This window comes from Ruditapes philippinarum, unplaced genomic scaffold (genome assembly GCF_026571515.1).
Source record: "Ruditapes philippinarum isolate M1 unplaced genomic scaffold, ASM2657151v2 ctg3190_1_1_1_1, whole genome shotgun sequence".
Lineage (NCBI taxonomy): Eukaryota > Metazoa > Mollusca > Bivalvia > Venerida > Veneridae > Ruditapes > Ruditapes philippinarum.
Genome location: NW_026855495.1, coordinates 84504 through 228682, shown reverse-complemented (window position 1 = coordinate 228682; position 144179 = coordinate 84504). Strand labels below are relative to the sequence as shown.

Below are 144179 nucleotides of genomic sequence, written 5' to 3'. Positions count from 1 at the left end.
CATGAAATAGAGTTCTATGTTAAGAGAGTCGCTTGAACGTCCCAAAACACGAGACGCTACTTTATTTAAAGGGTCTCATGGTAGATTGATATGTTGTTGAAATGAGTTCTCTCGTTAAGTAAAGTCTTTATTATTATTATTATTATTATTATTATTATTATTATTATTATTATTATTATCTTTCAATTTGGTTTATGCGATGATAGCTTTCAATTTGGTTTATGCGATGATGATTTTCAACGATTAAACAAGGCGACCACGTTCAGCAACTGTCAACACTATATGATGCGCAACTTTGTGTTTGAGGATCAACTTAAACAATTTATTTGGAGAAAAAAAAGAAAAACGTTCTAATTTTTAAACAAAAACGATAATGATGATGATATTTTTGGTGATGATGATGAAAGTTTCATTGATGACGATTATGATGAATACGATAATGATATTGATGTTGGTGGTGATGGTTACATAGGTAGTGGTAAGGATGACTAATGATGATGGTATGATTGCGATGATGATGATGATTATGATGGCGGTGGTAATGATGCTGATTGTGATGATGATGATGATGGCGGTGGTAATGATGGTGATTGTGGTAATGATTGCGGTGGTGATGATGATGATGATCGTGATTGTGGTGATGATGGCGGTGGTGATGATGGTGATTGTTATGATGATGTAGATGATGATGGCGGTAGTAATGATGGTGATTGGGGTGATGATGGCGGTAGTAATGATGGTGATTGTAGTGATGATGGCGCTAGTGATGATGACGGTTATGATTGCGGTGGTGGTGATGATGATGATGATGATGATGATAGTGGTGATAATTGCGGTGGTGATGATGGTGATTGTGATGATGATGGTGATTGTGTTGATGATGGTGATTGCGTTGATGATGATGACGATGATGATGGTGATGATGGCGGTGGTAATGATGGTGATTGTGATGATGATGGTGATTATGTTGATGATGATGATGATGATGATGGCGGTTGTAATGATGGTGATTGTGATGATGATGGCGGTGGTGATGATGGTGATTGTGTTGATGGTGATGATGATGGTGATGATGGCGGTGGTAATGATGGTGATTGTGGTGATGATGGCGGTGGTGATGATGGTGGTTGTGTTGATGATGATGATTATGATGATGGTGATGATGATGGCGGTAGTCATGATGGTGATTGTGATGATGATGGCGGTGGTGATGGTGATTGTGGTGATGATGGCGGTAGTCATGATGGTGATTGTGATGATGATAGTGATGATGGTGATTGTGGTGATGATGGCGGTAGTCATGATGGTGATTGTGATGATGATGGCGGTGGTGATGATGTTGATTGTGATGATGATTGCGGTGGTGATGATGTTGATTATGTTAGTTTTTGTGGTGATGATGGTGGTAGCTTTGATAATGTTGATTATGAGGATGATTAAGGTAAGGGCGTGGCAAATTACTGTAATTTTTAAAACCTACCGAAATAACTTATTACAATCGTGTGTAATTTTAGTTTGTTTGTATAACGCTATGCCTTTTGTCACACAAACGTTTCCAGTATATTAGTTGTAAATCAACTTTGATATATATAGATGTAAATGTAAATTATCATAATTTCAATGTGTACAGCCGTACAATGGGTTGGTGGCATCCTCAAAATTTTAGTAGTCACGTTTCGCAAAATATATTACAAAAAAATATACAAAATAATGTTTCATTAAGTTTCGAACCTTCAACCTTCAATGTGAAACTAAAGTTCTAAACCCCTTATCACTGAGGCGAGTTTGGTAAGTGTTGTTTTAAATTTGTTCTTTAAATTAACATAATTATATACTGTTATGCCATACTTTAAAAATCCGTAACATTTTTTACCGACAATTCAATTACCAACAAAAGGTCATTGAATATTCAAATGTCTCAGGTCAATATTGCCAAACAATACCAACTGTTCCTAAAAAATGTCACATTTAGATTTTAAGTTCTTTGTTACAATATATTGTTTTACAAACTCTTTAACTTCTTATGAAATCTGTAAATTACGTAATCATTTTAGAATGGTTATTTCAGAATGCATAATATATTGCACGGTTGTTTGATATTACATGTTAAATATAGATATAAGCCGCGTCCTGACAAAACCAACATAATGGGTTTGCGACCAGCATGGATCCAGACCAGCCTGCGCATCCGCGCAGTCTGATCAGGAGATCCATGCTGTTCGCTTACAAACCCTATCACAAGTACAGAAACTAATAGCGAGCAGCATGGATCCTGATCAGACTGCGCGGATGCGCAGGCTGGTCTGGATCCAAGCTGGTCGCAAACCCATTATGTTGGTTTTGTCATGACGCGGCTCAAATTATATTATTCATTGATTAATTTTTACAATCTATATAGATATTCCTCTAATAAAATGAATTTATAAACAATATGTTATCAGCTTTGTAGCGATTATTTATCCTTCTTTATCGATACTTGTGAAATTGTTCCCCCACAGAACAAAAACATCAACAAAAACAAATACATCAACACACTCAAAAAGTGTCTACCCACAAGAAATAAAGCAAAAGAAAAAAAACAAAACAAAACAGAATCAAAATTTTGATTTAAACATGCATCCACTATGGAAAACATGCATGTATTTGTGTGTTCAGTCACGGATTTATATAATTATTTTCTAATTCGCTTGCTCAAACGAAAATAAATTATTTATTCTCTTTAAAAGCTATTAAGCATAATACACAACGAGACATAATTAGGATTGGCCAATTGCATTGCTTTTATTATATCAGAAATACAGAAATAAATTCAAATATAAATCATTAATTGAAGTTTGCCTCTTCTCACTCCATACTTGAATGAAAGCATCACCTGTTAAATATAACAGAACATGAATAACCATCGAAATGAGCTTCTTTTTCTTTTAAACAATAACCTGATATGAAACCAGTGTACTCAATCAAATTGTAGGGGTGGGAGGGATGGGATGGGAAAATAAACATGCGAATAAAGCAATGCAATTACCTCGAGTGATTTGAAAATACCTTTCGATACTTTATATAGAAATCTGATACGCTTAGTTGATGCACGAAAATCTCGTGCAACACAAATTTTACACAAGTACTATATATTACAGCGTAACTTAATAGCTCTACCAAGAATAAATACATTTATAAATTCGTGATTCAGTATATCTAGATAAGCAGGGTGGTTTATTTGGACAATTTCGGTAAAAATTCTGTCATATATGCGACTTTTATCAACTATAAGTTCTTTACTGCACGATATTCACGCGGCGTACCAAGTAAAGGTATTTTTAAAAAGATTAACTGTTACCTTATGTGTAGAACAGGGAAGAGTGGAAACAAAGAGGAAAATGAGTTCGATGTCAAGAATTTTGTTTTTTGTTCAGGTTTGCGTTTTGTTGTTCGAAGTTCATGCAAACGAAGTCAATGTAGGTATGTATATTGATAATTTATTTTTGTTTGATAAACTGTAATATTTTTATTAATTAGAGTGTTGTTTAGTCTTGTACTAGATTTTGTATTTTTTAAAACGATTCTTAAAAACAGTACATTGGCATCTTTCTCCAGATTTTTTTTCTTTCTGCCATTACCATGTATATTATATCGCTCGATTTATATAATGCATAAATTGGTGAATGAATGGGAAATTGGAGTATTTAATAGTTCACTAAACGGTGTTTCAACAGTTCAATATTATGAAAAATGTATACATGTACATTGTCAGATGCTTAAAAATGGTCATGTTCTTGCAACTGCAAATCACATTGGTAATAGGCAGTACTTTACACAAAATATGTTCTAAATGCATCTCAAATTTTGCGGCGCACTATATTTTAGTGTATCATGTAAAAGTTCAAATTACCTATGTCTACACCAAAATATAACATCCCGCAATATTCCCTCGATTCTTAAATCTTAAGGGAAATGTAGATTAAATAACGTTTGCTTAATACAATGATGTTTTTATATTTCACAGATTGTTATCCGAACAATACCGTCATTGTATCGAACCCGGCACCTGCGTCCCTCCATTATGGACTTGCATCGGACTCGGACGCGCAATGTAACCTGACCTTCTCAAGCAACTATAGTCTTATTACTTTGACTGGCTGTTCCAAGGTTTGTCAGAACTAATTTATCATAACAATATATTCAAAAGTCTCCAGAGTTAATTGTATTAATGATCAACATGACATTTTTCATTAATGGCTAAATTAAGCCTACAATGCTATTATTTTATTTTTAAAATCTTATTTTTTGATGGCTTGTTGCAGTTTCAAAAATGTCTCTCATTGGCAATAATAAGATTATCTTCTGCGTTTTGAACATTAGTGCACTTATACTGATTATGTATTTTGTATGGCCGGCAGATTTGCTCTTTGTTTCCTTCTTTTCCTACCTTTATAATAATTTCTTTTTCAAATTCAGTGCTATTTTCTTTCCGTTGTAGACAATTCTTTTGCTCTAAATCAATTTATTTTCACAACCTTATCAAACATGCGTTTTCCCTTTTTTAAAATAAGAACAAAAATATTCATTTCTGAAACTTAAAGGGACATCATCTTACCAGAAAGGTTTTTCTATTTGTAATTTTTATCCCCCCCCCGAAGGGCGACTTATAGTAATCGCACTGTCCATCCGTCCGTCGGCTCGTTCCTACGTATGGTCATTTATTGGGTACTTCTTTTGTTTGAAAGTAACCTATAAGAGAGCAAAAGTACCCAACAGTACTGACGGAATGACTAGAATTACCCAACAAGTGTCCTCTCGTTTGCCCGAGCCGTCCGTCCGTCCATCCGGTAATCCTGCCCGCGCTTCATCTCCAAAACTGCTGGTGAATTTCAGTGAAACTTCACAGGATTGTTTTTCACCATGCCTAGTTGATATTCTGCATATATTTTTTGCACAATTATGGCGCTTTAATGGTCTATTTCCGAGTAAAATTAGATTCTCCAATCTACATCTCCAAACCCGCTATGGGATTTCATTGAAACTTCACAGTATTATTAGTCACCAAGACTGGTTGTGCATAATATCTTAATATTTTCACACCGTATTACCGGCCCCAGTGATGGCACATCACTGCAGAGATGGCAGATAGCTGAAATTTACCGCTCGGTACAGGTAGGTTATAAATTTGGTTGGTATTATTAATATGTTACACAAATACAGCCCATTTCATTGCTATGAAACTTTTGTCCATTGACAGGAGATACTATTAGGTAATTTTGGACTCGTTTTTTCCTGTTTTTAGACTATTTTGAGCAGGTTAAAAGTGACAGCTTTGGAAAAATCCGTGAAAATGTCTGTTTTTTGTTCAAAATATCCCAAGTTTTAACTAAATGGCATGATTTCGTGTTATTAATATAGACGTTCATCCATTGGGGTCACGAACGTCAAATATCTAATCCGTGAGTCTTTTCTTGAAAGTTTTACAGACGTTCAATCTGGTCCGGTCGAAGAAAAAATGCTGCCGTTGTAGGCAGATACTTATTTTAAATGCTGCCGTCGAAGTGGCTAACACTCTGACAGAAAATCAAGGTCAATCTTTTATCAATTCCTCTATTCTTTGCGTCCTTTTAGTCGGAATTAAGACGTTAAACTGTCATTTCTAATATTTTCTCAAGATAGAAAAGTTATTAATGCGGTATGTGTATCGAAAAAAAAGCTTTTTAGCAACACACAGTTACAATACAAAATGTGATGATTCAGTACGGCCAAATTGCACTATAACTGGAGCAATTTACATGAAGAAATTCATTGTTCTATATTCATGCATTTGTGATTGATATGTTGTGTCTGTCAGTTACATGCATACAATACCATATATATCTTAAGTTAAGCAGAGCATAATTCACTCACTTTTCAAGACATAACGCCATTCGCATATTACAGTGAGTAACTTCAGTAAGTGGATATTCATTTGCTAGCATATGATATTATTTTCTCGAGGTAATAATGTTCATATCTTAAGTATATGTTAGTGTTCATCCGTGCTGTTCTACAGAAATTAGAAACTTCGACGGGAGCGATAGCGACAGGAGAATGTTTCTAATTTCTGTAGAACAGCTAAGGATGAACACTAACATATTTAGTGTCAAGCTTTATTTGGCCTTTGATTACGTCACTACGCGGTACTATGAAGTACGACTATGAACGGATTTCAATATAGTATCGACTCTTTTTTCTTCTATGAAAATTAACACACATAATTTTTAAGAAATACAGCGTTTTCATTGGATGACAAAATAAAGCTGGACACTAATGACATATAAAGGCTGAAATTTACTTGAAATTTACTTAGTCGGCGCTAATGCTGCAGATTATAAGTTACTAAATCGATGTAATAAAGGGGAGATTATTAACCTTGCAACTGACAAAATCTGTGGACACCAGTGTATCATAAAACAATTTATGTTAATGTAAAATGGAAATTAAGATAATTTCATCGACAGTTAAAATATTTTCCTATATTATCAAGTTCTTGAAAAACACTGTTTAATGATACACTGATGTCCACAGATTTTGTCAGTTGCAAGATTAATAGTCTCCCGTTTATTACATCGATTTAGTAACTTATAATCTGCAGCATTAGGGCCGACTTAGTAAATTTCAGCCTTTATATGTCATAAAGTGATGAACATTATAACCTCGATAAATCATGTTATATGCTAGCAAATGAATATCCACTTACTGAAGTTACTCGCTGTAATATGAAATGGCGTTATGTCTTGAAAAGGGAGTGAATTATGCGCTGCTAAACTTATGATACATATGGTATTGTATGCATGTAACTGACAGACACAACAGATCAAGCATAAATGCATGAATATAGAAAAATGAATGTCTTCAATGTTAATTGCTCTATTTATTGTGCAATTTGACCGTACTGAATATTGTCACTGTGTGTTGCTAAAAAGCTTTTTCGATACACATACTGCATTAATAATTGTTCTATCTTGAGAAATTATTGAACGTCTGTAAAACTTTCAAGAAAAGACTCACGGGGTAGATATTTGGCTTGCGTGACCCCAATGGATGAACGTCTATATTAATAACACGAAATCCTGCCATTTAGTTAAAACATGAGATATTTTGAACAAAAAACAGACATTTTCACGGATTTTTCCGAAGCTGTCACTTTTAACCTGCTCAAAATAGTCTAAAAACAGGAAAAAACGAGTCTCAATTACCAAATAGTATCTCCAATTAATGGAAATAGTTTCACAGCAATGAAATGGTCCGTATTTGTGTAATATAATAATACCAACCAAATTTATAATCTACCTGTACCAAGCGGTAAATTTCAGCTGCCATCACTGCAGTGATCTGCCATCACTGGCGTGATTCTGCTTAAATTGATTTTGGCGCAGTTATGGCCCCTTATTGGTCTATTTTCGAGTAAAATAATCTTGTCCATCTTTCATCACCAAAACCACTTGAGGAATTTCAATGAACAATTATTAAAATTGTTTGCATGGTGTAAGGATTTATCAAGTCTAGCTGTGCATTGTGCAATGATTTTGTGCATGATTTTTTTCTCACACAGTTATGTGCCCTTGATGATGATTTTTTTAGTAAAATTTGTTTAGACTATTTCTCCTACACTTCTTATGGAATTTAAATGAAATTTAAAGAATGATATTTATCAAAGGCTGTCGGGCGTATAATACCAGTATATTGGCATATCTTGCAACCTTTATAACAAAGCTTCCTTTCGGGGGCATAAGTCACTTTTCAGTGACAGCTCTTTATATTCACAATATTACAAACATTTATTTTATGCTTTTCAGTGGATTACTGATTTATCTGTGAAAATTATATTTGATCACAGTGAAAATTATCAAAATATAATTTCACACTTTTCAATGACGAAACTATTTTTTAAGATTTCCCCATGTGGTGCCCCAATTTTATTTTTGCTGACAATTTTGACACTGCCAGGCTGTTTAAAGAGAACACAAAGCTGAAATTGATAAATAACTTAAATGTCAAAAGAAATAAAAAAGAAGAAAACTTACTTCTATTCATTCAAATTATCAATCACCAAATATCGTCTCTTTCATTTTTTTTTCTTCATTTTTACAGTCTAAAAAATACATTCCTTCTACATGCAAAACTGCTCTTGATGCCATTTGCGCATATTAAAGTATCCTACGAGCATTAACTGCCGTATGCTTTATGAAAAATTGAAAAGCAATGACAGCCATCAGCTCGAAGAATAAGTAGACAACCCAGCGTTCCTGATACAGCTTCCAAGTTTTCCATTTTCCTAGCTTTTTTTTGAATGTTTTCACATCTGCCAACATTTATTATTTGTCTGTTACAATCGTCAAATAAGTTTTCTTTCTTTGTCAAATAAGTTTTCTTTCTTTTAAAAGGTGTATGACTAACAAATACAAATGATATCCCTCTGAATCAAACACAATTATTTTCCTCCCGTGAAATACACAACTTTAAAAAATGACAGCCGCATTCATTTAACAAAGCCAGGTCTAATATAAATTCGCAGTATGTAACAGAAACATGGATGGATGGTTTGACTTTTTCTCCTACAAGAATTGTTTGTTTTTATTATTAAAACAAGCGATCATTTATATTTTTTTAATAAAATGAATAATACCACCGTTATTTAACGTTGATTGTCGAAATTATTTTTCAGCTCAAGACTTCTTGTATTTTATGAGAAATTCCGACTAAATGGGGCTCTCAATGGGGAAACCAAATTTTGATATTAGCGTTAATAATTTGGAAATTTCGTTTTAACTTGTTTTTGAGCATAAAATAAAAAGAAAATTTGTTTGTTTGTTGTGTAAGATGTAATTTTATTTCATCTCGTGAACTTTAAAAACAATACTGTTTTTAAAGCCCACTCGATGAAATAAAATTTCATCTGACATACAAACAAACAATATATGTTATTTCGGTTTTGGAGTGATATATGTGGATATATTACCTGTCAAGATTTTATATCACCCGAGCCGTTAGGCAAGGGTGATATTTTATCTTGGCAGGTAATATATCCACATATATCACTCCTAAACCAAAATAATAATTTTATTACCCTTCCCCTGCCGAGTTAAGACGATTTTAAAATAAATCATTGCTACTTCAAATGAAACGTCGAAATAAGATTCCCTTTAGGGTACCCTTTCAACACTACATGACGTCACATAAATACATGACGTATTTTCTTTCGAACCTAACGAATGTAAACAAGAGAAAAGGAGTAGTCTGTTAAACGCACTTTTTTGGAATTAATATCAAGCTTTCACAAGGTCATATTTGTTTTCAATACTGATGAGAATTGTATGATTACTCTATTTTGGTAAATATTTATCATTTGACAGTTAAAAAGTGCTTGTAAATCGGAATTTACATCGCGTAAAATCAAACCGTACGCGCATCGCCACAGCGCATGTTGTTTAGAACGTGGGGTACCCAACGGGGAAATTTAGTGTGTATATTACCCGTCTGGCTCGGTAATATCAATTTCTTTCGGGTGATCAATATCCAATCAAAAAGGCGGAAAAAATCTGGAAGAGTAATAAATATCATCTATGTATTTGCACTTTTTGATAAAAGAAAATATATATTCATGTCTGAGGCTTGGTGTGGCTTAAAGATTAGATTGATAGAGGGTACACTTGTTTTATAGTTTATTTCTGTGAAAGAAATAAACTTTATTTATCACACACCCGTATCGCTTTTGCGCCTCCGTGAACATGTTATTGCAAGGCAGTGCATATATTTTGACATGACGTGACGGCATTTGCGTTATACAAATATAACGTTAAGACGCGCTAAATGTAATGTTATACTATGGGCTCGTCACAAACGCCTCACAGTGATTACCTCCCTTGGCAGAATTGTAATCTCTGTTCTCACAAGGGGAGATCACTGCGTAGGAGATTGGGCGCGTCAATGAAAAAATTGCTCTTTTTCATTTCAAACGGTCTATATTTTTGGTGTGTGATAAATAGAATATCAAATTTGTGTAACTTCATTACTGAATTTATTGAACCCGTTGAATAAAATTATATTTTTATTATGCTCGCGAGAGGCTCGCATAATAACAGTTTATACAACTCGTTCAATAAATTCAGTGTTAAACTTACACTATATATCCTCTATAAATTGTTTTATGATATTTACGACGGATTAAGCTACGTCAGTAATTTTAGCACTTATGATTAACTTAAAGAAATCAACTAGCCCTTTTAATAACGTCTGAAACAACTTACTTATGATAATTTTTAAGCACATATGATAAACTTATAATAAAATCTTAAACAAATTAAGAATGTTAATTACTGTATACATGTAGAATGATACTATAGTGGTACAACTGGCAGATGTTGAGTTTACCAGTGTTGTAATTGGTGGTTTGGACAAAGTTCTGGTCAGGATAATATGTCAGGAAATAGAGCAGGGTCTTGAAAGAAACATCACACAGATTCTCGGCTCGAGGTAAGGACATTTTGATGACATTAGAGAATATTACCCCACACTTAATTTCCCATAGGCCATTTGGAATTATTTCTGTTGATTCAAGTGTTCAATGTTACATGGGTAACAGTAATTTTTCACAGTACAACTCTTGAAAATAAAATCCTACAGAAACATTGTCCTAATGAGAGTAACAACAAAAATATTATCCCTCGTCTCGTGTAAGTATTTTACTCGGGATGATATTTTTACTGCTATTCACAAACCAATGTGTTATTTATATTCTGTACACCCGGGGGGAGTGCTGTATTACCCCGAGACACAGCACTGTACCTGTCATAACACTATCCTAAACGAAATTCTATTTTTAGCTTCATCAAAGTATGAATAAAACAACGAAAACAACGAACAACTACAAATTAGTTGCTTTGAAGAAAAATAAACGGATTGACCGACTAATTTGGTTATTTGTTTATAAAATCTGTCATATCTTTAATATGTTTAGTATTAGAATGAAGAGAAAATTCTGCATGAGTTTTGTTGACTCCGAATATTTTGTAGTTTGGTCATGGAAGACATTGCCAGCGTGGAAACGTCGTTTCAAGGCTTCAGCTCTATTCGGAATAACTCGGCCACCGATCCGCCGATGACAGCAGTAAGGCTATCTGAACCAGTATTCTTCACATATGATTTGTATGGTGAGATAAAAATACATGTACATACTTTAAAAGATAAACAAAAGAAAAAGACATTTATGTTATATACACCCACAAGAATAATGGTAAAAAACAACCGCAAAACACCCAACTTACAAACAATAGATAAGAAGTTTTTTTTTTCAACATAGAGACAAATTGATAAATTTATCTTCACATAAGGTTTGTGTATGTTTCATCGATCGATCTATGTCGATTTGAAATGTATTCTTAAACCTCATTGAGATTTTTACTGATCTAATTTTTAAAGCTTTTTGTTACAACTATAGTTGATATAATGTCATTGAACGTAAGACGTATTATTTAAGTAACGTTCACTGCAGCTAACGTTGCTGTATGGCCGTGAAACATTCGACCAATGCGCAAGACAGTATATGAGGCGCGTCACGACAAAACCAACAAAGTGCGTTTGCGACCAGCATGGATCTAGACCAGCCTGCACATCCGCGCAGTCTGATCAGAATCATTGCTGTTCGCTTACAAACCCTATAACAAGTAGAAAAACTGATAGCGAACAGCATGGACCCTGATCAGACAGCGCGGATGCGCAGGCTGGTCTGGATCCATGCTTGTCGCAAACACGCTATGTTGATATTGTCGTGACGCTACGGAATTCCATAAACGACAGCCTACTGCTCACTGCCTACTGCTAACTGGACAGCCTGCTGCTCACTGGCTACTGCTTACTGCTTATTGAAAGTCTATGTATGGATCAAATAGAAGTATTCCGAATGTACACACATGTGCGCCCGCCATTTTCTTGAAGGTAAACTTTGCAGAAAACAATGGTAAGTAAATTAAAAAGGGTTATTTTATAGCCTAATAATTTGTAATTTCGAATTCATTGCATTGACTTGTGTACGTCCCACCATTGCACACTGCTTTGATTATGTTATGAAATGGTTCCACGTGCCTCTTGCACAGGTGATTGATAAATTGTCAAATATAGGACTCATTTTAGGGTCAATCAACTTAATAATAAATTATTCACAAAGAACTGTGTTCAACAATCAACATGGATGGGCTTGAGCCTACTATTCCTCGGTTGAGAGACGGAGATCTGGACCATTATGTCAACACTCCTTTATTTTATTTAGAATTTCATAGTTTATTAAACTTTAAGAATATCTGTAATATACTGGTGAAATCACTGGTGAAATTTAGGCTAAACATTCTCTCATAATCAAACATGTGTGAGTTCATTTACGAGATCATTTTGGTTCAGTTTTCATTGGCTGTATAAATGTGTAATTCCTTATAAGATGTTATGTTATGCATTGATGTTAAGTTGATTGCAACTCTTGATAGTTTATGTTGCAAAGATATGTGCTTTGAAGGTTAATTATAGAATCAATTTTTATTCCAGTACAGAGGATGATAAATCTGAAAGAAACATTTCAATGGGAGGAACAGCCTATACTTTCATTGACTTCACAGACAAGTAACAGAACCAATACACCTGTATGAAAATATGGAAATTACAATGGAAGAGGAAAAGGACTACATAAATGTATTTGTTCTTATAGACGAGTTTAACTGGCTTCCTTCTGAAAGCATAAACAAAGACAAACTTGGCTGTATTCAAATTGTTTCAAAAACTTTCAATATTTCAATGACATAAAGAGTGCAAACATGATGTGATAAATTACAGCTGGGATCAGCTTATTTTACTTTTATAAAAAGCCATTGTGCTATTGAAGAACTCTGAAAAATAATAGATTCTAAACTATTTAAATTTACTAAAAAATTTCTGATAGACGAAATGATCATGTTAATGTTACAATATATTTTTTGACGTGTTTGTTTAAAATCCATCTTTTATATAATTTTTATAATTATCTTGTTAACAAACACACTTAAAAGTGAACTTTAAGGTTGGTTATTTTTTCTATGTCTTTTTGCAATTACCGCAAGTAAAACCAATGAGCAAATCTGCCTTCGTATTTGCCAGAATCATCCAATGAAAGTCATTACTATTTCTATCAGGTTCTAGAAGTTTGACAACTAAGGTAAACAGTTCTAAGACATCGTGATAGTGTAAAGCTTTTATGGTACAATATGAAGCATAATTATTTAAGTTACCTTTCTTACAACGTGTATATATATCACTTTATATTGCAGAGTATATTTACATTAATATGATTAATCTCATAACAATTATATAACTCATAACAGAACTTTGAATTACAATTCTGCTTTTATATTGATTACTTTCCCCGAAACTTTACAAATATTTTATATAGATTTTGATTTTTTTACAGGCGTGTCATAATTTCTATTTTTAAATAACTGTGTATACAAGAAAATATTAGCTTACTGGTCTCGTTATTGGGACTAAACATACTTTTTAGCTCGACTTTTCTATGAAAAGGGGAGCTATCCTACTCGCCCCGGCGTCGGCGTCGGCGTCGGCGTTAGCGTCGGCGTTAGCGTCGGCGTTGGCGTCACACCTTGGTTAAGTTTTTCGTACCACCCCACTTTATTTCAGAAGTATTACAAGTATGGCTTTGAAACTTACCATACTTGTTCACCATCATAACCTCCATCTACAGACAAGAGTACATAACTCTGTCAAGGTTTTTGACAGAATTATGGCCCTTTTTTGACTTAGAAAGTGTATTGAGCTTGGTTAAGTTTTTTGTACCACCTCACTTTATTTCAAAACATTGGAGGTATTGCTTTGAAACTGACCATACTTGTTTACCATCACGACCTTCATCAACAGAAAAGAGGACATAACTCTGTCAAGGTTTTTGACAGAATTATGCCCCTTTTTGACTTAGAAAATACATTGAATATGGGTAAAATCCACTTATTGCCTTAACCCTTTGAGATATTGCTTTGAAACTTTTAATGCTATTTCACATCATTACCCCCATCTGTACGCAAGAGAAGGTAACTCTGTCAAGGATTTGTTTTAAAAATTAAGGCCTTTTATCGACTTAGAATCTTGGTTAAGTTTTTAGTACCAGTCCACTTTTTGACTGAACTGTTTGAGATATTAATTTGAAAGTTGGAATATACTTGTTTACCATCATGGTCCCAAAACATGGGCAGGAGAAGGTAATTCTGTTAAGGATTTTATTTGAATTATGGCCCTTTTTGACTTAGAAACTCAGTTAAGATTTTCATTCTTGTCCACTTGTTGACTTAACCATTTGAGATATTACTTTGGAAGTTGGAGTTCTTATGTGCCATCATGAGACCTATCTGTAAGCAAGAGAAGATAACTCTGTGAAAATGTTTCTTGATTTGTACTTAGAAATTCCTAGTTAAAGTCTTGTGTGCCCTTAACTGTCAAAGTTTTGTTTTATAGGCAAGCACTAAAAAAGTCGAGCGCGCTGTCCTTCTGACAGCTCTTGTTATGTGGTGTTATAATCAATAAGTGTATTTTGTTTTTCATTTTAATTGTAAATAAAAGTTCTTTAAAAATAAAATATCATAATTTCCTTGTAATTTTGTTTATGTTTAGCTCCATGGAAAACAAAATAATGATAAAATGAAATGAAAATGGTTATACATGTATATATGTTAACCATAAAGCAAAGTTTGTTTGTTGAATGTTGCAACATGACCAAGTTGAAAAAATAATATTCAACATTGTCCACATTTAAATAGTGTCTTAGTCCATCAATTTTAAATGTATAGGATCGCGAAAAGTATGTATTAGGAAGATGAAGATTACGTTATATTATTAGTTCCATAAGAAATACATCTGAAGCTCCAATATCTGGCAAGTTAACTGAATATTTCACTTCAAAACAGCTTTAAAAGTTCACCTAAAGACAATGAAACAAAAAGACGGCCGTCCAGCAATATATTGATTAATCTGTTTTCTTTCCTGTTGTTTTAATGCCTTTAGCATAAGTTATAAAAAATCAGAATGTAACACAGGCAAACTGCAAAAATTTAAGAATTACATGCCGAAGGCCTCAAATTTAGGACACCGCAGTTCATCATATCGTTAAACAATACTAACATTCCTTTGTATAATAATGCCCACGTAACTCAAAGATCTTTCAATGATTTTATTATGCATCGACTTTCCAATTATTACACAATAATTGACATGTTAGTCATCATACTTTTGTCGAATATCTTTTTAACATCTACTAAAGTAACATTTTCTTGAAGCTTTGTAGAATTAAGGTATAAATGTGCGGTCTACAAACACCAGAACAAGTATTAACTTTTTAGATACAACTAAACGGTTCCATGTATGATTTGGACAACGAAGTGTGTATATCAGAACGAACTACTGGTAATCCGAGACGTGACTGGTATATATAATTTTGTCAGAAAGTCGTTTTGAGCACCATTATCTAGATAATTTTCGAACAAAATATGATCGCATTATTTTCAAAATGTGAACATAAAACTAACCGTTGTAATTTAAATGAAAAACAACGACGTTCATGACATTACAAGGCCTCCGTTTAAAAATATCATTAAGCACTATAGTTATAGGATAGGGTCAATATCATTTAATGAACAAATATTATAATATACATGTTATATTGTAGATGTATCTAAATGACTGTCTTTTACAAGCTTGAACAGGGATATACATGTATAAGTAATTCAGCAAGCAGTTTTATTTGGTAGCTCAAAATTACCGAACAAGATTTAATGACAGGAAAATATTTGGTTTGATAACATTTTTACAAAGTTAACATGGTTAACAGGTCTATGATTTGGAAAAGTTCCAGATGCGTACAAAGATGTATACTTATATTTCTGCTTAGTATAACGAGAATTATACATGTACATGTAAAGATGTAACGAGTCCCAAGGTTTTGAACAATCAAAGTCTTCATAAATGATACAGAGTACTGTAATTCCTTGACCAATACTGTTTCAAACGGCCTCATTGTAACATAAAAACACATCGGAAGAAGTACGGAAAAAGCCAACATTTGCTTTCAGGCTGTTAATCGGGTATTTGACATGTGTAACAGTTGGCATTCATCAATGAACAGTAAGCATTAAACAGTCGCTGTAAGCATTAAGCAGTTGAAAGTAAGCAGTTGACAGTAGGCAGTTGACAGTAAGCAGTTGACAGTAGGCAGTTGACAGTAAACAGTAGGCTGTCGTTTATGGAATTCCGTATGACGCGGTTAGTGATAATCGTAGGCTGTTAAGAACCGTACCTAGATCAATGGTCTAGAATTTTGATTGATAGAACAATTTTGAAAGTCTTATTTGTTGCAAATAGTATTCTAAAAATCTGAAGAAAAAAAATCCTCCTGTGATTTGTTTGACTGTGCTTAGAACTTGGTGATTTCTTGATGCGTTTTTAGAAACATTTTTACAATTCTTTTGAAAAAATGATAAAAAAAAAAGATTTATTTACATAACTTTATCATACAGACGTTATTTAATACAAAAACATGTTATAGATTTAACTTTACCAAAATTTGTTGATGTATTGATTTTGATATAAATCAGTTTTTCGTTATTTATATAATTTGTTTTATTTTAGAGGGGTACGTGATGCGGTTTGTTTTATTTTAGAGGAGTACGTGATGCGGTTTGTTTTATTTTAGAGGGGTATGTGATGCGGTTTGTTTTATTTTAGAGGGGTATGTGATGCGGTTTGTTTTATTTTAGAGGGGTACGTAATGCGGTTTCTGCAATGTACAGCATATCCTGGAAAAGACACCACCGAGTTTAATATCAGCCATAAACTTATTGAGAATGAGTAAGTTTCTATTTTAATACATACCTAGATTTTATAGCTCGTCTTTTTGAAGAAAAGATTGACCTATTGTGGTCGATGCGGCGTTGTTGTTGTCGTTGTTGCCATCGTTTTAGTGCAAAACATTTCAATGTAGTCCATTTTTAAAACATTTAAAAATTATTAACATGAAACTTGGAATACTTGCTTATTATAAAACGACGCAGTTTTTTGACAAATGGTATAATTCTGGAAGCAATGTTTTCAGAACTATGCCCCTTTTTAAGTAAGAATTCTTAACTTTTGTTTCACTACTTAGCGAGCGTGCTGTCCTACCGATATATCTTGCTTACACCTTTAGGCTCAATCTAATTAAACAGACACCATTTTAATTATTGTCATGTTTTACGATCTTCACGGATCCCATTCAACTTGTTTCTTATGTCTTCAACCCTGAAGAGTTTTAATCAGATTGTTATCTTGACTGCTAGATATTTACGGTTGATAAAAACATTCCCCTCAAGACGGATACATTTTTCTTTTGGTATTCTTGGATATGTTCAATCCTTTAGATATATATTAAATACAGATCTTACAATACACAAATATATGATCACTATTCAAGATGTCATTGTTTTCGTTTTTCAGTGCTTAATTATATTTGTTTTATAAAATCAAACTCTGTGAAATCTAGTATAATCACAATACATGTATATTGAAGACATCTATCTTGACTGTAATTGTAATAAATTTAATTTGCAAAGTCACGGTTTTCTTATTTAGGATTTTCTATTTATTACAGCTGCACAGTAGATGTAAACCAAATGAACAGTTTCGCCCCAAATAAAATCGTAATCGTCGACAAGCATACCCGCTACTATACAGAATTATCGATGTTCAGATTCTGGGTATCTTTTTATCTGACGATTGCTTGTGACGTCATGATCTGCCGTGCAGACAGTAGCGCCCCGTGCGACATGGTAACTTTTTTATTTCTTGGATGACCGATAAGTATATGTTAGTGTTCATCCGTGCTGTATTTAACAAAAATTAGTGTCCAGCTTTATTTGTCATCCAATGAAAACGCTAAATTTCTTAAAAATTCTCTGTATTGATTTTCATAGAAGAACAAAATTCGATACTATGTTGAATACCGTTCATAGTCGCCTTCTATTTTTCATAGTACTTCATAAATCTGCGAAATGACGTAATTATATCCCCACAAATGAAGTTTAGGGAGGGGGGGGGGGGTATATAGGAGTCAGCTTGTCGGTCGGTTGGTCTGTCGGTCGGTCCACATCATGGTTTCCAGACGATAACTAGAGTTTGGAGTGAGGTATTGTAATCAAACTTGGTATATAGCATCCTTATGTGGAAACCCAGGTTGGTATTGCATTTGGACCCCATGGGGCCAAGGTCAAGGTCACCGTTACTAAAAATAGAAAAATGGTTTCCGGACAATAACTAAAGCTAGGAATGAGATATTGTAATCAAACTTGGTATATAGCAAGTTTACTTGAATATCCCGGTTGGTATTGCATCTGGACCCCATGGGGCCAAGGTCAAGACATCGTTACTAAAAATAGAAAAATGGTTTCCGGACAATAACTAGAGTTAGGAAAGAGATATTGTAATCAAACGTGGTATATAGTAAGCTTACATGAAGACCTAGGTTGATATTGCATGTGGACCCCCTGGGGCCAAAGGTCAAGATCACCGTTACTAAAAATAGAAAAATGGTCTCCGGACAATAACTAGAGTTAGGAATGAGATATTTTAATCAAACATGGTGTATAGCAAGTTTACATGAATACCCCGGTTGGTATTGCATCTGGACCCCCTGGGGCCAATGTCAAGGTCATCGTTACTAAAAATAGAAAAATGGTTTCCGGACAATTACTAGAGTTAGGAATGAGATATTGTAATCAAACTTGGTATATAGTAAGCTTACATGAAGACCCAGGTTGGTATTGCATATGGACCCCCTGGGACCAAGGTCAAGATCACCGTTACTAAAAATAGAAAAATGGTTTCCGGAACATTACTAGAGTCAGGAATGAGATATTGTAATCAAACTTCGTGTATAGCAAGCTTATGTGGAGACCCCAGTTTGTATTGCAGTTGGACCCCCTGGGGCCAAGGTCAAGGTCACCGTTTCTAAAAATAGAAAAATTGTTTCCGGACAATAACTAGTTAGGAATGAGATATTGTAATCAAACTTGGTGTTTAGCAAGTTAAAATGAAGACCTAATTGGTATTGCATTTGGATCCCCTGGGGTCCAAATGTCATGGTTACTAAAAATAGAAAACTGGTTTCCGGACAATTACTAGGGTTAAGAATGAGATATTGTAATCAAACTTGGTGTATAGCAAGCTTATATGGGATTGCACTAAATTGAAATAATTCTTTGTACACGGTGCTGTTGATACTTTATTTACTGTAGGTTAAGTTCAAATTTTTCTTCAGGCAACTAATTTTTGAAAAGTCAAAGTTGCTGGTGGGGGTATTAATCACCTTCAGTGATAGGTCTAGTTATGTGAATAATAATGAGGCCAAATCAAGCTTGACACTAAGTATGTTAGTATTCATGTGTAGAACAGCACGGATGAACACTAACATATACTTAGAAACTTCGGCGGGAGCGAAAGCGACAGGAGAATGTTTCTAATTTCTGTAGAACAGCTACGGATGAATACTTACATTTTTAGTGTCAAACTTTATTAGGCCTGATTAATATTCCCTTTATTAGGTCACTATCATTCCACTTTATTAAGCAATTACCTGAATGGTGGGTTTGAATTCGGCCTTATAAAATGCATGATTTACGTCACTGCGTGCGAAGACGCATATACCCATATGGCTGATGCAAGTTTTCACAGACAACATGGGGTGTGGAGCTTAAAAGGCCTTTAAAATCCAAATAAACTGTATATTTGTCAATCCCAGCACAAGTACTGATCATATATATATATATATATATATATATATATATATATATATATATATTATATATATATATATATATATATATATATATATATATATATATATATATATATATCTTAATATTAGCCGTTTTGAAAAAAAATTCATATTTCAACGTCTATAATTATGAGATATTTTTCAAAACGGCTTATATTAAGTTTATATATATATATGATCAGTACATGTGCTGGGATTGAAAAATATACATTTTATTTGGATTTTAAAGGCGTTTTAAGCTCAACACCCGTGTCTGTGCGAGTTTTCATTTGCTCGATATTGAAACATTTTTTTCGGAAAACATTTTTGATAAGTTGGACAATTGATACTCGGTACTTAATATCTGATATGATTTATGCATGTATACACTAAATGTCATGTGTTAATACGAGGTCATTTAACGTATTTTCCTAAAATACAAAAAAACACACACACAAAAAAAACACAATGTCTACTTTCACTTTCTGTCTACCGAAAAAAAAAAGAAAGTGAATAGACACACGGGACTTTCCTCTTAGTTACAAATTAAGCCATTTCAAACACTTGTAATAAAAGAAATATATTAGTTGACATTTTGTATTGGTTTTTACTTTAACACGTGCAGTTTTCTCTTCGCCAAGACGTGTTTTTAAATCTGAACTGCATATATATAGCCTTTATCCATAAATACAAAATTCATGCAGGTTAACCTTTTGACGTCATTTTTACTTAATTAATATTCAAAAGCGGCCCATGAAAGCGTATGTGCAAATTTATGCAAATGACCATTTTTACGAAGCACTATGAAAAAGGAAATTGGCTATGAACAGAATTTGATATAGTTTCGACTTTTGTTCTTCTATGAAAATTAACAGACATAATTTTGAAGAAATACAGCGTTTCCATTGAATGACAAACAAAGTTGGACACTAAACCAGCAATTAGGTCATGTATGTAACTTATTTGATATTTAAAAGGAATGTCGGTGTGTATCAACTATAGCGGACAGTACTTAGTTTATCTATTAGGTATTTCCAGTTACTTTAGGAAAATGGACACGTCAATGACATGGTCAAAATTAGTAACAATTTGGCATGCATTAATTTTAAAGATGCTTGCGCTGACACAATATTATAAACTCTCTGTTCCTTTTTGCAATCTTAATTTTTGTCATTTTTATTTCGGATTAACCAGTTACACGTTTTGACAACAGACGTTGCTTTTACGTATTTCAGAGATTTAAAACAGTTTATTAGAATTTAGCGAGTTAAATCGAAAAACAACCTACACGGGCTTGATTTAATACTGTTTCCCCTAAACAATAATTTCTTTAATGCTGAGAGGTAGACCGTTGGTTTTTTTTATATTCAGGCTACTTGTGCCAACACCAGGCGCCGGAGAGAAACAGAAGATATCAATGATAAAGATGTTCAACATGTAACTACAAGGTCCACTTTCCAAGTTCTTGATACACTGGACTACATTATTTTCCCTTTTGGTGTGTCGTCTGCAAGTACATCCATTCTGGTATCAGGTAAGTTGAATTATTTACACGATATTAAACAATGTATATTTTATGCTGGCTGATTTATGCCATGTCGTGTTTTTGCTCGGCGTGGTGCCACTTTATCGTATTTTCGTGCTTTTGCCTGGCGCCCTGCAGAGCGAAAATTAGAAAATACTTTGTCGTATTTTCGTTATTTTGCCTGGCACCCAGCGGAGCGAAAGAACGGTATTAATAAATCCCTTTGTAGTATTTTCGTCTGACACTCGTGGAGCGAAAGGCGAAAGCAGGATAGCATGACAAAGTGGTAACTTTGTCGTACTTTCGTGTTTTTCTTTGGCGCCTCGCGGAACGAAAATACGACATGGCACAAAATTAGCCATCATAATTAAATAGCCTAAATTTACGTTACTTATAAATTTGCAAAGGTGAATATCTTAACTCAACAAAATACTCCTTAATGTTTGATATTCATACGATCTTTTTGGCTCTAGATGTATTTGTATATAACAGATGAATCTGAATGCATATTTCAATTTGAATTGCATACTCGATAATGTCCACGCTGAATTCGTACCATTCTAGACAATGTGTTAACATAGAAAATAAGTTTTCATGAAAAATATGTTCATGTTTGATGTGATAGCTATGTACAACAGAAGATAAGTAATGTATTAATTATCGTACGCTTGGAAACCTTAGCACTAGTTATATTAGAGTCTATTTCTATATTACAGGGATCCCTGCCGTGTGGATGCTGGTATGTTTGAGTATGCTAAGGCTATGTTTCTAACCACGTGACAGTTGACATGTCGATGTTCATCACGTGACGGTTGACAATCAAATACACATTCTGAATACATTGTACTTTTGAATCGCAAACTTTCTTATACGACAAAAATTGTACATGGCAGATTTCATGTATCACAGACGCATAGTAGTTAAATTAAAATGTTGAAATAAAATGTGAAAATAAGAAGTAATATATTTGTTATTTATAGCAGACTACTAAAATATCTCTGTTAAATTGAAGCGTTATCATATGAGTTTGTGTATATCCTGTCTCTCAGAGTCTCGTAAACTGTCGGTTATGTTTTTACTCTAGAAATGTTTAAACATTTATACTTTGGGGGGAATTCTAAGGTTAAAATGTAAAACAAAATAGCTGGCGATAAAGGGTATTTTCAGACTGTAAATGAAGTTCAGCACACTGGTCTGACACTTGTCTCGTACAAACCTGAAGTTATTACGACAACACTGAGCGCTAGCGGTGATACTGACATTGTGACACTTAGTATCAAACCAGAACAAATATTTCGTTAGCCCGTTAGTCAGCCCACAAAGCTCAATCGGTAAAAGCACGAGACTTGTAATCCTGACATAGTGGGGTTCGATTCCCGGCCAACTAGAATTACTAAGTCTCCTGGATGAAATTGAATCAATCGAGATCCCGTGTATGAGTGCTTAAACACTTGGTACGCTAAAGAACAATGACAAGCTCCTCGAATTCTTTATATCTGTATCTTACACTATCCTTCAAAATAAAAAAAAATGGCTAATACTCTTCGGGAGGGCTCGCCCACATGTGCAACTGGTGGCGTATATAAATCCTTATTTTTTCTTGTAATCTTGCTGCATTTTTTTCTCATTTTTAAAATTCTTAAAATACGTAGGCTCATAAAGAAGCATGCAGCTTTAAAGTTGTTTTGAATTTAAATATTACATTCTCTTAATCTTTCACCATTATAGAATTTGTAATTAGAAACATATGTAAATCTACAAAGTAGTCACAAATAATATAATATTATTAGTCCCCTACCGGTTTAACCGGAGGGGACTTTAGGTTTACCCTCCGTCCGTCTGTCCGTCTGTCTGTCTGTCCGTCTGTCTGTCCGTCTGTCTGTCTGTCTGTCAGTCTGTCAGTCCGTCAGTCCGTCCGTCCACAAAACTGGATCCCGCGATAACGCAAAAAGTACTGAAAATATTTTTATGAAACTTGATATATGGATAGATGGCAGTATGGAGATTATGCACGTTCTTTTTTTTTTCTTCCTATGTTGAAAATTCTGGTTGCTATGGCAACAAATAGTCTGAAAATATGGACAAATTTAGCACATAAACTGGATCCAGTGATAACTCAAAAAGTACTGAAAATATTTTTATGAAACTTGAAATATTGGGTAGATGGCAGTCTGGAGATTATGCACATCTTTTTCTTTTCTTCCTATGTTGAAAATTCTGGTTGCTATGGCAACAAATAGCCTGAATTTCAAGATTTCTGATTTAAATTTTTCAGCTTTTCACTATATGTTCTTTATTTCTTAAGGTGTTTACTTCAAAACTTTAAAAGTATAAGTTTCTGGTCATCAACCACATCATATGTGACAAGGCTTATAACTCTAGCACAAAAAATATCAGTATTACCTCCCTTGAACTTAGATTTTTTAGGGGAAAAAATGTTGTCTTTTTTAAATAACTTCTTTATTAGTCCCCTACCGGTTTAACCGGAGGGGACTTTAGGTTTACCCTCCGTCCGTCTGTCCGTCTGTCTGTCCGTCTGTCCGTCTGTCTGTCTGTCTGTCAGTCTGTCAGTCCGTCAGTCCGTCCGTCCACAAAACTGGATCCCGCGATAACGCAAAAAAGTACTGAAAAATATTTTTATGAAACTTGATATATGGATAGATGGCAGTATGGAGATTATGCACGTCTTTTTTTTTTCTTCCTATGTTGAAAATTCTGGTTGCTTTGGCAACAAATAGGCTGAAATTATGGCAAATTTAACAATAAACTGGATCCAGTGATAACTACTCAAAAAGTACTGAAAATATTTTTTATGAAACTTGAAATGTGGGTAGATGGCAGTCTGGAGATTATGCACATCTTTTTCTTTTCTTCCTATGTTGAAAAATTCTGGTTGCTATGGCAACAAATAGCCTGAATTTCAAGATTTCTGATTTAAATTTTTCAGCTTTTTCACTATATGTTCTTTATTTCTTAAGGTGTTTACTTCAAACTTTAAATATAAGTTTCTGGTCATCAACCACATCATATGTGACAAGGTTTATAACTCTAGCACAAAAAATATCAGTATTACCTCCCTTGAACTTAGATTTTTTAGGGGAAAAAATGTTTGTCTTTTTTTTAAATAACTTCTTTATTTCCTAATGTATCTACTTCAAACTTCATGTATATGTTTCTTATTATCACTCGACATTTTTGAGAAGGTTAAATACTCTAGCAAGACTATTTCCAGAATTATGTCCCCCTTGAACTTAGATTTTTTTTCGAGAAACTGGTAATTTTCACTCAACTTCTTCATTCCTTATAGGATTTACTTTAAAATCCCACATCGTAATAATATGACAAGGTTGTATAAACATAATTTCCTTACTAAGCATGGAAACTTAACACATTACTGTGATATAGACAACTTATTTATTATGTTTTGTGGTTGATATTTTCAAATACAGACTTCATCCTCAAATTCATTATAAATGGCAATACACAGGAGTGTATGACAATTAAAGAACTTTTTGAGGGACCGGTAGGGGACTACTGTATTGCCCGCAATACTATCAAATGCTTGTTATATCTTTATTTCATCCAAAAGAAGAGCACACTTTTTGCAATTATACAATAATAATGGAACAAGTTAAATATTTACAATGTAAACTGTTACAGAAGATCTATGGTTACAGTATCAAAATCATAGATATTTAAACTTATACACACATTCATATAATGTATTTATCTATTTTTTACACACATGTAAATAATAATATTGATAAACTGTAAAGAGTCAACTTAAAATATATATTAAAACAAACTATCCCAGGATAATGATTAAATGGGAATTTAAAAAAAACAACAACAAAAAAAACAACAAAAAAACAACACACATTACATTTCGCTTGCTTTTCTCTCAGGAATTTAACAAGAAAGTTAAAAGAACTATCCTTTGCATTTTATCAATTAAAGAATTGTCCTTTCATTTTATTTTATTAGGACAAGAACTATCCTATACATTTTTTACTTTTAACTTAAAACTATCCTTAAAATGTTATTTTAAAATGGCAAGAACTATTCTTTACATTTTATTTTTGAATTGCCAATGAGATTCCTAGATTTCAACTTGTAATTTAGAATTGCTAATGAAAATTCTTCTTATATGAAGTTCTTCCCTGTAAGATTTACAGAAAGTCTTAAACTGATTTTAGGAAAATGAAGAACATTTTTGAAAATGATGAATTGTAAGCCTCATCTTAGTAAACATTAAACAAAGTTAAGCTCCATTAATGCAGCATTTGATATAATTCATAAAAACAAAAATAGCTATATTTCGTTAAAAATCGGTTTTATATCCAGTCCTGTCCTTATTTTGGTGTCAAGAAATAAGATGATCTTATAAAATAAGTTTTATAAGCGTAAATGCCTGCTATCACGTTGTGGCAAAATCGAAAGTGAACAATTTTTATGTTTCGATTTTGCCACATCGACGCCTACACACAAATTTAGATAATTACTATTTTGTGGACGACATGCCGAGTGCATCGTGGCAGAATAACCTTAACTTGCACATCCGTATTAGATGAGAAAATCCGTCAAATAACAACAACTGAATTGTTTAATGTTTAACACTGTGACGTGTCAATTGCATAAGCGCATACGAGAGCTTTCTTATATATCATACAGGATTATTTACCGTTTTCACCGGTGCTATAAAACTCTTTTTACTCCAATTTCAGACAAGTCGCGTGCTTTAAATGACGTCATTGCTATCTTTTATGAGTGAATTGCGTTCTTGGGCTGACGTCATTTTACCGTTATGAATGAAGTTAAAAGATCATACGCTACTATAAGGTAAAAGTGCGTAATTAGAATATCAGTTTTTGTAATTTCTGTTCCGAATTAATTGACATGGGATATGCAAGAAAAAGAATCAAACGCAGGCTGTCGGTACAGACGGGAATATCTAGCTTTTGAGTAACTGTTTAGCGGAAACTCGACAGAGCCTCGTCTCGAGCTAGATATTCCGGTCTGTACCGGCATCCAATGAAAGATTCTTAAAATCTATACTCTTCACTTGCATGTTAAAATTCGTATACAAACGTGAGTGTTACCGTGGAGTTTTCGGAACAATATTTGATTAGATTTACAACAATACTGTTTAAAAGGTTAATGACACTGAAGAATGCTTGGTTTTTAGGCCTACCCCGAAATATCTTTACATAATATTATTTATGAAGTGCAGCTTTAAAATAACTTTTATTTAAAGTTAAACTATTAAACTATTTCGTTTAAAAACAAACAAAAAATCTGTAGGGTTAAATGCTACATTCTGTGCCTCAGTTGATAATATGTAAAAATTATTTCGCCAAGCCTTTATCTATGTAGATGTCAAAACAGATTTCTTATCGTAAATAATAACAAAATATAACAAGACCCTTACCAATTTTACATTTAACACATGTATTCAACTGATCAATTGGTCAAACTTTTAGTTTAACACAAAAAATGAATCTGACGCGTTGTATGTACACGCTTATGTCAAGACAACTTTCTTTATAGCAAACATAAAGGAATTTGAAAAACGTTTCCTCAATATTTGTAATATCTTAAGGTCCAGCTTTCACTGTCAAACACGTGGATATGACGTGTACTTAATAATACGTGTACGTTGTCATTTCACATAGTTGAAATAGCATCGTATGCAGATTCTGCTTCTTTCAGATTTTTATCAAGCTCTGTATATTGACTTTCTGAGGTTTGAACATCGTTAAATGTGCCTTTCTTCTTTTCATTTTCTGTTTTCAGTCTGATCGAATCATCCACATTGACATACCTAAAAGAATACATAAATATTTAAAGAGCTGTAATTTCCGTTTTCTTTATGTTGTTGTACCCATTATATTTATTTCCTTAACTTGTTATTCATTATTTCTTATATATGTTCTTTTAATTCCCATTGCTGTGTCATACTCAGATTAACAAATGTGTAATTATCATATTATGAAATAATTTGGCATTTCTAAACAGAGATACTACCCTATGATTTAAACAAAAGTATAAATAGTATGCTATGTTTATAAAATTTTTAATGTATAAATGTTTTTATTTCATAAAACTTACTTCCTGCTGCTTGTATCTTTGGAGAGATCTGTAAAAAAAGTACCAACACATGATATTCAGATTTCTCTTCAACAATAATTTAAAGCTTCTCTTTCACAATATTTTATGCAATAACAGATGGAAAGACAAATTACTAACGTACTTGCAAAAACAAAAGTATTTTTGAATCTATATCAAACTTTAAGAGGTTAATAACATGACACGCTCGTTTTCATAATATTCAACACGTTTGTACATAAACCGTTTCGTATTATAAATCATACAAGTATTATATAAGTGAATAAAATATTTTTCGTTTCTTGGATGATCGTTTTTTTTTTGTTAAAATTAATTACAATAACATATATTGATCATTGATATTTCTAGCAAATTAATAAAACATTCTGGAAGAAGGTTAATGCCACGAGAGTAAAGAGAACAACTTTTAAACGAACGTCGAAAACTAAAAAAGTTACTGGAAAGAAATATGTTGGTGTAAAAATTTAATACACCAGCTAGTTTCAATTTTATTCTAAAACTCCATTTTCAATAGTCTTAGGCTAATAATTATATCCATTGAAAGATAACTATTAAAAATCGAAATAATCTGCTAATATAATTTGGGTTACCTTTGTTTGGGTTACGTTCAAGTTTCCTCTTGAGCTGTACTACCACGTACATTGATATTACAAACGCAATTATAACAATGCCGAGAACTACTCCCATGATAATCGTAGAAGTGTTATTTGCCTCATTAGTAACCTTCACTATGTAAAATATTTGAAAGAATCATCATAAATATATATGTAGAATGAAGAATATGTGTTTATAGTCGTTTTCTGTAATGAATTTTAAAGGAAAACTTACAAAAATAATTTATTTTTTCATAAATTCCGTTCGTTAATTTGACAGCAACCGCTATGTATATGAGGATTGTTCAAATATGAATGCATATAGTACGTTATATATTTTTTAATATTGTGACAAACAGGCCGAATTGTCAATTATCAGGTAGATATGCACGATAGCTTTACATTGATATCTCATTTATTTAAAATATATTTACTTTAGCTGTGTTTGTACTGTAGCTCGCTATACATTATCTACTTGTTTATGGTTGGTTGAAAATCATAATATGCCATTAAAATACGGTAATTCATCGGAAATCGTCGTCTCCTTAACATAGAGTGTAAAAATATTTTTGATAAAGTCTGTTCTGTATATGTGTAGGGACAAAATGAAATTTTTTTTCCCGCAAGTTATTCGATGGTTAAATAAATTCAAATGCGGATTAATTTCGACTGAAGATGCGCCCCATGGCCTTCGGTCTAAGTAAGCAACGTCTGTCAAAAGAAATAGGTTTATACCCATGCAAACTACTAGTACCCCACTTGACAGGTAGCAGGAATCATTGCCGGCATCTCATTAGGAGCAGCTCATACAAGTCTCAAAGATCTTTGCTAGATAGATTTTCCATTAACTGACAGATAAAGGCTCACATGCAATGGGCTAACTTCTTGCAAAACAGAATACAAAATACATTACACGGTATGTTGCAAATGTCGTCACTGGTGATGAAACATGTGTTAATTTGGTCAAAACTAAAACACCAAAATCATCATGTGAAGTCTTTTTGGTTTTGATTATCTTTGTTATTTAAGGATATTCATTCATAATATAGGCTTACACTCATTTGAAAGTTATCAACATTAGGCAAGCTGATCAATTTATTTTAAAACTCCTACCTTTGTTTGAAGATGTGGTAAAATTTAGAGTTTCTGACAAAGGACTATTTCCTTCCTCGTTATATGCGTATGCTCGAACAAAGTATGTTGTTGAATCATGTAGATCTGTCAATACTGTGGTTATGGGCTTTTTGTCTTTAGTAATTCTGTCAAATACTTTCACATCACTCCATGTCTTTTCATCTGTGCCTACTTGTATAACGAAAGTTTGTTTCAATCCTCCATTATATCCACGCATCCAAGACAAACGGGCCTTGTTATGCTGGATATAGTCTATTGTAAAACCTCTAGGTGTACCTGGTGGCTCTAATTAAAAAGAATAGAACGTGAGAATTTCAATTATTCCTTCTTTGCGTTCGATTACCATAATTTCATATAATTATAAGTAATTGTTACTTTGTTCATAATCTTTAATTATGCAGCACTGGTATCAATACAATAAGTATACAATCATTTTCACAGTTAATGGTCTAGGCTTACCTAAACTACAAAAATTTTGACATGCAAAGTTTTTCTTCTGACACAGTTGAATTTGACCAAATATTCGATGAAAATAAATAAAAATTAGATTCGTTAATGACGGAGTAACATTATTATAATAAACACATGAATGTTGATTATGCGATGTGCTAATGTTAATTAGTGTTAGCGAAGAAGTCAGTCAAATCTAAAATTGTGTAAGGACATTTCGCTCCCTAGCTGCACGCAATCCTCTGTTTGGTCTCTCATCACTGTAACAGTTATTATAAATATATTTCAATTCCACTGACACTCACTTTTGAACATATTTGATGCTAATAACATTTAATTGTTTTTAAAAAGGAGTGAATATCCCGCGTGTGTAGGAATACGTAATGAAGGCGTACGCTTTCAGTGAAAGATGGATCTATATGATATACAAAATGTATAATTTTCCATTACCGCTATTTTAAATAATGTTGAAGGATTTTTTTATCCGGTTGTTAGAAACGTATTTCCAATTTGAAACAGATATGGGCTTACTTTCAGCCAAATGCGCTTAAATCCAACGATGCATCTTTTATCAAAGTTTTACAGATTTAATAAATAATCAACGTCAAATTAGATATAATGACCGCTTGTTTTGCATTTATCGCAAAAAATAACTATAGACAAAAAGATAAATAGTTCCTTGTAAATGACTCACCTGTCAGAACAACTTCAAATGACCTATTACTAGAACCTATTTCATTTGAGAGAACAACAATATAAGACCCATAATCCACTTCTGATTTTATTGGAATTGTTACGATAGACCTGGTACCGTTGATTTTGACAAAGTGTGAAAATACGGGTAACTCAACTTCAACAGGATTCTTATCCACAAATATAGTAATGTCTGTTTTCCCCGCACCATTAACATTTTTATAAAGTTTCACTTCTGTTGCAGGTACGTTCGAGAAATAGTCCACCTTGACAGTTACATTTTTATTAACCCTGCTTGCAAATTTGTCATCCATAGTGATTATAACAGGAAACGCTACAGAAAACAGAACATATAGATTAAAGTTCCACTAATACTCAAATATGCATAATATCATAATTTTAATTTCTAAAGGCCTTTTAATTTTGTGTCCTGTTTTCTTTCGCGTGTCAGCAATAAATAAGATATAGTTATTTAAGATTTTATATTGAGTTAAAAAAATGCTTTATTTACATTTTGCTATCTTTAACACTAATATTTAAGGTGATAACCATCTCATATGTTTTAAGTTCATTACTACAAATCATTTAAACTTGTTTGGAAGGAAAATATATTCATTTCTGAGGCATACTGTAAATATAATGTAAATAATCGTTTAAAAGTATGTTAGATGCTTTTCACCTGAAGAAAGTAGCGCTGAATGTTAAATTTTTTGTCATAAAGTAGCGAAATGTAAACCAAGTAGTATTTTGACTTCCATACAAAATACTATAACAATATAACTATAGTAGTAACCAAAAGGAACAAAAGCAAAAGATGGTTCTTATGATTGGTCAATAACTATTTGAAAACTATTACATAAGACCAAAAATAAAAAGCTTTTGAGAAATAAAATGAATGCATTCTTGGGCATCATGGGCCTTTAACGAAATTTACTTATATTACATTGTGATAAAAATGCTTTATATATAAATGTGATTATTACAGTTGTAGAATAAATTATATAATAAAATGACATTTATCAACAAAAAGATCTTACATTTCACAAGTAAATGTACTTCTTTTCCTTCAATAAATTCTGTGTTTGTGCCAAAGACTTTAATTCCATTACTGGCCGTGCACGTATAAAACCCGGAGTGCTCGTATGTTAAATCCGTCAATTCGAGCGTCTCACTTCCGGGCCTCACCGAAACAGGCACTGCATATCCTGGCCATCTTTGAATCCATTTCCCGTATCTATAATTATTGTCGGGAACACCTTTTGCAATACATCTCAGTACGGTATTTGATTCTTTAACCGTAGTGTTTGTTGCAATTACCGAAACATTCGGGGGGACTGAAAAAACAACAACACAATTTTCATAATGCAAAATAGTTATTGAAGGCTATGCATGAACATTCCTTCAGACATTCAATTGTTTTCTATAATATTCGAACATGATCTTTTTAATTTAAAATCCGCCTTCACAACCAACATGCTTTTAAAAAAACGAAGAATTAAAACGTAGTGCTTAATTGTCATTAAACACAATTCCAATAATGTCCGTGTAAATTAAGTTCACTTTTCATGTTGTAAGACTTACACAATATTCCACTTATAAATCTACCATACTGCATTGTGCCACATTTTCCACGCCCTCTAACACCGACGTAGGCAGTTATCCATTTTGAACACTATTATGCATTGCATTCTTTGGACAATCACTGTAATAACCCTTAGCCATAAAGTAAATTGCTTAAGTGTATTACCATCATGAAATAAGACAAATTCACGCATAAATATATACAAACTCTAAATTAAAGTAATAAAATATACCTGATATGTGCATATACTGCCCATGCAAAAACAAAACAAAACAAAAAAAAAACTGAAATTTTTTAAAAACCTATCCATTTTTTAATTTTAAGTGGGGTGGTTGTTTAAAATTTTAAAAAAGTCTGCCTAATTTCATGTTTGACATTTGGCGACGCTATTTTAGGGGCAAAATTTAAAGGGGAAAATTCAAAAAATATTTTTTTAAATTTTTTCTTTATTTCAAAAAATTTTGCTAAAAAAAGCACATTAGCGGTTTATTTAGATTTTAATATTGCATTAATTTGCTAATGCCCTACCCCAGGGTTTAATTTAAGATTTTTTTTGAAAAAGGCATTTGAATATTTTTAACTTCGATCTTTAGTATAAAACCCCTAACAAAAACGGTTACAAAAAAAAGGGGAGATGCCCATTGTGGGTTGCGTTTCATGAACGAGAAAAAAATTTTAAAATACTTTTGGAAAAACAATTTTTCAGATTTTTTTGAATGTAAAATTGGCTTTTCCTGAAAATTTTAAAAAGGGGGGTTTTTTATGTAAGTTTGTTTTAAAATTGGGGGTTAGTCAAAATAAAAATTTTTTCTGAAAAAGGGCCCCTTAGGGGGAAAAGGGGACCCTTTCAGAATAAAATTTTTGCCCCGGGGTGTGGTACACCGGAAAAATTTTTTGTTTTAAAATTTCCCGCCCAACCCCTTGTTTTTCATTTATTTTTTGAAAAACAATTTTTGTTTTAATCTTTTGAATTTCAAAATATTAACATTAGCCTTTCCCTAAATTTGTAAAATCCCCCTTTGGTAACCTACTTTATTTTTTGTTTCTTAAAAAAAAAAAAAAATTTTTTAATAATAAATTTTTTAATTATTTCCCGGGGTCTTTTTAAAATTTTTTTACTTTTTGGAATATTTAAAATTTGTTGCTAGGTCAGTTTTTTGGCGGGATCACAAATTTTTAGGATGGAAACATACTTGTTATTTTGTCCCAATTATCCCGCAGCTCCGTTTTCCTTCGTTCTATTTTATAGAAAACATATATCGTGTAAATGTTTCTATATGCAGCATCAGGTGTGTTTGTTGTACTGCCACTATACGTCACACCTTGATATAACCAGGATATACTGGCTGCTGGTCTACACCCACTTGTTATACAGCTTACCGTTACAATACTGCCAGCTGATACAACAGATGTCTGTGTAACTGTTGGCTGACTTGGCTTGACTAAAATAAATTGGGTAGTGTCCAAGAACCAAGAATATATATATATATATATATATATATATATATATATATATATATATATATATATATAATATATATATATATATATATATATATATATATAAGACAAACATATTTTTAGTGTTTTACTGTTTGCACACTTGCTTTTACTTTAAACAATGATTGTTTCTGTAAAACTATCGCACACGGGGGTCTTTTCCCCCGGTTTAACAAAAGCTCCAAACGGGGGAAACACTCCAAATCCAAATAAACCTTTAAAATACAAAGTTTAAAAATTTTTGGGGGAAATTTTTTTTTTATTAAAAGGGTCATTGGAAAATTTTTATTAGACCCTTTTTTAAAGGGGAAAAAAAAAACCCGGGCGAAAAAAACCCCATGGGGGGTTTTAAAAATTATTACTCACTGTAAAAAAAAAAGAAATCATGATTTTGCTGTTTATCCAATTTGGCACTATCGTTTGGGATGGGAAAGGATCTACATATCAAATTTTTCCCTTTTATCGGGATAAAGGTTAGGGGGAAAAAATGTGGTTAAAAAACCCCTTGACGGGGTTTTATTTTCCCCGTCAAATTTGAAAAAGTTTCCTAAAACCTTGTGGGGAAGGGCCAATTGGTTAAAAGCTAGATATACTGTTCTTATACCAGGTTACCGTTGGTGAGGGATATCCTCCTGTTGATGTACATTGTATTGTCAGAGATTGTCCTTCATTTCCGTAAACAACTTCACGGCTAGCATTCAACTGCACAACATTTGAAATCACTGGTGTAGTAGGTGAAGCTAAAATTATCAAAGATTCCAAGTTTGTTTCACTGACATATCAACTATTTTTTCTTGATGATAAATTTAGAAATGGAAAAGAAGAGAATAAAGATCAACAAGGCAAAGGCACAGTTCACAGGACGCAGCCCCCGAATTTCACATAGACTTTCAAATGTCATTAATCATTTGAAGTTTCAAGTTTGTTAGAACTTTATAATGCTGAAAAATTATAAGCATGTTATTTTGTGACAATTTGATGCACTAATCATTTGATTACACATTTGGTTTATATAAACAGTATTTACTGAATATTCAAAAACTAAAAGTACCTATTTCAATTGATCCTGTTAATGGACCAGCTTGTGTGATTGTTGTAACAACAATGCTGTAAGTATACGACCCGTCATCTAAAGAGTTTCTAGAAGTCCACACACATCTGTAGAGGCTTGTATACTGCGTACTACTTGAAACATGCTGAAGATCCTGATATCTGTTAAAACATAATATATAATCATTAAAAATTACTCACCATTCAAGACATTAAGGAATAATGAATGGATCACGTAATGCTTTATACTGACATGCTATTTATTTTCATATTCATTATTTGTATACGATGTTTTTATTGTTTTGATGAAGATGGGAATCATGCAGTGGGGGGGTTTAAAATGACATATGATTGCACATTTTTTTATGAAAAATTAAATTTTAAAAGTAAAATCTTATTTCCCAAATATTAAGGAAAAAAAATCTTTAAAATTTGACAAAAAAAACACGCGCAAAAGGGCCAATTTAAATTTTTTTCTTTTAAGGGTTGGTTATATTTCAAAATGGGACTTTCCCAAATTACATTTGAAACTTTTTTTTTAATTACAAGAATGAAAATTCAATTTAAAATTTAAATTTTTTACTTTATTCTTTTGTTTCTTTTGAATTATTTGGCCCTAAATTCTTTGAAAGGGAAACCGGGGGAAAACTCAATTCAAAGTGTTTCCAAAAGCAGGGTTTACAGTACACATCTTGTTTTTTTTTTTTAAAAAAAGTTCCTTTTTAAAAAGGGTCGGTTTTAAATTTCATAAAGTCATACTTTTATGTTTTAATTATCTCCCTTGACGAAATAAAAAAGGGTACCTGTCTCTTAATTGTAGCAGTAAGTGTTTGTGAAGCAGGATATAGTTTATCTATAGTTATCTGTAATTTTTTTCCTCTTGTTACGATGTGTTTAGATGATGATGCTTTACCTTTAAAAAAGAATCAAATGCATTATGTGATGCAAAGGCATATGCTAGGGATATCTTTAAACATATTTTTTGCGGAGAAAATGCTAATTATTACTTAGCTTTCAAGGATGTTAGTTTGTTTACACTGTATTTCCGAAACGAATGTTGAGCTAGACAATCAATAATCAGCATCACCCTTTTCAAGCTATCCTCTTGAGATAGTGCTTATACATGGCCTGACATATCTCTCGCACGACTTTGACAACGGTATTGTGGGCCACTCTGAACCAACACGACATGTTCAAATCCCCAGTTATAAGGTACCTGAGCGTGATGGCAAGCTTCAATTGAGTCGACAGTTGAAGTTTGTTTCTGTCATTTGATGTGTAGGGCCTAAAACTTCTACCATTATGCTGAATGACTCCGGGTCAACTCTAACAAGGTTCTTGAAAGTATTTTCATCACTATCTCTTGTATGCTTCATCCCATCAAAAATCATTCTCTCACCCATTCACTGCTTCATTTCTTGATCTTTTTTCTTTAATGCAAATGACATTGAAGAAAATGGCCCATATTTATATTATATATCTTTATTAAGTGATGTAAAATCAAGCAAACCAAATTGAAGACCTGTCTCTAAATGCTTAGTTAAAAATGTACACATTCTCTCAAATGTTTCACAATAGTGAGTGATTAACGAGCATGACAGGAAATGATGAATGTAGAATTTATTTAAATGGTAGTTTTGACTAAACAAAGACTTACATTCTATATTAAGACGTTTCAGCGGAGTCTCATCAAATCCATTACTACATTTATAATTTCCTTCATCAGTAATGTCAGTGTTGTGTATTGTCAATGTGAACGATGATGTTCCCCTGGTTTCTGTATATTTGTTGTTGTCTTCTGGTCTAACAACACCTCCATTTAATACGATATCTCTGTTAAATCCAAACCAGCCAGTATTGCCAATGTTACCAGTAACCTGACAGGTTAGAACTGTATCATCACCACAGTTACCAGCAATTGGTACTTGAATAGTGGCTGTACCTACAAAAAATATATGTAGGAGTGTTACGAGCCAGGCGTAACGAGAAAGAAAAGCCAGCAACAAACTTGTAACAATAACAAATTTTTTACAGAAAAATTATTAAAAAAAAATTAAAGAACAATTTATGTTTACAAAAACATGAAGTCCAAATAAAGATATAAATTTCAAATGTCTAGTCTGATCCTGGAATGATCCCTTTTTGAATAGCACAGTTAAATCCAAGTAAAATCCAAGAACACTTTAGAATAAATTCCCACAATAAAATCCACAAGAATAATTTTAACTATTTTAAAATAATCCAAGCTCCAATAAATCACTTAATATCCAAGTTGAATAATACTCCAAATATATTGATGACTTAAAAGGTAACTGATGACTTAAAAGATAAAACGAATGAAAAATGACCCCTATATATATTAACCTAAGAAGTTTCCAGAATAGTCTTCCATTTTCTACAGTAATCATAATCTAGCAATTTCAACAATAAAGAACATTCTGGAAATTTCTATCTAAATATAATGCATGAATCATAATCTAGAATTTTCTACAACAGTTAAGAATGTTCTAGTACATAAATGTAGTTTATGTTCTAAAAATAGAACAGTGATAATACTATATACATTTAATATGTTGCATACATAACAGTAGTTCAGACCTGTCGAATATAAATACATTTTAACACTCATTTAAATATATGGCCCCACTCCGGTTAAGCCCGTGAAATTAACGAAAATTATTATTAAATATATTACTTATGTTCTATAAAGTTACACTAGCTTAAAGCATGCCGTCATCAAACCGCAAAAGCACAGTAGGTTAAGTTATTGTCTAAAACGAGGGTGGTGTGCGGTTCGAGCCCTGCTATTTCTCTTTTTTCAACGTTTCTTTTTTTTTAACGTTTCTTCATTTTTTGTAATATACTCTAATAGTTTAATTTTTGTAGTATATTCTAATAGAAATAATCAATTTCTTGGGGAGCATCTCAGAGACACTTTTATGTCTCGTTTTGTATTGTAATGACATTGATTGATTAATATATGACAATTGAATTTTAGATATTTACATTTAAGGAAGCGAACTCATAAGGAGAGTGAGTTGTAGAAAGTACAAGTTCGTTTTGCATTTTTTAGGCTTAGTTTGAGTATCTCATAGCCAAAATTAAATAAAAACACATATTGCAGCGTTTATCTCACGACCATAACAAAAGAAAACTTATCGAAGATTGATATATCGTGTGCACTGACCATTAAATCTGTATGCAATCGACATGTTAAATAAAATCAAACAAAAACTTTACATTTACTTCATGTAGACAAAAAGCGAAATTTTTAATTTTATTTTTTCTACCATTATAAAGGTTAAGATAAATAACGAAAAGCAATGACAAACTTACAATGACAAACTTACCATAGAAACCAATAAAAAACATACATTGACTATATGAGTAATATGTTCTCATAATTATAATATGCTACATATCAACGCACTTTGGGTTCAAAAGTTTTGAAGGTGCATATTGAATTCTACCGAAGATATCACCGAATTTACTTTTAATGTTTATAAAGGGAGGTCATTAGAAATTCATTTTTTTTAAAAAAGTCTAAGTCAAATTAATGAATGCATATATTTTAATGATTACATATAATGTGGTCAAATATTTGCCGTACATATTTTAAATATTCTTCGATGTTTGAAAATTGTTTTAGAAGCATAATTATATACATATATAAATTTTCACTTCAGTGTTGTAACAACCTGTTAGAATGCTCGTGCATGTCGGTCATGCATACGGAAAATATGTGTCATGCATAATCTTATCGTCATTTATTTTTCTTCACGATGCATATAATGGTCTCCTTGGCCTCCCGTACATCAAAATTGTATCATCACAACAATTGACTTGCATACATATCTAGTATTATTCAGTGAATTACTGAATTCAAAATTTATAGGTCACCTTTTGGTTGATAATAATATTTAAGGACATAAATTGTGACAGGTCCGGGGTCCGTACTCTCAGTGCCTGAAAGGGTGGATGGACCCTCATTTAGCCTAGAATACATACATACATACATACATACATACATACATACATACATACATACATACATACATACATACATACATACATACATACATACATACATACATACATACATACATACATACATACATACATACATACATACATACATACATACATACATACATACATACATACATACATACATACATACATACATACATACATACATACATACATACATACATACATACATACCTCTTCTCACTTCCCCTCGGAGCGTGCTCGTCGCTGAGAAGGCATAGGGCATCGGCAGATGATTTGAAGACTTGGGACGGCGCAAAAGATCGGAACTTACCGGGCGGATGGACCTTCATTAAGCATAGACTACATACATACGTACACGGTAACTATCTTTATTACAACATACAGGATCGTTAAATACTAAGTACGGACTTATTTTCAAACTGCAGCATTGAAATATTGAACGTGACGGTCAATAGTCAATATGCAAACAAATATTCTTACTTAGTGTCATTAAAATTTTTAAGTGTTAGTCAATCCGAGATTTTTTTTTATAAATTTTACAACTTAAAATATCACAAAAATTGTCTTTAAAGCTAATTATTTAAACTGTAAATACATTCCTCAAAATAACATGTTTTAAAAAGCTTTTTTTATTTGTTAATCGAACCCTAAATTGTGATTGATGGGGATGTAATCAAGTTGATATCAATTCATTGCATTTATGTTCAAAATTCAAATTCTGTTTAACAAGAAAGTTGCATGAGGGCTAAAGCTGTTACTTCTCTTCAAGCCAATTTCACAATGTTCAACATTCCTAATAATGCGGACCACAACCCATCGAGTATTAAAAACTATACAATGTCGAATATCATTTAAATTTTTATATCGGCCTCGACATTTTTTAGCCGAAACATCCCTTGATGTCGCCCCAGCCGGTGTTATATCCTCGTAACTAACTCGTGTCATATACTATAACAATAACATAATTACACAGAACGTGGACTTGTAATATATAACACAGACACGTGTTGCTAGTTCTATCGTTTAATGACCACTGAATGTTCCAAGTATATTTAGTGGCAGGATGATAATGGACATGAGATACTATTAAGATTAACATATGTATACAATATACAACAGAAATTAAATAAAAACGATGATTTACAGAACATTATGTTTTAATTAATTCTGAATTAATGGAATCTTGCCGGTTATTTAGGAATTATTATAAGGTCAACAAAATGTATCTGCTCTATGTACCACTAAAATGCGGCCAATCTAAAATGTCCGATAATCAGAAATGAGGTGAATTTCGTATTTACCAAAAATATCTTATACGTGTTTAAACATAATTCCTGCTATAAATGGGTAACAGTTACTGTCTACGGCGGTAACAAGGCTTTAAAACGTAATTTAAAGCACGCGGCTTGTCTTACAAGTGGTGTGTAATACTACACGGTTTTCTAGCAACGGTGTTACTGTCTGACATGCAAGAAAATGTATTATTAAACTCAATACACATCAAACATATTTTGCGTTACTTTAAGGCCTTTATTCTTAAAGACATGTAATTGAATATAAAAATTACAATTAATTTCAAATTGCATCCCCTAGGTATAACAAATAAAATAAACTATCCTCTGCTATTGTTATCTGACCTTATACATTTTACCCACTGCATTCCTTATTTTTAGTCAACTGCAAGATATTACTGTAAGAATATCACTAAAATTCATTCTTATTTGATTTAATTTTTATGACCCTTAAGTGCGGTCGTTTGTCAGTTTGTCGTTTTTTATGTACCTATGTTACGCACTCTGGGGCCAAAATTTGACCCCGAAATGCGTCACGCACTATGGGGTTGAACCCCCATAGTACAACCCATTTTGGGGTCGAACCACAAAGTGCGTTAACGTTTGACCCAAAAAGTGTAGTGTTACAGTGCACATTATTTGAATTAAAAGAACAAAAATATACATTAACATATATTTTTATGAATTTTACAATTTCACAATTACATATGTTACATATGTTCACATATAGCACACGTAATGATTTACTGTTGATAATCAAATGACCCAGAGGTGGGACTGCCCATGCAAGGAGGAATTGTACTTTCTATTTCGTCATACAGAGACTGCAGACATTTACGATATCTTGATACCAAACATAAGAGGAAATGCCGATAGGAAAGTTTCAAACCTAATTTTGAAAAAAAATATAGTTACTTCTGTTGCTAAGAAAATTTATTATATGCAGCTTTAACATTATTGAACACAAATGAAAATATTGTGATCAAAGCTTACCATCTGAGAACGAAATAAATATTCCAAATATCAGTAAACTTATAGTCAGGTTCATGGCTGCTTTAGAACATCATTTGTATTGACGTGTATTTATACATGCTCAAATCTTCCTGGTTTGAAGTATGTATGACAATGTAACACGTAGAGAGTTATATTAAGGTAGAAAAAAAACTGTAGAAATTAATTTAAGATATAAACATACTAGCCGGAAGTTTATAAATTATATAAATGTAGATTAATGAATTTTATGAATACAAGCAAATGTGCTACATACTGTACGAATATTAGTTAATGTTATGCTTGGATATATTTGTCAAGGTACGTGCATCATCCAGCTTAACTAACATTTTCAAATATATTTGTTGTCTATCATTTGTTATAATTCGCAAAATAACACGATATAAAGATACTATATGTATCTAAATAGGAAGTTGTTCTGGATAATACACGACTACCATTGACAACTTTACGATTGTATAAGTGCACTTGAGACGGTAACACGATCAGACACTTTTGAACATCTTAGTACACAAAAAACCAACAGTATACATAAGCAAAAACAATATAAAAGAAAAATATGTAACAAAGAAATATGATTAACTTTGATTTTTTTTGTACGTCAGAATATACATCATTTTAGTGTATGTTAATACCTTTAACATACTTGATTTCTTTGGAATCTTTCATTAGCAATAATAAGATAAGCTGTAACTTATGCAATTCCCACTCTTGAAAATTATATATGAGTTAACTTCCAGGTGAACAATCTCCATTTGGTTTTGAAGGCACATTATGCCTCAGAAACAAATAGATAGAGCAAACATGAGTTTTATATCGCTAAAATAATGGCGTTAAAGCATGTTAGATGCTTATCACCTGGAGAAAGTAGCGTTTAATGTGAAATTATTTGTCACGTAAACAATGTTTTAGCTTCCATACAAAGTACTAAATCACTATATTACTGCTAAAAAGCGAAACGATGCAAAAGATCATTCAAGTAATTGCCAAATGAGTATTTTTTTGGAAACTATAACTGAATATTAGAAATAAAAAGTTTTTGGTGAATGAAAATTAAAGCATTTCTGTGGAACAATGAGCCTGAATAACAGATCGGATAACAAAAGTAATGCTGTCTTTTATTTGTCATTTTGTTTCATTTTAAATTGAAAACTTTCATATTAAATGAATAATGTTGCAGTCTAAGGAGGTACTACCTGAGGAAACAAACGTTTCACTTAATTGCTCATCAATGATGTACAAACGGTAAAGCATGTAAAATAACCACTGTATTCGGGAAACACAACCTCCATGGCCGATGGGTTAGTGTCGACTTCTAATCCAGTTACCTCTCTGGCGTGGGTTCGATCCCCGGGAGATGCTTAAGTAGTTTAGCGCGGAGGAAGGTAGTCTAGTACTGATGTTACCATCCAGGAACGATGGTTAGGAAACAACTCGCCTATATGACTGAAATACTGTTGGGAAAAGGCGTCAAATGAAACAAACAAACAAACAAAAGTATTCGGGAACGGGACCGCAGATTGTGGCTCGTGTTTCCTATGCTGTAACTATTTTTACGAATGTTTCTCCTATATCTAAATACCGTTTCTTATTATCCGAGTGTACGGTCTCATATAATATAATTTATATAACAATTTAACATTATCTGCTAGCTTTTATACTCTGTAAGATATCATTTATATGTCTTGAACATCCAAAAAGTTGCCCCGTACTTCATTTCAGTGTTGATATATTTTTTCTGGTTCTCCGGGTTATTTTGATTCCAATGCACCCTGTGTTGGAAACCGCTAAAATCGGTGCTAGGGGGGTTGTTGCAGTTTTAGTAAACTTTCATTGAATAAATTCGATCGCGTGTCGGTAATTTTCATATAATTTTGTTGTTTCCATCGCTGCCAAGAATTCTCCCTAATTTGTAATTAATTTATGATTATGGTTCATTAACCTTTAAGTTACAGAATGTAAAGTGTGACCCCGGAAATATCGCAGCCATACCCTTAAAAGAGAATTGCTTTGAGGCAGAAATGGTGACAATAATTTCAATGGTCGAAGAAAATAAATACTTGAGTCATTGAACTGCAGACAAGAGTCCTAAAGTACACAGTAGCCTAAGACAGTATGAGGTTTGGAAGCCTTGACCAAGCTATATATAAGGGTGTCTTCATTCAGACTATTTATGTTTTGAGGTCGCACGTCTTAAAGTACCTTAATAACATCATCCTCTGAAGAAGAAGAAGCTTTATTCTTTCATAAATCTCACAATACACAATTGACAAAGCCATTATAGGTCATAGTACATTTTTTGGTATAAACACATATAAATTGATATTGGCATAGTCAATAATAAATGTGTCAATATAGTTAACAAAGTATATGTAAAAATAATAAGATGCAAACAAACAGGATACACTTCTCTTACATTTTAATGCATTTGATTCGTAATTACTTCCCTTATATTTCAAAGGAATATGTCTGAGAGTGAGACTAGAACAATAAAAAAACGAATAGTTGTGTTTTTCTTAAAATTGTGTATCTTTTGAAAATATCTGTTTTTGTTCATAATTGAATCTTAAATGTTTCTTAAGATTGATATAAAATATAAACTAAGTATAAAACATTATTTTGCATCTTCTTATTTTTAGGTATTATTTGTATATATTAAACAAATTTCTATCATGTCGGTACATACGTACGTAAAATTTTCTATTTACAAATACATGGAAGTACTGCTGCTTTAACTTGTAGAGAAATATTTATATGCCATTTGACGTTTTATATGCAGCCAGGAATTTAATTAAAGCCATGATAAAATCAACAATTAAATGTTAAACTACTCATAAAGTTAAACACAAACTTATTCGTTGAAAATATGAATATGTATGTTTTTTTCGTTGTATATGCAGCAGTACAACCATAGGCAGTCAATAAATAAAGAATGTTACACAATATACTATCTAAATATTATATCTACATCTTCTTATCTCAACTGCTTTATATACATATATACAGATACATTTCTTATTACTTCAACATTTAACCACTCAATCAAAGCACTTAACATAAACTTAAAAAAATCAACTTGCCCTTATACTAAGGTATGAAACAAATAAATTAATATGTTAACGACTGTAGACATGTAGAATGATACGATATTGGTATAACTGGCAGATGTTGAGTTTACCAGTCTCGTAATTGGTGGTTTGGACAAAGTTCTGGTCAGGATAGTATGTCTGGAAATAGAGGAGGGCCTTGAAAGAAACAACACGCAGAATCTTGGCTCGATGTAAGAACATTAAGATAACACATGCCTGTCTTTTAATACCCCTTACTATTTTTGCAATGTTATATAAGCCAGTTATTCTTACTGTTGATTCAAGCGTACAATGTTACATGAGTAAAACTCTTAAAAATATAAACCTACATACACAGTGTCCTGATGAACTATTTGTTTTTATTTATAACACATAGGTTTGTGAGTAACAGCAAAAATATTATCCCTCGTCTCGTGTAACAGTATTTTACTCGGGATGATATTTTTACTGTTTTTGACAAACCAATGTATTATTTACAATCTGTACACCCCGGGAGGTGCTGTATTTCCCCGAGACACAGCACTGTACCTGTTGTTACACTATTCTAAACAAATTCTATTTTTTAGCGTCAACAAAGTATGAATAACTACAAAAATTAACGAAATGAACCGAATAATTTGGTTATTTGTTTTTAAAATCTCAAATCTTTATTATTTTTAGAATTAGAATGAATTAGAATTAGAAAATTCTGCATGAGTTTTGTTGACTTAGAATATATTTGTAGTATATCTGTATCTTGCACTGTTCTCCAAAATAAAAAAATGGCTAATACTCTTCGGGAGGGCTCGCCCACATGGGCAACTGGTGGCAAGTATATATATCTTTATTTGTTCTTAAATCTTGGTGAATGTTTTTCTCATTTTTGATTTTCTTACAATAAGTAGGCTCATAAAGAAGCATGCAGCTAATAAGTTGTTTTGAATTCTCTTAATCTTTCACCATTATAGAATTGTATTTCCAGCAATGGCTGACATTTGTAATTAGAAACATATGTAAATCTACAAAGTAGTCACAAATAATATAATATTATCCTTATTTCATCCAAAAGAAGAGCACACTTTTTGCAAATTATACAATAATAATGGAACAAGTAAAATATTTACAATATAAACTATTACAGAAGATTCATGGTTACAGTATAAAAATCATAGATATTTAAACATATACACACATTCATATAATGTATATTTATCTATTTTTTGCTCACATGTAAATAATAATATTGATAATTGTAGAGTCAACTTAATATTAAAACAGCATATCCCAGAATTATGATTCAATGGGAATTTCCAAAAAACACATTTCGCTTGTTTTCTGTGAAATAAGTCTAAATATTATTGAATTGCAAAGAAAGGGCGTAAGAAATAGCATTTTTAATTTTTTTCCCGTCATAATCTTTGGTTTTGGGGCATAAGAAAATATTTTTGAATTAAAACAAATACTTAAACTAAAATTTTTGAAACACATGTCACAAAAATAAAAAAGGAATATTTGCAGTAATTTTTCCTTCAAAAAGTTAAGAAACAGATACATGTTATAGATAGTAATAATATTTATTTACGTCTAATGGGAAACAGACCGGAACCACTTGAACAACTTTGAAAACAGGACCATCAAAGGATCATTCCTGTAAAGTAGTCATTGGTTTCAGAGATGTTTAAGAAATTGTTGACGACACATGACGCACGACGACGGACGGTCGAGGGTCATAATAGCTCACCATAAGCATGTTGTATAAAAATAAAATTTGAAGAAGAATTGTTTTTGATTTATCATAGTGTTTTAAATTAATAACAAACAAATCCTAGTTAAATGGCAAAACATTATTAAGCATTCTCGTTAATATGTTTTAATTAATTTACATTAAAATTAACTTAACGTTCATGGGCATTATAACTTCTATATCTTATAAGATGTTTTACATCCTCGATATATCAATTTTCAGCATTCTATCATAAAAACGTGGAAGGAAAATTCGAATAATCTTTTTTTGATTGTTTGCCCTGCTTCTCTTTCATTACATTTGCGATGTGTCATGCGCAGATTGTGTTTTTAGATTTTCATACATTTTATCTTGTGGCGCTCCTTTGGAACCTGCAATAGATAGTTAATCCTTTGTGAATTGCATAAAAACAACAACAAAAAATCTAAACAATGAAAACAAAAATTAATTCTTAACGCTTTGAAAGGGAATATATATATTTGTTACAAAGCATTTCCAAAAACTGTAAGGGACAATATTTAAACATTTTTTTCACAATTTCAAAAATAATATGAGCCGCGTCATGACAAAACCAACGTAATGCGTTTGCGACCAGCATGGATCCAGACCAGCCTGATCAGGATCCATGTTGTTCGCTTACAAACCCTACAACACGTAGAGAAACTGATAGCGAACAGCATGGATCCTGATCAGACTGCGCGGATGCTAATCGCAAACGCATAATGTTGGTTTTGTCATGGCGCGGCTCATATATAAATAGCTATACAACCTGTTTCAATTGTTAAAGTGGAGTATGTAGTGCCAGCTCCTGGTTGGGTGTGAAGACTGTAATATGTAGAACTTAAAATACACAATTATATTTGTAATAAGTTTGACAGTTTCGCAGTAATTCTTTAACGGATAAAAAAGGACTTATAAACGTGAATAATTTTCAACAATAATAAAATAAGCAATTAAATTTACTGAAATGATATTCCCGGTAATAGGAAGACGGACAAAATCCCACCAGTTTAAACCCCACCACTCAAAATTTTATAGAGTGGACAAAACCCCACAACTAAATTTTATAGAGTGGACAAAACCCCACCACTTCAGTTTTATAGAGTGGACAAAACTCCTCACTTACCAATTAATGGGCAAGATTTGATGAATTAAAATATATATAATATACACATTTTTTCACATTTTATTTTTTTATTTCAATATAACATTTGTGTAATATAAGAATTAATAATTTTATTAACAATGCATGTACATCTTGCATGTGCAATATTCAAAAAATGTGTTATAAACTGTACTCAAAAAACTTAATCCAAATCCCTAAAGAACAAACCAGATTATTTATGGATGTTTTGATTGCAAGAAAGGTGTTACAAACTAACAGTTTGTAACACAAAAAACATCCAAATCTCTAGAGACAAAACATGATAATTATAGCATATAGCATTTATTTCAATAGCAATATAATATAATGGTATAGTCACGTGGTATAGTGGTGCAACATGAATTCAAATGGGAAAGAATAAACTGGATTTAGAATGTTTTAAACGAGTTTTTTTTGGACTTAAAAATTGGACAGTGAGGTAGTTTAGCATCCTTTTATTCATGTCAGGCCAAAATTTGAACAAAAATAATAAGAAAAAGAAAAGAAAAGCCATATCTCCATTATCTACAGAAACTCAATACACGTGTAATGTACCGCGTCAAAATCAGTCAGGTGAAGCACAGGTAAACACGTTAGGTGGACAGTTGACAATAAACGTGTATTGAACTTTGGATCAGATTTTGTTTACACCAAATACACAGCTGATAAACATGACTTCGCCAGTAAATAACTTCTCGCAGCCTTATTTTGGGTTCAGACCGTCACCTCACCCACAAATGTTTACCGCAACAACAGACAGCAACGTCGGTCCCTCCACCGTGGGCTAATTCTCTTATTGAAGACATTAAAAATATGAATCATGACATCAAAAACCATGAAGATATCATGTGAAAACGTAAAAAAAACAGTACAGTGTCAATAAACTTAAAAAGTATATCTGCTATGGAAACGCGCCTTAAAAACACTTGAAACATAAAGTTGGTGCTGTCGAAACCTCATGCGCATTCATCAGTAATGAATTCGACATACAAAAATAAGAATTAGTAGCCGCTCAAAAACAAATTGATCATCTAGAACAATCATATAATAAGCTAGAAAACAAATCGCAGTCATTAGAGTGCCAAAGATCTGAATTAATGACAAAAATTATTGACCTAGAGTCTCGCTCAATGCGTGAAAACCTAATTTTTTATGGGGTAACCCGAACAAACGTCCGGAGCAGACGGAACACCAGGCGGAGGACTGCGAAGCTCTTGTGAAAGAACTCATCACCAGCAAATTGAATTTAGATGGGGATAGTATGGATTATTGACAGAGGCTCATCGCTTAGGCTCAAATCGTGCAAAAAACCCAGAGGCATCGTTGTCAAGTTTCACTATTATTCTGAAAGAGAACAAGTGCGCCTTAAAATCCTATGATAAAAATGTGAAAAAGATTCTTAAATGCAACAATTTATGGAATTAGGTATCCCAACGACACAGGCGATGCGTGACGCAAGGAAAGCATTCTATGACGTCATTCAAACACGAAGAAGGGCTTGGTCGTACACAAGAGTCAACGGGATTGAAACTTTTTGTGAAATAACAATCTATTCAAAGTGTTTAACGATGGAAAGGTAATAGATCCACCGCCCTTTACTTAAAAAAAAAACAAGAAATGGGAAAAAAGCAAAGCTCAAAAAAAAAAAAAAATTTAGGGGAAAGAAAAACTACAATAGAAGAAGGAAAAAAAGAAGAAAAGAAAACCTTAAAATTGTTTCATGAGAACAAAGAAGAAGGAATAAGTTCAGTGAAAGAAGTGAATAAAAGTTAGTACAACATTAGCAAGGTGCAAGATAAAAAAAAAAAAATTGGGGACCCAAAAATTTTTTAAATTAAATTATTACAAAAATTTTAAATATTTTTTATGATATTAATTTTTCCCTACGGGAAAATTTTGGTTAAAAAAGACCTAACTTTAATTTTTAAAAGACAAAACGGTTTTTTTAAGTGATCTTTTTATATGGTAAAAGAAAAATTTAAAACACTACAACGGGCCCCTTTTAAAAAAGGGAAACCCCATTTCCCGATCAAAAAATAAACATTTTTTATAAAAAATAAAAATTGGTATAATGTGGTAAAAATTTCAAAGTTAATTTTTAAAATTTTGATGAAGATATTTTGTTATGTAATACTTATTGTTCTACCTAGTTGCTCTCCTTTGCTAAATTCTTTTGAATATTGATATGTTTGATCAATTAGGGTCTGATATTGGGATATAATTCTCTTGGGTAAAATATTTTTTGCTAGGGGCGATCTAAATGCAGAACCTCAACATTATCTGATGTTTTGGAAACTGATAATTATTTACTTAAATCAAATTGATCGACAGACCTTAGACATAAATTTAGTAGACCGTGAAATGTTGACCAACGTGATAGATGCATATGGACGTCGTCTGGCTTGATATGTGTAAAACAACTAGTCCTTCGCATTTGTAAACGGTCGCTTACATAACGGATATTCACGGGGACTTTACATTCCATTCGCACAATGGATCAAGTACAGTCGATTTATTTTGTTACTCAAGAGTGAAAAAATTTTCATATTGTTAATAACTTTCAAGTTCAATGTTATGACAGAGTTTTCCGCGATCACTGTAGTATTTTCATTTCAAATCTTTTTATGAAACCAAAATGAGTCGATAGAAAACACCATATATAGGTGGGACGCGTCTAAAAATTGAAGATTTTAAATTTGAGACTGAATCAAGATGAGAATGTCATTAGACAATTAGAATCAAGTGTAGAGAACTTAGAAAATAATGTTAATATTGTTTTATCAAAATTTTATTACATTAATTCATACTTCTGCAAAAGATGTTTTTAGTAAAAAGAGAATAGTAAAAACAATTCATTTCAAAAAAGCAAGATTGGTTTAATAACGTCTGGTATAGTGCACGTAAGGCTTTTAATAACGCGAGGAATAACTTATCTTAAACGTAAAACGAATGAAAACAAAATGTCTTTTCTATCAGCCGGCCAAAAAATTTAATTATTGTAAGGTCAAAAAGACGGAAAAGAGAAAGTTTCAAAGTTTTTGCAAAAAACTTAAAATTTCGGAAATGGCAAAAATAATCAAAAAGAAATTTTTGGTCGAACGTTAAATTTGACAATATAAAAACCCAATGTAAAGCACACAGTTTTATCTGTAGACGAACCTTTATAGTCATTTTAAAGAAACTATTTGGCTCAAATCAAATAACTTGCTAAAAATGAAAACGTAAATACAAATAATTTCGACACGTTTCTAGACAAAGAGATAACTTATGATGAACTAAAAAATGCTACGTTTTCTCAAAATAATAACAAAAAGTGCAGGCCTTGAATGAACATTATTGCTGAAATATATAAACATTCTTTGAAGTAACATCTCCATTCACACTTAAATTATTTAATTCGTTTATTTTGTACTGGAGAATAATCCAACAACATGGGGAGAGGGTAATTATTTCACCAATATTCAAGGGAGGTAATATTGAGGACCCAAAAAAATATAGGGGAGTAACTCTCATTAATGTGATGGCTAAAATATACTCGCAAATTTTGACGAGTAGACTTACAAGTTTGACACAGGAAAAAACTTTAATATTAAACAACCAATTTGGGTTCCAAAAAGGAAAATCCACTACTGATTGTATATTTTTATTTCACTCTATTATTGCAAAAACCTTAAATTCTAAGCAAAAACTTTATAGTGTCTTTATAGACTTCGAAAAATGTTTTGATCGTATAGATAGACATTTCTTATGGAAAAAATTATTAAGTTATCAAGTTAGTTCAAAATTTGTTACAGTTTTAGAGTCAATGTATAACATCGTTAAACAATGTGTTAGATATAATGGTAAAATGTCGGAATTTTTCAACTCGCTTTATAGGATTGAAACAGGGAGACCCGAAGCTCAAGCCTGATGTTTTCTACTGTTCGTTAATGATATATTACAAAATATTGATACTAATTTAGAAGGAATATATTTACAATAAATGAACTTAAGTTTTTCCTCTTGATGTTCGCTGATGACGCGGCATTGTTTGCGCACTCACCCGCCGAAACACTGCAGTCTATGCTAAAATGACCTTAACCGGTACTGTCATACGTGGGGACTAACAATCAATACGAAATAAAACCAAAGTTATGGTATTTGAGGGCGTGGTCGACATACTCAGTGTAATATATTTCTTAATAATACACAGCTAGAAGTAGTCCCGTCATTTAAGTATTTAGGAACGCATCTCTTCAAAAATGGATCGTGGTATAGAACACAAATTAGAATATCAAAACATTTCATCATTTGCGCTCCATAACCTATTTATAGTTTTTTAATCAAATTGAATTACCTTTGAAAGAAAAAATTCGTCTGTTCGACAGTTTAGTAGGTTCTATATTAAATTACAATGCATCAGTCTGGGGGGTATTCATGATGGCAACCACATTGAACAAATACATTGTAAATTCCTTTCGAAAATTGTTATGTGTAAAAACGATCGACAAATCTATACGGCTTGTATGGTGAACTTGGGCGATATCCATGAAAACAGCACGGCAATTGATAATTATCAAATATTGGATACAAGTTTTGAAATCAAAACAACCCATTAATTATAAATATATATGAAATGTTGAAAAACGACGCAAACAATGGTAACTCATACAACGGTCTTAATTGGGCACATCATATTAAAGCTTTGCTTGACAAAATAGGATTAGGAAATTTTGTGGCTTTCTCAGAATCCCAATGATATCAGTTATGTAATTATTAAGCAGCGAATATAAGATATCTTTAAGCAATCGTGGTATACTACAATTTAACAATTCTAATAGGTTTATCGCACTATTGTTTATTCAAACACGAATTTGAAACAGAGAAGTACCTGCAGTTAAACATGGACACTAAATATAAAACTACAATTACAAAGTTTAGATTATATACAAATAATTTAGCCATTGAAACTGGACGATATAACAATACTGACCGACAACAACGATACTTTACTCAATGTAATATGAATGTGATTGAAGATCCTTATCATTTTTTTACTTGTTTGTCCTAAATACAGACAGTTACGAATCAAAACTTTCACCCCCGTATTTTTGGCAGATGGCCATCTATTCAAAAAGTTTCACTTACTTTAATTGTCAACAGATTCTATAAGATCAATTTTACAAATTAGGGCGATTTTTATATTTGGCTTTCAGAGAAAGACAATGATACCATTAAGAAACTAGACTATCTATAAATAACTTAAAAATGTTTGTTTAATCTAAATTGTTAAACTTTTGTTCTTCTTGTAAAGTTTGTATGCACCACTATACATGTTTATATTTGTATGGCTATAAATATTGTTTGTATTTAATGCCAATAAAATATTCTGTTATGTTCTGTTCTGTTCTTATACAATGAATGAGATTATACAAACAATTTACAAACTGTTAAATCAACATCAAAGAGTAGTCATTTATTTGAGACTGTGCCACATTTATGACCTTGAATTATCCATTATTATTAGTTTCTTCAAATTCATTTCTTCAATTCATTTATATAAAAAATAAACTACTTACTATAAATCAAGAATATAGCACATTTTCACCAATTAATGATTAAAAATAGCACATTTTGTATAGCACATTTCTAGTTTATTCAGTTGAGTCTGTTTTCCTTCATTATACATAGTTTAAGCGGATACAGTGGCCGATGCCTGGAGAAACTCAGGTACAGTATTCTTGATTGATGAGTTGTTTACATATTCTTTTGAGTTTCTGCTGATGCACAATTGTTTGTTTTTTAACCTGTTTACAAGAAAGTTTTGTCCACTTTAAAACTGAAGTGGTTGAGTTTTGTCCACTCTGTAAAATAAAGTGGTGGGGTTTTGTCCACTCTATAAAATTTAGTGGTGGGGTTTTGTCCAATCTATAAAATTTTGAGGGGTGGGGTTTTAACTGGTGGGGTTTTGTCCTACATTCCCGGTAATAAGACAACAAGAGCCACCGCCGGGCGGGAACAACGCTCGACTTTTTACTTTCTCTAAAAGCAAACAAAGAAATGTTTCAGCAAAATCTTTAGATATACTAATTTATAAATAAATAAATAGAAACACGCAATTCTATAAATACAAAATTCTATAAATAGAAACAAGCAATTCTATAATGGTGGTGACACGTGCTGGTGACACATAGTGTTGACACATGGAGACACGTAGTGGTGGTGACACGTGGTGGTGGTCACAAATGGTGGTGACACATGGCAATGACATGTTGTGGTGTGACACGTGGTGGTGGTTGTGACACGTGGCGGTGGTGGTGACAGTGACACGTGGTGGTAACATGTGGTGTCACGGGGTGGTGTCACATGGTGGTTACATGTGGTGGTGACACGTGGTGGTGACAAGAGGTGGTATCACGTGATAATATCAAGTGGTGATGTCACGTGGTATCACGTGGTGGTGACATGTGGTGGTGTCACGTGGTGGTGACATGTGGTGGTATCACGTGGTGACATGCGATGGTGACACGTGGTGGTTGCACATGGCGGTGTCGGTGACACATGGTGTCACGTGGTGGAATAATGTGGTGTCACGTGGTGACATTGTGACATGTGATGGTATCACGTGGTGGTGCCTCTTGGGGTCACGTGGTGACATGTGGTGGTATCACGTGGTGGATACACGTGGTGGTTTCACGTGATATCACTTGGTTGACTCACGTGGTATCACGTGAAGGTGTCACGTGGTTGTATCACGTGATGGTGACATGTGGTGGTGTCACGTGGTATCATGTGGTGGTGTCACGTAGGGTGGTGACACGTGGTGCTGGTGACACGTGGTGTCACGTAGGGTTGGTGACACATGTTGTTGTTGTTGTGGTTGATTATGATGATGATGATTACACACACACACACCAATAAATATATATGTTCATTTCATGCCCACATCTAAAAAAGTCAGTAATTTAACCTTCAAGGTCAAGGTCATTAAATAGCCCAAGTGTTTGATAAACACCAAAGTCTTGTCATTAAGTATGTTCTGTTATGATATGAAGTTGATCCCTTCAATAATAGCAAAGTTACAGCCAGTTACAGACAAAACAATTTAAATTTCAATAATTTGAACTTCAAAGTCAAGGTCATTAATGAGTAAAGGTCAAGGTCTGTCTGGTTTTTTAAGGGTTATCCTTGAAGATTATTAGGTTCAAGTTTAAAGACAATCCATTCAAAAATAACAAAGTTACAGCTAATAACAGCCAAGGATGAAGACAATAAACCAAGAAATAAAAAAGTTGTGATCAAGATACAAGTTTGCGGACGGCAACGGGAACGGGAACGGCAACGCCGCCGCGACTATAGCAATACCTCTGCTTTTTCTTTTCAAAAAAGAAAGTGGAGCTAAAAATCACTTAGTTGTACACTAGAACGTCCGCAGAAAATGAGCATTGTCAAGCATATATTGAAATATAATTGCATTAGGATATGGTACAGTCAAAGGACATAGTTATTCGCCACCCCTGACGTTCGCGCTACGCACCATAACATGTTAGAATTTAAGCTGCGAGCTATAAATAGCCGAGAGTTTTATTCATGTAAACAGGGCTAAAGTTCAATCAGTCTTTGAGCTCAATAATTCGTCTGCATTGTTTACAAGTTCAATTCATGGGCGTTTTTTAAAATGACATCGAAAACAAAAGAATTAAGTAGGGATGTACGAGAATTGATTATAAATAGTTTTAAGGAGAATAAAAATCAGTCAGAATTGTCAAGATTACTGGGTATACCTAGATAAAAGTGTAATTAAGAAATATCAACAGTATGGAAGTGTTGAAAATCGCAGTGGGAGTGGTAGAACAAAATATTTACGGAACGAGACAGAACAAAACTTTCTCGGATAATAAAATGTAACAGGAAATGAACTTTGAGAGATGTTACGGATATGATGAGTACAGGTATGGATCGAACTTTTTGTGATTAAACTATTGAAAGAAAAATTCACGAGTTAGGTTATAAAAGGAGGGCTGTTCAGAAGAGAATGGTTGTTGGCGGGGTAGTCGAAAAAGTTATGAAAGGAAATATTGGACTGTGGAAGAACACTGGAGTAAGTGGATGGATATTTAGTGAAAATCAGGTGGTAATCGTGAAAAATATGGAGGAAAGACGACGAAAAATATAAACCTCACTTAGTTTGTCCCGCTCCCAGGGCTTAGCTCAGTGTTATGGTCTGGGGATGTGTATGCTTTGGGGGTATTGGAACTGTGATCGCTGTTGAGGCTAAAATAAATGCACAGAAATATTTAGATGTGTTAGACAATAATTTATGGCCAGTTATTGCAAGGCATTTTGGAAATAATGACTATGTGTTCCAGGATGACAATGCCCCTTGTTCACAGAGCCGGATTAGTAAAAAAATATTTAACAGAAAATGATGTAACTACAAAATAATGGCCAGGATACTCTCCTGACTTAAATATAATAGAAAATCTTTGATTACACATCAACTGACGATTGAAATACCGCACCGCGTAAGTTACATACAAACCCGCGAACAGCTGATTGCCGAAATTTCACATATATGGGAAAAATATCTCTAGATCGTGTACAAGGTCTTTATAGAACAATTCCACATATAATTAAAGAAGTTATAAGAATGAAAGGAAATCTGACAAAATAATGAGGTAAGATGATTTCTTATGATCCTATAATGACGTCTCCTTTTTGTTTCTTAATATTGCGTAATTGGCCGCCATTTTGAAAGTGGCGAATAATTATGTCCTTTGACTGTATCGTTTTGACAACATTAAATGTTGTATTGCCATTCATTCAAAGTATGTTAAAATAAGAATTGAAATCTCAAGAATGATATGACAGTATGTTCATGCTTAAATTAGAAATAAGAATTTGTACACTGAATTCAATTAATTCGTACACTGAACTCAATTAGATCATGAAGAAACAATTTAATAGTAATTCTGATTTCATCAGTAATGCTGGTGCTTTAAAGTAAATATATTTTATGTATTCATTATGTTCAAGATTTTAAAACTGTATAAAATCAAGAATCATGATTGTTTTAGGTCAGCAACTCCTTAATTTTGTAACAGAATTATGATTTTTTGACACTGCACTTTTTCTAAATGTGATGTAACCATATTTTTAGTTAAAAGCTCTTAATTAATATACTTTCAGTTTTAGGCTCCGTTCCATTTGTGGCGGAACGCCGTCGGACAGACGAAAAGTCGGAAGTTTAAATATCAAACTACTATAACGTCTCCATTGCTTCCTCTTTTGTTCGTTTAAGTCTCAAAATAGTCATATAGTCAAATGACAGAGAAAATATACAGAAAGACAAACGTCAGAAAAGTCAAGGCCAAATATTTTCCCCTCCACATTCGACGACGTGGCCTTATAATGATCTTTGTATACCCATTAAATTTTTGTAAGGTTATGTAACACTTAATTTCATAACCCATAGGCTAATTTAATTTACAAAAATGTATTCTAGTATACAAACACAATAAAATGTATATGATTATTTAAATAGTCTCACAAAATTTAATAAATGCATTTCCTTAAAACGTATTTTACAAATATGAACAAACCTCTCCGTATTTTCTGACGTCTTCCTATCTGTAAGTAAACACATTAAAAGTTCATAAACATAATTTTTGTAGTTGATTTAATAAAACTTATAACGTTATTAAAGTCAAATGTCATTGCAAACTAATTTTAGAATAAATTTATACCTCACTCCGAAGCAAAGGTTTGTGATACAATAAATAAATACGTTGACATACATTATTAACAGACATGACAACAAACAACCAAGAACTGATATATAGATGTTGATGATAAGCAGTATAGGCGTCGGTTTAGCGTCACGACTGCGCATGGGCGGTGCCATATTGGATTCTATATTTAGAATAACATCATCGTTCTATTTTTAGAAATTTATTTTAATCTCCCGAAAGTATACGGAGCTGACCCGTATACACGATCCTAGGGCTTGAATAGCGGACATTGTAGGTCAGGTCCTCGGCCCTAGACGGAGAGATACATATAATCATTTATAAAAGAAATGTCTGTAAATAAATACCTGCTTAAAAATTTAATTAATAAACTAGAATAAAAAAACATACAAATAGCTTATGTTTTTTTAATATGGTCAAAATAAATAATAAACATTAAATAGAAATAGTACTTGTTTACTCCTTGGCGGTACGAAACCAAATGACACAAATCATCAGTGTATTATTTCTAAATGCTCTGATCACGAGTGTACCAAACGTGATCGTAGACATATAGTCGAGCGTCTATTTATTTAAGAGCGGATGCATTAACAATAGTCCATTTAACTGTCAAAGTTTATCCCCTTAAAGTCGCCATAATGTCTGGCGTATGCAGTGTCAGTTTACCACTGGGGTATAATTTTAAACTCATTTTGGAAAAGAAATGCCAACATGTTTTTAAAACTGATCATCACGAATGTGCAAAATTATAAAAAAAAACTATTATCAATGGTCACTAAAACCGAACAAAAATACAACAGAAAAAGCGTTTTTCGTCTTTTGTTCAACAGTTTACAATATACATTTTGATTTTTTTCGCATTAAATGATAGACGTGACAGAATGCTTTGAAATAAACTCTAGGTTCTCGATTCGATTTTTAGCCGTTCTTGGGTTATGGACCTTTAGCGATTTTTAATCAATTTTTTAAAAGTCCAATTTTTATGCCGTTTGAAATATCTCGGCGAGATGTGGATTTACGCCTTTATTAGTCAATGTAACTCTTTCATGTTTCTAATAAACAGTCTTCATTGAAAATACTGTACTCGAAATATAAACTCAACTTACTGCGTTAATGATGTTTACTCTATGACGTCCAATCACCAAATGACTGAAGTCACCACTGCGATACATCATACGCATGCGCTGATCTAAATTTAGAAATGACATTGTCCAATCTAACAGCAGTTTCTCTTTTCTTACGGACTGAATGTAACCAATCAGACAGAAGATTTATTTGACCAATGAGAAAGTGTATATTATGAGTAAGTGACCTATGGGTATCAAGCAGTTCAACCAATCTAAATGGAGAACAATCCTCACTCAGGAGAATATATAAAATAATACGTCGATGTATGTAAACCTTTCAAAAGACATCCAATGGAACAGAAACTGGACTTTTCTCAATGAACCAACACACCCTATAGATAAAGATTGGAAGTGCTTATCAGAACGGGATATGTACATGGACACCACAAAGATAGGCATTGAAGGTGGTCAATTACACTGACAATATATCATAAATAATAAGGCAATATATGTATTTATATCTTTTATTTGGATAAACATGTATTTCATGCGAAAAATAAAAACAAAACATGTCAATTTTTATTTTATTAACATACAACATTCTGATACAGTGAATATTGTTTTAAGAGTAATGATGCATTTTGTCTAGTAGCTTTCGTCATTGGATTTTTTCCAGTTTCATCATACTATAAGGTAATAATTGAGCTTTTTCCGTGGTGGGTGAAATTCTTTGACAATGTTTCTCATTGATTTTCCTCCATATCGTTTGATGAAGTAGGACGCGCAATAAAGTCCACCCACGTTAGACGAGGACTGGTGTAGCTGCCCATTATACATAAGGTATTTCTTGTTTAGTATCTTCTCAAATTCAACATCATAGCTTTGCGGGCACTTTCCCATCGAGTCGAACATTCGTAAGGGCCTATCGTGGGAAAATAAAAAGGCACCCAATGTTTTCCCAGGCCATTGCTCGTATCCGTATAGGAAATTACGAATCTTCCTTTTTGTTTGCGAATTTTATCAGCCGCACACACTGTCACTGGATATCCTCGCAATATATTTTCTAACTGATAATTGTTCATTTTAGTAAGTTAAGTGACTCCAGTCAGTATCCGTTCGGCGCTTCTTACGTTCCGGTATACTGTTATCTCTGTTCCGTTTAACTTCCGATTTTGCAATTTCAATCACTTGGGCCACGGGGCTAACCAAATTAACTTAGGGACGCTGTGCATTTTTAGCTCCTCTTCCGCTTATGTTGTCTTTTTCTCGTTGACTTTGAGTTTCGCTTCTAGTGTTTCGACTCTTCTACGCGAATGGCCGCTACCTGCAATCTAACGGCCTTTATAATCGGCTTTAACGTACCCGTTCCCCAAGTCCTTGAAATGTTGGTACCATTTCTCTGGATCATCTTTTTAAGGGACCCATTTTTGCTGTTTATGATCGTAGACTCTTATGGAACCCATTGTAACGTTGTAAACTTAAGACTGGCGATCCTTCTTACGCATTTTCTTCTTCATTTTTTTTTCGTTCTCATGATTAGAAATGTTAATGTCATGACTGGGCCATAGAACCTCAAACAGATCTTTTCTTAGTTTAATGGCTCGTGTTTAATATCGTGTTGATGTCTAAGTTTCCTCGCGGAGTGGAAAATTTGCTGTTGAGTAGGGTCCTTTTGCAATACGTAAAAGTCAATAAGAAATTGTGCATAATTTTGTCTCAACATTTTCTTCAAATGCGGCAACACATCATTTGCTGCGCGAGAAAGAGCATCATCGAAAGAGTACTTTTGATATATGTAACTGTTTAGTCGTTCCTTAAATTGTTCCTTTTCCTTGAGGAAATAAATTTTGATTCAGATACACGATAGATATGTACCTGTGGTGACTGCCTTTGGTAAAAAGATCGGCGATTCTCTGGTCACATTTGGCCTCTGTCATCAAATCGTCAAAAATGTTCAAGTTCCTTTTACGCCCGCCAATATACTCTGGACTATTCAAGTAGTCGGGAATGCCATGTACAAATTCTATCCCGGGTATTCTACGCTGAAGTTCGTCGTATAGAATCTGCCATTGACCGTAACACCAAATGATGCGCTCCGGTGGCGGACTTACTATATCGGATAAAAGCAATGTTTTTGTCCATTCAGTTTTTCCGCTACCGCTAGGCCCGGAGACGACCATCGAAAACGGATGCTGAAACGTCATCTTTTCTGACCCAGGGGTTATTTGTGGTGATGGATGGTTATCTCTTACAATTTTGTCAGTCTCGTGCAGGTTACGATGATGTCTCAACATGGCGTCGCGTCTTGAGAAAAGTTGTTGACAAATTGGACATTGATTCATTATTAAAAAAAGACACAAAAGTACACTGAAGTATTCGTTCTTATACTGGTTAGTCACCCTTCTTACGTTGGAGTGAAGTGTTGTTGTTGGTGGTGTGGGTGGTAGTGGTGGTGGTGGTTGCGGGGGTGGTGGTGGTGATGGTTGTGGTAGCGGTGGTGAAGGTGGTGGTGGTTGTGGTGGCGGTGGTGGTGGTGGTGATGGTGGAGATGTTGATTGTGGTAGCGGTGGTGGTGGTGGTGGCGGTGGCGGTTGTGGTGGTGGTGGTGGTGGTGGTGGTGGTGGCGGTGAAGGTGGTGGTGCTGGTGGAGGTGGTGGTGGTGGTGGCGGTGGTGGCGGTGGTGGTGGTGGTTGCAGTGGTGGTGAAGGTGGTGGTGGTGAAGGAACAGGAAATAAATAGAAAAAAATTCCCGTTTCCAGTCATACATGTTTATTGATAAAATATACGCAGAAAAACATATTCTTACAAAGAAACACAAAAGATATGTTACAATACAGTAGTACAATATCAATGTTATGGTTATACAAACGAATGTCATGAACATTTTTTTCGTCTAATTTGATACAGTAGATGTCGTTGAACTTAAACCACCGAATCCTCCAAAGCCGAAAGGTGTTGACCTAGTTAATGATACAAACGCGCCAAATCCGCCTATTGGGATCGGTTTTTGTTGAGGAGCGCCTACTATTTTAATATATTTGCAATTGGGTGATCACTTGTGATGTTCTCTCAATGCGCTGTCCGATCTATCCCAGGCGCATAATTTTATGTGACATCTGAAACATTCGCACACGTCTGATTTCCCGCTGTAGTATAATCCCGTGCTTGCCAGTTCGTACTTATTCGGGTTTTGGATAAGTATCAAACGTCTTGAGTCTACTTTCGTAATATTCCATGTTATGGTTGAAGGATGTACAGTCTGTGGCGTTCATCTTGCTTATGCCAAAACGCTAATAAGTATTCATTTATATACACACGTATTAAAATCTGATTGGCTGCTATTTTTGGCATGACGTTATTCATCTATTTATGTTATTTAAAATCATTGGTCAAATAATCCTTCTGTCTGATTGGTTACATTTATTTAATGCGAAAAAAATCATAATGTATATCGTAAAATGTTGCACAAAAGTCGAAAAACGCTTTTCTGTTGTATTTTTGTTCGGTTTTAGTGACCATTGATAATAGTTCTTTTTTATAATTTTGCACATTCGTGATGATCAGTTTTAAAAACATGTTGGCATTTCTTTTCCAAAATTATGCCCCAGTGGTAAACTGACACTTCAATAGCTTATTGCTAACCCGCTTTTACATTAGACGGATAAACTTTAACAGTTGAATGGAGCATTGTCCGCATATCCGTCCCTAAATAAACATACGCCAGACATTATGGCGACTTTAAGGGGATTAACTTTGACAGTTAAATGGACTATTGTTAATGCATCCGCTCTTAAATAAATAAACGCTCGACTATGTGACTACGATCACGTTTGAAACACTCGTGATCAGAGCATTTAGAAATAAAACACTGATGATTTGTGTCATTTGGTTTCGGACCGCCGAGGAGTAAACAAGTACTATTTCTATTCAATGTTTATTATTTATTTTGACCATATTTAAAAAACATTTCTAGTTTATTAATTAAAATGTTAAGCAGGTATTTATTGACAGACATTTCTTTTAAAAATTATGATATTTATCTCTCCGTCTAGGGCCGAGGACCTGACCTACAATGTCCGCTATTAAAGCCCTAGGATCGTGTATACGAGTCAGCTCCGTATACTTCCCGGAGATTAAAATATATTTCTAAAAATAGAACGATGATGATATTCTAAATATAGAATCCAATATGGCGCCGCGCATGCGCAGTCGTAACGCCAAACCGACGCCTATACTACTATGATACATGAGCTAATATTACATTTACAATGTCTTATCTATTATCACAGAAAATAATTTTTTTATTGAAAATGAATTTTAATTATAACTATCATGAAATGATAATTGAAACGCGCCATGACAAAACCAATATAATGCATTTTCGACCAGCATGGATCTAGACCAGCGTACGCGCAGTCTGATCAGGATCCATGCTGTTCGCTATCAGTTTCTCTGCTTGTTATAATATTTGTAAGCGAGTAGCATGGATCCTGATCAGACTGCGCGAATGCGTAGGCTTGTCTGGGTCCATGCTGGTCGCAAACGCATTATGTTGTTTTTGTCATGGCGAAGCTCATATGTAAATAGCTATACAACCTGTTCCAATTGTTAAAGTAGAGTATGTAGTGCCAGCCCCTTGTTGGGTGTGAAGACTGTCATATGTAGAACTTTAAATACATAATTATGTTTGTAATTAATTAACTTAATAAGTTTGACAGTTTAACAATAATTCTTTAAACAATAAAAATGTACATTATTATAAATCTGAATAATAATCTTAATAAAATAAACAATCAAATTTACTGTAATTATATCCCCGGGAATAAGATGAAAGGTGGATTGTACATTAGAACATTATTGTGATAAAACGTCCACAGAAAACGAGCAGTGTCGAGCTTAAGGACATGTCTTTGAAATATAATTACATTAGGATATGATATTATTTTGACATCATTAAATATCTTCTGGCCATTCATGTTAAAATAACAATTGCAATCTTAAGAAGTAAATGACAGTATGTTCATGCTTGAATTAAAAAAAATATACGAATTCGTACATTGAACTAAATTAGATCACGAAGAAACAATTTGATAGTAACTCTGATTTCATTTGTTATGCTGATGCTTATCTTGAGGTAAATAATTATATCTTCATGTATCAATTATATTCAAGATTTTAAAAACTGTATATATTCAAGTATCATGATTTTAAAGGACAGCAACTCCTTTATTTTGTAACAGAGCTATGATGTTTGGACACTGCACTTTTTCTGAATGTAATGTAACCATATTTTAGTTTACGGTTCTTAATTGATATACTTTCAGTTTTACGCTCCGTTCCATTTGTGGCAGAAAAAAGCCAGACAGACGAAAAGACGGAAGTTAAATATCATACTACTATAATGTCTCTTTTGTTCGTTTAAGTTTCAAAATAGTCGAGTAAAATGACATCAGAGAAAAATACTGAAGGACAAACGTCAGAAAGGTCAAGGCCAAATCTTTATCCCTACACATTCGACGACGTGGCCTAAAAATAATCTTTGTATACCCATTAAAATTTGTAAGGTTATGCAACATGTTAATTTCATAACCCATAGGGTAATTTAATTAACTAAAGAGTGTACTAGTATTCAAACACATTTATATGTTTATTTAAATAGTCTCACAAAAGTTAATACATGCATTTCCTTAAAACGTAATTTACAAATATGCACCAACCTCTTCCTATTTTCTGACGTCTTCTTATCTGCAAAAACCATTAAAAGTTTATAAACATATTTTGTATGATCGATTTAACAAAACATATAGAGTTATTTCATTCAAATGCCTTTACAAACTGATTTAGTGTCCAGCTTTACTTGTCATCCAATGAAAACGCTGTATTTCTTAAAAATTGTGTGTGTTTATTTTCATAGAGCAAAAGTCGATACTTTATCGAATTTCGTTCATAGTCGCCTTCTATTTTTCATAATCCTTTTAAAAACCGCGTAGTGACGAAATTAGTGAATAATCATGGGCCAAATAAAGCTTGACACTAAGTATGGTAGTATTCATCCGTAGCTGTTCTACAGAAATTAGAAATATTCTCCTGTCGCAAACGCTTCCGTCGAAGTTTCTAATTTCTGTAAAACAGCACGGATGAACACTTACATATACATAGAACATATTTATACCTCACTCCGAATAACTATGTGTATATAGAATCATTTATAGATATTATAGCATAAAATCGGTTCCCACCTCTTTTGCCTGCGTTATAACGGGGCCAAAACCATGTGTTCACAGAGTCAAGCGCTCTTATTATAGCCCGGTTTTACCTATGCGTAATTCATACAGGGCACAGTTAACAAACACAAAAATGACGATTTGGCCTATTTGCCAAAGATTCATTGACGTTATTTCGTTCGGCTCTGAACATTTGCTTTGTATTTCCCAAGTTGCTTGCCCCGGAAAAATGAAACGTACACGTAAAATATGTTGTCAAAACGACGTGTGAATTGGATAAATACTGTCCAAGTGCAAACAGTTTTACACGGGGATTTTTGTATTAAATAAGCCTATATCAATCTGGTTTAAAATTGTATGCTAAAATAGCATCAACGCACGTTTTTTTCGTGTAATAACGTCTGCAGAGTCCCTCGAAACTGTTGGAGCCCTCACCCTACCGGGTCAGACCCCAATCGTTCCTCGGGACTCTGCAGACGTTATAACACGGAAAAACGTGCGTTAACCCTATAAAAGGTTACCCTTTCCATTATTTTGTTTAAAGTTAATTGGTCTATAAGGAAAGGTTTGAGATACAATAAAATAAATACGTTGACATACATTATTAAGAGACACGACAACAAACAACCAATAAATGATATATTGATGCTGATGATACATGATTTGATATTACATATAAATGTAATTTTATTGCAGAATATTATTATTGAATGTCCATAAATCACTTAGAACTTTATCAGAAATATCTAATTGATATAGGTCCATCAGTTATTCACCGTGCTTTAGCCAATGCAGTTTGGAACTAATATCTCTAAAGCTGAACGAGTTATTGTCTTTCCAAACATGCAAGAGCAAGTGAAGAGAAGAGACAAAAGACAATAACTTAAATGAATCTAGCAATGGGTTATTAAACTTGTGCTCGGCACAGCTCCTAAATGAGATCTTTCAACGTATCAAGCTTCATGTTAATATTAAAAAAGCCGTCTGAGATTTCCTTTTGACAAAAATAAAGCAAGCAACAACCAAAATGGGTCAAAAAATGAAAGGAAGAGTAATCTTTCTTGTGCATTACATCTCTTAAAGATTTCATCCTCCTATCAAGTTTATATCTCAAGTACTTTTCGAGACATGCTCCGTACCAAAATTGAGCATGAGAAAATACAAAGGACAACAACATATATTCATGGACGAAAGAATTATAATAATTGTACAATGCAATCTTTTTCAGTATTCTCTTGAGTTGAGTTTTACCATAATTGGATAAAATCATAATTCCTTGGTAAAAAAACTACACAAAACACGGAATTATTTAACAATCTTGAAGGAGAAAGTTATGACTATTGTGCATTGCATTCATCCTCTGTGTGACCCCTTGTAGCTGCAAAAATTCAAATTGATATCCCAAATGCTTATCGAGTCATGATTCGGTCAAAAAATAAACCATACACAATAACCAGTATTGCATCCCTACTTAATGAGATTTATTCACCTATGAGAATTCAAGTTTATACCTTAAACACATTTCAAATTTCGCTCAGAGCAAAAATTAAAAATGAAAAACTTATGTCCTACACCCTTGTTTTTTCTATTGTTATTCATAGCCACTTGTCCAGTAGCCGAAAGACGGAGACGGACGGAACATATCAAAGAACATGTCGTGTGATGTAGCGGGGCGGGGGCGAAAAGAGTAATAAAAATACAAGCTGTTGTTGTTTGACATGAATAATTTGAATGCAAGAATATTTTGTTGCTTAGCCAAGTTGTAATTCAATTTGAAGTAATGAAGTATGGCGCATACTTTTACAGTTTATAGTACACTATGATTTGACATTTTGATGTAAAATATAAAACATTTTATATCTAACCTGCGTGTTCATATGTCATCTTCCTGAATATGAAGACGCCGGCGACAAGTATGCCCACAATTACAAAAGATAACGAGCCTCCCACTATAACTGCTTTGTGATCAGATTGTTGTTGTTGTAATTGTTCTTTTTCTGTTGACGGTATGAAAATAACATATTGTTTGTTTTATGATTTAACAAATTCATTCAATATAACAATCTGTTATCCATTGTTTAATTTATTTATTTAGTTTTTTTACACAACATTAACAAATGTAGTCTAAAAATTAGTAAAAGTCGAGAAAATATCAAAGTCGCAGATACTTTTATGACACATATATTGTTATGAAGCGATCAGTTTAAAAGTGTAACCACATGTAACCACATGTCCTCGCTCCGTTTATAAAACACAAAATATATACCTAGTTCATAGACTGTAAATTCAATCATAGGAGCTAAGTCTGTAGCTATCCATCCGGCATTGTTTCCAGCTAAAACTCTTATGTCATACACGCCTGGCGGCAATCCTTTGATGTCAAACCTATATAGCATTTGTTCATTTTGAAGATATCTTACATTTGTTTCATTAAACCTCAGTTGCTCGGTCCAAATATTTGTTCCCTTAATCTGAGTTTCTATGACAAATGTTTGAAGTGATCCACCATTAGATCCACCATGGAAGATGAACATATCGACACCAGTACATCTTCCAAAGTAATAAAACTCCATTGGGACTGCTGGAATATCTTAAAATTATAAATAAAATTAATGATATTCAAACATTTTTTATTATATTATTTCTCACAAACGTTTCATTTATATTTAAAGTTTAAATAAAATTTTAAACAGTTTTGTAATTTAATTTGTTATGTTATTGGTCAGATCTTTTAATCGTCATTTAAGAAGATTATTTGTTCAATCTATAAAAGAATATATGCGACAAATTTGATAAGAATACTCAATAAAGATAACATGCCATGAATTGTTTTTGTTTCCACTCATTTACATGATTAAATTAATTGTTGCTGTCCAATGAAGATTCGTCGAATAAATGTTTATCACACATAGTACATCATTTACAATATAAGTGATATGATGAAGTACATGCCTATCTTGTCACATTTATTCCAGAAAAAGTATTTTCTACTTTGAGGTGTAAACTTGCTAAGATTCAATTACCAACTACCTACCAGTAAGTAGTTGGTAATCACGTCAATAACCAACAGAGTCCCCTGGTACACGTAAGGAGTCAAGTGTCAAAGTCAGAGCACACATATCTTGTTTTACGAGAATATTTGTTTCATTTATTCCAGAAAAGTACTTTTTGTTTTGAGGTGTAAACATCCAAAGTGCGAATAAACAACTACATGCTACTAGGTAGTTGGGGATTGACGCGCAAGTAACTAGCTGAGTCCACAAGAGAACATAAGGAGACAGGTTGCTTCCATGTTGGACAACACATCTATCTTGTTATATATCTATTATATTTATAACGGAAAATGCTAACATCCCATTCTTCTATCGTCTATCAGGAAACTTGGTTATCCGAATGAATCCCAAACTACCTACCAGAAGGTAGTTGGTAATTTTAACTTTCCATATGCTTCTTCCATCTAAAACAGAAAGTATATTCTCGGAGTAAATGTAACTGATATATTAACAGATAGATGTATTCTCTGACATAGTCTCACTTCGCCCACAAGGGGACTTGGATATTCGTACGAATCCCCAAGAGTTTACCAGATCAACTGAGGGGCAATAATTTGAAATCCTGAATGTTATAACTATTATAACTAAATCAAGTTAAGGCAAGATAAAATGATTATTGATTTTATGAACGGAGCTTTGATATCAATATTTTTTATATAATCTGTATAAATCATTGTCTGGCAGCCCGTTGAAATAATGTTCTGCAATAGCATTATTCTCTACATATAAATGAGTGTCAATTTGGTAGGTAGTTGGATTTTCGAAATTAACTACCTACTAGCTGGTAGTTGGTTATTCGTGATACTATTTAAGAGCTGGTATTGGTAATTTTAATCTACTTTCGCCAGCATGAAATGTTCGAACACGTCATACGTTTTTCAAACACAGAATAAAGGAGGGGACCTTGTTGGTTATTTGCGTGTATCCCAAACTACAAACAATTCTACTAAATGATATCACCCCGTCTCCCTCTGTAGAACAGTTGGTTATTCGCCAATATTTCATTAAACCACTTTCAAATAATGATCCCAACAGTTATACCATAACCCCTATAGTATACTTACCTTTTGTCACTATTTCAAATGATCGTACAGTAGAGTTTATTTCATTTGTCACAACAGCATCATAGCTTTCTGTGTCATCTTTTGTTTGTATATGAACTAAAATCCTAGCCCTGACTCCTGCTGTTCTTATGGTATTTCCAAACACTTTCAAATTTACTTGTACATTTGTCTCTGTTACATTGTATCTAACATCTTCCAGTCTCACTCCATTCTTATTTCTATATATCTTAACATTAGATCCTGCTGCATTTGAGAAATAGTAAACGTCTACAGTGGCATTTTCCATGAGCTTTGATGATGTAATTTTACTAAAGTTAGTTATGATTGGAAACGCTGAAAAAAAATCAGGTGGACTGAAATCTTTGATAACGAAATAAAAATCATTTATAAGATACAATGCAGAAAGGCGTTTGTACAGAAATAAATTGTGCATATTCATAGAATATCTTATATTTAAAGTAAGGGTAATTGTCCACCTTTTCGAGTTATCTGTCCTTGATTTTAACTTTTTTTACTTTGATTTTTGTATACAAAAGCAAAAAATTAAATATGTGTTTTCGTCTCTCAGTCTTTAAATGTAGACTGATAAATTGACACAAATTTTTCATTTTAATTAAATTGCAATGATAGCTTAATATAACAAATAAAAAATAAGCACAAGCTATTCCATAACACTTTTATTTAATTATTTAAATTTCGATTGAATTATATTAATATGTAAAACATATGATAAACAAGATCAACAAGGAAAGGCGGCGTTCAATTAACGCAAACCCCACACAACCCAGCAACAAGAACCAGTGGGAAGGAGCCTAGGTTGACCCCAAACAAAAAAACAGGACAGGGCACAAGGCAATACACGGACAGGCTAATAACCCATGTATGCTTTAATCTGACGATGAGGATGATAAATATAGGTACAATTGTTTCATCCGTAATCAGATATTTTTGACGATGATTTATTAAGAATATTGGTCATACCAATACAACACTTATCACAGACTTACTTGAGAACTAAAAGAATGGAATTCATTAAGTCAGTATTTGTAACAAAGTTTCAACAACAAAAATTCCTTGATATTTTCCTACTTACATTTGACAACTAATTGTACTGATCCTTCCATATATTCCTGGTTTGTGCCAAATACTTTAATTCCATTACTAGCTGTACATGTGTATATTCCAGAGTGTTCATATGTTAAACCTGTAAGCTCTAGTCTCTCACTTCCACTATGTTCTGTTATAGGTGTATTGTATCCTGGCCATGTTTGAACCCATTTACCGTATGTATAACTACTGTTTGGTACACCATGTGCGTTACATGTAACAATGACTTTTGCAGCATTAATTGTTGTGTTTGTTGTTGTTGCCGAGACATCTGGAGGATCTAAAAATGGAAATGGTAATAACATTATTTTTTTCTACTTTATACCTGAAAAGAACATAAAATTATCCCACAGTTGTATTAGACATCACCTTTCAATGTTTGTCATGAGCTGACGTAATCTAAAGATTTATAGCAGCGGCATACATAAAACTATTCTAGATTTTCAATGCAATTTAACAGATAAGTGCTTGTACAGCTTCTCTGAGAACAACCTACATTCAATAAGCTTGCTTCCTCACGAGACATGATTCATGGAATAAAAGTAAGGAGTAAGTTAGTGACTTAATTTTATTTCAGTTATCTTGATGCTATGCTTTGGTGCTGACAGATCAAATTGATTATCATTTGGGGAAACTGCTTGAAGGCATTGTAAACTTTAACTCTTTTATAAAGTGACTGATTTAATGCATTGAGCAATCGGCATTAAAACAATTCTAGGATGCTACATTTGGGTATGGTTCATCATTGTTCTATTTAAAGGGACAACTTGTCTTTCCATTTTATTGGCCTTAAGTTTGGGTTTTCAATGTTTTTCCCAGCAAGATTGATGAATGAGTATTTGAGAAACCCTTTTAGAAGCACTAACCTGTCAATGTCAATCAAATGAAAGATATTGTCGAAATTTTTATATGTGTATGTGTTGAGGCCTATATACTAGTATGAGAATACGCAAATTTGACCATATTCTATCATGAAAATATTACACAATTATTCTTACTCCGACAAATAAATGTTCATATGACGTATTCGTGCTTGTTAGGTGTTGATCCTGCTGCCTACAGTCTATATTGAAAGCTCAAACACAAGAATTAAACTGTGACAATAAATAAAAGTTATTCCTTGCATAATCTCTTGGAGTTACTTTTATCTGATTATGATTTTGTTTTGAAACAACACAGTATAGGACATATAGTGGCAACATTCCAGCTTTTTCTGATAAAGGAATATTAAAGATGCCTTCTCGTGTAATATATCATACACGCAAAACCACTGCCGTTCTGTTAGGTAGTCGGACAATTTCCTCACATGAAAGAATCCGAAATTCCTGTAGGGATTCGAATCAACACCGATGAAGGGCAAATGGTCTAAAGTCAATGACCTTATTTTCTTCATTCGAACCCCCCCTGTTGGAGATCTGATAGTACAGGACATAGTCATATGATTAAAGTATGCTCAACATAAAAACATAACTGTCCTTATTATAAATCATTGACGCTAAGCAATGTAATCGTCATTTCATTTTTTAAAATACAATATATATTTAATAAATATTAAATAAAACATATCGATGAATAAGAGTACATGTAACAAAAATAATTTCAAAATACATAAGGTCCAAGGCACTGACACCCAACTTTTATAACCATATAGTTACAGCAAGAGCTATTGCAAAGCAGGGGCCATGCTCACAATTTCCTTATTTCTAAAGTCGAATACATCAGATAAAGTATATTATGCTCAAGTATAAACACAATCCATTCATATATAAAACGATATGGCCATTTGCTGTAAAAAGCAAGCACAACTCAAAAAACTCCACCAATAATAGAAAATCAATATGACAAATGTTTATGGATGGCAACATAAAAAAGAAAGGGACAAAGTCATTGTAACATTTGCTCATATTTTTTCTTCAAAAGTTGAGCTAAAATAATTGCAAAATACTTACAATATACTGTAAGGCGAACGTTTTTGATGTCAGCATTTTCTATTCTATTATTGGCAATACATGTATATGTTGCAGCATCACCTCTTCTCACATTTGTTAAAGGATATGATAATTTATTATTCTCCATTGTCCCAGTTCCCTGATGTAAAAGAAAAAAGACTTTGTGTTCTTGTCCTTGTTTGTACCATTTGAATGTTGAAGCTGGTTTACTAGATGCAGAACATTTTAGCTGAGTGTTATTTCCCTCAACAACAATAACATCTGACATTGGCTTAATTAATGGGCGGTCTGAAATATATGTAGAAGTTTAAAAAAATGTTTTATATGCAGAATATCATTATACTGTCCAACTCAGTACGGCACTGATTTGTCATCATTTAGTACTTCTTTTCAAGTAATGAAAACAAAACTGAAATGCAAGAAAAAGGCAGAGTAATATATATCAAATGGAATGTTTATGAATAAACAAATTTAAGGAATTTTCCAGATGTCACACAAGACTTTAAACCAGTTTTCTTTTTTCATAAACGTACATCTTAGATCAAAAATTTCTTCATTTCTATCAGATGAACTAAACGTATTTTAGCTTCACATAAAATAATTTCACCATCGTTGTCGCATGTTCAGATTTAATCTCTGTCACCTTTTTATTAAAATATCGGAAAAATACCAGAATCATGTATGAATGATATGTAATTATCCTTTACTTTTTATCTAAAAGAAATGAAAAACGGCAATGTTTTGCACATATGTTAAGTTAAGCAATTAAAATGATTCACATTTGGAAAAGTTTGAAATGAATATATCTAATGCCTTTTGACAGATAAACCTAAAAGAATAACAACATTAACATTATTTAAAGAATTGACAGAACAAAAACTAAATTGAGGATGTCTCTCCTTTGAAATGAATATTTGATTCTTTCAACATAATAAGTTAACAAATGTAGACCCTTTAGTGAGGAATTAAGATGCGAGGTTTTAAATGAAAGAAACTTTATTATTTTATCAAATTAAATGAAAATTATGACAAAAAAAATAAGTCTTATTATGATTAAAAAGAATCTGACATATTTTATATAATTTTGCTCATAACCAGCAATACTTCTATTAGAATCAATGCAAAAATTCAAAAATTATGATTTCTGGACAGTGACCTTCAGCTGCTACAATCCAAGAGACAAATAGGAAGTTTCCAGAAAATAGCGTCAATAGTATTGAAGATTGTTGAAGCAAGCAAAATTTTTACCTGAAATTTTCTTATTTTGAAAAGGGCTATAATTCAGGAAAATTCATATTAGTTTTTTTCGTAGTGTCCAATACAAGTCAATATTAATGTGCCCTTGGATTGAGGTAATTCTTGACTTGAAGAACAGTCTTTATCTAACTTTTATTAACATTCAAAATGCAATGTTCTATGCCAAATTATTTCTACACTATAGAGTTGCAGTTTAGAAAATTCGTTTAAATTAAATAGTTTTGCTATATAAATCAACATTCATAGAGTGTCCCCAAAAGTGGTGCCATATCTGACTCAAAGAGTAGAGTATAATTTCTATAATTTTTAGTGGGCTCAAAGATGAGGTTACAAAATATCCAAATATTCTGAAACATGCAAGTACTATCAAAATATTGTTTAACTTTTCTTATTAGAAGAATTCCCTCCGAATCCTGTCATTTTAAAGGTTCATTAACCTGGAATTTGCCAGGTAAACATGCCATGTACAAATGTCAAATATAAATATAAATAACAAAACATTTGACTTACATTTCAAATTGACTTTTATCTTATCAACAACAGGTGACTGTGACACACTGTTAGACACGGAACATGTAATATCATCACCGTCCATATATCGTGTTGGATACAGTATAAGTTGTTGTGACCTCACTACTCCATTATTTACTCCTGTAGATGTCGTATATGGACGATTACTTTTAAGTGTTTGTGATCCGTTTCTCCATGTTATATCAGACGCAGGATTTGATGATCCTGTTGTACATGTCAATGTTAATGGTGTGGATCCTGTAGCAATCATTTCTCTGTTACCTGTTATTTGTGTCGTTGATGGTCCAGCTGAAACTTTATACGTATAACAGAATAAACAACAGCACCGAAAAGGCGTGGCAATATACACCTGAATGCAAGTTTGTTTAAAGTAAATAAAATTCAAAGTTATCAAAAACAGCTTTTGAACAGAGAGGATACCCATTTATAACATTTGTCCGCAACAGTTGTTTTTTTTCAAATATTAATTTAAAGATCTATATTGATACACGCCAAAGAGCTATGCCCTTCACATGAATACTTAGTGACAATAATACATGACGCAGCGCACCCCCCCCAAACATGTCACCAATCATGCCCCTAAAAACAATGTGGTGATTATTTACATCCATGAAATTGTCACCGAGTATATATACTGACTGAAAACAACAATAATGTTGGTTTTTAAATGATATAAATTAAAAAAAAAATAACAAAAACATATAAATGATATTATGAAAGAAATTCGAAAGCAAAAATAATATTAAAGCCACTAAACATCAGCCCTTCAACCCATAGTAGTGTTTCAATTAGAGAAAGACTGCCCAAAGTATTTCAAACAGTGGTATCATTGTAAATTAATAACTGCCAGTACATACGCCAGACATCATTCATGTCCAAAATGTTGATAGATTGCCTTAAAAATGACATTTTATATGGATCATTTACAACTTATTGTTATTTAATGAATTTACAAAGTTTAAGTGACATCAGTTTCAATTAATAAGATTGTCTTATTTCAAAATGATTAAATCATATAAACCTATAAGGTCCTCAAATATAATAATCTTAACAGACAAATATATTATTATATAAAGTAATTGATTTTGGGAAACATAGGGAGGAAACATATTAAAAAATTCATACATTGTATCTCCCTGTGCAATATATATACTATAATATATAAAGATTTTGAATGAGTCAGTATAACCTTGACCCTAATCCAAGTAAGTCCAGAACTGCGCTCTGCACATCATCTGTCAAGTAGAACTAATTTTAAAAGAAACAGAGCGGTCACAAAATTGTGACATTGATACAAAATGGCTAAGTGTGACCTTGATCTTGACATGAGGCAGGTCAAACCTGCGCTCAGCACATCGTCTGATAATGGTCAACATGTATGCCAAGTAGTTTTAATTTCCTTCCATTGGTTCAAAAGATACAGACCAGACACGAAAACTCCAATATAAATCTAGTGGGGATGGGGGAGGGGCAATTTTGATCTTAGAAAGTACGAACTTGTGGTCTGCTTACCATCACAATATAAATAATATTTCTACAAAAAGTTTCAATTCCTTTCTATTGGTTCAATAGATAGAGAGCATGACTAACATGACTAAGTGTGAACTTGGCCTGAGAAAGGTCATACCTGTGCGCTGCACATCGTCTCATTATGGTTAACATTTTTGCCAAGTTGTTTCAATTTCCTCCCACCGGTTTAAAAGACACCGGACACGAAAACCTGCTAACAGACGGCAGGACGGATGGACGGAAATGTCAACATTTGGGGGTTTATGTGCTTTTTCTTTGATCTTTTATGTGGAACTTTTCCACATAAACCAGTAAAAGTACAACAATACCAGTTTGTTTATCGGATTTCCTTTTTTAACTAAGATTATGGACGGAATGAAGGTCTTAGACCATTTGATGTTGCCCTGACAGACGGACAATCATGCGCATAACAAAATACGCCAACATTCTTTAAGGTGTATACAAATGACATGGAAACTTTAAAATATAAACATAACAGAGGAGGATGTTAACATTAACTCCTCAATAATTTCAAAACGTAAATTTTATATTTTACTGTATTGAATTAACTTGAAAATCATCATTATTGAGTTTTAATTTAAATTTATTACTTCCCAGTAAAATACGTTATTCTACCAATCATATATGTAACCATGCTATATTGTAACACTTATGATGTTTAGATTCCATATGTGTGGTGATTTAATCACATGGCTGTATGTATAAAAGGGTTATAAGTATGATAAGTATATTCAGCTATATCTTGGTAAAACATCTGCCGGTCGAGGTTTCTAGAAAATCAATGCTGGAAACCTACTATAATAACAATTAGGTAATGTGTTTGGGAACTTTTTTTTTATTTTGTTTTGATGTATTAACTTATGTATATAACATAAAAGATACATTTTAAACCCTCTCAAGATATGAAAAATATGAATATGAAAAATTGAAAGGGTAAGGAATCTAAAATCATATAAAAATATGTTTCTAAAACCTTAGGTTGGTTTCTTAATATGATAAATACAATTGTGAAAGTTCAAAGTACGATTCTTAGACATAGTCATTTTTCCTCAAAATGAAATGATGATTTCTATGAACTGGTTAATCTGAGAAGCCATTTACATGTAAGTACATGTATACAAGTGCCTTAACAATCCTCTCCCTGAACATTTGCAAAGCATTTGACAACCTGACTTCATCAATAGCAAAAGCCCGAAGTTTTTCTTGGAAATTTTGAGCTTAACAGAATCATTCTTACGTTGGAGAATAAAATCCTATCTTGTTCTTTGCAACACTTGAGACCTTATTCTTTTTTCTCTATAACTCCTGTGCGGAAGGTAAAAAGACCTGTCGTCGAAAACAGATAAATACCAAACTCGTAGAGGAAAAATGACCTTAACTTACAACAAAGACATGGTTACTGAAGAAAGAGTGTAAATGCCTTCTCATATTGATTTTGCGCCAAATTGTTCCAAGAGCACCACAAAAGCGAGGCAATATACATTCGAATCTTTCAATTAGGGAAAACCAACCATAAACTTGTCTGGAAAATGTTTTTATCTTTATTATTTTTATGATACTAAATGACATCCACGGTGGAGGCATTTCTAACCCTTGGTGCTTGATCAATAAAACATCTTATGGACATCTGTGATGCAATTTGCCATATAGTAGCTTAGGACATTATAGTTTTCAACAAAAATGTTGCCCTGTACATTTAATATATCGTTCGGCATGTCAATTTGGTGTTCATATTTGTGATGATCTTATTGCATTCTATTTTCTTCTTTTTCTGGATGGGTGGTTCCATTATTCCTACTTGAATACTATTGAATCACCATTTGGTTATGTTGTCTATGTCTTATGGCGTCTGATTTGTGATATTCAGGCTTCAAAATATCAATATCCGTGATCTGTACACCGTCATATTATATGTAACATTTCTGGCAAGAAATTGGAAAAGTTTGATATTGGTTCCAAAGATACAGAGCGGACACAAAATTTTAAAATTATACAAAATGAACACGTGTAACCTCTGCCGTGACCTAAGGTAAGTCAAACCTGCGATTTGTCCATCGTATCATTATGGTTAACATCCGTGTCAAGAAGTTTTATTTTCCTTCCACTAGTTCAAACGATATATACATGCCATGAAATTGTTAACCGATGGACGAACTGACCTACAACTAGGTGCATAACAATATTTGCAAAATTCTTTTGAGAATTTAAAAAAGTATCCATGAATGTATGACAATTTGACAAAGATATGACCAGACACAACCATTTATGTACAATTTGAACCTCCTGGTATAACCTTTACTTTTATAGCCGTTTACCTTGCATTTCTATGCGAGAAGTTTCGAAATGTTCCAGCAAATTAATCCTTAAAAGTATTGATGTGACCTTGATCTTTAAGCTTCAAACTTGTTCTCGCCAATGAACAATTGGTTTACAGTACTATACCATAATTATATGTAACGATATAGGCTGGACATGACTATCTATGCACTATCACACCATGACATATCATATTTGAGTATAGACTTGCTCTTGACTTACATTGAACAGTTAAATTTGTTGATCTAGTCAGTTGTGCGGGACTCACTAATGCAGGATGAGTAACTATACACTGTATACTTTGTCCATTATCTGAAGCTGTCACCTGTCTGGTATATGTAGAAAAAACTGTAAATGTTTCTGTTGCAGCATCGGCTGTGTTTGTTGTACTGCCACTAAACGTCATACCTTGATATAACCAGGATATACTGGCTGCTGGTCTACACCCGCTTGTTGTACATCTAACCGTTACAGTACTACCAGCTGGTACAACAGATGTCTGTGTAACTGTTGGCTGGCTAGGCTTTACTGAAATAAATTGGTAGTGTTCAAGAATCAAGAATATATATACCAGACAAACATATTTGTGTAACTGTTTGCACACTTGATTTTACTTTAAACAATGACTGCTTCTGTAGAACTATCGCACACAGGTCTTGTTCCGTTAACAAAAGCTACCACAAGCAAAACACTTGACAAATCTATAAACTTCAAATACATAAATAAAATATGTTGGCATTTCATATCTAATTAGAACCTTTACTGCAGCCTTTTTATAGACACATAACAACAGACATGTTTTTTTACAATTTAATACTCACGTCTTAGGTAAATTAACACAGACTTGCTGTTTGATCCAACTTGAGCACTATCAGCTTGAGGATAGTACGATCTACATATCAAATATTTCCTATCATCTGATGTAGCAGGTGTAAATGTATGTTGTAAGTTGACAGTGTATGTACCGTCACTTTGTATTGTCCCTGAACTTGTAGAGGACAACTGATTAGAACTAGATACACTATTCTTATACCAGGTTACCGTTGGTGAGGGATATCCTCCAGTTGAAGTACATTGTATTGTCAGAGATTGTCCTTCATTTCCGTAAACAACTTTACGACTAGCATTCAACTGCACAACATTTGAAATCAATGGTGTTGAAGGTGAAGCTGAAATTATCAAAAAGTCCAAGTTTGTTCCACTGACATATCATTTATTTTATCTTGATAAAAAATTAATAAATGGAAAGCCGAGTTCACATAGACTATTAAAATGTCATAAAATATTTTATGTTTCAAGTTTGTTAGAACTATATGATGCTGAAAAATTATAAGCATGTTATTTTCTGGTTATTTGATGCACTAATCATTTGATTATACATTATGATTTATGTAAACAGTATTTACTGAATATTCACAACTTACATACCTATTTTAAATGATCCTTTTATTGGAGCAGCTTGTGTGATTGTTATAACAACAATGCTGTATGTATACGACCCATCATCTAAAGAGTTACTAGAAGTCCACACACATCTATAGTAGCCTGTATACTGTGTACTGCTTGAACATGCTGAAGATCCTGATATCTGTATGGCGCTTTTCTGTTCAAATAAATATATACTCTAGAGTGTCACCATATTCAAATAACATTAGTTATCATACTTCAGTGTGCGTGCTATTAAAATTCAACAGTTTCCTTTCCTCAATCGAGTTCTGCCACAAATAAAATATAATGTGTCTCATCAAGTGGCATTGTAAATGGGTTTTGTATTCAACGGCCATAACTCAGTCCAAAATCATGCAATCAGAAAACCCATGTAATATGCGCAAACATTTGAGCTACAGATAAATCCTGTGAAGTTTCATTGAAATTGAAATTGAAAGTGGTATAATAAGTGTATTCCCGACAAATTTTAAAAATAAAAATCATTAAAAGGTCATTACTCTTACAAAATCATTGAACCAGAAAATACCGAGGCACAAATAGACTTGGTTTTGATAATGCTTGTAAAGTTTGGATAAAGTTACACCAGTAGTTCTTGAGGAGTAGTCCAAATAAATTTCGTGACGGACTTACGGACAGACAGACAGACAGACGGCATAGACGACATTACTCTTTAGGGGCGACACAAAACGCCTTTGCTACTGGTTTTTGAAACGGCTAAAATAAAGTCTTTCATTAACCTTTTACCTCATAAAGGCTTGTTTTGATGGATTTTCACCCCAACCCCTTTTTGAGGCCTCAAATAGTGCCCTATTTAGATCCCAAATCACTGTGTTTCGATTGAGAAATTTTGTTAAAAAGTAATCACTTTTTTGGCGCCGCCCCTATCAAAAAGGTACACAAAGGGGTTGCCCCATTCTGTTGAAGGTTGGTGGGGGTTGAAGGGGACGATAGTCCCCCTCATCGTCAAGAGAAATTTGGACATGTGACAGGCTGTAATGGCAGTTATAATGTTCGCATTAGAAAAAAGTCCTTTTAATTTTAACAAACTTGAATTATTAAGGAATAATGTATAATGTTTTACTAATAGACTATTTATATGTACAAGTAAGAACAATACGTTATTTGAATACGATGTTATAATGCTTAAATGTAGTAAGACTGCGGGAATCATGCGGGAAGATGAATGACTTACTGGTGCATGACTGTCATGCCAATGACATGCAACAAATTGCATCTTACTTCTTATATCAATGTAAAAATCATTTAACAAAATGTATTAACAATGAAAACACCCGACATGAGCAATTTCAATTGTTCATTTAGGGGTGCCAAAAACACATTTTGATATATTTAAGATCTTCTTTAGCAAATTACTAATTGAACTGCTCTTTTAATGCTACAAGAATGAAAATTCATTGTTTGTTAATTATTTTTTTCATAATTACTTGACAGGATCTCTGAAATTGAACCGTGTAACTCTATTCAAAGATGCTTCCAAAGCATTAATGTTGTAGCAACTACATGTACATATTTTACTTATCATAATTATAATTAAAAATATCCATATCTAACACTTTGGTTTCTGGAGTCGTACTTTTATGTTTTAATTATCTCAAGTGACGAAATTAAAAACATCATACCTGTCTTTTAAATGTAGCAGTAAGTCTTGGTGAGACAGGATATAGTTTATCTACTGTTATCTGTACTTCCTTTCCACTTGTAACGCTGTGTGTAGCTGATGATGCTTTACCTATAAAACAAAGCACACGCATTACTTGATGCAAGGGAAAATGCCAATTATTGGTCGGATATCCAGGATGTTAGTTTGTTTACACTGTTATTCCGAAAGAATGTTACAGCAGCATGCATCCAGATAAGCAAAAATATTTTTAAAAAAAATCATACTTGTGAAAAATGATTTTAGGTAGAGTAGAAAGATTCGAGATTCAAGTAATAATTTTCATGCTATGAGCGATTAATGGTTAATTTTTTTATCAAATGTTTCTATATTTCTACAGCGTTACTAATGCAGTAAGGGCGTTTTTTGCATTATTTGACATCATTTTGTAATAAACGTGGGATGTAAGTGCCATTGATAATGTGTAAAATGATTGCTTTTGGTTTAATTACGATAATATATATTTAATTTCATTTTCAAAATTTTAGGCATTAATCGGGAGGCATACTGTTATAAACAAGACAACCAATAATCAGCTGCAAATTCCAAGTCATCATTTTCCGAGCTAAACAATCGACATTCAGCTCAACATTTGATATTCTGTACTTTAAATCAAATTTAAAAATGAATGTTAAGCTAGACAATCGACATTCAGCTCAACTTTCGGTATCGTTAGATTTCAACACAATTTCAAAGGTTTGTCTTGCGAAAAGGTTGTTGCACATTCAATTAAGATAAGCCAGATATTAAAAAAAATCAGACCTGTCAGTTTTTAAATTTCTAAAATATAAAATGTGAGAATGTGAGATTGATTATTTCGGTGTCGTAATATATTCTGAACATTCAATTGTAAGACTGCACGGTGACACTCGCTAAATGTATGTATTGTAAACATGTATTGTTAATTATCTATGCACACCGAGAAAGAAAAATGCGCCAATTTAGCTGTTTAATATGATGGCTGATTTGTGCCATTTGTGTTTTCGCCCCACGCCCCCGCCATTTTAACTCGTTAATTCTCGACTTTTCGCTCGGCGGTGTCGGGGGGCGAAAAGTCATTGGGATGCAATACAAATTAAAACATTTAACGAGTTCGAGCCTCACAAGTTGTCTAACTTTTTTCCTTTTTTGTTTCCTTTTTTCAATTTTACTGAAGATGCAAATGAATTATAAAACATAGTAGTTTTTCTTATAAAATCTAATTATTTCAATTTACCGGTAATAATAGTTTTAACCTGTATTGTGTGAAGTATGCAGTAGTCATAATACTTGTGCAGTGCACGAGTATTTCGTGCCAACTGAAATATTGTTGAAACAGTTTGTATACATGTATTCATTCCGCTTAGTATTAAAGATAAGGTTGTACAAATTTGCTAGATATTACTTTTGGAAACAAAAAAAATGTGAAATGAGAAATTATTACAACACTTAATGTCAAGAAAAATATTACATATTCGTATTTGATTGTTTATATATAGAAATTATTTTTGAGCAAAAACAGTCTTGCATTGATATTTTACTAAAAGATTAACTGATAACATTACCAACTGCGTTACGATGACAGTTGATTAATTTGTCGATATTTTAATTTATATCGGAAGCCTGCGTGCCTAAAGATAATAAACACAACATGATAACTGTTTTACATCGTAATAGTGGAAATGTCCGCTGCGTCACTAAATAATCATCCTAAACGGACAGTTTCATAATAACAATGTTGAAATATGAAAGTTATCTCAAACAAACTAATATTAGAACTTGTCACTAAATCTTTAGATTAAAATGTTAATATTCATACAACTGCTTCACAATTCAATTATAATGATTATATTGAGTTATTTTAACATCAAGACATGAAGTGATGAAGGAATGTAGATTTCTTCTTTTCAATAGTAGTTTTAATTTACCAATATCTTACATTCTATATTTAGACGTTTTAACTGACTTTCATCAAATCCATTCCTACATTTATAATCCCCTCCATCGGTAATGTTGGTGTTGTGTATTGTCAATGTGAACGATGATGTTCCTTTGCTGTCTGTATATTTGTTGTTGTCCTCTGGTCTTACAGCAACCCCATTTGCTACGAGATCTCTGTTTATTCCATACCAGCCAGTAAAGCCAATATTACCAGTAACCTGACATGTTAGAACTGTATCATCACCACAGTTACCAGCGCTTGGTACTTGAATAGTGGATGTACCTACAAAAAAAAAAAAACAACAAATAGTTGTAGTTTGATTTTATTGACCTGTCAATTATGAATATATTATAACACTCATTGAAATAATTGGTCCACTCCGTTTAAGCCCGGGAAATAAACGAGATTTAATATTGAATATACAACTAATGTTTTAAAAGATACACCGTCATTATACCCTAAAAGCACAGAAGGTTAAGTTATTGCCTAAAATAAGGATGGTCTGCGTTCGAGCCTTACTGTTCCTATTTTTCTTTTTAACTTTATTTTCAACTTTATATTGTAGTGAATTTAATAGACATTGCTTGATCATATGACGATTGCATTTTAGATATTCATATTTTAGGATGTTGCTGAAAATAAGTAACTTTTTTTCGCAAAAATAATAGCAAAACATATTTAAACGAAAACAACAGCGTAAAAGGAATCTCATCTTACAATGAAAATATAGAGGATATTTGTTTGTTTTGCATGTAAGATTGAAATATAATTTCACTGAGTGAACAACAGATGTAATATTTTCACGAGTGGCGTAGCCACGAGTGAAAATATAATAGCTGGTGTTCACGAATGAAATATATTTCAATCTTATATGTAAAACAAATAAATTTTCTTTTTATTTCATGATTTTTAAGTGATTTTAAGTATTTTTTTTACTGATTTTGCCGCGTAACGTCGCGCGTTCTCCTTTTTTACGTCATCACATCATGACGTCACATCATCAATTTTGAAATATAGTTCTGTTAAATTCCTCTAACTTTGTTACTTTTTTAACATGATGTATGGTGACATCGACTTTCTTTTCATAAAGAAGCAAAATGTACGCATGACGGCATTTATTTCTGCCCGTTATTCCATTTAGTTATGATTTTCTTTTCATCCGCATTCAGATATAGTTCGGCTACAGTGAAAATTATATTTTATAAATTTCACTAGTGGTTTATCGGAATATAATCATCTGATATATTACAATAAAACACTGGAAAGCATGAAATAAATGAATAGAACACATATAAAAAAACCAAAAACGCATGGATCGTTGCTATATCGATCTTTCAACACGTAAGAAGGATGTGTTGTAGAAATTATAAGATCCTTTTGCGCTTTTAATCTCAGGTTGATTATTTTAAAATTTGAATAAAAACACATATTGCAGAGTACATCTCACGACACTAACAGAAAATTTATCGAAGATTGATATATCGATCTTGTGCACTGATATACCAGTATGCAATCAAATCAAACAATAACATTTCATCAGACCTCTCCACAGTGTTCAGACTGATTGCTGGCGGCATCCATTTTTGCGTATCTGATTGTAGTGAACGAATCTCATTTAAAGCGTAAAATCATTAGGAGCAGTCTACAAAAATTGTTTTGCTCATGCTCCGTTTCAAAATACGACTTAACCTAAACGAAAAATTTACATCGATGTGAAAAAATCGGTACAAAGAAAAAACGGAAAATATCATTTATGTTACTAAGCTCACGTGGATGTTTCATTCCGTTTTAATTTTTTTAATTGTATAAATCGATTACTGTATTGTTTACTGAATAGCGTTTTAACTATTTCATGTTCCGATAAATAGTAACAGTGAATTTTACAGGCACAACATCACCATGCACTATTATATGACCGGGTGAACCGTGTACCGAAATTTTGCTGCTCTTTAAATTTTGAACCGGTATGACTAAATAACGTAACGGAGAGTTTTTGGTGCAAGTGGCACAAATTTTACAAATATTGTGGTTGGAGGCATGCAGCTTTATATACTGTTTATTCTAATCAAATGATATAAAAACATTTTTTATTATAAGAGTGCAGTTATTCCGCTCAATTCGCAGTTTCTGTCCTTTGAGCGTAAAGACCCTTTTGTTTGGAAAATAATCTCTTTCTGATAAGAATAACTCATTTATTTTTGATAAGGTTCAATTATTTATTAAATTATCTTGTAGATTTGAATCTTAACATTTTTATATTATCTGTACTACTTGCCACGTTCAATTGATATCCCTACATACTGAACTTTATCCCTCTTTTTTCTTTTCTTTTTATTTAATGTTTTCTTCTTCTTTCTCCTTGTGCATTTTTCCCTAAGTGCTCTACTATCATACATTTTGGTTTGTAACTGTCTTATCATGATTAGATAATTCCATATATCAGGGAAGAACCGTTTGCTGATGTTGTAAGAACTCGTGGTGCAACCCTTTTGCTATTTTTGTATTTATATTATGATAATATTAAGAGGATATTTTTCGTTTGCGTGAAATATGGTATATATTTTCACTCAACATGATAAAATGCCACATACGTATTTTCACGAGCCGGTACGGCGAGTGAAAATATGTGACATTTTATCACGTTGAGTGAAAATATATACCATATTTCACGAAAAACGAAAAAATTACCTTTTTATTTAATTTCATTATCAAAGAAAATGGTAACGAATTCCCTTGCTTGCTACCAACTGCAATTGTACAGCGCGCAGTAATTTATGCGTAAGCACGCGCTGTTTGGCGCTACATTGTGACGTCATGTAAACAACTCTTTAAACGTCTGTACAGCGTTAATTACTGAATTAAAGATATTGGTGTTCGGATTAATTTTCTTAGTTAGACCATTTTCTATCATGCTAGATAGTTTTCAAAACAATATTCAAGAAAAAGTTGTTTTGTATTTATCAGATTTTTTAAACAAACCGGCGAAAGAAATCCCTTAAAATAAATATGAGTTTTGACTCCGCCCACTTTCATATTTACATTTCATATTTATTCTTAAAAAATATGAAATATATTTGACTGATATATAGAGGATATTGAATGAGTGTAGTTTAATACTAAATTTATTGAACGAGTTTTATAAAATCATATTATGCGAGCCTCTGGCGAGCATAATATTATTTTATTCAACGAGTTCAATAAATTTAGCATTGAATCTATACGAATATAATATTCTATTTATCACATATGTAAAATAAGAGCAGTAAACTGTTAAAATGAGTACATTTTCAATGACGCACACAAAGTGTAACGCTAACATTAGCACGCTTTAGCGCTATGTTTCCATATAGCGCAAATGACGTCACGTCAAAGTGTTATTACACTAGTGTAATATCGTTTTTATAAAATGGCTTTATTACACTCCTGTGCCGTGGTTTATGTGATAAAGCACAATATTTCATGGGTAAAATTATGTTATAAATGTGTAAAAAAGAGCAATAAAGTATGTTTAAATTTAAATAAATTTTTTATGTAAATCACGGACTTGTTTGATTAACAAACTTTATGCCCGTTTTGAAAAATGTAAAGGAAATGTTTCCATATATATACTTAGCAAAACATTAACCGAAAATGTGCTTATTGAATTTTATAAGTTCTAAACCCCGTGACATATTTTAGCTGCATATACATATATGGAGCTAAAGTATATCTGTAGTATATACATGTGTATATCATTTATGTTATATTTTTATTTGATGACATAACATAAATTGTACCCTTATAGAAAAAGTACTCTTAATGTGCCAAGAAAAAAGTTCATTTCTCCGGCATATAATCAATCAAAACATTTAAAAAAATAAAGTGTAAAACAAACTTTCATTATGATACTATATTCAATTATGAATATATATAATAAATTCTACTTTGTTAAAAAAAATGTAATTTATAAGCCCTCCTTGTGTCTTGTATGCACAATTATCCCCAAATATTTTCGAATTAAAAAAATTTCCACAGCAGCAAAAAGACCTCTCGCATGCTTCTTTTTAAAGAAGCAAACTTGTAAAACAATAAAAGCCTTAGACTGACTGAAGCAGCACATAGTTTATATGATTATGCTATTTGTTTTGGTAATTTAGGCGTCTAAAAATTATATTGAAAACGGAAGACAAACCCTTCCTAGCAGTAATATAATTGGCAAAATCGGTTCAGGTAGCAATTACCTTTATAACCTTATAACTATTTTATTAATTCCCCCTGATATTATACAGTTATTTCATAGGTGATTTGGGAACAGTCAAGCTGTTGGCCCGAGGAAGGCAACAGTTCAAAACACTACCCCCTCCACTTCGGGCCAACAGTTTGACTGTTCCCAAATCACGGATGAAATAACTGTTTTATTACCTGACCAACTACTGTTTTAATAGTACTAGCAGAAGAAAAAAGGAAGATAAAATAGTTTTGCAAATATGTTAATAATTAAACCTAATACTTTAAAGTTCTATGTCACGTCACGTCTGGTTTATGATCAAAATCAATGGACGCTTCAAGTGGGAACCTCTATGACGCCAATGACGTCAGAGCACGCGAGGGAAACAGTCGAAACTATTGACCGGTCAACAGTTCGCGAAGGTAAACGTTTTTAGAATTTCAGAAAACAGTAAAAAATACTAAATTACATTTATATAAGGTATTGATAATGAAATGCCCCAGAGGCGAAACTTCTCATGGAAAGAGGAATTGTATTATTTCGTCATACGGAGGCTTCTTTAGATACCAAAACATAAGAAGAAATGCCGATAGGAAACCATTTTTGTTTTTTTTAAAAAAATACATATTTCTGTTGCTAAGAAATTTATAACACGCAGCTTTAACATTTGAAGTTATTGAATACAAATGAAATTATGATTATGATTAATACGTACCTTCTGAGAGCGAAATGAATATTCCAAATATCAGAAAACTTAAATTCAGGTTCATGGTTGCTTTAAAACATCATTTGTACTGTGTATTTATATATGTTTAAATCTTCCTGGTTTGAAGTATGTACGACAATGTTAACACGTAGAGAGTTAAATATAAACGTGAGTGTTTAAATTTATTTAAAATATATACATACCACAGAAACAAATAAATATTTCCTTCTATAGAAAGAGCAAACATAAGTTTTATATTGCTAAAATAATGGTATTAAAGCATGTTGGATGCTTATCACCTGAAGAAAGTAGCATTGAATGTGAAATGATTTGTCATGAAAGCAGTAAAATGTAAACAAAGTAGTATTTTAGCTTTGATACAAAATACTAAATCACTATATTACTGCACCTATTGCTAAAAAGCAAAACAATGCAAAAGATTATTCATATAATTGGCAAATTAGTAACTGTTTGGAAACTATAACTGGATATAAGAAATAAAAAGTTTTTGGTGAATGAAAATTAAAGCATTTCATTTTATTCAGCCTGAATAAACACATCGGATAACAAAAGTAATGCGTCTTTTATTGTTATTTTTGTTTCATTTTAAATTGAAAACTTTCATATTTAGTGTAATGTTGCAGCTTAAATAGGTACTACCTGAGGAAACAAACGTTTCCTTTAATTGCTTATCAATGATATACAAACGGGAACGGGACTGCAGATAGTGGCTCATGTTTCCTATCCTGAAACTAAATACCGTTTCTTATTATCCGAGTGTACGGTCTCTAAGAATATAATATATATAACAATCTAACATTATCTGCTAGTTTTTATACTCTGTTAGATATCATTCATATTTCTTGAACATCCAAAAAGTTGCCCCGTACTTCATTTCAGTGTTGATATATATTTTTCTGGTTCTCCGGGTTATTTTGATTCCAGTACATACAGTGTTGAAAACCGCTTAAATCGGTGCTAGGGTTGTTGTTGCAGTTTTTATAAACTTTCATTGAACAACCTCGATCGCGCGTCAGCAATTTTCATATAATTTTGTTGTTTTCATCGCTGCCGAGAGATCTCCCTAATGTTTGACTATCGTTCATTAACCTTTAAGTTACAAAAGGTAAAGTATGAACCCCGGAAATATGGCAGCCATCCCCGTAAAAGAGTACTACTTTGAGGCAGAAATGGTGACCATAAACCTTTCTGTAATTTCAACGGTCGAAGAAAATAAATACGCGAGTCATTGAACTGCAGACAAAAGACCTATAGTACACAGTAGCCTAAGACAGTATGAGGTTTGGAAGCCTTGACCAAGCTACATATAAGGGTGTCTTCATTCAGACTATTTATGTTTTGAGGTCGCACGTCTTAAAGTACCTTAAAAACATCATCCTCTGAAGAAGAAGAAGCTTTATTCTTTCATAAATCTCACAATACACAATTGACAAAGCCATTATAGGTCATAGTACATTTTTTGGTATATACACATATAAATTGATATTGGCATAGTCAATAATAAATGTGTCAATATAGTTAACAAAGTATATGTAAAAATAGTAAGATGCAAACAAACAGGATACACTACTCTTACATTTTTTAATGCATTTGATTCGTAATTACTTCCCTTACATTTCAAAGGAATATGTCTGAGAGTGAGACTAGAACAATAAAAACCGAATAGTTGTGTTCCTTAAAATTGTGTATCTTTTGAAAATATCTGTTTTTGTTCATAATTGAATCTTAAATGTTTATTAAGATTGATATAAAATATAAACTAAGTATAAAACATTATTTTGCATCTTGTTATTTTTAGGTATTATTTGTATATATTAAACAGTTTTCTATCATGTCAGTACATACGTGCGTAAACATTTTCTATTTACAAATACATGGAAGTACTGCTGCTTTAACTTGTAGAGAAATATTTATACGCAATTTGACGTCATATATTAATTAAAGCCATGATAAAATCAACAATTGACTGTTAAACTACTCATGAAGTTTAACACAAATATTCGTGAAAATATGAATATGTATGTTTTTTCTTTGTATATGCCGCAGTAAAACCATGTGCAGTCAATAATAACACAATATACTATCTAAGTATTATATCTACATCTTCTTATATCAACTGCCTTATATACATATATACAGATACATTTCTTATTACTTTAACATTTTCTGACGAAAAACAATTTTATCGTTTTAAACATGCTTGGTTGAACTCTGTTGTATCTATTTATATATTTATCTCTAATTGTGTCATAAAGGTTAGTAAACACTAAAAAAGGAAATGAAATTCATCTTCTAACTTATTACAGAATATGCAAAGTCTATTTTCTCTCACAGTTCTATTTCACAGGCCACATTCTATATTTAATCGATGTGAGGATACTTTCAATCTACATGCTTTTCTATATTTAGTAACATTAAGTATCTTAAGGTATGGTTGAAAACCTAACTACATATTTATGTATAAAAAGTAGCTCTAGTCGAGATATCAATCCTACTTTGCCATCATCGTACAAAAACATCCTTTATTCTTTGCTTATAAATTTGTACAAATATGTGAGAATCTTCTCCCTGTTCTAGGCAAACATAATAAAAAAGCTAGTCTCGATAAAATATTTTTTTAACACATGGAGCCCAATTCGATTTTTGAGGTTGACTTTCAATGTCATTTATCATCATTAATGTAAAATGTTCAGATACTTCTAAAAAGGGAAAAAGCAAAGCACTGTTCATAGTTTTAGAACATTCAATCAAAATTACCAGATAAATATGTTATCTGATGATTCACAACACTTGCTCAAAGCAAAGACTATTTTATTCAGTTACATACAAAAATGTTGCTGGTAGACTTATTTTCACTCGATTTTAAATCTTTCATTGAACAACTGCTCCGTAAATCTTTTTTTCTTGTATCTTTTTTGCGTTACTTAAATCAAGTAAGGACCTTAAACATATTTTTGCCTTTGCTTTTTTCAATGATAACGATAAATCACGGTACCCCTTGTTGCCTTAGAAAATAGATTATTAAGTACAAAATATCCTTCTAAAATAGCCTGACATACTTGTAAATTTGAATGTCTTTGCACAAATAAACTTTTAAACGATGCCTAATTCTTATTCTATCGCTTTTTAACTTTTGAAAATTAGTATTCTAGAAAAATGCATTTTTACCGCATGTAAATACTTTTTAGTAATGCATGTGTACATATGACATTATTCAACGAGTGGAATATTTTAATTTTCGGCTACAGCTTTGTTTCTTTCCGGAATGCTCATGTTTTCATATGTACTAACTGTAGCATCATCTCCTGAAAAAATATAATGTACAAATATGGTACTGTAGCAAACGCATCAAAAAAACAAATAAATAATAAATAAAAAAATAAATGAATAAATAAATAATAAAAAAGAGGGTTAAAAAATGTCAAATTTTCAAATAACTGAGGATGCAAACTTTGATTAATTGCATGGGAATTATCATAAAGTTTCTAAAAAGTCTTCGAAGATTTATTTGAAATCGACATTAACAAAAATGGTTTAAGCTAAATTTCTTGTAGATATTTTTTGCTGTTTTATTGAGAAAACATTACTTATACTAAATATCTGCAGATACCTATGGTAGACAAGATAACCTCGCCGTAAACATTGTTTCTTGTTCCATGTTTCAAGTCTTCATACACCCTATTTTCAGATCCTTGCCTGAAAAAAAAAAATATATTCCAAAAAAGTGTTTCACGTAGGAGACATAAATGTGGAAATGTTCATGTTAGCAGATAAAAAATATAGTTTCTTTGGAATTGATTACAAAAAGGTGAAATTAAATAACTAAAACATAAGCAACCAACAGGGTCTAACAAGCTTCTTATTATAAAAAAGTACGTCGTAACCCTGAACAGATTTATAAAAGCTTGCCATTATTTTAACACGCTATTATTACTTCTTTCCATTTATTAGAATAAAATATTTCCAATCTTATTTTGTTAAGATGCGTGACTTGCTTTCAACAATTATTTCGTACATTTATGAACTTTGGTATGTTTGTTTTTACATAGTATTACAAACAGTTACTCTGCATGTTACCAACAGCAAATCATAGTTTTGTACCCTATGTGCCATATTTTTTCACGGAAGTAGTCTTTTATCATTCTTTCAATTCAGATACTTTTTTGATATTTGCATACAAATATAATACATATCTTACACGTTCGATTGAGGAATACTGACTGTTGTGTTGTCTGTTTTATTCTTGGAAACGAACTCTGAAACTTATAAACATTATAACAGTAAAGAAAACTGCTAGTTTGTTTTACATATAAAAGTTATACCAGATTATTTATGTTTAAGCAGACGTATTAAAATTTGAAATATTTCAAAGTCATAGATAATTAAAGAAGCAAGTAGAAATCACAGAGAATCGGCTTGTAATTGAAGGATTACATTTTGTATTTAGTATCAGACATAACAACCACGAAGGAATTGAGAATGGAAAGTCCATGATACATGGTCCAATATTATGTATTTTTATATAGCAGTTTAAAAAAAATGTTCTAAAACAAAATATCATTACCCATCATACACATGTTCATACTAAACCACTTAAAAATTATCAGCATTGTTTTTATTTTCAAGCAATAGTTTACAATATCAAAATGATACATTTCTATCGTTTAAATATTTTTTTAATACTTATGTATAGTAATATCAGCTGATTAGCAAGTTTATTTATATATGCATTTTGCTCATACATGCTCATATGTCTAGCCAGTCTCGAAGTCTCGAAGTTAGGGATTTTAGGAGAATAAATTTACATCTTGTAGAGAATACACGTGTGTGTTTGTGTTATATCACTATTTTGTGAAGCCTCCTTGATTATTATAACTCCCAACAACAAAACATGGTGGCAGAAGAAATTTAAGTGGATTTTAAAAGATAACACTTGATTAATATAAGAACATTATAAATAAACATAAGAAATGAACATTGTTCCCAATTTTAAAATGGAATTAACGAGAATTTCTCCACCATCAATGGATTGGCAATCATATAACCTGCTAGAAGCTTTTGAAAAATTTAAAAGACATGCACAATTAATGTTTTTGAGACCATTAAACGGAAAATCGGAGCCAGAACAAATATCATATTTATTGTCATGGGCGTGAGATCGAGAAATACACTTAACATGGACAGACATGTCCGAGGAAGACGCTAAGAGTTTCAGTGCAGGGTGCATGTAAGACCTAAACAATATCCGATTTTCGGACGCTACAAAGTCTTCAATGAAATTCAAGAAGACAGCATAAACTCGTACATTACAAGAGTGCGTATCAGCGCAAGAGAATGTCATTTTAATGACACGTACATTATGATTCGTGACCGCCTAGTGTCCGTGTGCAAATACGACAAATTAAGAGAAAGCCTTATTAATAAGAGAGCCACTATTTCTATGGATATGGCAATACAAATAGCTCAAAGCATGGAATATGCTAAACAGTTAATGATGACCGTGTGGCACAACGAAACGGTATATGTCCACCACGTTCGGAACAAAACGACACTGGCTAGACACGTTACTGATCATGAGCAATGTGCATTAATTAATAAACTAGTTGATATCAGTTATCAGTTGATATTACTACATCTCCTTTCTTTACAAAATAAAAATAACTTTTTGCATCATCATATAAATACTAAATAATTTATGAGTAATTTTATTTTGCTCCAAAACATTACGGAAATTGTGTCCATTGTAGACCAGTTCATTTTAATAGGTTTGTTAATCTTATATCAATTAACACTTGCCATTGGCCATCACTGCTTTTAGAACAAACCAAAAAAATATATATATATAATATAGTTCGAATTATTTTAGATGAATCCCACATATGATATTCTACTCTATAATCAATATCGTAAAAATGATTTGTTTTTAACTTTCGTTTTATTTGTCCATTTTTACATATAATTTATAACAGTTATGTATATTATAGATATACATTTAAAACAATACTTACGTTGTTGACAACAAAACAGAACTTTCCTTTTGTAAATGAAAAATGTACACAACCCAAGCGCAATGATAGTAAGTGACTGAACTGTCGCCAAACATATAATCGCTATGGCAAAATATGAGTTGTCTGTATAAAATATAAAAACATGTTGCAATATCATTATTATTCACAAGTTCATTCTACAAAGATAAAGCTACACCAACAGTATTTACTGTATACAAGTGCTAATATTTTTGTTTTCCTCGTGCAGCGACCAACAAATATTAGCAATTTTTCTGAAATATATGTTATCCTATATGTATATATAAAGAAAATTAGAAGTAATCACATGGACGTGGGACAGGGGCTATCAACTCAGGTGGTAATACCACGTGTACCTTCATGATATCTTACTTAGGGAATAGTTCAATTACAGCTTTTTGATTTGTATTTAGAATAAATGTGGTAATATTGCAATAAAACATAATGTATGTATAATAATGTAAACATGTGGTTGAAATGAACAATTACCAGACACGAAAACATTGACTGTCTGCTCTACAGTACGACCATCCAATCGCCTTGCTGTGCACGTGTATTCCCCCGTATCTTCTGTGGTAACCGCTCCCAGACTAAGAATGTTGTCTTTGCTATCTTGTCCCCAGGATATGGTGCATGGTGGGTTACATTCAGATGTACATGTTATATCAGGCATGGCGTCTCCACTAACCAAATTATAGAGTGTCTTTCTTGGTGACAGCTTGAGGGATTTTATCATGCAACTGCTATGGTAACTGCCCGATAACACTTGCCTGATAATTATTTTTGATATCACGTCAGTAGCCTGATATCAAAAATTAGCCCCGCCCATTTTAACGGACTTTTTTCAATTGCTTATATTCGAGCATTTTCATCAGCATGTGAATTCTACAATGTAATCTCATACCCTTACAAGTCTTGAATCAATATGCGATATTTATTTATCTATTTATTATTTCGATTTCAATTACGAATAAATTAGATAGCGAATAGTTTTAGCACCAACTAAATGAAGTGACGTCATAATTTATATTGCAAATGACATCATCGATGTTCACGTCATACTATACATGTAATCATAACAAACAGGCTGACGATTTTCTTTGAGAACTTGTCAATGTTTACTTTATTTCGCCGGATTATTATTTACAGTAATAAGTGAACAAATTGTTTCGTTTAAAAAATAAGACGCATGTTTGTGTAGCTTGTGTTTGATTGCCGATTTGACTTTTCTTTGATTGAAATTATCGTGAACTTTTGAATTTGACAATTCAAGACAAAAATTGCAGTAAAGTTTAGTTTATGTGATTCTAATTTCTAAGCGGATTTTTGGATCGATGTTTAAATTAAAGGTAAGAATGTTATCGTATTAGGCCTACATTCTGTTCAAAAATTCCCCTTTTTAACGAAATTCGCTATTTAAAAGTAGATTATTTTGACAGTTATTATGTGTTACATGATAAATAGAAAAACATGCTACTGTCTTTTGATATCAATTTTATCAGGCTCGGCTGATATGGGCAGAAAGGGCTCGGCAAGCCTCGCCCTTTCTAGCCCATATCAGCCTCGCCTGATAAAATTGATATCAAAAGACAGTAGCATGTTATTCTCTATGAAGTGGTCGATCTTTGGATATGAAAATATTAACGTAATAAAATTGCACATTTTCCCGCATCTGTCAATTATTGCATTATAAATTGTATTATCGATTTATTCAAATATTAATTCTTACATGTCCCGCATTTTTCCCTTTTCAACATTGAAGAACCGAAAATGTGTGTTATTATGCAATAAAATCACTGTTTGACGTTCTATATTTAGACATGTGACGTAATCATTATACATGTGACGTAACCACTTAAAACGCGATGCACTGAAAAAAAGGCAATCGGAACATCATCGGCTATTATCTATAATAACCTCGGAAACATTATAGACTGAAAGTAATTCTACCACGTGGATTCAGATGTAAACAGAAACACAGAGTAATGTCAAACGAATATGTTTATATTTGACATCCAAAGGAAAATAAGGTCTGTTTCGGTACAATTCTGATTTAAAATATGCCTGACAACCATTTTTAATTCTGAAATGCCGACTGATGTACAATTTCAAACAAATCCGACTAAATGACAACAGATTGGCATTTTGTGCTTTCGGTTTCTACAACCATAATAGTAAATATATAAATAATGTATTGTTTCCTTTTGTATGTATGAATTTACTTATTTTAGGTGGATGTTTACTTGATATATTGGAAATAAACTTGCCAACAACTCCAATCATTAAATTACTATTTGTTAACATGTTTAGTTTCTTAGCGTAGGTTAGACCCAAAATACTGATCCGTTTGTGTTTATACTATTTGTTTGGTCCTTTTCCGGAAATTCGGAAAACCCCAAAAAGGGACCCTAGAATAAAGAAAAAATGTTAAATTTTTTGAGTATGAATTATGGGGGTACATGTTTAATGTATGCTACATTTTAACCTCAAAATAACGTGTTCATTAAGAAGGTAATTGACTGGCTCCGATTAAGTTTGAATCCCGCTTGTATTCAATTATACATTTATAGCTTAAATGCAGTATTAAAATGAACGTGTTTTTAATTAAAAGGACTGTAACAACAACAACAACAAACTGCAAAAAGTAATAAGACTTACCAGCAACAAAAATACTGACAGTCTGTTGTACAGTCTGGCCACCTATTCTACTAGCAGTACATGTGTACTCTCCTGAATCTTTATTCTTAACAGATCCAAGACTGAGTGTCTTTCCTTTACTATGTTCTCCCCAGGAAATTTTACATGGTGGATTACATTCAGGGGTACATGTTATGTTGGGCATGATATCTCCACTGACCAAATTATAGTGTGTTTTTCTTGGTACCAGCATGAGAGAATGACTTGGTCCATCTATGTGTATATTTTTCATAAATCAAAAAATCTGAAGAAATTCTTATATAACAAATTTAGGATAAAAATGTTTTGCAGTGACGACAGATAATTCGTTTACAAACGTATATGAAATTGGTACAAGTTATATGATTTTGGGTAATGTAAATATAATGCGACATTTTGAAGTGTACCAAATATTACACCGTAAATATTATGAGGTTATGATACAGTGCTGAGTACAATATTGAATTCTATAGGACAAACACTTATCTGCCAAAGGCGATAGTCGTGTCCGATATAGTTATGCCAGTTGTGTACCCGTCCAATAGAATCAGTATTGTTCTCAACAATGTTAAATTACCTTTTTATTCCACTCTATCATTTTTGACATTTTTGACAGAATTTTGTTACTTCATTTACAAAAAATACAATTACAGTATCTTATTATGTGTAAAATAAACTATTATGTTGTTACATGTTCCTTGAATTCGCTTAAAGGTCGTAGCAATGTGTAAGCTAAATTTGGATGCGAACCGTGTGCAAGGTATCCATCTTTTCTGTTATTATATTAAACTGAACTTCGATCCTACATCAGCACAAAATATATAAAAATAAACGAGAATAATATTGTGCATCTACTATGTACATTGTTGACTAAAGTTTTAATAATTTGTTATGCATACATTTACGTTTACAATATTTTAATATTTTCAAAGAAAATACTTTTCCTGTGTTACAACATTGTTCCTACATTTTACTGTTATAGTGGTATTCACTTCAGTGATTCTTCCATCATCTTGTATAGCACGGTATGTTACATTCCTTTCATTGAGACTTTTTCTGAGGCTAGGTATCCACATAAGATCACCTTGCTCAATAAAACTGGCTGTTTCTTTGTCAGATTTACCATCTAATAACCAGACCATAGTTGCGTTCGTTAACGGTCGCTTTATCAGTGAAGCTTGCGGATGTGCAAACACATATATTGGTTCATTTTCTTCTTGACTATGACTTGGCTGAATTCTTGTTCCTTTAAGTTGGTAAGCATAAAGTTTAGTAGAAATGTTTACTTTCAATTGTTTCACATAAACTGAGAAAAATAGAATAATTTTCTTTCGTCCGTTATTTGCCATCTGTTACACTTAGTTATAATGGCATAAGTTTTGCTTCTTTTCTTTTATTTATTGAATGAGTAAGAGGTTTCATTAGATTTAATAAATATAAAGTGAAAAACATAAATGGGATTGAAGGAAAATAAATGAGATTTCAGTTTTAAAGATAATACTCACGCATTACATAAAGGATATAACAATCGTTATCACGACCATTACTTATTAGGTATGTCCCGTTATCCTCCATACGGACGTTGTTTAAATCTATTTTCAGAATGAATTGATCATTAGATCCAGAGTGGAAACTAATGTTTGATCTGTATTTCCAAGAAACATCATAATAATAAGTACGTATTTTAGGTGCGTCGGCTACATTGGCACTGTAAAGATATCCTGTAGTTGACCCCGACGTCCTTATTATACTTAAGCGATGTTTCAATATGTCTGTGTTGTTGTACAGAAAAGTTACTGTTGTTCCCTCTGGTGCAAATATTGTTCGATTGTAATCGCATTCTGCAGAATTATTACAGAATAAGGAGAAATGAAACAAATAACGAAATGTTTGCATAAATTCATTTTTTGTGTAAATATATCTATAAAACAAAGTTAAAAAAAAAAAATAATTAAAAAAAACATACAAAAAAACAATGACAAAAACAAAAAGACAACAACAACATAAAACAAACAAACGAACAACAACAGCAGAAGCAAAAAGCAACAACAACAACAATAATAAAAACAACAACAAATATATGACATATATTTTAGAAAAGAGTAATACATAGAGGATGTTTGTTTGTTTTTTGTGTAAGATAGAGTGTTAATAAAGTTTTTTCCATATATATATGTGAAAGAGATTTTGACCACGGATGAGCCATGTTCAAAGCTGCGGTAGAAATCACCAAAACGAACTTTCTGACAAACTTCAGGACATTTGGAATGAAAATATTACCTCTAGAATGTAATCAATATTTTTTCCATTATTTGGGTTGTGTGACCTATAGTTTGACCCCAGATGCCAAATTTTCAAACATGACCTAGAAACCATCTAAACAACCTTTCTGACTAATTTCAAGGATATTTAGACCTAAACAGTATCATCTACAGTGCTAGCAAAGCATGTTTGGGCTTTGCAACCTAGTTTTTGACCACAGATAAATTACATTTGCGCTTGAGCTAGAAATCATACAAACTACCTTACTGACCAATTTCTAGGATATTTCGACTAAACCAAAAGTATCAAAGTTTTAACGACAATAGTATTCTTCTTAAGCAAGCTTACATTGAGCACTTTGTGCCGCACTTTGTGCTCACGTGAGCTTAAAATAGTCTTTTCATTGAAAAGTGTGAAGTTATATTTTGATAATATTCAAGAAAAAATAAGTATTCCACTAAGAGGCATACAATAAAACATTACATTTACGTGCACTTGTCTTATTCTTGTTAATTTTTATTCTGTTCTTTATAAACATAAGGCTGTTATCAGGTGGATTGCAACAAACGTATTTATTATTTATTACCAATTTTCCATTTTCTACATTAATGAATGTACAAACACACATGAATAATACTTAAATACTAATATAAAGCATATACATTAACAAACATTACCTCTGCTGTATCCACGAACTAAAGCAAATCCAACGAAATAAAAAGGCAAAAGAATACACGACATTTCAAACTACCTATTGATAAGTATTGTAAGTAAAAACAATTTCAAAACGAGGAAGTGATATATATTTAATCTGTCATGTCATTGGTGGATAACTAAATCGTCAGAAGATATGAATACTTGACTGCAGCTGTTAAGTGACTTTCAATTTGATTAATCTAGTAAAACAACAACAACAACAACAACAACAACAAAACGACAACGTAAAACGAGCAAATATCAAAGTTTTGCAATACATATCTGGAAAAAAGTGATCCGTCGGAAGCATTTAAAGCATTTGAGCATTGTTGCAAGTAACACAAAAGTCCCCTACCAGTAAAAACCCCACTAGAAGAATGCGGTCATGGCCATTCAATTATGCAATTGTGGAAGACATGAATGACCTTTATTTTACTTACATAATTTACATAATCTTCTTTTACAATAAAAATATGTACAACACGTAAATAACAAAATGCAATAGATATTTGATGTACTAACGAGAAATATTTGCCCATAAGTATAACCGACATATAGGTCAATAAAGGAGGTTTCATGTAAGGACATCTTTAACCACTTTTCTATCGTGGTCATTGTAATCTACGTATCAAACTCTATTGAAAACATAAAAGCATGTCTATTTTTGGCCAGATACCTTTAAGTTAGGAAATTAAGGAAATTAATTGTGTTAATACAACAGATAATCAAAAGATTAAATTTTCTCAGGATGAATATATTAATATATATATATATAATGTTTTATCTTTTCTCTTTTTAAGTAAATGTGTTGTAAAGTTTCAAGTTCTGTAAAAGTGATCTCAGAAAACGGTTTTTAGGGACGGACAGACAGACGGGCTGACTTACAGAAGGCAAATTTTTAAAGCATACTTCAATTTGAAATAAATCCACGAAGAAATAAGAAAGTTATGGAAAGATTAAGAAAAAGTCAAAGCTTAATGTGGAGATCATTCTATAAATATCGGTGCTAGATTTATAAACCTTGTCATATCATTATGAAGTATGGGAGATTGAAGTATGAAGTAAGTCTTTTAACAAGTAACAAAGTTTAAGTAAAAAGTAAAGTTTCAAGGGGGCATAATTCTGCTAATTATCAAGCTAGAGTAATGAATTTTCTCACACATGATTTGATTGATAATAAGGAACAAATATTTGAAGTTTTAAGTAGGAAAAATAAGGAAGCTATAGAAACAAACAACATTTTTTGCATGAAAATGCTGTCGCGAATTACGCGTTATCAATTGTATATAATTTTCCTTATTCATTAATATAAGTAAAGTACTTGTTTAAATATGTATTACAATTGATATACGAGTACACCTTGTTATAACTTTTTATGTTCCAATTATTGTATATTTGTACAATTGCTTAAGGCTGACCTAAAGTACATTTAAATCAGCATTAGGCAGACCATGAAACTTAGGAAGACATTTTAGGTTTGCCTATTTTTTGGACTTCAGCCATTCTCTTGATATAACTTATTTACGGAAGTTTTGTCTTTCGGTACATTTGTTTGATAAAAATGTTCCTTGATTTTATATGCTTTATAAAATAATACGCATGATTTGTTGATTTATTCTTATTTTAAATTTAAGCGCAATTTGTCCACGATGTCTCAAATGATATAACATATAGTTAGTGATATGTTAGCTCTGGAATTGAGTGTATCCGTGTTACCTCTCTATATTCTAAACACTTTGAGATATTTCTTCAAGAATTGTTTTAAACGTTAAATAAAGCAATTGGAACATTTTGTCAAGCATTTATACTTTTCAAATGAATTTTCTCAAAACTCATTTTCTTTCAAAAATATAGATATCATGTGTCATTGAGATAAGGTATTTGCAATTCTGTTGGCAGCTGTAGTTTGTATAAAGCACTTTTACATTCAGAGACTTTATACATGGATATAGGGTCATAATCGCCTTCTTGTTTAGTATAGTTGTTTAAATGACTTTTCAGCGTTTAAAATTTTCTAGTTTCTATAGAGGCTAGAAAATTGTTGTAATTAATTGTACCTAAAAGTTTAGGTTCTAAGGTATAATGACCAGTGGCTTCTTTATTTGATACAAAAATCATTTTTGTGTAATCATACTATATATTCAACTACTGCCTTTTAAACGAATACAAGTTATTGATCACTTAAATTGTTCCTTAGTTATTCTGTCTTTTTCTTGTTTATTTTGATGAGGGTTGTTTAAGTGTAAGTTCCAATGCATTAATGTTAATCAGTATTTGATTAAATGCAAAGGTCATCATTTTATCAAAATGCTTTATTTTGATCATTTCAATAACTGTCACTTTTTATGTTTTTAAGTTTTTTAACCTTCTTCAAATAGAATCAAGTACATCTTAGCAAACACTTAAAGCGTAATATGTCTGTAATTTTGGACGTCCCCTTTTTCTCTATACTATTTAAAATTTGTTGATTTAAATAGTAAATATTCTTGTAATTTTTCATTAAGTAAATTAGATAAGTAATTGGTCAGTAAATGTCCTAAGCTAACATATTTCTGCTTCAGAGGATGAGCTTTCAAAATTGTGGTTTGTCTGTCTTCCCTCTGTTGATTTTTGTATACAACTATGAAGTTTGAATAGTGTGCCAGTTTTAGATGCAGAATATCATTTTAAGTATTAGCTGCTTTACAATATAGCTTTTCTTTATTATCATTTTTGTTGTTTTTATATACAGCTATGAAGTTTGAAAAGTGTGCCAGTTTTAGATGCAGAATATTATATCAAGTAATGGCTTCTTTACAATATAGCTTTACTTTTTCTATCATTTACTGTAAAAAAAGATCTTAACCATTTTCAGAGAGCATTACTGTTATAGTCTGAAAATATATATATTGAAAATGATTGTTTTCTTCAGTCCTGCAAATTTAAATAAAATATTTTGTATATCCTGCACAACGACAGAGTATGGGGTGTGTCATGTAAGAATCACTTTGTCCTGTATACCCTCAATATCCTTTGAAACTTGTGCAGATATTGACTTGAAACATAAAATTTATTTTAAGTGTCATAAGAGATTTTGTAAGTTAATTATTACCTTTTTATTGAAATTTATGTTTATTGGACCATGTGGGAAGCCATTTAAGGCTCCAGAGAGTGACCTAAAAGAGTAAAATAAAACTTACTATTCAGGGGCAGATAACCCAGAAACCCTTTTATTTGTTTCAATAATTATACCGTTTGATTACTGTGAAATCATTTTTGTTCACGTAGGATGAATTTTCAAGTATTGCGTGCTAGGACAAATGCGCGAATTTAAAACTACGCTAATATAAAACAAAACAAATTTATTTAATTGTCAAAATATCAAATTTGTCCGAAAGATATGCATTGACCACTACATCTCCCGAATTATGCCGCTTGTCAGTGTACATAACAATTTACCTTCTATTGTATAATCAGTACACTACATGTTAATCATTTAGTAATTTCTGATTAACACATATACACGCGAGATAGAATGCAACGTGCGAGAGAGATATTGTTCACTTTTTTGTTCTCTTTGGCTTATTGATTCAAGATATTACTAGTAGTAACTCTATAAGTTGTACATGATTATATATTAAAGAAGTGACTAATTTACCGTCAATTGTTTTCGTGTATTTGTACATAACAATTTACCTTGTACACTACATGTATATCATTTAGTAAACTATGATTAACACATATACATATAGAATGCATCGTGCGAGAGAGAAATTGTTCACTTTTTTGTTCTCTTTGGTTTCATTAATTTAGAAATCGGAAATGCGTAAAATTAAGACTGTACAAACTTACTTTAAAAAAGATAAAAGTTAAATCTTTAAGACTTGAATATTTGAGGGAAAATATTTATTAGTAAGTTGATATTACTTTTTTAAAATATATTTTACTTGGAAAATATTCTTAATGTTACAAAAAATATTTTGAATTTTTTGAAACTTAGAAATCAATATATTACCGTATTCAAACCTCATTTAACAATTGAAATATCTGGTCTTCAATATGCATAAGAGTAGATTTAATCACAAACGTTGCCACAAGTTGTTTATGGGCATATTTCACTCTTAAAAGAATTACTCGAGCTATCTACAAATAAAAATAGCTCGAGGATATTTTCATCGTTGTGTTTGTTTATATCTATAAACAGTTATAGTGGAGTAAATTTTAATGGTGTAATAAATCTTGTTTTCATAAATCTGTTCATCTCTCATAGTGAATATTTGTCTTGATTGTAAATTCTTTAAGTCATTAAGAGCAGTTTAGTTGCTTTGATATTATAAGAAAATGACATTGACCATTGCTCTGTATTTTGTGTGCCTGTTATATATATTACCTCACCACACTGTATTTACTTCAGTGTACCATTATTGTCAATAAATTGATACTATGTATTTTCGAATGTTTAAACAGTCTAATTTATAATCTATCCTGGGTATGAAGTAACATAAATCACACATTGCAGGCCGACTGATAACAGATAACGCACATAAAATAAATTATATACAAACAAAATCCACTTGTTGAAAATCTTTCAAACATACTCATATATTTAAATTGTCTGATGAAAGATTTTACTGGATACATTATCTATATATTTCTATTTACGAAGTGCGTATATTGTATTAAACTCGTACCTTCAACATTTTGAATTTAACAGGTAAGATCTAATAGCTTAATTTTATTTAAATATATTTCATGTTGTAATACGTGCATTTCCAGTTTGATTATCCTATCAAGAAAATTAAATATATTTTTAGATAATTTTCTGGAGTGTCTCGAAATTGCATTAAAGAAATTCCAGCAGTGTTGATTTCCAGAAAAAAAGAGTTTTATTCAATCTGATATTCCTTGATAAGGTAATACCAGAAATGTTAGAGACATAATGTAATTTTAAACTATTTGAACGTTGGTTGTAAATACTGTAAATATTTTAACTGAATTATGGTTTAGAAAGTCTTTTTGTTTTGACAGATTGCCAAAATAAGAGTCACATAAAAGATGAACTCGGTGTTTGTTTTTGTATTATGTAAGTACAGAGCAATTTGTAACAAACAAAAAATGAATAACTTGCATGTACAAATGATTTTAACAGTTAAGCTCATATAAACTATATTTTGTTTTATACCGAATTCATTTTATCTCGATTGTGTAGTTACTGTTACATTTAAGCTTATAATCCTTAATTATAATAACCCATTTTCAAGATTTATATATGCACAACAGCTGATGTAAAGTGCCATGTGGCAGCTGTAAAACGTTGCCCCTTACTTTACTTTAGTGTTGTAATATTTGTCTGATCCTTCGGGATCATGGAATCCAGTATTTTATTAAGGGTTGGAGATTGAAAACCGCTTAAGCCGGTGCTCGAGTGTGTGTGGGGGACGTTGTTCCTTTCCTTTATCCAACATGAACAGACTAAATCAAACCGAGTGTGCAATTTCCATGAACGTTTTTTGGTTTTAATGCGTCTTAGGGATCACCCTGTCTCCAGATTCTTTCTGACACAATCTCGAATCCACTCCTTGAACAAACCAGTACTAAGCAATTGGTGTAAAGTTTCTTGCTGAATGTGATGGTTAGTAATTTTGATGCATAAACAACTCGGCTTTGCCGCCAAATTTTTGTACGCCCAACGTTTATTTAGGTAGACGTATAACTTTGTCCTTGTTATTACAAGTCTGTAGAAATATCAAACGTACATACAAAAATCTAAAGAAAAACACAGTTAGCTTTATGTTTCCACACTTTGATTTGGTAAATTATAAGATAACATTTGTTCAATGCTGACGTAAGTCATGCAAGTAAAGTGAAATGCAAGTATAACTGATTTTCTACTTTAATTGACAACGCAACAGTTATTAGCATTAAAGTTCCTTAAAACATATATTGAAACACTAGCGCCCTTGCAGTAAAGTTATATTTTAGTTTATGTTACTTTTATAAAGATTTCAAGCTTTTTATTACCTTTTAAGGCAGTCAGATCCCACACATTATATATATTTAAACAACAACAAAAACAACAAAATAATTTAATAAACTTCTTTAGGATCGATGTCTTTATGTCGGCAATTTTTGCCATCTTTCGATTAGAATTGTTTTAAAGAAACGAAACACCGTCCAAACTGAAGCAAAATTTGTTGAGGCGTATTTACTAGTGACTGTGTCTCACATAAAAGTAAACAAAAGTTTGCCCCTCGCCGCGGTTGGCTTAAATCTCGACAGAGACTCTGAATTCTTTAAAGTGAGGAAGCTATTAAACTAGTTTACGGAATGTTGGCGGTTCTACTAAGGTGCCGTTCGTGTCCCTGAAATGATGCATGGGGAAGGGCCCTGAGGTCTTCCTTCACCATTAAAGCTGGAACGTTACCATATGACCTGTACTGTGTCGGTTTGACGTAAAACCCGAATCAACAACCAAATAAACAAACAAACAAACAAAGTTTGGTTTTTGAACGAAATGTGTAAATTTAATATAAAAATGATTTTAAAGATGACAACAACAATGTTACTGAGATTTTCTTTGAAATATCTTCACACTATGTTTTGAAATGGCTATGTAAGCTTTTATTATTAAAAGTAAATTGTATCAGATAAATTTAGATAATTAACAACTACCGAACTATAAATATCATTTTCATGTTTTACAGTATACGTACTTCACTTCCAATATTGTGAAGGTCAGACAACAAAATCAGTATCAGCAATAGAAGGTGTTGATGTTAATTTGTCATGTGATCTAACTGGCGTTTTTACACTTCCAACCTGGAGAGGTCCACCAGGTTTGTTAGTTTACACACTACAAGATGATGTATCTGAGGCTATTAATCCTGTTGCACCCGCTGCCAGTAGATTACAATATGCCAGTAATAAAAAGGATTTGGTTCTATCAAATGCATATACAAATGATTCTGGCATCTACAGATGTTCGTACACAGGAATTGGGGATCATACAATCACTTTATCTGTAACAGCGAAATGTAAGTAAATGAAAGACGCACAATTCTATTATAATTATATAAAGACGTTCACAGAAATATTCACTTTAACAACCTACATGTGTATCTCTACATCTTTTAAAACTTACATTATTTGAACTAACCAAATAAACACTTATTTACTGGCTTTAAAATATAGGCCTTTTATTTACCCTATAATATTATAATTTAAGTTCTCAGAAATATTTTGTTTTCGGTGTCCTTTTATAGTTTTTCAAAATGCTACTTATGTTTTTGTATTGAAACCAAATTACTACTTGTTCACATTTTGCAACGATTATGACATATACTTTCATAGTAAGCGCTACCTTTCCATGTGATAACAGATATTTTTAAAGTTTAATTTAATAAAAGATACACGGCAAAAGTATTTTATATTTTGCAAGACCAACCAATATCCATTTAAGAAAATTTAGGCAAACTTTGAAAACAGCCCCTCATTGTGGAAACTTTTAGGGATATTGTAAATGAGGCTTTTTACATAGGGAAATGGTCAAATAAGTGTTAAAAGTGAGTGGGGCAGTGTTACATTTTTATACATATTAAAACATTTCGTTTAAAAACAATTATTTTGCTTGTTTAATTTGTTACCTTAATGTCATTATTTGTTTCTTAACAATGAGCAATAGGAAAACATTTTTCATAATGATGATAGATTATTTAGAGCTTCCTCATTTCTGAAAAAAGCCCTTCAAATGGCAAAGTTATAGTTCTAAAAAATGTCCATAACTCATAAACCACACGGTAAATTTGGTTTAAATTTTGCATACAGATGACATTTAAGGCATATAACTGTCCTATGTTGTCAAGTTTACAGTTCATTACAGTGCCCATTAGGGATGTTCTACCGTAAAGCCTTTTGTTGGAATGGGTAAAGAAATTAAAATAAATTACACAGAGCACTTATATCGTTCCATACTAGATCAAAGTCAATAAAGTCGTATGAACAGTATAGTTTAAACTTTTTACTACGCAGTTGCTAGGCCGCTCCAGGCCATTATTAGATAACTTTACAAGTTGTATTGATGAAAACATACTTTTGGAACATTCTTTCATAACTTTTCATCGCACAATGTACAGAAAGTTATTTTTATAGAAGTATTATCGTATTTTATCAAACTTGGGCAAAACTACACGTGTTATACAACTGGGAACGTACATTATTAGCGTTAATACTATATACGGTAATAATAGAAAGTTATATTTAGATTATGAGCAGTAAAGTTCTCTGGCTTGTTGTGTAAATGAAAAATAAAACAATTATGACAAAATGCTTCAGATCAACCAATCATTTATCTAACTGAACTTGCTGCAGCTTGCAGATAAAGTTACACGCTTTGTTGTAGAGTTAGCTGGATTATTTAGCTGCAGAGCTGTCCATGTTGTTCCAATATCTATAGCAATAATATAAATAACAATAAATAAACTAAAAAATGAAGATAAAAGTTATTTGAAAATCGTATCATCAAAAGATTAAAGTTTTGATTTAATAAGATATGAAAAGCAAGACCATCAAGGTAGGGTGGTGTTCAATGAGCAAGACAGGAGCCCAGCAGGACATCAAACAGCACAAATAATAATCCTTATCACATTGTCAAAAGTCTGAAAGATATGCAAAAAGAAAAACATTATTTAATTGCATTAGAAATATAAAATATAAATGAATTGGACTTAAATGGATATCAATATTAAAATATATTTTATGAAAAAATATGTAATCATATATTGATTGTAATAATATTGGTAATCAGAAAATATATGATTCTGTTTATCAAGCATCCCAATATCTCTGTATAAATTTTTGGATAATATTAATGTGCTGTCAAGGAAAAAATCGCTTAAAATGTGGAACATCGCAAATAATTTAAACTGAATTCTAATTTAAATTTAAACATGCCTGGTTTCTTTAAATACATGTATAGACATGATCCAAAAACAGTTTTATTAAGAAGAATCTCATAGGGTACTTAATACTTAGCTTTTGATGTGCAAAGAAAGGTATGCAAATAAATATTGTCCAACGGTTAACTTTAATTTGTAAAACTGAACGAAGCAAATGTAGAGTATTAATCAGCTTATTTTCAAGCATTGTAACTAAGAATGAAAAATAAAATATATTAAAACAGTGATGACAATAATAGAATCGGAAATTGAAGTCCAAGTAGGAGTGACTATCGGTTCGTCGGTTGTTATACGCATTATATAACTATATTAAAACTCTCCGTCAGCTGCTTAAAGTAATTTAGAAATACCAAAGAAGTTACAAAACCCATTGGAAGAATTAATCAATAAAAGGAACACTTATTGTGAATATTTTAGGTTGAGCCATTTAGCATACAAATTTCCTGCAACAAAAGAACCTCGAAGAGTTTCAAAATATATTAAACATATAGACACATTTGACTATACTTGAATCAAATTTGGTATCGATGGCTTTCTGTCGTCCATTATATGGTCTTTCGATTAGAATTGAAAAGAAACATACCATACATCCTTGAGCATAATGTGTTGGCACTTACAAGAACTGTGCGTCTAACATAAAAGTGTACACAAGTTGGGTTTATAACGAATAAGTTTCATTTCACATCTCTGTTTTATAAAAAAAAATAATTTTAACGATGACTGGGACAATGTTACTGATGTTGTGTGAAATATTTGCACAATATGTTTTGAAAGGTTAATGTTCGCTTTTAAAGTAAATTGTATATCAAGATAATATCATATTATTACCAATATTCTGAAGGTCAGACAGCAGTATCAGTATCAGCAACAGAAGGTGATGATGTTACTTTACCGTGTACTTTAACTGGAAGTTTTACACTGCCAGTATGGCGAGGTCCACCAGGTTTGTTAGTTTACACACTACAAGATGATGTATCTGAGGCTATTAATCCTGTTGCACCCGCTGCCAGTAGATTACAATATGCCAGTAATGAAAAGGATTTGGTTCTATCCGATGCACAAATAAGTGATTCAGGCGACTACAGATGTTCGTACACAGCACTTGGGAACCATACAATTACTTTAACTGTAACAGCTGAACGTAAGTAAATCTAAGAAGCACACTACTATAATAATTATATAAAGACATTCGCCGAAATATTTACATTTTAAAACTTGATCAATCTGTATGTGTATCGACTCGTATACATCTTTTAAAACTTATATTATTTTAGCTAACTTAATAAACACTTATTTATTGGCTTTAAAATAGAGGCCTATTATTTTTCCTATCGTATTTCATGTTTAAGTTCTCAAAATATTTTTTTTGGTGTCCTTTTATAGTTTTCCAAAACGCTACTTATTTATTTTGATGTTGAGACCAAAACATTTTGCAACGATTATTTCATAGAAAGCACTACCATTTTATGTGATATTCACTTAACATGCTATAAGAACAATTTTTAAGACGATGACCCTTTGACCATTTCTCAAGAAAAAAAAGTTTCGTTTCTGAATAATGTACCATCCAATCCACCGTTTGAAATTAGTAGTATAATGATTAGCAATATAAGCGCCCTGACATCTTGTCCACTGACAACTGGCAAACATACTTTGAATACTTTTAAAACCTGCACAGTATCAAAGACATCTAATAAAGCCTTTTTTTGGAAATATTAATGAAATTAAAAGAAATCACACAGGGCACTTGTATCGTTCCATACTAGATCAAAAGTCACTTTGTTTAAACAGTATAGTTTATTTTTTTACTACGCAGTTTCTATGCTGCTCCGGGCCATTATTAAATAACTTTACATGTATTGATGTAAACATACTTTTGGAACATTCTTTCATAACTTTTCATCGCACAATGTACAGATATTTATTTTTTATAGAAATATCGTATTTTATCAAACTTGGGCAAAACTGCCGTGATATACAACTGGGAACGTATGGCATTATCGTTAATACTACTGTATATACGGTAATATTAGAAAGATATATTTAGATTAGGAACAGTTAAAGTTTTCTGGCTTGTTTTGTAAATGAAAATTAAAATAAGAATGACAAACAGCTTCAGATCAATTAATTATTTATCTAAGTAAACTTGCTGCAGCTTACAGAAAAGAAAATGTTATAAACTTTGTAGTAGAGTAAATACTGGATTACAAATAACTGTGTGTTTTGTGGATTCCTCAGCTGCAGAGCTGTCCATGTTGTCTAATATCTATAGCAATAATATAAATAACAATAAATAAACTAAAAGAATGAAGATAAGAGAATTATTTGAAATAATATTATCAAAAAATGAAAGTTTTGATTAAATAAGATATCAAAAACAAGACCTTCAGAGTAGGGTGGCGTTCAATAAACGCAACCCCGTGCGACTCAGCAAGATGAATGAATAATGATAATTCTTATCACAAAGTGACCATTGTTAAACGTCTGAATGATATGCAAGAAGAAAAGCATTATTTAATTGCATTAGAAATGCATATAAAGGCATTGGACTTAAATGTTTATCAAAATAAGAATGTTTTATGAAAAATATGTAATCCTATATTAATTGTAATAATCTTTGTGATAAGAATCGCTCAACATGTAGAACATCACAAATAATGGGAACAGAATTCTAATTTAAATATAAACATGCTTGATTTGTTTTATAATTGAAATTAAATACAGGTATATACATGATAAAAAACAGATTTATTTAGAAGAATCACATAGAGTACTTAAAACTTAGCTTCCGATATGAAATGAAAGGTATACAAATAAATATTGTCCAACAGTTAACTTTTATAAAAATGTACCAAGCAGATGTAGAATATGAATCAGCTTGTTTTTGTCATTATAACTAAGAATGAAAAATAAAATGTATTAAAACAGTGATGACAATAATAGAATCGGACATTGGAGTCCAAGTAGGAGTGGCTGTCGGTTCGTCGGTTGTTATACGCATTATATAAATATATTAAAACTCTCCGTCAGCTGCTTCAAGTAATTTAGAAATACCAAAGAAGTTACAAAACCCCATGGAAGAATTGATCAATATAAGGAACACTGATTATGAATATTTTAGGTTGAGCCATTTAGCATACAAATTTCCTGCAACAAAAGAACATCGAAGAGTTTCAAAATATATTACACATATAGACACATTTGACTATACTTGAATCAAATTTGGTATCGATGGCTTTCTGTCGTCCATTATATGGTCTTTCGATTAGAATTCTTTAAAAGAAACATGCCATACATCCTTGAGCATAATGTGTTGGCACTTACAAGAACTGTGCGCCTAACATAAAAGTGTACACAAGTTAGGTTTGTTACGAATAAGTTTCATTTCACATCTCTGTTATATAAAAAAAAATTGTAACGATGACTGGGACAATGTTACTGATATTGTGTGTGAAATATTTGCACAATATGTTTTGAAAGGTTAATGTTCGCTTTTAAAGTAAATTGTATATCAAGATAATATCATATTATTACCAATATTCTGAAGGTCAGACAGCAGTATCAGTATCAGCAACAGAAGGTGATGATGTTACTTTACCATGTACTTTAACTGGAAGTTTTACACTGCCAGCATGGACCGGTCCACCAAATGCTTTAATTTACACAAATCAAGATGATCCATCTGAGGCAATTAATCCTGCTGCACCGGCTGCCAGTAGATTGCAATATGCCAGTAATAAAAAGGATTTGGTTCTATCAAATGCATATACAAATGATTCTGGCAGCTACAGATGTTCGTACACAGCACTTGGGAACCATACAATTACTTTAACTGTAACAGCTGAACGTAAGTAAATCTAAGAAGCACACTACTATAATAATTATATAAAGACATTCACAGAAATATTCACATTTTTAAACATTACTCACGTACACGTGTATCGTAAAACTAAAAGCCTATTATTCCCCTCTTAATATTTTGATTTAAGTTCTCAAAATATTTCGTTCTCGGCGTCCTGTTATAGTTTTCCAAAAGATACTTATATTTTTTTGTATTTAGGTCAAAATATTACTTTGTGCACATTTTGCAACGATTATAACATACACTTTCATATTTTATGTCAGAAGTACCTAACACGATGTTAGAACAATTTTATTTAACGTTGTATAAGTCATGTTGACCCTTTCTCAAGAATAAAGAAAATTCGTTTCTGAAGAATGAGCAATCCAATTCACCAGATCATGAAATAGAGAAAAACAGAATCCCTAAAGAACGACAAAAATGAAAATGTTGCAGGCTTGGTTTGATTGAGCCTGTTCATGAACTTGTGAACATTGATACTTAAAATATTTAGATACTTTTTAACTGTGAAAATGCGCGAATAGCTTTAGATAATTTGCTTTTAGACTACTACTCCCTTATTGTTATACTTTTATTGTTTCATGTTTGATGAATAAGATATCTATTGTATATTTTCATTTCAGAAACTGAGATTGTAGGATAGAATCATCAGTATGTTGCTTCTTCAAAATGAAGAAAAAGAATATTTTATTATTATACACAAATCGGCACTGGAAAATGTTTGTGAATACTTTCAAAAGCATAATCATTTCTATAACAGAAAACATACAAGACTAGATATATAGAATTAAGTTATTGGGATTTCGCCCTCGTTTTCAAGTTATCGGCTTATATTTGTTTATATTCTAGGTCATTTCATGGGGAGATAATGATGTTTCTGTTATATTCTAAGATCATGAAGGTTTTCATTCTGTAGTTTTTATTCTGTAAACCCAGCATACGCTTTTCAGCAAATGATGTTTTGTATTTTCTTTTTGTTCTTATCAATGCATTTGCAACTGCATGATAGAAATACATTTTATCTGTTAATTTCACCATTAATAGGTGTGAGGGGTCGGGGTTATCCTTTTTCATACTTTTTTTACTATGATAAATAAACATGAGCAACATATTAATGAAAATAAAATCATTTCTTCATTTATGCAATAAAAGAACGCATATCATTCTACTTATAAATGTAAAAGTGATGTATTTGTTAAACAGACGCAGTTACTTTTGTCATTCGAATAAATGCCACACATTTCGCATTCATGAGTTTCATCGTGATTATTTTTTTCATAGCTATTGCATGCTAACCTAAGACTATTTTAAAAACCTTTTCACGTTTTTTTTACTTGCATAAATATATAACAACTTTCATTCAAAAACAATTTGTCATATACAAAATTCTTATATTGACATGATTTATAAGAAAATAAGTCATCACAATTATGTTAGCTTTCTTTTAGACACTGAAATAAGATAAAAATGTTAAAATTGTTTTTTCAAGGACACATTTAATTGTTCACGATTTTCATCTTTAAGAAAAGAAGGATAGCAAATTTGTCGCTTTTGTTGTATGAATAATTCGTATCTGTAATGAAGTCACTGATAATATACGGATCTTTGACACAGTTATGCATCTAAATTAAATGCCAATTTATGCTATTATTCTCCAAACATATGAGCCGCGTCACGACAAAGCCAACATAATGGGTTTGCGACCAGCATGGATCCGGACCAGCCTGCGCATCCGCGCAGTCTGATCAGGATTCATGCCATTGCTTGCATACTCTATAACAAGTAGAGAAACTGATAGCGAACAGCATGGATCCTGATCAGACTGCGCGGATGCGCAGGCTGGTCTGGATCCATGCTGGTCGCAAACCCATTATGTTTGTTTTGTCATGCCGCGGCTCAATTATGTCTATTGTTTACTGACGTGTTGGTACATCTGACTTTCTAGCTAAAGTTTCATATACAAACTTTCCATGCTTTCTCTACGTAAAACAGATCTCATTTACAGCTTAAGTTGTGGTTTTAGGACACAAGAAATCGAGTCAGATAGAATTAATCAGCTTTTGCATTTAGACTTCCATTGCCTGTTTATTCCTTTTTTTAAACTATTAAACTGTATTGTTTATAACACATTTACCAAATATGCTTTGTTTAGAAAGTAATTTAATCTGATTAAGGGCGTTTTCTCGAGCTTTGACCTCAATAGAAATTTTTAAATTTTGATATTTTACGTAAAATGTATGGTAAATTCAAAAATCACAAAAATATTTTTAATGGGACTAGATTTATTTAGGAAATAGATATCAATTCTGAGTGCATTGTTATAGAATAATGCACGGTTTGAGTTCAAATGCGTAGTGTAGTAATATAATCACGAAGGCCGATAGGCCTGAGTGATTAATTACAAAGCATTTGAACGAAAAACGTGCATTATTATACAATAATGCACGAAGAATTAATATCTATTTCCATTCTAACACGTCAAGAAAAAATAAAATTATCATTATGAAGTTGGACTTTATGTTTGGTGGTTAAATTTGTTTTCCCCTAAGAGTTTCCCATAGAAACGTTCTTTAAAGGCTGTTCCAGTGGGTTGAAAAAAAAAACTGTCGTTAAATCTACCGTGTGTAGAAACATTTTGAGAATAACGAATTTTGAAAACGTTGGAAAATCTTTGTTTGTTTACTTTATTTCACTTTATAATTTTTCAAGCGAAATACAAATTATTAAAAGTGAAATAAGTGTAAAACTTAACTCGTTTGCGACATTAAAATAGCGTACTTGATTTGATTGTTTTGCACGTGCTGTTTGGCGCTACATTGTGACGTCACGTAAACAACACTTAAAACGTCTGTACAGCGTTAACGACTGAATTAAAGATATTAGTGTTCGGATTCATTTTCTTAGTTAGACCATTTCCTTTCATTCTAGATAGCTTTCACAACAAAATTCGACAAACAATGTTTTATTTATCAGATTTTTTGAACAAAATGGCGCCCTTAATGTGAAAATACATGTAAATACATGAGAATGTAAAATTACAGTTTCCATATGCTTTGTTTAGAATGTAATTTTATCTGATTAAGGGCGTTTTCTTGAGTTTTGGTCCTTCAATAGAAGTTTGTAATTTTGATATTTTACGTAAAAATGTATATGCATGTTGAATTAAAAAATCACACAAATATATTTAATGGGATTAGATTTATTGTAAAATTACAGTTTCCATGATAAACGTATACATCTAAACGATAAAATTCATTAGAATAGCTGTATAAACGAAAATACAGTATCATGTGTCATCAGTTACTCAATAAATATGAATTTACATAGAAAACCGTTTACTGTATTGTTGTTTTGTGTTATATTGTTTTATACTCGGAATTACCTTGATAATCGATTTTCATGCGATTTTTGGGCCAATTTGAGTGAGAGGCGTTGCAACGCTTTTTATTTTGGATAAATTTGCACAACATATTAACTTATTCTGCTAAACGCAGTAAGCAAATTATCTGAAAGTTTGGACATGAGTTATTGATACAGACCTTCGATCAGTTATACAAAAATCTTGAACAAATAGTTACGGTCCCTTCATGTTACTTTGTGACTAATATTCGCTTAAAGATCCATGACCTTAGCTCAAATACTACACGGACGCACGGACAAGTAAAATGTTTAAATCCCCCCCCCCCTCAGAGTGGGGCATAAAAAGTCGAAATTTTATCTTCAAGTCAATAAATATTAATGTTAAAAATATTTAGCACATATTGTCGACAAATCCAGTCATATTAGTCATTTCACTGGTAAAATGATGAGAAAATCGGCGTGGACTTACACAAACATATTGCAGATTTACGATGATAATGTATTAATTATGCTAATGATGATGATGGTGATCTATTAATGTTGATAAACAAAGGTTAAAACGACGATGTTAATGTAAGTTTACTGTGTAAAATGTGTGACGTTCAGGCATTTACTACCAAATTTCAGAAACGTATGGCACATAAAGGCAGCTGTGATTAATTCAGGCGAATATGTCCCACACATGTGACATATACGTTCTGTGACATATACGGTCCGACAAACCGTAATTAAATATTGATCCGACGATTGCATAAAAAATGCAATGAAATATCCGGACTTATGTTATATCTTTAGATTTATTTAACAGTGTGTGCATTTTCCTGAGTGCTTTGCCTTTTAAAAACATTTAAAACGAAAGGACCAGTGTGACTCAATGTAATTCCCAAATTATTGAAGTAATCAACAATTTCAAACCGTTCATCATTAAAAACTTACAAACGAAATGTTCATCTCTTTTAACTGACCCTCGTTTCCTAAAAAACAGCAACTTTGGTTTTTACAGTATTTACCTCTTACCCCATCTGTCACAATATTCGCGCAAAGAATTCAGTCTCGACTGTAAATCTTCTACATAATAGCCACATATTAGTTACCATATCATCCGCAAATAACAGAATTACACGACAAACTTCATAAATGATGAGACCAGTTGTATTTTTTTGCTGCAAAAACGATTCGATGTCTTCAATAAATAAGGAAAAAAATGTTGGCGAATTTGTCTGAACCTGACGTTAGTCCACTGCGATTTCAACAAAACCAAACAATTCATTCTTACATGTTATACTCGGTTTAACAATATTGTACTGGTTTCTAAACATTGTCAGAATGTAACCATTTATACCTTTTTGTACAGTTTAAACCACAACGCGTCACGGTTCACTTCAGATCAACTAAAGCAAAATATAGACGTTTGTTGCCGTTTGAGCTTTGTTCTTCTATCAATAATGCAGATCAAAGACTAGTGTCGCTGTCAAAAATGTCTTCAAATTTTGTTACCCCTGTCCTTCCACCACCTGTCCACTCCCTCAAACACATCGTGCACTCAAGAAACGAGATAACGTAATTGACGAAATAAATTGTTTTATTACCCTTCCCCCCTCTTTTTGATTGGATATTGATCCGCGCCAAAAGAAATTGATATTACCCAGCCAGACGGGTTATTGGTAGATTCGAGGTCAACCGATTGCCGAACGACACTGGACCGACAGCCATCCGAGTGAAAACCCTTTGCCAAAATACTTTAAGCTATTTATCTTGCTTTTTTCAAACTTGGCTTTCACCAGAGCACATCTGTCGTGCCACATTCCACCGACCTAAATATTGGATAAATTCCAGTGTAAATTTTAATTTTTTTTTCTTCATTTACATTTAACTTCATGACGTTCTTGTACCCGGTTTGGCAATGTCTTGGCATGGTTCTCGAACTTCCCGTACTCATCAGTTGACCCAAATTTAGTCATTCAGTCGCCAGACAAATCGTCATTAAGAGCGACCTACCAGCAAACTGTTCAAAAATTCTGGAAACAAAGTGATCCCTCGGAAGCAATAATCACAACAAAATTACAATAGAATTGCAGACTCAGTTTGATTGAGTCTGTACATGTGGGATAATGGATATGTGCAACATCCCTCACGCCCCCTAGCACCGGCTTGAGCGGTACTCAATTCTCAACACTTAATAGTGCTGGCATCAATGATCCCGAAGGACCAGAAAATATAACAACACTGAAGTGAAGTACGGGGCAACTTTATACAGCTGCCACACAGCACTTGACACCTGCTGTTGTGAAGTATGAAAATTCTGGAAACAAAGTGATCCCTCGGAAGCATTAATCACAACAGAATTACAAGAGAATTGCAGAATAGATGAATATAGAATCCCTAAAGAAAGCCCAACACGGCAAAATTGAAAATGTTGCAGGCTCGGTTTGATTGAGCCTGTTCATGGACGGTACTGGAAAGTGCAAGTTACCGTCCACGCCCCCTAGCACCGGCTTAAGCAGAATTCAACATTTAAACGTGAAATAGTAAAATTTTGAATTTAGAAACATCCGCAGATGTGTTCATACGGCGGTTATCATGGAACCTTCAATGTGACACTTCCGTGCCATTCCATGAAAAGCGGCGTATGGCCACAAAAGGCTAAATTCAAGTACAAGCCCAACTCGTGCTAGCCACGAAAGGCTAAAAATTCAATCACAAGCCCAACTTGGGTTAACGTTAACTGAAATAACTAACTTTCCAATAGATGAAATGAATTTCACTGGCGAAATATAGCACAAATAGTTTAACTTAATTCTCCTTGATGGCAATAGTTCACAGATCAAAACTGAATTTTAATGCACAACTTGAATTTTAATTGTTCGAAAATGGAGCACCGCGTATGTGAACATCAATGGCTGACCCTGGGAGTCAGTCGTATAGCCATACAGATGTCTATGATTTAAAATATAAGAATACTAACGTAAGTATGATAAAGGAAGTTCGTAAATCGCTGTCCGCCATATGGCTTCAGCGCTTCACAGACAAATCTGTGACTCGCTGAAGCCATTGCCAAAAGAACAAAGAGAAAAAATATTCTTTTGGAAACAGCGATCACTAAAATACAATTTATCGGTACAGTTTACTGGATGAGTACGAGAAACATTCAGATGCCAAGTAATTTATTCGAAACACTGTATCCCATCCCAAATAAATGCTTGTAATGCAGATGATAATTGTGTGATAAATATACAATTTCCAAGGAAAGTTAAATGAACCCAGTCTGTTGCAAACAGTTCTGGAGTTACCTCCCTTAACTCAGGATGCTTAATATAGGCACCATTTTTTGCGATAATCTTTGTCGCAGCGTTCGCATTAATTCTCTTTCTAGATTCCTCCATGGCAGCCAGATTATCAGGATAACGCCATGTACGTGGTAGTGTCTGTGACCACATAATTTTGCAGTTATGAAAATTGTCATTTATAAAGTTTATTATAAAATCTATGTGAAGGCGAATACTCTTCAAATGTAGATAAATACAGAATCCCCAAAGAAAGCCCAACACGGCCAAATTGAAAATGTTGCAGGCTCGGTTTGATTGAGCCTGTTCATGGACGAAACTGGAAAGTGCAAGTTACCGTCCACGCCCCCTAGCACCGGCTTAAGCAGGATTCAACATTTAAACATGAAGTAGTAAAATTTTGAATTTAGAAACATCCGCAGATGTGTTCATACGGCGGTTATCATGGAACCTTCAATGTGACACTTCCGTGCCATTCCAAGAAAAGCGGCGTATGGTCCCCAAGTAATAAAAAATTCTGGAAACAAAGTGATCCCTCGGAAGCATTAATCACAACAAAATAACATAAGAATTGCAGACTCGGTTTGATTGAGTCTGTACATGAGGGATAATGAATAAGTGCAACATCCCTCACGCCCCCTAGCACCGGCTTGAGCGGTACTCAATTCTCAACACTTTATAGTGTTGGCATCAATGATCCCGAAGGACCAGAAAATATAACAACACTGAAAAAACCTATGCGACCTAAATCATTACCACCAAAATGCAAACTAATATATCTGGCGTGTCCACAATAGCCATTATTGCCCTCATTGTTTTGTTTTGACGACATCTAATATTTACAAACCACTATAACCTTGACACAGCACCTTAGCACAATTCAGGCCAAGACTGATACCTTCTGGGCGTCTTCTGACTACAACAAAAGCTTGCTTTATGAATGATCATCCCAGGCACTAAAATAAACCTTGCATCTACCTAGAACAACTTTGGTTCAATTATAACTCAGCTTATTCACAAAACCAGGCGAAATAGAAAAAATAAATTATTAAACATGACCTAAACATGGTTACAAAACAGCAACAAACATTAAGCTAAATGAGGCAGTGCCCAAACCGTCTCTTGCTTAAGATAAAGACGATAAGCGCCTGATCGCCAGCGCCCAGCCCGTTTAATTGTTTCCATGTATAAACATCTAAAACATCCCGCATTTTACACTGAAAACCTACAGCATTCACATGCAAACGGGCTGTAGAGTGTGATAAAATAGATAAATACAGAATCCCTAAAGAAAGCCCAACACGGCAAAATTGAAAATGTTGCAGGCTCGGTTTGATTGAGCCTGTTCATGGACGGTACTGGAAAGTGCAAGTTACCGTCCACGCCCCCTAGCACCGGCTTAAGCAGAATCCAACATTTAACATGAACTGGTAAAATTTAGAATAAAATAAGCCTTTTAAAGATAACCAAGACACAAACATAACTAACTGTTCCGTAGTTGGTGGCCAAATTACTGGTAGACTGTAAATATTCCTAAATGACTCGAAACAGCTAAATCCATTAGTATAAGCATTTGCCGTATTGTCCGCAAAAGCCACATTCAACAATCGTTCCGATTCAGATTGGATATCATAAACTGAAATCTTGCTGGTATCTGGTGTGGCTCCCGGCATGCATGTGGGAGCAGCTCCCGAAAACGTCTTCACTGTTTACGAGAAATTGAATCAGCAACTGAGTTTGAATGAGTAGTAATATGTAAAGATCTAACAATAATCCCAAATTCCATCACTAACAACACAAATTCACGAACAAGCTGCATAAGCCTCTTAGATTTTGAAGTTTGCTTATTAATGACAGTTACTAATGCATTATCATCTATACGCAGTAAAACTTACCTGAACTGACCCTATAGCCTGACTGCAAATCGCCGTTTTCCCAACCAAAGACTGTAAAATATGAAAAACAAGATCAACAAGGAAAGGCGGCGTTCAATGAACGCAACCCCCATATGACCCAGCAACAAGAACCAATGGCAAGGAGCCCAGGTGGACCCCAAACATAAAAGGGACAGGGCAACGACACGTTAATCATTAAATGATAAATAATTTGTAACTGATTAGGAATTCAAAGAAAATAATAATAGGCCCACAAAGGGGAAGGGGACAGGAGACCGGGGGAAGGGGGGGGGGGGTAATCAAAGAAATAAAAAAACTAGAGGCAATTGGGAAGATACTTACCGTAGACGAGAAAACAACAAAGGGACACAAAGCAAAAGTGTCACCAAAACAGTATGAAACAACATAGACATACATCTGAGGAACACAGTGGGGCGCCGCCTTGGAACGGTCAGCAGCATAATAATGACTGCTGGGGAGTTTAAACCGGTTAATGGTGCACCAAACCTCGGTCTTAGCCCCACCATGTTCCTATAAACGAGACAGTGTAAGTAAAATGAATCGTCGCCAAGTGAAATTCTAACAGTTGTCATGGTTACAAAAGGTTAAATAAGTAAAACCCCCGTAATGTGATCTTTTTTCTCTGAAGAAACTGCTCTATAACCGTACGCAACTCTTCTACCTTAATCAACGGGATTCTTACCATCATTAGAACTGAATCCAGTTCCAACCCTATATCATATCATATATTATATTACATATTTGATTGAGTCTGTACATGAGGGATAATGTACAAGTGCAACATCCCTCACGCCCCCTAGCACCGGCTTGAGCGGTACTCAATTCTCAACACTTTATAGTGTTGGCATCAATGATCCCGAAGGACCAGAAAATATAACAACACTGAAGTGAAGTACGGGGCAACAATTTACGGCTGCAACACGGCACTTGACACCTGCTGTTGTGAAGTACAAAATTCTGGAAACAAAGTGATACCTCACACCACCACACACCCTTGAAAATGTAGAAACAAGATCACTGCAATTATTTGTGCCGCTAGGTTCCGCAAAATAAAATCAGCCAAATAATGGTCCAAAGAATCCTTTTCCGCAAAGTTACGAACTAACCACTGCAAAAATGTTGAAAACTTTTCAAACAAAGCACAAGACACCCTGCATCCCACAGGCAAAATTTGTCTATATAAATATTACCCTCATTATCTTTAATACCCAATAAACAAAAATCGTCTGGACAAATAGGAAGAAGACGAAATGCAAATTTTATATCACGTTTAGCCATTTCAGCGTTAAACCCAAGCTGAAAAATCATGTCTACCACTGATCAAAAGAAGTATACTTCACCATACTTAAATCATCACTGATACCATCATTAACACTACTTCCTTCCGGATAAGATACATGCGTGATAAGCCGCCAAGTACCATCAGAGTTAGGAACAAGACCAACTGGTGAAATTTTTAAATTACTTATTGGAGAAAACTTAAATGGACCAGCAACCTACCAACTTCCAACTCATTGATGATTTTTTGCCGTAAAATATGCGAACGCAAACGTGCAGAAAGTAAATTTTGAGCATCATTCGAAACTCTTTCTCCAGTAAACCCAATACGAAACCCTTTTAAAAAACCCTCTTTAAGTAATTCAGCATCTGTTTTATTTACATTTGCATAAATGTTCAAATTTGAAGTAAGTATTCGGCGGAGTGGATCTTGGTCTTACTTCAAATCTAGGCCCGGCAAAGCGTGGGCCCCGGGGGAGGGGGCAGATGCCCTGCTTGGTCAGAATGGCCTATTTCTTGGAACTGCATCCTGCTAAAATAAGACCTACATATGTTAAAAGGATGATTACCACCACAGTTCAAACAAATGTGCCTATACGGACATTGCACTATAGTACACCTATTGTAATTAAAATCATAGCATTATTTTGGCTGAACCCTTTCAGTAAACGCACCATAATGATTGGAAGGTCCTACAAAGAGCAACCAGAGCTCATAATCAATCCTATCAAAACGAATACCAGTAGGGTCTACTGCAAGACGCAACCGGAACTGTTGGTCATAAGCTTTCCATCCCATCCCTGCATGCCGCCTTGCAGCAGTCCTTATGATATTCATATATTTAAGGAACTCCTGAATCCTATTTGGATGTGCAGCCAAATATATAGACGCATACACCAAGAATGCATCAGTCAAGTCTGCAATTGAATTTATTGATTTGGATGGCTGTACAGGCTTTATAATCAATTGCCCAGATGAGCTAATGTTCAGGCACTGAGCCGGCTCGCCTGGTTGACTTTCCAAAAGCACAGCAAAATCAACATAAGAACCAGAAATAATCCTATTTTTAGTGACAGGAGCAACATGCAGGCCTAACTGATCATGTACACAGACAACATTGGGCCAGAAACAAACTCAACATTACCTTCTGTGCTACCTGTGGGCTCTATCTCATCGGCAATAGCAACCACTGGAGGCTGCCCATACGACCCAGTTTGCAAAACTTGCTCTGACCCGGTAGACGCTTCACAAATTGGGGTGTTCCTTTTTTGCCGGACTGCTTCCGACAAGCCAAGCATATCCACCCCTGGGCCCCTCGCCCGGCTTCTGCTTTTTGTTTTAGCCTTAGACATGTTGCTGTGAAGATTTCGCTCGGGAGAAGTTGTATAAATGCATGAAGAAAAGAAAAAAAATTTAATACATTTTACGTCTCATTCCAAACAACTGTACTAATTTATATAATGTAATAACATTAAATTAAATTAATTATCTAAATCGTACAAAACCAATGCAGCTCACAGCAGAACATTCATGGTTCGAATGAAAAAACAACAAAAATCCCAAATAAACCATAACCATCGACCCTTATAAACCAACCATAATCCAAATACTACCTTAAATTCAACAACTACAAATTAAACGGCAAGAATAACAGACATATGTTAATTATTTTTGACAAACCTTATCCAACCTTATCATAGACTTGCAAATCGAAAGAAGGAAGTAGAGAGATGGTGTAGCCGTAAAAAACGTTCCGGCTATTTAATCCCTGTCATAGAATAAAATATCCATTAGACCACAGCTGTTTCCTCTCGGCCTATCAGAGAGGTTTAAAAGTGTTTGATATATCCCACACATCACAGTAAAGTGTTTGATATAACTATCATGTTTGCATTCAACTTAAAGGAAAAACCCGTTATGTGCACGTTTTATGCGGGTTACATATAGGTACATGTAGTGAAGTAAGTAGTATAATTCCCTTCTTAACAGACAGCACTAGTTTTTTTACCAATTTATTTCTTCATTTCATCATCAAAAAGCACAAGCAATAATGAAATGAAATGCGTTAATCAATCTATATTGTAAAAGAAATTTTACAAACGCTTTTGTTAACGACGGTTTCAGAGTTTTTATAATAATCGCATCCTGAATGTCCGGCTCACTCAAAATAGCAGACACCGTGTATGTACATTCATTTCTGTTTTTGGAGGGGATTGCACTGGTGGCGGAGAAGGTGGAGTTTCCGAACGGTGACTGGGCTGCGGTTGCAATGCTAAGGAAATGATATGCTTTATGTTAAACATGCTTTGTTCAAATATCGCTTACACTGAACGAAATTTATGTTCATCTCCACTTTATACCGTTTTGTAAACTTGACTACAAACATTTTTTATATTATTTACTATATTCTTCTTTAATCACGTTGACAGGTTATATATTTAATTATTTATGGATTATACATGTATGTAGATGATGTACTTTGTACAAATGTAAATAAAATATCTGTCTCTCTGTCTGTCTGTCTGTATGAATCCACCGGAGCAAAATAGTACAATATACATGTATGGTGTTACTATAAATATGGTTTTAAGCGGTAGAAAAACACATTTTTGACAAAATGAAAATAAACCTAAATTATCATTATATTGAAGGGATGATAACATTTGTAATCTTTTTCAGTTTATGGATGAGGTAAAAAAAACAACAACAATGCAGTGTGAATATAAAGCATACAGTAAATAAACAAATCTATACGTCAAGTAAAATATTTTCAACTTCTGCCGGACAACCAACAAATATCCTGCCCCTTAGGTTGGTTTAACCGTTAAGGAAATGTTAAATGAACATTACCTGCCCGTTTATCAAATGAGCCCACTCTTAATAAACAGCCATCGCCAATGAGTTCAGTCTAAGAGAATTTTTCGGTTAGTGGTCCTGCTTTTTAATTTCTTATTCAAGCGATGTGTACGGTGTTACGTCATCGAATCGTTTAGATGAGGAATTAATAGGAATAACAACAAAATTCTCAAGTTGCGAAATTGTAATGTTTTCTCATTCAGAAATTTTGAATTTTTGACTGCTCTATTGTGATAGAAATTTATAAAGGAATTTGAAATCAATCATTCATAAGATTGTGTTTTCAGTAACTTATGAAAGAACATGAATTATACCATTTTTCCGATCAACTGTGGCATACAATAAGGCCAAATAGATTGATTAAGAAATATTTGGATATCCCTATGTAATTGTTGAAGAAAAAAATCGTTTAAGCATGTTTAATCTTCACCTTAAACAAAGGAAACTACCTGTGTTCTAAGTCAGATAGATCGCTCGTACCAATTGGATGTGGACTCGGCCCGGTGAATTTTCGTACTATTAGTTCTATAGTAAATCAGTCAAATTTGAGGTTTAATTCTGGATTCCAATGTTCTTGATGAATTTTATACTGTCTTCAACTTTAAGCATTAACACTATCTAAGTCAAATGATGCCCAAAATATAATAGGTTAGCCATCTACTTTTTTCAGAAATCTTCATTCTGTTGTAACACTGTTTAAATTCACCACTTTAAAAACTCCTGACAGCTCTTTACCAGGATAAGGTAAGGTCATATACTCAAACCCAGGCTTTGGTAACTGCATGGTCTGAAAAAATATGCAACACTAGTACATGCTTAAGAAAATTATAAGGGGCATTTATGCTGTAATTCTAATATCTGAAAAAGAAAGAAAATAATGTCTTAATTAATAAATGGCTAGATTTGTTAATTCACACAGGAGAGCTTATATAAATATTGTGTTCTGAAAAATGCATGCCTGCATGAAAATAGCAGTTAAGACATTATAAACCTAACCTAATTTAACTGCTGTAGCAGCTACAACAACAACAACAACAACAATTATATCAACTGTGTTATTCTAAATGAGCCAATTATCCATAAAATACACTGTTTAATGACTAGAAAATCTTTTATGTGTATATATTACTAGCAAATACATTCTGCAACACAGCAAAACATCAAGTTTCACTACACTGAAAATGCCTATATTTCCAAAATATAAATCACATTTGTCCTGTTCAATTGTTAGTTCTTCTTCATTTAAATACAGGACAATAGTGAATATTTACATACTGATTACTACAGCATCAATCCTTTGCTGAAACATCAAAACATATAATGTGTGGTCCATATGAGCAATAGGCTACTATGGTGCTTGTGTTCGAATCCCATGGCCGGTGAATCTTGGGCCCCTTAGAGAGCTCTGGAATGAGCTTGCCAATCACTTTTTTTACCAATGTAACCAATCTGAAACCACACACTCCCCAATTCCTTCAATGCATAATTTATCCATAATTTAAGATGCATTTCTCTAAAAATTATCATTTTCTATATAAATCTTATAAAAGTAAGCTAGTTTTATAGCATATTGCTTAACACAGGGTGCAAAAATAAAATTTATCAATTTATAAACTGCTTTTTACAAAATTTAAATTTCATTTTTTAATTCTAAATTTATTTTTACAGTTTTAATTCAATAAAATGTGGTTAATCTTTCATGCAAAAGCTCTGTACCTTTCTCCCTGCTTACTGACACAGTAGCAGACATCTACATTTGAAGGGGAGATAACAACAACAACATATGTCCCAATTTAAAATGTCAAATTTTAAAATTTGAAATAAAATTTAAAATTTTCAAACCTGTCAGTAATCCTTTATTTTCCTGACTTCTATTCATAAACACAACACTGATGCAAAGTTTCATCCATATCCATCAACCAGTTCCCATTTTTGACATTTCTTATCATGGACTCGGCCCGGTGAATTTTCGTACTATTAGTTATATAGTAAATCAGTCAAATTTGAGGTTTAATTCTGGATTCCAATGTTCTTGATGAATTTTATACTGTCTTCAACTTTAAGCATTAACACTATCTAAGTCAAATGATGCCCAAAATATAATAGGTTAGCCATCTACTTTTTTCAGAAATCTTCATTCTGTTGTAACACTGTTTAAATTCACCACTTTAAAAACTCCTGACAGCTGGTGGGTAGTACATCTTTAATCCTTCCACCAACAAATGAGTTCCTGGAGAATACACAAAATACAACTTTTAAAGTCATCATATAACACACAAAACTACACACATGCCAATAAATACACTTTAATTATGAACAATCTAACTAGAGATGACTTAAATTGGGCCATTTCATAATTTTAAAGAACTACTTTCTAGACTACAATGGGCTGGGTCTAATTCCGTACCGGGTTGAGACCTAAATGAATCCAAAATTTAAGTTAAGCCAAACTTTATACTCATTTCCTAGTAATTTAGTGTTATACAAATACAGTCATATAGGTTTGACATGTCTCTAACAAATTACATTAATGCGGTACAATTTCTTAAATATGAACCTTCATGCGAAAAGTCAGGCTCGGCCAATAGAATTTTACGCAAAATTTTATATTACAAATTCTGTCATATCTTTTGATTCTGTAAATGGATTTTCTTTGAATAAAGTTTAATGTTACCGGCTAATGTCATATAGTTACTTCTATGAAAGAATAAGACCTTATTGCTTAAAAATTGTAATAGAAACTCAATTTCTTTAAATGAGAGCATGAAATTTTGGGTTAAAATACAAGTAATCACAATTAAATGTGCTTTTTTTCAAATTTTTTTCCTTCAATATTGTAATAAAACTTACTGATTATGGATTTTCACCTATATACCATGGTAAATAAAGTTAAGAACCAACATACACACCCTACATTGTTTGCTTAAGATATCAATAAAGACAAACAGAGGTAATCTTAAGGTTAGCAAAGAGGTTACCATATCACCATGGGCTATGTCTTCTGACAAAGTAAGATTAGCCAACTCTCACACAAATAAGGCTTTAAAAAGATGACACATACTGTCCCCCACTTTAAATCATTGAGAAGTCTTAATATAGTCAGAATTAGAGAAATTTTCTCCTGAAATACATCAAAATAACTACCAAATATTACCCGAGCATTGGGAGGCGCTACCGCCAATAGCTGAAGTTTCAAACTAGACATAAGTTATTACCTTCTCAATGTGTCCTGACAAAGCTGCTGCCAAACAGAGCTGAAGGAGTCCTTCTATAGATCTTTACCAGGATAAGGTAAAATATGAAAAACAAGATCAACAAGGAAAGGCGGCGTTCAATGAACGCAACCCCCATATGACCCAGCAACAAGAACCAATGGCAAGGAGCCCAGGCGGACCCCAAACATAAAAAGGACAGGGCAACGACACGTTAATCAATAAATGATAAATAATTTGTAACTGAGTAGGAATTCAAAGAAAATAATAATAGGCCCACAAAGGGGAAGGGGACAGGAGACCGGGGGAAGGGGGGGGGGGGTAATCAAAGTAATAAAAACTAGAGGCAATGGGGAAGATACTTACCGTAGACGAGAAAACAACAAGGGACACAAGCAAAAGTGTCACCAAAACAGTATGAAACAACATAGACATACATCTGAGGAACACAGTGGGGCGCCGCCTTGGAACGGTCAGCAGCATAATAATGACTGCTGGGGAGTTTAAACCGGTTAATGGTGCACCAAACCTCGCTCTTAGCCCCACCATGTTCCTATACTCAAACCCAGGCTTTGGTAACTGCATGGTCTGAAAAAATATGCAACACTAGTACATGCTTAAGAAAATTATAAGGGGCATGGGGTCTAATTCCGTACCGGGTTGAGACCATGTGAGATTTATCAACTCGCTTCGCTCGTTGATAAATCTCACATCCAACTGGTACTCATGATTTATCCTATACTTAACTTATCGGTAACCGCTATAATATACACGCTAAATTTTCCCGTTGTGTACCTCACGTTGCGCTGTAGCGATGTACGTACGATTCGATTTACGCGGTGTAAATTCCGTTAAGCAAGCATTTTTTATAAAAAACAATAACTGTCAAATAAAAAATATTTATCAAAATAAAGTAATGATAAATATTCTCATCAGTATTGAAAACAAATATGACCTTTTCACAGCATGATATTAATTACAAAAACGTTTCTTTAACATACTACTTACATTTGTTAGGTTCGAAAGCAAATACTTCATGTATTTATGTGACGTCATGATGTGGTGGAGGGGTTTTATTAAGCGAATCTTATTTCGACGTTCCATTTGAAAGAAAACAATATTTATTTTAAAATGGGGAAGGGTAATAAAATTATTATTTTGTTTTGGAGTGTTATATGTGGATTTATTATATACCTATAAATTTTCTCCCTAAAATACACGCAAATATTGAAGCGCAAATACGCTTCAACGGATAGAAATTTCCGTATTATGTTAGTGACAAATACGGTACCATATATGGAAGTGCCGGACTATTTTTGACGTTGGTTCCGATCTTAGCTTTGTATAACGTTGCATTTGAAAACGGGAACCAAAATTATTAAAGGCGTGGCCGGTTTGCAAGAATTACGTATTCATCCGTCAGTCATGAATTTATTTCTTGACAACTACATTTCATTTTCTGAATAAAACGAAAAGGAATATAATAAAAGGAAAATTATGTTATAGTAGCTTTCTGATACTATGTATTTTTCTACTCGCAACGTTGGAAAATTGATATCTCGCTCGACCTTTGGTCTCGCGAGATATCAATTTTCCACCGCTGCTCGTAGAAAAATACAAAGCCTCAGAAAGCTACTACAACATAATATTCCGTATATATTACCTGTCAAGATAAAATATCGGCTTGGGTAATATAAAATATTGGCAGGTAAAATATCCACTGTGACATATATCACCAAAATATATAACCAAAATAACATATAGTAGTATTTGTCTCGTGTGCATTATTATACTGCATGTTAGGAACGCTTTTATATAGGATAATTGTGACGTTTATATGGACTGGTTCGATTTATGAATTAAATGTTCTCCTTTTTCCCAGAAAAGGAAGTTTGCAGTACTATATATATATATATATATATTCGTTAAAAAGATTCTTGACAGGTTATATGGCCATATATAAACGGTTATTTACAATACAACCCTGACATCTAGCGTATAGGGAAATAATTATATACATGTACAAACAACTGTTTATATAGGGTAACGAACAGCTAGACATTTCGCAATAATTCATGAAATATTTATTCGTTAGTCTATCTCTCGTTTACTAAAGTAGTTTATCATTTATAAGTCCTAATCATCGGGTATTCTGTGTAGGTTATGTTATGTCATATTTTAGTTGTCAATCTTCGGTGTGATGAAGCGGTTTTCTTTCATATATATTTTATCACGTAAGTCGGATAAAGTTTCAATATTCGCGTGATTTATCTAAAAATAAATTACACCAAATATTAATATGACTTGGATATTCTTTCCTAATTCGTATTTTTAGAAAAATTGCTACGGAAACGTTAAAGGGCACTATGAGGTGTAAGACGACTAATTTTTGTTCGATTTCATTAGATGTTTTAACAGTAACCAATTCATTTTATTCATAAAGACATTCTTAGTCTCTTTTCTTGTTTTTTGTTCTTTTTAGTCAAATTTTGTGTCTAGGCGATTTTTTTTGTCAGACAAATGTTTTACAAAAGACGAAAATATATATTTTCGCCTTGGCAAAACTTCAAGTATATCGAGATAAAGGTCAACAAAATAAACCTTTTTTTTTAATTTTGTGAATAAGATTAATTGATTTTGTGTTAAAGCGTCTAATTAAATCAAATTAAAATCAGTCAACTTACAACATCATTATCTAACTTATTGGAGGCTCTTTAACGTTTCCGTAATTTTAGACAAAAATATTGCTTATCTCATAATGAGCTAAGACTGTCAACAAGCACATGATTAGTTACTGAAGATTTAAACATTGTAATGCTGCTTTAAATCTTTGTCGGCTGAATTGAATAGATCTAAATTGTCTGGACTGATTTGAAAGCACGGAGGAAGACGTAAGTAGTTTTCTTCATTTTGAATAATAGAATATAATTTCATTATAATATATTCCCTAAATCCAGCATACCATCAAGCCTAAAACCAACGGGGAACACAAAAGAGCAAAAAATGAAAACAAAATAAATAGATAGCTAATAATAAAACTAATAAATAATAATATAATAATAATATAACAATAATGATAATAATAAACAAATAAATAGATAAATATGAAAAAAAAAAAAAAAAAAAAAAAGCAATTATGATAATATTTAGAATAATAATGATAATAATAATTATAATGACAACAAGAGCAATGTTTACATGGCCATCCCCGCCGAGTGTGTTTGCTCAGTGTGTTTGATGTCTTCTGAGTGCCTACTTGAGTATGTTCGGGGGGGGGGCGTCTTGTGAACGTTGCCTTTGCCTTGTTGATCTTTATTCTTGTTTTTTTTGCTCATTGGAAGAATGTATATTTAGTAGAGCAGAATAATTCAATTTTAAGAGGTCTTTTTGTAATGAAAACTGATGGCTGAAGTGATTACAGATTTGAAACCTATGTGAATACTGATGGCTGAAAATAACAAAGGACAATGACTGAACAATAATGCAGGGTAGGTTATCATTCTTGTGTGCTGCACTCCTCCTCAATGAGATCTATCCACCTATGAAGTTTTAAGTTGATACTTCTAACACTTTTTGAGATACCTCGGACAAAAAGTATGAAAAATAACAAAGAGCAATAACTAAAAAATTGTTAAGGGTAGAGTTATCATTCTTGCGCACAGCATTCCTCCTTAATAAGATAAATCCACCTATGAAGTTTCATGTTGACATCTCAAAGAGTTTTTTGTGTTTTTGAGTTATGCTCCACTCAGGTGAAAATAAGTATGAAAAATAACAAAGGGAAATAACTAAAAAATTATGAAAAGTAGAGTTATGTCCTGCACATCTCCTGAGTGAGATATATCCACCTATGAAATTTCATGTTGATATCTCAAAGGCTTTTTGAATTATGCTCTTGACAAAAATTAAGTTCAAAAATAACAAAGGGCAATAGCTGAAAAATTATGCAGGGTAGACTTCATTCTTGTGCACTGCACTCTTCATCAATATGATCTATCTATCTATGAAGTTAGATAGATTCTAACAGTTGTTTTAGATGCAGATGTTTACATATATAAAACATGAATTTGATATTGTAAACACATAAAAAGTCAATGTTTAATTAAAACAGTATAACAATGACATCACACCACACGTGCCACACGATATAAAGAAAATAGACACCACAAGTGCCACATGATATAAGGGAGATACATCAGAGTTAAAATAGAGAAAAAGTGAATCCCTCAAGAAAGGCCACAAAGGCAAAATTGAAAATGTTGCAGGCACGGTTTGATTGAGCTTGTTCATGAACTGTCAAGTGCAAACTACCGTCCACGCCCCTATCACTGGCTAAGCAGAATTTAACATTTAAACATGAAATGGTAAAGTTTTGAATTTAGAAGCATCCGCAGATTTGACAGCTTTTGGTACTTTCCTTGAAATCAATACTGCAGGCGAAATATCTAAAAAATAGAGAAAAACAGAATCCCTAAAGAAAGTCCAACACGACTAAATTGAAAATGTTGCAGGGTCGGTTTGATTGAGCCTGTTTATGTTACTGGAAAGTGCAAGTTACTGGCCACGCCCCTAGCACCGGCTAAAGCAGAACACAACATTTAACACGAAAATGACCGAATTTTGAAACATCCGCAGATGTATTAACACGGCGGTTATCATGGAACCATCAATATGATACAGTAGTGCCATTCCAGGAAATGCGGCATATGGTCCCGTTGTAAAAGAAAGCGTGTACCCTAAACGAGAAAACAATGGGCGGAACTAGATAAAAAAATTGAAAGGGGATCTGAGGTTATGAAATAGATAGATACAGAATCCCTAAAGAAAGCCCAACACGGCAAAATTGAAAATGTTGCAGGCTCGGTTTGATTGAGCCTGTTCATGGACGGTACTGTAAAGTGCAAACTACCGTCCACGCCCCCTAGCACCGGCTTAAGCAGAATTCAACATTTAAACGTGAAATAGTAAAATTTTGAATTTAGAAACATCCGCAGATGTGTTCATACGGCAGTTATCATGGAACCTTCAATGTGACACTTCCGTGCCATTCCATGAAAAGCGGCGTATGGTCCCCAAGTAATAAAAAGCGTGTGCCCTAAACGAGAAAACAATGGGCGGAACTAAATAAAATGGAATTTTGAAAGGGGATCAGAGGTTATGAAGCCTGCGTATCACAGATAAGACGTCAAAAGACAAATTTAAAAAGCAGGCAACATATCCTAAGGGTGATTCAACATTATTCAAGTAGGAATATTGGAACCACCCAACTAGAAAATGCCGAAAAGTTGAAACTTAAAATACCACAAGCACAACAATAATGTCGTGCTGAACGATCTGCAAGGATCGAAAATATAACAGCCTGCATATCACAGACAAAACGTCAAAAGATAAATTTAAAAAGCAGGCAAGATATCCTAAGGGTGATTATACAGTATTCAAGTAGGAAGACTGGAACCTCCCAAGTTGAAAAGGGCCAAAAAGAAGAAACTAAAAGTACCACATACCATGTATACGCAACAATTACGTCGTGCTGAACGATCTTCAAGGATCGAAAAAATAACAACATTAATTAAATGTACGAGGAGACTTGTTACAGGCTTTTGTTTTGTAGCAGCCAAACACATACTGAAAGATTGTAATTGGTTTTCCTATGTATATCTTTGTAAAGTAAGTGATCTGCAGGTCAATGCCAGTCACTAGCACCTCGCAATTGGTGGAATCCCGCCAGGGTCTTTGGATATTCTAATGTGAGGAAGTTTCAGCTAGCTTACAAAACGTTGGTGGTTCTACACCGCGTGTGCCTGAAATAATGCCCCTGAGAAAGCTCGGAAGTCACCCAAACGAATGAATGAATGAATGAATGAAGTAATCACGACAGGATCAATCTTGACTTTTGGGGCATTATTTATATAACTTGTGTAGTGGACCACAAGATAATGCTACACGTCCAATATCTAAGAGTGGACATTATAATTTTAGGGGAGTATATATTTACAGTCTGTTTACTATACCAGTCAATGTACCACGAGATGGCATTATGCATCACAGAGGATTCATGTATAAAATGACGTCTGTATAGGGCTAACTTTGTCCGCCTGAACACATGTTATGTTCAACAGAGTTCGTTCTAATACAGTTTGATAGACAGATAGCTAACGCGATAATTATATGGTTAACTGTTGGCAAAAAATAGCAACCATAGGATCTACTTATATGTAATAAAAAGTTTGGTAATTCGATTTCTAGGATAAAAACAGTATCTGTTTCATTGTATACACTTTTTTTTGCCATTCAAACCCCATTTTGTAATTTGGGGCCAAATTGAAAATTTAAAAATGCCCACCCTGTTTTGATAACATTTGCAAAAAATATTATCTTTTAAAAAAAAATTTCCCCCCCTAATTTAATACGATTTTAAGCTTTTTTTAAAAAAAGAGGGTTTAATTTCGATGAATTACCCTAAAAAAAACGCATGAAATTTGACTGAGGGAAAAGAAATTTTTGAAATTATAGAAAATGAACCTTTTAAATTTTACCCACTTTTTTAAAATAAAAAAATTCAGCCCCTTAAAAAAAAGACTTTTTTAAGATGAAAGCTTGACAAACCGGAATCGTTAAGAATACAAAATAATTCGCCCTTTTTAATTGAACGGGGTAGAAAATTTTGGGGCCAAAAATAATTTTTAAAATTGTTTTTTTAAAATTTTCTTTTTTCTTTCTTTTTTGCCTTCAACATATAAAGAGGCCATAAGACAGTCAAATACGGACACTTTATATATTCACACATGCGTGGGGGAACCCATCTGATGACATTATAATCCGTATACAGTTACAAAAAAAATGTAGAAACAAACAATTGCTTACAAATAGATAATATCGTTTTGCATAACACGTAATTTGAAATAAGTTTTCGGCAAGGCTACGTGGACCTATAAATAACTTACTGACTTGCTTTATTTTTCCTTATGAACACAATAGCGTTAGCAAAATATGATACGTGTATGACTTTATTTGCTTTGTAAAAATACGACGATTGTTCAAGTACTGTCGTAGACAATGTATCTCGTACATGTCTCACTTGAACCGACATTATTTCTTTTTTTTTGCTCAGAATTAAAAGTCAACATTTCATCTTATGTATTAATGAAAACTATTATTGTTTGGCAACATTGATCTGAGACATTTGAATATTCAATGACCTTTTGTCGGTAATTGTCGGATTCCGAAGTTTTTAATCACACGGAATTTAAATTAATGCATAACGTTATACATGGTAAAGCTAATGACACAAAACTTGCCTTACTAGTCTCACTAATAAGAAATTAAGAGTTTTAGTTTCAATTGTAGCTTGTAGGTTCGAATCTTAATAAAACATTTTTTATGTTTTTTATAATTTTTTGCAAACCTTGATTACTAAAATTTTATGCATGCCAACCACCCATTGTACGGATGTATATATTGAAATTATGAAACTATTTACATATACATCCATACATCAAAGTTATGTTGTTTCTTTGTTAAGAAAAGACACAAGAAATTAAAGAAATGATTCATCAACTAATGCTGCATATAATTATAAAAGAAATAAAAAAATCTGAAAATTAATGGTGTGTTGAGGATTCGAACTTGCAACTTCGCGATTGCTTTGCTTTCATAATTTCCTAAGACGGAACGGGACGTTAGTATAAAATAAAGTATCAAAAACTTTCCTATCATTAAAATCAATTAGTAAATCGTAATAAATTACGGAAACCAACGAAAAAGCTTCCTAATATTAATTATTCTCATGTCATTATTGCCAAACAATATGTGCGGTTTAGTCATTACTAGTACGATTCCGTCATTCCTTTGTCAATTCTGTTCTATTAATTTGTATAAAATCATAACTGATAACGGTCTAGCGTTATAACATTAATGTATTATAATTAAGGTTTAAATTCCACAATGTGTTGTATGTATTGCAGTTACAAGTATCAGTGTATGTAGCGGGTATATTTTAACTTGAACCTTTCTTATGAAAACGGAGCCCACCCTATCATACACTTTGAAAATTTGTGACAACGTAGGCCCTGTTGTGCAATTAATGCGAACAGGACAATTATTTTCATACTGTGATTTAATTCGATATTTTTGTTTCAGCTTATTTCGTACTTAGTTTTTTTATTTGTCATTTATAAATTTACCTGCTCAGAATTAAAGGTCAATATTTCATCTTATGTATTAATGAAAAATATTATGAATTTATTTAAATAAGGCATCGCGTTTGGCTCTTAAAGTGACAGTATGGCCATCCAACATAAAATAGCTCTAGAATTTGCCACAATTGTCTTCAATATCTTACGCAGATTCACAAAAATAGTTTATAACTCACGTGACCCATCATAAATTATATACATATCCTTTGTAATTAAGCGTTTATGCCTAAATGATTTGGGTGGGGAAGTTTATTTTTAGGCAGTTTTTATCTTTATCATGCGTCGTCATCACCATTATTATAGTCTTTTTTTAAATATATAGCTAATTCAAATAACTTGACCGCGTAACGACGGGTATAGTATCATTATACAAATCATATTCTTCTTCTTCTTAAGATAACAAAACATGGACGGCAGACGTAAAGCAAAAAATAACCAGACAAGTTCAACAATGAAAACAAGTCAAAGCTATGTGAAAAGTATTAAAGTAAGGTTTAAAGAAATAACACACGATCAAGTTTGGGATTCTGATGAGGATATAGACGAGTCTGTGCCATTAAGTGACAGCAAACATCATAACATTCAGCGTGATGATTGCCCAGGTGTTACACAATCTGATGTTACCGTTAACAGATCAGCCAGAGATGCATTGATAAATGTTGAACCAGCGACGCGGCCGAAAATACAAAGTCAGTTAAGCTACACGCCCGAATGTGATGAAACCAGTGATTATGAAAGCGAATATCATACGTCAAAAGAAAACTTACTATCTGATAATGGGGAAAAACGAAGTTTAGCTTCGTCGAGATATTTTCACAGTGGTATGCTATATATTATGTATTATTTGAAATGCACAACTTATTTTTCCCGTGTCATTAAAACTTTGTTAACATATAATTTAAAGAAACAAACTTGAATTCCTTATCGATAATATTTCTTCAATGCTGCAAAGTAATAAATTTTAGTATTTTAGAAGTACTGATAAAGAAAACCTAGATGAAATTTAGATTTTAATGGTCGACAAGTCCTATTTTCGATATTGTTGTCATTCCGCGAAATGGACTTACTCTCTAAGGAACTGAACAGTTTGCTTGTTAATAAAACGTATTCCACCTGGCTGACCTAATCAGTGCATACTTTGTTTGCCTTTTTATATAGTACCAGATCTACACTCAAAAGAAGTATTGAAAGGCGAAGAAGACAGTTTCAAACCAAAGGTTTTAAGTATCATCAATGTTAATCATTCGAGGGAGTTTATTGTTTCACCAAGTAAGACTATTCTTATTTGTTCTGTAATAGTGATTTTTGTAAGTTGTGCTGTATATTTTGTTATGAATAAATGGATAATTGTGAATTATCTAACAAACATATTGACTTAAACTGTTATCCAATTGGATTTACTTAATGAAAATTTTCACTTACGTAAAATGCAAGTTTTTATAGGAAAGCGACTGGGAATCAAACTAGTAATAATATGAATGTCCATGATCGACAATGAGAGTTCTTTTTAGGGATTTTTAAAAAATTTCTTCAAACCTGTAATTTTCAAACTTGTTCATAGAGAAATGTCGTCACGGAAACCGTACATAAATAGTAAAAGCAATTTACTTGTTGGATAGGGCCATCGAAAGACATCCGTTTCTTTCGTTTACGTTTAAAAAATACATGAAAAAAAAAACAACTTAAAAAAAAACGTTTTTGTGATCTTTCAGATGAAGGTACGGCCAGGATTAAGAAAACAACAAATAACATTTCAAACGGTAAGTGTATTAAGCAACTAACACAGTACTCACTGCAAGGACATATTGCATATATAATAATTATATTAAAATGTACAAATACAGAGTAAGAATTAATTAGTTGAACATTTGTTGAACATACACTGATACATGTAAATGCTAATAGAATGAAGAGTTTAAAATTTAATATATCTTCTCTGTGTGTTTTTAAAAGATGTGTATTTTATTAAGAGACAGTATATATATTTTTAGTATCTTAAAATATGAAAATTTAGCATAATGTATAATTTAAATATACAATTAATATATATTTTCAAATATACAATTTCCAAGAAGGAATTAATTAGTTGAACAATTGACATATTATGCAATATTATATTCAAAACACATATTTCCATATTATACAAACACATTGAATGTTTTAAGGCTAAAGATTCCTTACCTTGTCTTTACAGGAAACAAAGAAAAACGCCGATATCTGAATGGTTTGACTTTTGACATTATTTCCTTTTGAAATATATGCTGGAATTTTTAACATATATCTAAGTACTACCCATTTGTAAAGAGGTAGATAAAAAAAGATTACTAGCTTCATGGTCAAACGTTCATTGAATATTTAAAAACCTCCGCAACAAACTTGTTGTAATATTTTTTATAATGTAATCAATTATTTAATGCATAACTTGATGAATTGACCTAGCAATTCAAATATAGTTTTTGTATATTCATCCCATACAAACTGATTCCATTGAGCTTAGATCTAAACTGTCATTTTAGATCGTACATTAAACATGTTGAAGATGTTTGATTCGACGCACCCAAAAGTAGAAACAGAATTATACAAAGTAGGATTGAGTTACATCCGGAGAGACACTCATTTCCCTTTAGTTATATTTAAAGGATCACGAAGTGGGTGCGGATTTGCTGCAAAGATGCTATTCAAAAAAGTGATATCAATTAAACCTAATCTGAAAAGTGTCTTCCTTAAGGAAGCAAAAGAGTTGAACACTTTGAATTGGGGTGAAGATGTTGCTGTACTTGTAATCGACGCAAATGGATGTTCTGGAAACAACAGAGAGAAGTTAGATGACTGGTATGAAATTCTATTAGAAAAGATGCCCATAGGAGCTAAAGAACGAGGAAACATAACCCTAATACTAACTATCAATACTTGCTCGGGAGTGAAACATCCCATCTTAGTTAAATACAGAGAGTACGTTTTAAATGCTGATGAATTTCCACCATCAGACGAGACAAAAGAGAAACTGGTGGACGCCATATTAAGGCAGAACAATGTTAGAGTAATTTCATCAAGACATGGCCCAATTCCTCCTCCTCGACCAAAAAAGGGAAAGATACATTTCATTAACATCGATACAGTTAACCGCATTGTGCCTTTTCTTGACAGAAGAGGATGTATCGGAGAAATATCTGATTACATTAAAGGGCACCTCTCTGAAGAATTGGATTTCTTTAGAAAGCCTGTTCCAAAACTTGTGCAAAAATTTCGGCAATTATATAAAAAGAGTAAACTATTGTTTCTAAGCCTTTTAGTGGTACATACCATTGGTCATGTTTCACACAAGAATTCCTTTCATGAAGCCGAAAGACTATGGCGTTCGGTGATATCAATCAATAAGCTGTCTCGAAAGAAATATGAAGCCCTTGAAAAAAAGCATAAATCAGACATGGAATTCCATCATCAATGTGCAAAAGAAAGCGGATATCAGTGCAACATTGGTAGCACTATTCGAAAGGCTGCGCATGGCTTCGTTGGGAAATACCTTGAAAAAGACGGTAATATTTTTAAATTCTCGAACGGAAGAATATATTATTCATTCCTGCTTGTACTCTATGAAGCTTACCCCAAAGGTCTCGAAACCTGTGACGAGGATTTCTTCTATAACTTTGTGAAGTTGCGTACGGCTATTAATGATGACCAAGACCAAGACACGTACATTGCGATCGATGAAAAGAAACTTGACAAGGTAACAAGATCGGTATGCTGCCGCTTTAAAAAAGAGATCATGCTTAAGAATGTTGCCAAATGTATGAAGCACCCGGCAATGAGTCCTACATTTTTCAAGATTTTCTTGGGATATTTAGGCGAGACTCCACACATGACATGGAAGGTCTTAAAACAATCAGATTCAAGCCAAGAGGAGGCATATTCTTCTCTCTACCACGGTATGACTCATCTGGATGAAAATAACAGTGATTCAGGAAAGGCTAATATTACAGAAATAATTTTATGCACGGACATCTGGAAGAGGAAACGACGAAGCAAGAAATGGAAGGAATGGATCGCTGATCAAGAAAGGATAGCGTTAGTATATGCATCAGAATTATCAAATACTACAACTTTTCGTTGTCTTGTAGATGTTGGTGCAGAAATATCTCTACAGGCACTGCAAAAAGCAATTGATAATGGCTCCGAAGAAATCCTACAAACAATCATAAAAAGTAGACAAATTGCCACAGTAGAACAAGCAAAGTATGCTGCCTTAAAACTTTGTCATGAAAATTTGACACCAGGTTTTGAAAAACTACTGAAAGACTTTCTTCGTACGTATAGTATGAATCAACCGCCTTTAATTCATTTGATAATCGAAATAAATAATACTCAGCTGTTGACAAAGCTTCTCAGTGGAGAATTATTAGGTACAACAATTGATGTGAACTCACTGTTCAATGGCGAAACACCACTGCTTGTAGCTGTAAAATTTGGATTTCAAGAAATTGTCCGACTTCTTCTACAACACAAAGCGACACTTGGTCAAAAGGAGTTTGCTGTAGCTTCTTTAAAAGGAGATGTTTCAACATTGGAAATCTTATACGAATGGCGACCTTCTACTTTTTATGAGAAGGATGTAAGCGGCTGGACTCCATTATTCTATGCTGCGTCTTACGGTAAACTAGAAGCCGTGACATTTATTTTGTTAACGTCAAAAATCAAAAGGCAGCCACGTCCTGTCACTTCACTGCCACATGATGATATCAACGAGGGACGAGATGATTTTGGTAATATTGATTCGTGCATGCTAGATCCAGCTCTTCAAGTAAAGAATCTCAAAGGACAGACAGCTTTGCATGTTGCTGCCATAAACGGATACACTCAGGTTGTCGAAGCACTTGTAAAGGAAGGTTTTGACATTTCCATGAAAGATAAATCCGGGAATTCCCCTTTGGCATTATCGTATAGAAATAAGCACGTTCAAACATTTTGTTGGATCCTAACATTTTGTAATTCCAATGGTTTACCTGTTGATGAGGATGTAATACTTCTTGCTCTAAGGATGGGTGACACAGATACGTTTGAGGTAATGCAAAGGTTTTGTTCTCCTATTAACTGGAGCAGATCTACATATGATATTGTCATCAGGGAATCAGTCGAAACAGGCATGCACAACATGGTACAACACATATTATCAAATGGAGGATCTCCGAATAAAGAGATCGATGGACAGAGACCTATACATTTTGCAGCAATAAATGGCGATTTTGATATGCTGAAAATATTGATAGAATTTGGTGCAGACATGACAGCTAAAACTGTTAAAACAGGTGACAGCATCATTCACATCGGAGTAGAAAGAGGATATGAAGACTTTATAGAGTCTGTTTTCAGACTGCCTGAAAGTGATGATCTGATAGACAATGTAAATGCCTTTGGAAATACGGCCTTGCATGTTGCTAGCAGAATTGGACACCATTCACTTCTACGACGTTTACTAGAACTTGGATTTAAATCAAACATTAAAAACCAAAACAATTGTCTTCCGCATGACATTGTCGAGCAGGAGCTCAAAGTCTCTAATTTTTGTACAGACACATGTAAAATTAAATTAGTTCAGGAATGCCGAAAGCTATTGGAAAACTATCCCCGTTGACAGTTTAAGCTATGGTTATATTTGTTCTGAAACATCAAATTGCTTTACCACTTTTGCCAAGGAGCAACAATGAATGATTTTATTACTTATTTTAAATATTATAATTAACACAATCATGAATTACAAAAAGAAACAGACATCTGAATAAAAGTGGCGAAAGTATGAACATGAGTTACCAGAAATTGAAGACATATTGTTTTGATGAGCTAATAAAATTATGCATTTTAGCACTAACTTTATCTGAAGACGTTTTGCAAATGGTAACTACAACGTTTTATTCGTAATTTATAACTTTTGACAACAGAATTATAGAAAAGAATAAAAATTAACAGCGTTTCTTTCGTATCTAAAATGTAATACAGTGTACATTCAATGTTTTAATCTGTCATTAGACATATATTTATAAAGACATTTACGTGTTTGCAAGATTCTGTTGGAGCAAACTGACAAGTGTGGAGCGTAGAAGATTCGACACGTAATTTCTAGACCAATTAAAAACTCACGGAAAAAACATTAAAAGTGGCATTTTGCTAAATGATTGCGTTAGAAAATAGGATATGAAACAAATGGGGGATAACTTACAAATTAATAATCATGATGTGAAGAGATAAATCTCCCTTTTTACATTTGTAGTGTTTTTTTCCATTGTATCGTTTTGACTTTGATAATGATAACCAGATACATTTATAATATTTGTATTTATCATTGCATCAACATATAAAAATCATATCAACTTGTGATTTTACACATATATTTAACAATAACTAGTTATCCCTTTTAAATTATTCTGTATTTCACATAACATTAAGCGAACTTAGTGCCACACGTTTGAAACAATATTGATATGTGTTTGTCTTATAGACAGTATGAAGAATGTTTGAAATATGTCAGCAAGTGATAAGATTCATTTGGCAGCAATGAAATGAAGCGTATAAACTTGATGAAGGTTTGCGAAATAAAACAAAATACATTGTTATAGCTTTAAGGCACATGCATAGCTTAATTATCACTTATTACCATTTGTTTACTTTTCAAAGTATAATTATCATTATTTTGTTATATTGAGTATCTAATTCTATCTGGCTGAGTGAAAACATAAAAATTGTTAGTATTCAGAAATTGTCAATATATTTGAAATTGTAATGATATTTATATTGTATTCAATAAAAATTGTAAAACTTTGTATATATAGTACATAATATTTAACAATTATATTTGCCAGCGAAACCAGATGTTTATGTGCTTTTTTTTTTTAGATAATTGTATATGTTGATATTACTTTTAACACATGTTACTTGAAATAAACAATTTACTCACTTACTGTATATGGTAAAAACACACTTGATGGTAACGACTCAAGTGTGAATTCAGTACGAATGACTATCAAATATGGTACATACATTAATGTATATACATGCATAGTATCTATTGCAGTCTGTAATATTTTTAAATGGTTTATGTACATACATGTAGTTGTAAATTCACTATTGCATTGTATTATAAGACATCAATAAATGGATGATTTGTGATCGTTTATTTAAGACAATAGTGGTCAATCAAAATAAACAAGGAAATAATATTTTGATGATATATGTTGATGGCTACATTTCATATGACATATGTTGCAAATAAAGTTGATAAACATTTACTTTTATTATGCAGAATCGTAGAAACATACGTTATGTACTAGGGCTGTCCCACAAGGTCATGAACAATGGCTGTAAAACAAAACTATATCACCCGATCTTAAAACAATTTTGCAAAAGTGTATCTCCATCAATTTGAAGTAAAATAAGAAACAATTTTTCAAGAAAGTATACATACACCAAATATCAAAGCATTCATACGGGCCTTAGGTGTGCTTATACGGCCGGTGAAAACATCTGCATGTTACAAACTGCACATTATCTTTAAAACAGAGTAAGTGGTCAATAACGCGTATTAATTACTAGTACATTTATTAGTGGAACGTTTAGTATTTTTATTTAAACGCTGTTGTCTATGACGTATTTGGCCCTCGGATAACTAAAAGATGAGGCATATCTTTGTGTTTAAATTTTGTAAGATTTGTTTAGGATTCAAGGGCCTGTGTACATTTGTACAAAAAAATGATCAATTAAGTTTAAACCGGTTAGAAAACTGAGATTACCGCATTTCGGGTTCATGCCGCTAATAGTTAGTGGGACACAAATTGATTAATAATGGGCCATGTACACAATACAGGAACAATTGTACATAAATGGCCGCTCATTTATGTCTGTAATAGAAAGCCAAGGTCATTTTACACGTTTGAATACATTTCTGAATAAAATCTGACTCTTTTACAGCTACATTAATTTTATTAGATATACCAACTTATATTATAATTGCCATATCTGTCAAGTTTAAGTTGACAAGGTTTATTTCCCCTTTGTTGCATATAATGCCGTTAAACGCTCCAATACATGTTTGCTGAATTTGTTGTGATCTGACAAACATGTACTTAATAAAGGGTTCCCATTATTTACCGTCAAGGTAATGAAAATTACTTCATCATAAAACGAGGAAGAGTTCTTTATAGGACATTTATTGAAATGCGTTCAGCTGAAAATACTACAGGAAATGTGTTTTGTTTAACATAAGTACTTGAGAAAGTTTATTTAAACAGATAAATTTATAATCGTATCCCAATACCTCAATGTAAAGATTGCGTGTGTAAAAAAGATAAAATCAAATGTTCATTCCATTCAAGTATTAAGAGTATTATAATCCAACAAGTGCCCATTGAGTCGTAAAATACCATTTACAAATAAAAGCAACGTCACAAGATTAAATGATATAGAATAAGATATCTCATTTACTATATGTTCGTCTTATTTTACCGTTGGCGATCATATCAACACGAAGAAAGAAGGGTGGCTTAATACTTGTGTTTATCACTCAGTTGCATACCGTTTTATATTATCGATTGGCCGGTCGCGTGAAGTATTGTACATTCAATGATTTACTAAATAATTGAAAATCGTTTAATTATGCTTGATTTTGCCAAGGAAGTTTACTTATTCAAAACAGTAAGTGAAAAAACAGACAATTAAGGTAATACACAGATAGAGACCGATACTAAAAATCCATAATCATCAATAAAAATTAGAGCATATAGAAAAAAGAACATTTAAATTGAAATGTATCCGGTGATACGGAAGCGTATCAGGGCCTCCACTTATGTAAAAGTTTCAAGTCACGTCAACTTGTTTCTTCTCGTTTTGACCAAAAACATTCCATGAAGACGTTATAATTAATACGTTATACGTAAAACATTCCATGAAAACGTTATAATTAATACGTAGTATTAAACGTATTAATACGTTAATCATTGCCAAAAAACTTTTGTTGAATTACCTGAGAATATTTGTCAATGCGAGTAACGTCATTGCGTCTACTAAATATTTC

General features: G+C 32.7%; 7 protein-coding genes across 7 annotated transcripts; 3 read left to right on the top strand and 4 right to left on the bottom strand.

The window, feature by feature from the left end:
* The first annotated feature begins 3300 nt into the window (after positions 1–3300).
* LOC132743537 (uncharacterized) lies at positions 3301–22343 on the top strand. Its single transcript, XM_060732067.1, has 8 exons — positions 3301–3459; positions 4004–4146; positions 10355–10497; positions 11038–11174; positions 16803–16893; positions 17672–17849; positions 21203–21365; positions 22073–22343. Exons 1-8 carry the CDS (start codon positions 3378–3380, stop codon positions 22126–22128), a joined length of 993 nt encoding a protein of 330 aa, XP_060588050.1. The 5' UTR covers positions 3301–3377; the 3' UTR covers positions 22129–22343.
* Positions 22344–24924: 2581 nt separating this feature from the next.
* LOC132743545 (uncharacterized) lies at positions 24925–32040 on the bottom strand. Its single transcript, XM_060732076.1, has 6 exons — positions 31390–32040; positions 30354–30686; positions 29189–29494; positions 28073–28210; positions 27465–27492; positions 24925–27177 (listed from the first exon to the last, which is right to left on the bottom strand). The coding sequence occupies exons 2-6, from the start codon at positions 30664–30666 to the stop codon at positions 27021–27023; spliced, it is 942 nt and encodes a 313-aa protein (XP_060588059.1). The 5' UTR covers positions 30667–30686; positions 31390–32040; the 3' UTR covers positions 24925–27020.
* A 3205-nt stretch (positions 32041–35245) lies between these two features.
* Positions 35246–40893, bottom strand: LOC132743546 (uncharacterized). Its single transcript, XM_060732077.1, has 3 exons — positions 40784–40893; positions 36142–36426; positions 35246–35397 (listed from the first exon to the last, which is right to left on the bottom strand). The coding sequence occupies exons 1-3, from the start codon at positions 40836–40838 to the stop codon at positions 35246–35248; spliced, it is 492 nt and encodes a 163-aa protein (XP_060588060.1). The 5' UTR covers positions 40839–40893.
* Positions 40894–43018: 2125 nt separating this feature from the next.
* Positions 43019–86713, bottom strand: LOC132743544 (hemicentin-1-like). The gene is made up of 17 exons (XM_060732074.1): positions 86554–86713; positions 81629–81913; positions 79673–79782; positions 78012–78186; positions 77405–77752; positions 76806–77111; positions 72717–73031; positions 70950–71237; positions 68987–69280; positions 67894–68226; positions 66043–66366; positions 65642–65773; positions 63270–63297; positions 62149–62219; positions 56339–56366; positions 46383–46453; positions 43019–45984 (listed from the first exon to the last, which is right to left on the bottom strand). Exons 1-17 carry the CDS (start codon positions 86606–86608, stop codon positions 45908–45910), a joined length of 3240 nt encoding a protein of 1079 aa, XP_060588057.1. The 5' UTR covers positions 86609–86713; the 3' UTR covers positions 43019–45907.
* Positions 86714–87942: 1229 nt separating this feature from the next.
* On the bottom strand, positions 87943–98336 carry LOC132743543 (titin-like). The gene is made up of 10 exons (XM_060732073.1): positions 98207–98336; positions 96773–97108; positions 96235–96513; positions 95250–95501; positions 94203–94214; positions 93081–93320; positions 92574–92696; positions 90764–90827; positions 90176–90261; positions 87943–89870 (listed from the first exon to the last, which is right to left on the bottom strand). Exons 1-10 carry the CDS (start codon positions 98268–98270, stop codon positions 89797–89799), a joined length of 1530 nt encoding a protein of 509 aa, XP_060588056.1. The 5' UTR covers positions 98271–98336; the 3' UTR covers positions 87943–89796.
* A 4431-nt stretch (positions 98337–102767) lies between these two features.
* LOC132743542 (uncharacterized) lies at positions 102768–112710 on the top strand. The gene is made up of 6 exons (XM_060732072.1): positions 102768–102918; positions 103233–103287; positions 104909–105238; positions 108000–108299; positions 110706–111005; positions 111644–112710. The coding sequence occupies exons 2-6, from the start codon at positions 103260–103262 to the stop codon at positions 111661–111663; spliced, it is 978 nt and encodes a 325-aa protein (XP_060588055.1). The 5' UTR covers positions 102768–102918; positions 103233–103259; the 3' UTR covers positions 111664–112710.
* Positions 112711–129645: 16935 nt separating this feature from the next.
* LOC132743540 (uncharacterized) lies at positions 129646–142350 on the top strand. The gene is made up of 6 exons (XM_060732071.1): positions 129646–129817; positions 135518–135942; positions 136280–136390; positions 136834–136881; positions 137316–137345; positions 137638–142350. The coding sequence occupies exons 2-6, from the start codon at positions 135528–135530 to the stop codon at positions 140748–140750; spliced, it is 3717 nt and encodes a 1238-aa protein (XP_060588054.1). The 5' UTR covers positions 129646–129817; positions 135518–135527; the 3' UTR covers positions 140751–142350.
* Positions 142351–144179: the final 1829 nt, after the last annotated feature.

Bases quoted from the DNA above. Each gene is read 5' to 3' on its own strand.
- LOC132743543 (XM_060732073.1), bottom strand. From the start codon at position 98,270: ATGTCGTGTATTCTTTTGCCTTTTTATTTCGTTGGATTTGCTTTAGTT. The intron at 97,109-98,206 runs GTAATGTTTGTT...ATAATTCTGCAG, and splicing joins AGTTCGTGGATACAGCAGAG to AATGCGATTACAATCGAACA. The intron at 89,871-90,175 runs GTATCTGCAGAT...ATATTTTTTCAG, and splicing joins GGTTATCTTGTCTACCATAG to GAGATGATGCTACAGTTAGT.
- LOC132743546 (XM_060732077.1), bottom strand. From the start codon at position 40,838: ATGAACCTGACTATAAGTTTACTGATATTTGGAATATTTATTTCGTTC. The intron at 36,427-40,783 runs GTAAGCTTTGAT...TATTTTTTGTAG, and splicing joins ATTTATTTCGTTCTCAGATG to GTACAGCCACTATTCAAGTA. The intron at 35,398-36,141 runs GTAAGTCTTTGT...TCTTTTTTAAAG, and splicing joins GAAACGTCTTAATATAGAAT to GTAAAGCATCATCATCTAAA.
- LOC132743544 (XM_060732074.1), bottom strand. From the start codon at position 86,608: ATGAACCTGAATTTAAGTTTTCTGATATTTGGAATATTCATTTCGCTC. The intron at 78,187-79,672 runs GTATGATGTTTT...TTATTTGAACAG, and splicing joins CTGCTACATTTAAAAGACAG to AAAAGCGCCATACAGATATC. The intron at 69,281-70,949 runs GTAAGTATTTTG...TTCCATTTTTAG, and splicing joins CGTTCGCCTTACAGTATATT to ATCCTCCAGATGTCTCGGCA.
- LOC132743542 (XM_060732072.1), top strand. From the start codon at position 103,260: ATGAACTCGGTGTTTGTTTTTGTATTAT. The intron at 103,288-104,908 runs GTAAGTACAGAG...CATGTTTTACAG, and splicing joins GGTGTTTGTTTTTGTATTAT to TATACGTACTTCACTTCCAA. The intron at 111,006-111,643 runs GTAAGTAAATCT...TTTTCATTTCAG, and splicing joins TTTAACTGTAACAGCTGAAC to AAACTGAGATTGTAGGATAG.
- LOC132743540 (XM_060732071.1), top strand. From the start codon at position 135,528: ATGGACGGCAGACGTAAAGCAAAAAATAACCAGACAAGTTCAACAATG. The intron at 136,882-137,315 runs GTAAGTGTATTA...TTGTCTTTACAG, and splicing joins AACAAATAACATTTCAAACG to GAAACAAAGAAAAACGCCGA. The intron at 137,346-137,637 runs GTTTGACTTTTG...CTGTCATTTTAG, and splicing joins AAAACGCCGATATCTGAATG to ATCGTACATTAAACATGTTG.
- LOC132743537 (XM_060732067.1), top strand. From the start codon at position 3,378: ATGAGTTCGATGTCAAGAATTTTGTTTTTTGTTCAGGTTTGCGTTTTG. The intron at 3,460-4,003 runs GTATGTATATTG...TATATTTCACAG, and splicing joins TGCAAACGAAGTCAATGTAG to ATTGTTATCCGAACAATACC. The intron at 10,498-11,037 runs GTAAGGACATTT...AATATTTTGTAG, and splicing joins ACACAGATTCTCGGCTCGAG to TTTGGTCATGGAAGACATTG.
- LOC132743545 (XM_060732076.1), bottom strand. From the start codon at position 30,666: ATGGATGACAAATTTGCAAGCAGGGTTAATAAAAATGTAACTGTCAAG. The intron at 29,495-30,353 runs GTGAGTCATTTA...CTTTTTAATTAG, and splicing joins ATTTGAAGTTGTTCTGACAG to AGCCACCAGGTACACCTAGA. The intron at 28,211-29,188 runs GTAGGAGTTTTA...TATTTTACATAG, and splicing joins TACCACATCTTCAAACAAAG to TGAAGGTTACTAATGAGGCA.